Raw genomic sequence first — 144,179 nt, forward strand, 5'->3', positions numbered from 1 at the left:
AAAAGTTGCCTCACACAAAACTTGCACATGCTCAAAAGGCACCAGACATAAAACTCACCACGCGCAAAACTCGCCATGCGCAAAACTTGCTGCACACAACTTGCTACACTAGCCTGTCACATGCAACTCGACACACAAAAAGTTGCTACACGCATGTTGCCACACAAAACTCATCTCACAAAAGTCGCTACATGCATGTCGCCACACACAACTCAACACACACAACTTGACAGACGAAACTCGCCCTAAAACACACACAAGTCTGGTATTAGCCTTCAAAAATAAAAATCTGATTAATAACAGAGCAACAAATGTACCATATAGGAAATACAGCAGCTGTCAGTCACATGACCTGTCTATTATGTGTATGTGTGAGCTAATATATACTGCCAGGGGGAGGGCTTCCTGTTGGCTGGGGATTTATCAGGCTGCCAATTTATCTTACAAATACTGAGGTAAAAATACTAAGCAAATAATGTGTTAACGAGGTCTAATACAGGAGATCACACAGGTATATACTATATACAGGGGAGATGACACACAGATATATACTATATACAGGAGAGATGACACACAGGTATATACTATATACAGGAGGAGATGACATACAGGTATATACTATATATAGAAGGAGATGACATTCAGGTATATACTATATATAGGGGAAATGACACACAGCAGGTATATACTATATACAGGGGAGATGACATACAGGTATATACTATATACAGGAGATGACATACAGATGTATACTATATATAAGGGAGATGACAAACACATATATACTAAGGTGATGAGGTGAAAATGAGAGGTGTGAGGTGAAAATGAAAAGGTGTGAGTGCAAAATGAGAGAAGTGAGGAAAAATAGTGGAGTGATCAGAAAATGACAGATGTGAGGTTGAAATGACAAGTGTTAGGGGGGAATGAGAGGAGTGAGGGAGAAAATGAGAGGTGTGAGGGAGAAAATGAGAGATGTGAGGGGGAAAATGAAAGATGCGATTGGGAAAATGAGAGGCGTGATGGGAAAATAAGAGAAGTGAGGTGCTATAACTAACCACAGATATTTACTATGCCCAGGCAACGCCGGGCTCTTCAGCTAGTCTATATATATAATTGTCTAAGGGGTACTTCCGTCTTTCTGTCTGTAACTTCCGTAAAAGAAATCCCGCGTCGCTGATTGGTCTCGCCAGCTGCCTGTCATGGCTGCCGCGACCAATCAGCGATGGGCACAGTCCGATTAGTCCCTCCCTACTCCCCTGCAGTCAGTGCCCGGCGCCCGCATACTCCCCTCCACTCACTGCTCACACAGGGTTAATGCCAGCGGTAACAGGCCATGGGTACTGCACTCCGTTACCGCTGCTATTACCCTGTGTGTCCCCAACTTTTTACTATTGATGCTGCTTATGCAGCATCAATAGTAAAAAGATGTAATGTTAAAAATAATAAAAAAACAAAAAACCTGCTATACTCACCTTCCGTAGTCTGACGATGCGCTCGCGGCTGCCTCCATCTTCCGTTCCCAGAGATGCTTTGCGAAATTACCCAGAAGACTTAGCAGTCTCGCTGGATCCCGGTGGGTGAGTATATAACTAATTTTTATTTTAATTATCTTTTTTTAACACGGATATGTGCCTACACTGCTAAATACTACGTGGGCTGTGTTACATAGCGCATGGGCTGTGTTATACACAGCGTGGCTGCTAGATACTACATGGCCAGTGTTATATACTACGTGGACAGTGTTATATACCGTGTGGGCTGAGTTATATACCGCGTGGGCTGCGTTATATACCGCGTGGCTGCTATATACTACGTAGCCAGTGTTATATACTACATGGACAGTGTTATATACCGCGTGGGCAGTGTGATATACCGCGTGGGCTGCGTTATATACCGTGTGGCTGCTATATACTACGTGGCCAGTGTTAGATACTATGTGGACTCTGTTGTGTACTACGTGGCCTGTGCTATACATTACGTGGTCACTGTTATATACTGCATGGCCTGTGTTATATACTACGTCGCCTGTGTTATATACTGCGTGTCTGCTATATACTGCGTGGGCTGTGTTATATACTATTTGGGCTGTGTTATATACTGCGTGGCCACTGTTATATATTGCGTGGCCTGTATTAACGCATTGGGTATTCTAGAATATGTATGTATGTATGTATGTATATAGCAGCCACATAGTATATAGCACAGGCCACGTAGTATTTGTCTGCTATATACTACATGGCTCCTATATACTACATGGCCTGTGCTATATACTACGCGGCAGCTATATACATACATACATACATACATATTCTAGAATACCCGATGCATTAGAATCGGGCCACCATCTAGTTATACTATATTTCGACAAAGATTTCTGTTTTGCTTTCTCCACACAAATGAGAGTTTGTGAGACACCTTTACAAGCTGGTTTCTTCATTGCCGCTAATATCTGTTCCTGGATATGTGTATGGATTGGGAATGTTCAATTTCCTGGGGATTCCACTTAGAAGGTCAAGTCTGAAGGTGGCTTCGTCAGATGAGTTTTTAAGTGTAGCAATACAATGAAGCTGGAATCACACTAACGTATAGCATCGGATGCTAGATGCTAATGACACTAGGTTCCTGCCCTGCTGCGAGCGCAAGCCGAGTGTCAGTGCTCTGATCCTCTCACATCAGAGAATCTGAGCACAGGTGTGGAGTAGACGGAGAAATTAATTTCTCCATCTCCTCCATTGCCAGTGTCCACGGGAATCGCACTCAGAGATAGCCTAGAGCTGCTACTGCACAGGCGGTGCCATTTTGGAAGAGGAATTTTTCTTCTTTTCCAGTAAGATGGCGCTATCGGCACATGTGCAGTAGCAGCTATCGGATCACAGCTATAAACACGGATAGCAGCTACTGCGCAGGCGCGGTGGGCAACATTTTCAAAACTGACAGCTGGGGCCTTCAGAAAGGCTGTTTATCAAGAAGAAATTATTTTTAAAAAAATGGCGTGGGCAAAGCACAAATATGTTCCTCATCATAGAGACGGAGAGAGACAGACTATTTGTGCTTCGTGGCACCTCTTGGCAGGTCTTTCCTTGGTTTCTCTGGCCAAGAGCACCAAGATAAGACTCTGCCTACAGTCCCTCCCCGAAGCATGGGCATCTTATTAACTGAAAACTTGTAACACTAGTTACACAAGAACCACAAGATGGATTTCTTCACCCCAAGTGTCATTTTTATGACAATAACAACGCCAACCTGACAAAGTCCGTAGTTTACTTAGCAAAATCCTGCTGAAAGGTTCGCTTTAATTATGTATCCGCAGTGATGACTGCTGTGACTTGATAAGGCTCATTTAAATAGATGCCTAGAATTTTCAGGTTCACTTGCTCCAGAAGAAGTGACAGAGAAATGTAGTTAAGGCATCCGTACAATGGCCACATGTGGTTTGCATGCACTTTGTGTCTCTTAACACTTTGATTGCATCTTACAATTGCTGGCAGGTTTTATTCGGACTGGAGAGACCTCTGATTTATGCACTTTAACAGTATTCAAATGTCCTATATTTCAGTTTAAGGGATAATGTCTCTCCTTGTGGAGAGTGACATGCCTAACATGCCAGTGTAAGGAGACTTATAGGCCATGCAGTGCTCCTCTGGGAAAATAAATATGCAAATTGCATCTTCAGAGAGAAAGAGGGCTTGAACTCTAGTGCCACCCAGAAGAGCATTGCGTAGCCTATAATTCTCCTTACACCATCATGACAGGCATGTCATGCTCCATAAGGAGAGGTGTCACCTATTAGAATCCAAGTCAGAGACCTTGTATATAACCAAATCAGATTGTTATGCTTTGCCCTGAAGAAAAGTAACACTTCAAACCTGGTGTCTGCAAATTGAAATTCTGGTTTGTTTTTTATTCTAAGTCGTAAGGCAAGTCTCAATAGAAGAGTTGACTTTGACTTTTAGGATTGCTACTACCAATAGGTGGCAGTACAGTTCAAGTCCTTTTCCTCTTTGAAGAGGTAATTTGCACACTGCATTTCAATTATGTGTTTGTGAGTTGTGATCCATTGGAGTCATGTTCTGTGCCTCAGATTTTTTATGTGTTTTTATATTTTCTGTAATATAGTGTATTACTTTCTGATTTATATTTTGTGTGAGTTCTTTTGTATAGGTAGGTGGTATAACTCTCTGCCCTCATGAATGAAACCTTAGCTGCAATTCTGATTTAGTATTTCGATAAGAGTCTTTCATACTAAACCAACAACTAGTTTTCTTCTTCCTTTATACATTTTAACTATTTGATTTACTATTTTCTATATGAAACATTAAAAGAAAAGGTATAAATGGCAAACTTCTCATTACAATTGTTAGTATTTCCTATTTCTCCACGTGTGCATGTTTTATCACTATACTTTCTTGCATATTTGCTAGGAATGTTTTACATTGTTTATCTTTAGACAGTGTTTAGCTTTATTGTACTGTGCCTCCAAAGCAGCGCTCTGTTGTGGCTCCACATCTTTTGTGAGCTCTATTGTCTTCTCTCCGCTGCTATTCAATGAAACCAGTCAGCTTAGAGGGGGCTTACTTTCTCAGGAGAAGCTGAAAGTGGTAGCCACTTGGCTAGGGGCAAGGCAGATAACAGAGCCCACAGAAGTCCTTCCTAGAACATCACTGTATCTAATTTGCTGGGCTTATCTGCACATGGGAGCTGAATGAATGATGGAAAGAACAGTCCTTTTTCCAAACTTCTTTGGCACATTAGTGATCCCGGGGAGTGGCTTCTAAGCCTCAGCTGTCCAGGGTTTTACTGTCAGAGCCCATTACCACTCAGTTTGTTTGGGACAACAGGAGCAGCCTGTCACTGAGCACAGTGTCAGTAGTAAAGTACCAGACATGCAGCACCTCTTGTTTTTGCTACCAATATCCTTATGGCTGCACCATATACATGAAGTAGATGCATCCGGTTGTGGCCCTTGTGCCAGTGATGCCTGCAGATCTGTCACCTGTGCAGCTCCTGAGCTGCTCACTAAAGATGAGTGTGACTGCTGTGACCGGTGTCTCAGCGTAGAAGGAGAGGAATGCGGTGGACGAGACGAGTCAAGGTCCCGCTGTGCTCCCGGCATGGTTTGTGTAAGCCGATCCAGTTTCGGAAGTCAATCTTCCTCTTTGTCGGATGGAACGGGGTTCTGCTTGTGTGAAGAGGATGGCGCTGTATGTGGCTCCGATGGAAGGACCCATTCAAGTGTGTGCGCTCTACGTCTGCACAGCTGGAAGACACAAAGCCAAGGTGAAAGTTCTGTCCATAAGGTCCATGATGGAGAGTGTACATTTGGTAAGATTTTTCTGTATTTATTACTCTAATTGTTAGGCCATGTTCACATATTCAGTATTTGGTCACTATTTTACCTCAGTTTTTGAAAGCCAAAACCAGGAATAGAGCAATCAGAGGAAAAGTCTAATAGAAACACGTCACCACCTCTGTATTTATCAACCAATCCTGGTTTTGGCTTACACACACTGAGGTAAAATACTGCATGTGTGAATGTGGCCTTAAGCAAAGTATTTGTAACTACTTACATGATTTTTATGAATACTGGATACAAACAAAAAGAGATGTGTAAAAATGACATATGTGAATCTAGCCTTATCAACACAAATAACTTGGAAGGTCAATAATTTAAATGTGGATTACCACATGGGAGTGATTCAGAAATGCTCCAGGTACAGTCTGCATTTAATGTGGTCTTGCTTTTAATTTATTTAGGAGGCCTTTATGGCACAGCGAATATAAAAAACGTAGTGTAGGACTGCCCCATTATGAGAATGCCGTGACATGGCGGGGTAGCTCATAGAATTGATCAATTGTTTGCTAAATGTCTCATTTTAAATACAGTTAGAAATCAATATGCGCATTTGCACTTTATGTACTGCGTTCTGACCATAGGCAGCGCTGGCTTCTCCCTTTTTCTTGAAACAAAAAGAGATGTGTAAAAACGACATATGTGAATCTAACCTTATCAACACAAATAACTTGGAAGGTCAATAATTTAAATGTGGATTACTTCAGAAAGCAGATCCTGAAACTTTGTTGTATCTTTACATTGGTTCTACGTTTCCAGCTAGTATTTTGAGGGATCACAACTAAAGGGACCCCAGAGTTATTATAAAGTACATTCATAGTCCAGTGTTTCATACTTCATTTATTCCTATTTCCTATTCCAAATGGGGACATCATTGAAGTCACTATACTAAACTACCATATAATTTTGCAAAAAAATCTTCTAAAATTCATTTTCTGCCGGCAGAAACGTAATGGCCTTAGTTGAGTCATATTCTTGCTCGCATTCTCCTATGACAGGCTGAATTCATATAAATGCATTGTAGAGAAGAATATTGGTCGGCATAGAGTAGAATACCGACCTCAAAATTGCTTCTTGAGTGGGTGGTATGTTATTTCAGAAGAGAGAATTATTGGAATCAGTCAACAACTAAACATAATATAGTATTGAAGTAATTACTTAAATTCACACATATTCTTAGGTACCATTGATTGCCTGAGGGATTATGTGCTCAAAATAAGTGTCCCTTTTAAATCTCCAATTAAATAAGAGGCCCCTATTTTATCTGCATATGCCTTTCATTATTATATATAGCTCCCAATAGATCTGAACTTAGGAACATCCTCTACGTTTTGCCACTCCGCCATTATGCTGGGTGCATGAGTGCTAAAATGTGAGAGGCAAAGACATCTGTGGTCTAGATAAAGGTAAAATTACAGTATCAAAGGGATTATCTTATAATCACAACTTAGGCCTCTTTCACACTTGCGTTGTTTGGCCTCCGTCGCAATGCGTCGTTCTGTGCAAAAAACGCATCCTGCAAAGTTGCCCGCAGGATGCGTTTTTTGCCCATAGACTTGTATTGCCGACAGATCGCGATGTATCACCATACGTCATGTCCGTCGTGCACTGGATGCGTCGTGTTTTAGCGGACCGCCCTATCGAAAAACACGTTCAAGGGGACGTTTTTTCGTACGTCGGATCCTGCATTTCCTACCGGCATGCGCATCTGCCCCCTCCTCCCTGGGACTTTACAATGGGCAGCGGATGCGTTGAAAAACTGCATTCGCTGCCCACATTGTGCCGAATTTTCACAACGTCCATTCCGTACCGACGGAAGTGTGAAAGAAGCCTTAGCAACATAATAACAACTTATCATCATGATCATTTATTAATTGGGGGTCCTACTGTTGACACCCTTACCGATACTGAGAATAGAGCTCCAGATTCAGACAGTAGATGTGGAAGCCACATTCTCATGATTTCTACAGGTCCAAACATTACGGCGAGATGATAAGTTGCAGTTATGGGACAACCCTAGAGAATCATGCAGTATACAGGATTTTGGTCTTAATCTTTTGAGATTCAGATTGTATAGAAAAAAATCTAAAAAAAAAACAATAGAAACCTGTTCTAATATATACAGGAACACTAGAAGAAGTGTCCCATCATTGGACCTAAACCTTTATGGAGGGATATGATAAGATATAAACCTTCAAGACCCAAGAAAATATTTCCTTTGTGTTTGTTGGTCAGGCTTTGTGTTTGTTGGTCAGGCTTTGTGTTTGTTGGTCAGGCTTTGTGTTTGTTGGTCAGGCTTTGTGTTTGTTGGTCAGGCTTTGTGTTTGTTGGTCAGGCTTTGTGTTTGTTGGTCAGGCTTTGTGTTTGTTGGTCAAGCTTTGTGTTTGTTGGTCAGGCTTTGTGTTTGTTGGTCAGGCTTTGTGTTTGTTGGTCAGGCTTTGTGTTTGTTGGTCAGGCTTTGTGTTTGTTGGTCAGGCTTTGTGTTTGTTGGTCAAGCTTTGTGTTTGTTGGTCAGGCTTTGTGTTTGTTGGTCAGGCTTTGTGTTTGTTGGTCAGGCTTTGTACACCCTGGTATATTGGCTTCTGTTTGTAAAGGATTCATAACGATATCATGAATCAGTTTTGCTACTGATCGTAGATCATTTTAACTGATCTAAATGACTTATAGCTTTCAGTCAGCCAAATGTTTCTTCTGACAACTACAACAAACTGAGCGTGATGGAATTAAGACTTGTCTAATGCAGAAACAAGGTTTATATGTGTGAAAATCTAACACACCCACTACCTCTTCCCCATAACATCAGTCAGGAGACCACCAAACATGAGATCAGCTGCTAGCTTTCCCATTTCATTTCCTTCATTAGACCTGTTGTTTATTTCTGAAGTTAGTATTAGGCCGTGATTACGCAGTGGGGATAAGTGGCAGTTTTATCATGTTTGCCTGGAAAAGTGGAGTTATGTAGCAATAGTGTTGTTTTACACACAAGACTGGTCACGTACATTGAGAAATGGCAATGAAGCCTCTGCAACAGTTATTGTGGTTGGACAGAGCAAATGTTAATAAATATGGACTTTTAGACCATATTTTCCAATGTTTTGTGTGCCAGGAAGATGGGTATAATTCGGCCATGTGTTGTATAGAGGAACATTCATGGTGGTATTCTCAATTCTCACTAATTAGCCTTAAAGGGGTATTCCAATCTCCAAAATTCCATCCCAATATGTTGTAGGTATAATAATATTAGCAATTATGTCCAATTAGAAATGAAGTATAGTTCTTCTGATTCGCTATGTCGGTTACCCCATGTGCAGGGCATTACAGTAGCTTAGGTATCCATGGTTACAACCACTCATGTAGTGATAGTTGTTACTGGTTGTAACCATGGATACCTAAGATACTGCAATGCCCTGCTCATGGGGTAAGCGACATAGCTTATCAGAAGGACTATACTACATTTCTAATTGGAAGTATTTGCTATTATGATTATTATTGCGCCAACTATATTTTAGCATAGGATCTTGGATATGAGAATACCCCTTTTAACTCTTTCCTTTTTGGTGCATCAGGTCCTCTTTAGGGTGTTAGACATTGGAACTGGCTTGTATTGTGCACAGTTAGCATGCACTGGCCTACAGACTTTCATTTGGTGTCAGACTTGCTATCTTCTGTCATTCATACCGCTCTCTTTTAAGTTACCTTATCTGTGACCTGGCTGACATATAAAATATAATCTGATGCCGTCTTACAATGGGCACCAGCTCTGAATTCCACTGAGAGCAATGCTATACAATGAAAGTGAATGCATGAAAAGCACCAATACCTGTGTGCCGGAAGAAGAGGCCTCCTTTGTCATCACTGACAACACAATACAACGTCAGGACTGCATTGTAGGCTAGATCCTTGGTCAGAGTACTGTGGCTGGGTGGCTGGGATATAGTCTAATGTGTGACATTGTTCTTTTTTACTAGTCTCAGCCCAGAACTGTTGCTTGCCTTAGTGGTAGATTACAAAAAGAGCAATCACATGGAGCTGCCATAGCATCTTTCATCCCGCTCCTCTTCCTATATATAAGGGGATTTTTTTTCCAGGTCTCATTTTTATCGGTAACACATAGGGCTTTCGTCAGTTTGATGACTGTCAGAAGTCCAAGACAAACAAATGCTAATGAGTGTACTAATTCTGCATGCACCCCTGGGGATGTGGTGAAAACATAGTGAACATGGGGTTATGTAACACGCCATCTGCCATCATATTAAACAATCACCTTCTCCCCTGGCACTTCCTTCTGATTTATAGCTTAAAAATGACCCCACGTCCCAAGAGGAGACCCTGAATAGTTCACTTGCTACAAATCTATTTAGAAGACAAATTTAAGAGCTTCACTTTTAGGCAATTTCGGGTTTGATACTGTAGAAAGAGCGGAATGATGCAGGTCAGGTAATTATCTGACTAATCTTACTAAATCTGAGGGTAGTTGAAATGGTATACTACATATGGGTAATCACAGAGGCGTAGCTAGAGCTTTTGCCGCCCGGGGCTGTTCCCGAGTTTGGCGCACCCCCCAGCCCCCCCCCCCCCCCCCCCCCCGGCTCAATACACACAAAGGTTACCAAAAATGGTTTTCCTATTTTGTAGAACTTAAACTGGGCCTAATGGTGTCACCCCCACATGCCACACCTGTGACTTAATACCACCACACCATGACCAGGCCACATAGTGACCGAATAATACTACATACAAGGGACAAATACCACAACACCATTTCCAGACCACATATTACCACCACATAGTGACTGAATACTACAATACTGATCAGTAATAAAAAAAAACCCACAATACTATCACCATAAGTGCCAGTATTCACAGGAGATCTGTACTTAGAATGCAGTGTCTGTGTAGAGGTAATACAGAGATCACTGGTGACATTGTACACAGGACCTCTGTATATAGTATACAGTGTATAGTGTCAGTGTATAGGTAACACTGACTCACCAGTGACGTCTCTAGGTGAAGTCCTTCATCTTTCATCCAGCACAGACCGCCATCATTCCTTCCAGCCAGGACTCGTTTCTGCAGGAAATAACACAGTTATCTCGAGCTCCGCTTGCAGAACACATTACTTAATTTTTCACAACTTCTACATTACATCACATGAAGAAAAAAAGGTGATATAGTGTCACTCTGCACAGTAACAGGACCGCCCCCCCATTTAAAACAGTATACTCAAAAAATAAAATAAATACATCACTGCAGTAATAATATCCCTTAATTATTACCTATGGTAACACTATTACCCACCCTGGCCCCGTTTATCTCATTCCTGGCTCCAGCCATATGTTCTCGCATCCTGCCCTCATGAGTATCCATTCTACCCCATATGATCTCCCCATCCTGCCCCACCAGCCTCCATCGTATCCATCCTGCCCCATGATCCAATCCTGCCCCGTGTCTCCAATCATGCCCCGTGTCTACATTCTGCCCATGCCTCAAGTCCTGCCCCCAGTGTGTCCAGCATATTACCCCCATGTTGTCCAGCAATCTGCCACAGTGTGTCCAGCATATTACCCCCATGTTGTCCAGCAATCTGCCCCAGTGTGTCCAGCATATTACCCCCAGTGTGTCCAGCAATCTGCCCCAGTATGTCCAGCACTGCCCCCAGTGTGTCCAGCAATCTGCCCCAGTGTCCAGCCTTTCCCCAGTGTGTCCAGCAGTCTGCCCCAGTGTGTCCAGCATATTACCCCCAGTGTCCAGCATTGCCCCAGTATGTCCAGCATATTACCCCCAGTGTGTCCAGCAATCTGCCCCAGTTTCCAGCATTGCCTCAATGTGTCCAGAAATCTGCCCCATGGTCTCCAGTATTCAGTGTGTCCAGCATTCTGCCCCATGGTCTCCAGTATTGCCCCAGTGTGTCCAGCATTCTGCCCCATGGTCTCCAGTATTGCCCCAGTGTGTCTAGCAATCTGCCCCATGGTCTCCAGTATTGCCCCAGTGTGTCCAGCATTCTGCCCCAGGGTCTCCAGTATTGCCCCAGTGTGTCCAGCATTCTGCCCCATGGTCTCCAGTATTGCCCCAGTGTGTCCAGCAATCTGCCCCATGCTCTCCAGTATTGCCCCAGTGTGTCCAGCAATCTGCCCCATAGTCTCCTGTATTGCCCCAGTGTGTCCAGCATTCTGCCCCATGGTCTCCAGTATTGCCCCAGTGTGTCCAGCAATCTGCCCCATGGTCTCCAGTATTGCCCCAGTGTGTCCAGCAATCTGCCCCATAGTCTCCTGTATTGCCCCAGTGTGTCCAGCATTCTGCCCCATGGTCTCCAGTATTGCCCCAGTGTGTCCAGCATTCTGCCCCATGGTCTCCTGTATTGCCCCAGTGTGTCCAGCATTCTGCCCCATGGTCTCCAGTATTGCCCCAGTGTGTCCAGCATTCTGCCCCAGGGTCTCCAGTATTGCCCCAGTGTGTCCAGCATTCTGCCCCATGGTCTCCAGTATTGCCCCAGTGTGTCCAGCAATCTGCCCCATGCTCTCCAGTATTGCCCCAGTGTGTCCAGCATTCTGCCCCATGGTCTCCAGTATTGCCCCAGTGTGTCCAGCAATCTGCCCCATGCTCTCCAGTATTGCCCCAGTGTGTCCAGCAATCTGCCCCATGGTCTTCAGTATTGCCCCAGTGTGTCCAGCATTCTGCCCCATGGTCTCCAGTATTGCCCCAGTGTGTCCAGCAATCTGCCCCATAGTCTCCTGTATTGCCCCAGTGTGTCCAGCAATCTGCCCCATGGTCTCCTGTATTGCCCCAGTGTGTCCAGCAATCTGCCCCATGCTCTCCAGTACTGCCCCAGTGTGTCCAGCAATCTGCCCCATGGTCTTCAGTATTGCCCCAGTGTGTCCAGCATTCTGCCCCATGGTCTCCAGTATTGCCCCAGTGTGTCCAGCAATCTGCCCCATAGTCTCCTGTATTGCCCCAGTGTGTCCAGCAATCTGCCCCATGGTCTCCTGTATTGCCCCAGTGTGTCCAGCAATCTGCCCCATGCTCTCCAGTATTGCCCCAGTGTGTCCAGCAATCTGCCCCATGGTCTTCAGTATTGCCCCAGTGTGTCCAGCATTCTGCCCCATGGTCTCCAGTATTGCCCCAGTGTGTCCAGCAATCTGCCCCATAGTCTCCTGTATTGCCCCAGTGTGTCCAGCAATCTGCCCCATGGTCTCCAGTATTGCCCCAGTGTGTCCAGCATTCTGCCCCATGGTCTCCAGTATTGCCCCATTGTGTCCAGCAATCTGCCCCATAGTCTCCTGTATTGCCCCAGTGTGTCCAGCAATCTGCCCCATGGTCTCCTGTATTGCCCCAGTGTGTCCAGCAATCTGCCCCATGGTCTCCTGTATTGCCCCAGTGTGTCCAGCAATCTGCCCCATAGTCTCCTGTATAGTGTCCAGCATTGCCCCCAGACAGTCAGACATAAAGAAAAAAAAAAGTAAAATCCTCACCTCTCCCGTTCCTAGCGCAGGTCCGGTGCAGTCAGCGTCTCTCCGGCTCTGCGACGCTCAGGACAGAGAGGCAGAGCGGCGCGCACAGTAGTGACGTCATCGCGCCCTCTGCTCTGAGACGTCGCAGAGTCAGAGGACGCTGAAGCCGCAGGAACCAGGAGAGGTGAGTATTTTAGAGCGGGGGGCGGGAGCGGGAGCGGGGGTGGGGGGAGCTGGTCGTGGCGGCGGACGGCGCCGCCCGAAGATTTAAAGGGGCGTCTTTTTTTTTTTTTTTCTTCTCTTGCAGTGCCGGCCGCCCCCCGCATTGTGCCGCCCGGGGCGGACCGCCCCCCCCCCCCCGCACCTCCTTCCTACGCCACTGGGTAATCAAATAGATTTCTCTAATGCTGTGAAAACAATGAACTTAATTTCTACAATTCTTCATCCTCTCTGCCGCATGGGATGCACAAGGGATTTTCCTTTTTATTGCAGATCGCATTGGTTTGCGTTTTGGATCAATAAAGAAAATCTCAAATTCCATTTCCTCGTATTTTTTTAAAGGGGATATCCAGTATTATTTTACTGGCGTGTACATACTAACTAATGCATGTTTTGTCCGGCACCAGACTCTGCTAGTCCAGAGTGATCAGCGACTGCTCCTGCAGCTTCCCATGATGGCATGTCGACAGCGCATCTGCTTCTCTTCTGCTCTGCTCTGTTGACGGGGTGTGCTTGCCAATGTCGTGCTGATTGACAGCCGGCTCCTCGCTGCCTAACTGCCCCATCGACAGAGCAAAGCGGAAGAGAAAGAGCTGCTCTGTTGACGTGACATCATGGGAAGCAGCAGTATTGCCAGCAGGAGTTGTCATGACTACTCCGAGCCGGCAAAGATAGGCGCCGAGCAGTGCAGGTAGGTAGATAACAACTATTTACTTGTCAGTTCTTAGCCCATGAGAAAAAAATAAAAAAGTCACGGATAACCCCTTAATCCACAGCCTCCTCCCTTGTTGAACTCAAATCTGTTACTCTTATAACGCAAGGCTATTTCACAGTCCTGTTCAGAAACTGACGTCACTTACGTCCTATCCCCACTCACAATCTAAATTTGCAGAGAAGGACAGACTGACAACTGAAAGTTGTAGGGAAAACTCCATTTTATCTGCTAAATACCTTGGGAGAACTGGATCAGAGCCAAGGCTTATCTAAAAGAATCTGGTTTTAGACACAAACTTGAAATAATATCTTACAATTTGCCATCTCTGACCCAAGGTTGCTAAATGTCCAAAACTTCCTGGACAATCTGTAAAAATAGGACACTTTTTCCACAATTATGGGCTGCAGAAATGTAGCACTTAAAATGTTACTGATTTATTATGGTTTTCTAATGTACCAATAAAAAAATGTTGGCTGTCTGGGGTTTTTTGAGAAGGTGTCCAGAAAGAATAAAAAATGAAGTTAGCAACTCCGCTCTGACACAATCTATAGCCTAATTTAAGAAATTCTCTGGCACTATTACTGGTTCAGCATATCTTCTAAGTGACACATATGGAAAGCCATACCATGGCTTCTTCACCTGTCAAGACCTTGAGGAGAAATCAGTATTGATGACATCTCATGTTCCTTGTATATGTACATACAGTGGGGCAAAAAAGTATTTAGTCAGTCAGCAATAGTGCAAGTTCCACCACTTAAAAAGATGAGAGGCGTCTGTAATTTACATCATAGGTAGACCTCAACTATGGGAGACAAACTGAGAAAAAAAAATCCAGAAAATCACATTGTCTGTTTTTTTAACATTTTATTTGCATATTATGGTGGAAAATAAGTATTTGGTCAGAAGCAAAATTTCATCTCAATACTTTGTAATATATCCTTTGTTGGCAATGACAGAGGTCAAACGTTTTCTGTAAGTCTTCACAAGGTTGCCACACACTGTTGTTGGTATGTTGGCCCATTCCTCCATGCAGATCTCCTCTAGAGCAGTGATGTTTTTGGCTTTTCGCTTGGCAACACGGACTTTCAACTCCCTCCAAAGGTTTTCTATAGGGTTGAGATCTGGAGACTGGCTAGGGCACTCCAGGACCTTGAAATGCTTCTTACGAAGCCACTCCTTCGTTGCCCTGGCGGTGTGCTTTGGATCATTGTCATGTTGAAAGACCCAGCCACGTTTCATCTTCAATGCCCTTGCTGATGGAAGGAGGTTTGCACTCAAAATCTCACGATACATGGCCCCATTGATTCTTTCATGTACCCGGATCAGTCGTCCTGGCCCCTTTGCAGAGAAACAGCCCCAAAGCATGATGTTTCCACCACCATGCTTTACAGTAGGTATGGTGTTTGATGGATTCAACTCAGTATTCTTTTTCCTCCAAACACGACAAGTTGTGTTTCTACCAAACAGTTCCAGTTTGGTTTCATCAGACCATAGGACATTCTCCCGAAACTCCTCTGGATCATCCAAATGCTCTCTAGCAAACTTCAGACGGGCCCGGACATGTACTGGCTTAAGCAGTGGGACACGTCTGGCACTGCAGGATCTGAGTCCATGGTGGCGTAGTGTGTTACTTATGGTAGGCCTTGTTACATTGGTCCCAGCTCTCTGCAGTTCATTTACTAGGTCCCCCCGCGTGGTTCTGGGATTTTTGCTCACCGTTCTTGTGATCATTCTGACCCCACGGGGTGGGATTTTGCGTGGAGCCCCAGATCGAGGGAGATTATCAGTGGTCTTGTATGTCTTCTATTTTCTAATTATTGCTCCCACTGTTGATTTCTTCACTCCAAGCTGGTTGGCTTTTGCAGATTCAGTCTTCCCAGCCTGGTGCAGGGCTACAATTTTGTTTCTGGTGTCCTTTGACAGCTCTTTGGTCTTCACCATAGTGGAGTTTGGAGTCAGACTGTTTGAGGGTGTGCACAGGTGTCTTTTTATACTGATAACAAGTTTAAACAGGTGCCATTACTACAGGTAATGAGTGTAGGAAAGAGGAGACTCTTAAAGAAGACGTTACAGGTCTGTGAGAGCCAGAAATCTTGATTGTTTGTTTCTGACCAAATACTTATTTTCCACCATAATATGCAAATAAAATGTTAAAAAAACAGACAATGTGATTTTCTGGATTTTTTTTTCTCAGTTTGTCTCCCATAGTTGAGGTCTACCTATGATGTAAATTACAGACGCCTCTCATCTTTTTAAGTGGTGGAACTTGCACTATTGCTGACTGACTAAATACTTTTTTGCCCCACTGTATATATGAAGGGCACTAATGGATGGGTGATATTCTTTTCCTGTAGATCTCTGTGTGGTCCCCTTGGGATAATACAATCTAAACAATGAGCAGCTTTCATAAACATATTAGACACACACTTTAAGGACTTTCTAAACTCAGGCGCACATCCGTCTGTAGAACAGGATGTAACAACAGCTTGCACTCTTTACTTACATAATGTTTTAATGAGAAAATCCAACTACAGTAGAGTGTGTGTGTGCATGTGTGTATATATACACTGCTCAAAAAAATAAAGGGAACACTTAAACAACAGAATATAACTCCAAGTAAATCAAACTTCTGTGAAATCAAACTGTCCACTTGGGAAGCAACACTGTTTGACAATCAATTTCACATGCTGTTGTGCAAATGGAATAGACAACAGATGGAAATTATTGGCAATTATCAAGACACACTCAATAAAGGAGTGGTTCTGCAGGTGGGGACCACAGACCACATCTCAGTACCAATGCTTTCTGGCTGATGTTTTGGTCACTTTTGAATGTTGGTTGTGCTTTCACACTCATGGTAGCATGAGACGGACTCTACAACCCACACAAGTGACTAAGGTAGTGCAGCTCATCCAGGATGGTACATCAATTCGAGCTGTGGCATGAAGATTTGCTGTGTCTGTCAGCGTAGAGGCTGGAGGCACTACCAGAAGACAGGCCAGTACACCAGGAGACGTGGAGGAGGCCATAGGAGGGCAACAACCCAGCAGCAGGACCGCTACCTCAGCCTTTGTGCAAGGAGGAACAGGAGGAGCACTGCCAGAGCCCTGCAAAATGACCTCCAGCAGGCCACAAATGTGCATGTGTCTGCACAACCAACTCCATGAGGATGGTCTGAGTGCCCGACATCCAGAGATAGGGGTTGTGCTCACAGCCCAACACCGTGCAGGATGCTTGGCATTTGCCACAGAACACGAGGATTGGCAAATTTGCCACTGGCGCTCTGTACTCTTCACAGATGAAAGCAGGTTCACACTGAGCACATGTGACAGACGTGACAGAGTCTGGAGATGCCATGGAGAAAGATCTGCCTGCAACATCCTTCAGCATGACCGGTTTGGCAGTGGGTCAGTAAACCAAAGGTAGCCTGACTGCCATTAGGTACCGAGATGAGATCCTCAGACCCCTAGTGAGACCATATGCTGGTGCGGTTGGCCCTGGGTTCCTCCTAATGCAGGACAATGCCAGACCTCATGTGGCTGGAGTGTGTCAGCAGTTCCTGCAAGATGAAGGTATTGTAGCTATGGACTGGCCTACCCTTTCCCCAGACCTGAATCTGATTGAACACATCTGTGACATCATGTCTTGCTCCGTCCACCAACATCACGTTGCCCCACAGACTGTCCAGGAGTTGGCGGATGCTTTAGTCCAGGTCTGGGACGAGATCCCTCAGCAGACAATCCGCCACCTCATCAGGAGCATGCCCAGGCATTGTATGGAGGTCATACAGGTACGTGGAGGCCACACACACACTACTGAGCATCATTTCCTTGTTTTGAGGCATTTCCACTGAAGTTGGATAAGCCGGTAATTTGATTTTCCACTTTGATTTTGAGTATCATTCCAAATCCAGGCCTCCATTGGTTAATAAATTTGATTTCCATTGATGATTTTTGTGTGATTTTGTTGTCAGCGCATGTGCTATTTGAGTGTTCCCTTTATTTTTTTTTGAGCAGTATATATATATATATATATATATATATATATAGATATAGATAAGAAAAAATGAGTGCAGCACAAAGCTCACCAATGGGTGCCAGGCCTCCTGGAAAAGACCATCCTCATGTCCATCCACGTAATATGTCACACAAAGAAAGGAAGGCAGCACTCCAATAGATTATGAAGGTGAAAAAGCTGTGACGTTTATACCCGCTGATATTAATAAAACATAGTGCCACAACTAAGATGGAGGTGTGGGGCAGACATAGCTCCTATGCGCACGCGCAGGTAGAAGGAAGGAGCGCTTGTAGTCTCACTGGCTGGCTCCACACCACGTGGATATGGGAGGTTCTGACATGCGCAGTAAACTTTAGAGAACGCCGAATTTAGCGGCGATACAGTCCTCCATGTGACTCAATCTGTCCAGCGGGGTAAGCGCTATGTTTTATTAATATCAGCGGGTATGAATTATTATATATATATTAGAGAATGAAATATAAACAGCCTTAAAAGCAGAAATATCAATGGGAATGTGGAAGTAAGAGGAGTCTTAAGCACTTTAGCACATTGCACTTTTATACACCAAGGTAACACATGGAGCGTTTATTAAGTATAATGTAAAATTATCACAATGACTGTAAACATATGTATGGCTATTTACTATGTAAATGATTGAATGGTATATGTATATAAGGACACAATTTGTTACCACCCACTGCTTGAGAAAGGCTCAATGCGAGCCGAAACGTCGCGAGATGTGGGTCTGAAATAAACTTCACAGCTTTTTCACCTTCATAATCTATTGGAGTGCTGCCTTCCTTTCTTTGTGTGATATATATATATATATATATATATATATATATACTGGATACAGTGTATATATATGTGTGTGTCTCAGAATTCTCAATATCGATCATTAGTGGGTGATGGCTCTGATATCGGTCCTACTATATTATGCAGTAAGGTAAAAGCATATCCGCATGTGTTGCTGACCTTGCAAACAGGATTGGCACTGCCAAGAATAATATGCCAGCCTATGTGCACTGATGGATCTAGTATGCATTGTTCAGTGCTCGTCGTTTATTGTAGTCTGCCTGTATAAACATGCTTTTAAATTACCACAGATCGGAATATGTTTATCGATCTGTGGTCATTAAGTGCCGCTGGTTAGTCAGGGTAAACAGAACCTTACTCCCCTGGTGGCATAAAAGTCCTTACAATCTTTTTATGCCCCTTTCTTTGTTTATGCCGTCATAATACCTCAGGCCTCATTCACACATCAGAATTTTTGATCAGTATTTCATCAGTATTTCTAGGCCAAAACCAGGAGCTTCTCCAAAACACAGAACAGGTGTCAATCTTTCAATTTTTCTCTTCCTCTGTTCCAAGTTCCAATCCTGGCTTTGAGAAATAAACACTGATCCAAATTACTGACCAAATACTGATGTGTGAATGAGGTGTAACATACAGTTGTGGCTGTCCCTGGTACCCCAGGTTATTTTCAATCATTTGAGAGATGGTAAACTGCAGTACCAGTGTAATCAATAGAGGGGAAATGGCGCTTACTCCTCTATATGTATGCCTGAAGACTTCCATTTTGTCTCCCATTCCTCCGTGATATTTAGCGTTTTAGCACTATTCTCTCCTAAGTTTTAAATTATGAAGTCATTTCTTACGAAAACAAGTGGGGTAGTGTTGAGTGGTCATGCGAAGCCTCTGTATGTGCCTACCATAATGTTACCAAAGGAAGATATTTAATAATGAAGAAAGTGGTTTTCTGGGGATTTAATCTGTGCTAGAGATTAAAAGAGCACGCATGATTAATGTGCCATAAGAAATCGGGCAAAGTGAATTTCTGAATAAAAATTATTGAAAAATAAAAAGCTAAATGCACAATTGAAGTACTTAATAATGCGTCCCTTGCATATATACTTGGCAGGTTCATTTAGTTCCTCCTGCCTGACTGAATGTATGATTTGATTAACCTCTGCACTCGGGGAATACGGCTACTTGTAATGTTCTCCTCTGAGAGGTTCAATGCTACTGATCCTGTCTGTTAATAGACAAAGCTTGTGCCTTCATATTGCATTTGTCCTCTTGAATATTTATTTCCTGTCAGCTGCACCAAAGGTTTTCATAGTCATTTTATTCCTAAAGCCCGCACAGATCAGGAGGGATTAAGAAAAGCTTTGGTTTGGTCTGTGGCCTGTGCCTCATTGAGGTCTATTATTCAGAAGCTGATCCACTCTTGAATAGCAAGCGTCTGTGTCTTTGAAGTGCAATTCAGCCTGACAGTGCCGGGCTCAAGGGTTTGCAAATACATTGGTGACAATTTGCACCTGGGTCATATTTTATTTGTCCTTTAGGCATTTCCTATTGCCCGTAAATAATATGGAAATGCAACGATGTAAAAAAACATATTTGCAAGTATTATTATTATTATTATTATTATGATCAACAATACATTAGAATTATTTTACTGCAGAATCTAATACCCTACCCTACCTCATATCAAAACATTATTAATATTAATTGCACTCCTTCATCTCTTTCTTTTAATTGTGCCCTCTGGAATCCACTGTCTGTATGTAACAAACTTCCTTTCCTGCACATTTAATTTCTGAACAACTCTCTTAATCTGTTGGCCCTCACTGAAACCTGGATTCAGGATTCTGACACTGTCTCCCCTGCTGCATTTTCCATGGTGGCTTACAATTCTCCCATTCGACGAGACCCACAAACAGACTTTTTGGTAGAGTCAGCTTACTCCTGTCCCCGCAGTGCACTTTCCAGGTCATCCCCCCAGTTCCATCACTCTCATTCCCTTCTTTTGAGGTCCACACCATCAGGATCTTCGGTCCCCTCTCACTCAGAGTAGCGGTCATATACTGGCCCCCAAGCTCACCCACCCACTTCCTGGACCATTTCTCTGCCTGGCTGCCTCATTTACATAACATAGTAACATAGTAACATAGTTAGTAAGGCCGAAAAAAGACATTTGTCCATCCAGTTCAGCCTATATTCCATCATAATAAATACCCAGATCTACGTCCTTCTACAGAACCTAATAATTGTATGATACAATATTGTTCTGCTCCAGGAGGATTTCATGTCCTCAGAGCTACCAACCCTTATCCTGGGAGACTTCAACATCCCCATTGACAGCCCCACTTCCACATCTGCATGCCAGCTTCTATCACTACCCACTTCTCTCGGCCTCTCACAGTTCTCAACCTCTGAAACACATAAAGACCGTAACACCCTTGACCTGGTCTTTGTCCGGCTCTGTTCATTCTCCTACCTAGATAACTCACCGCTTCCCCTCTCTGACCACAACATTCTCTCCTTCATGCCCACAAATCCTCACCTACCTCAGCACACTCCTACCTACCACACAGTCAGAAATCTACAAGCCATTAACCCTCATACACTTACAAACTACCTACGCTCATCTCTGTCCCCAATCTCTTTTTCCTGTCCTGATCTCGCTGTACACCACTACAATGACACTCACAGAAGCAACCTTGACCAAGTAGCTCCCCTCACCCTCAGAACCTCCAAGCACAGAATAAAACAGCCCTGGCTCACATTGCAAACTCTATTTCTCCAGCAATGCTCTAGGAGTGCTGAACGCGTTTGGAGGAAAACTGGCACACCAGAAGACTTCATCCACTTCAACTTTATGTTAAGAACCTATAACTCTGCCCTTCACCTCTCCAAACAGACCTACTACACCACCCTGATGTCCTCACTATTCTACAACCCCAAGAAACTTTTTGACACCTTTCACTCCCTCCTCAGGCCGAAAGCACAAGCCACTATCACAGACATTTGTGTTGATGACCTGGCCTTCCACTTTATAGAGAAAATAGATAATATCCATCAGGAAATCAGCTCCCAGCCACCAGGTGCCATGACTCCCATCCCTCCCTGCATTTCCCCTGGCTCACTCTCCACATTTGATCTCACCACAGAAGAAGTCTACAACCTCCTCTTTTCTCATCTGACTACATGTACTACTGACCCCATTCCCTCACATCTCCTGCAGTAACTACCATCATTTATCTCTCCCTCTCTCCCTCTCCTCGAGCATTTTCCCCTCCTCCTTCAAACACTCTATCATTACTGCATCAAAGAAACCTGCTCTCAACCCATCCTGCACACACAACTACAGACCAGTCTACAATCTCCCCTTTATCTCTAAACTCTTGGAGCGCCTGATCTAAGGTACCATCACATTAAGCGACGCTGCAGCGATATAGGCAACGATGCCGATCGCTACAGCGTCGCTGTTTCGTCGCTGTGTGGTCACTGGAGAGCTGTCACACAGACAGCTCTCCAGCGACCAACGATGCCAAAGTCCCCTGGTAACCAGTGTAAACATCGGGTTACTAAGCGCAGGGCCGCGCTTAGTAACCCGATGTTTACCCTGGTTACCATTGTAAATGTAAAAAAAACCAAACACTACATACTTACATTCCGGTGTCTGTCCCCCGGCCTCAGCTTCCCTGCACTGTCTCAGTGCCGGCCGGCCATAAAGCAGAGCGGTGACGTCACCGCTGTGCTTTACGGCCGTCCGGCGCTCACAGTCAGTGCGGGAATATGATGGCGAGGTGACAGACACCGGAATGTAAGTATGCACTGTTTGTTTTTTTTTACATTTACAATGGTAACCAGGGTAAACATCGGGTTACTAAGCGCGGCGCGCTTAGTAACCCGATGTTTACCCTGGTTACCAGTGAAATCATCGCTGAATCGGCGTCACACACGCCGATTCAGCGATGTCTGCGGGAGATCCAGCGACGAAATAAAGTTCTGGCCTTTCTGCTCCGACCAACAATGTCACAGCATGATCCAGATCGCTGCTATGTGTCAAACACAACGATATCGCTATCCAGGACGCTGCAACGTCACGGATCGCTAGCGATATCGTTGTTAAGTCGCTCAGTGTGAAGGTACCTCTACTCCTTACTCGTTACCTCTTCACACATTCCCTCCTAGTCTCTTCACAGTCTGGCTTCCACCCCCTACATTCAACAGAAACTACATTTATCAAAGTGACCAATGACCTTCGGGCAGCAAAATGTAATGGTCACCACTCTATGCTCATTCTTCTCAAGCTTTCTGCAGCTTTCGACACTGTTGACCACTATCTCCTACTCTGTAGGCTCCAGTCACTAGGCATTAAGGACACTGCTCTCTCCTGGTTCTCCTCCTGTCTTTCTGACTGCTCCTTCAGCGTTTTGTTCACTGGCTCCACTTCATCTCCTCTTCCTCTCACTGTTGGGGTACGTCATGGCTCAGTCCTCTTCTCTTCTCTCTCTACACGGCCCCAATTGGACAGATCATCAGTAGATTTGGCTTTCAATACCATCTTTATGCTGATGACACACAACTATACACGTCATCCCCTGACCTTACCCCCGCTGTACTACAGAACGCCACTGACTGTCCGCAGTCTCCAACATCATATCTGCTCTCTATCTGAAACTCTTCTTTTCCAAAACTGAACTTCTTCTCCTCCCGCCATCTACTAACCTCCCTAAATCTGACATTTCCCTCTCCGTGGGTGGCACCACAATAACACCCGGCAGCAGGCGCGCTGTCTGTGTGTTATGTTTGACACCAATCTCTACTTCACCTCCTATATACAATCTCTTGCCTGCTTTTGCCGTTTACACCTAAAGAACATCTCTAGAATCTGCCCTTTTCTCACCATGGAAACAACAAAAACCCTCACTGTTGCCCTGATCCACTCCCGCCTGGAGTACTGTAATGCTTTATTAATTGGCCTTCCCCTCACTCGACTTTCCCCTCTCCAGTCCATCCTTAATGCAGCAGCCAGGGTCGTCCATCTGGCTAATCGTTACTCAGACGTGTCCGCTCTTCGCCAGTCGTTACACTGGCTGCCCATTCATTACAGGATACAATTCAAAGTACTTTTTCTCACCCACAAAACTCTCCACAGTGCGGCACCCCCTTACATCTCCTCCCTCATTTCTGTCTGCCTAGCCAATTGCTCTGCTCTGCAAATGACTTTCGACTAACCTCTGCGCTAATCCGTACCTCCCACTCCCGACTCCTCCTTCGTTGCGCCAATCCTCTGGAATGCTCTACCCCAAGAAATTAGGACCAACCACAACTTGCACAGTTTTAGGCGCTCGCTCAAAACACATTTGTTCAGAGCGGCCTATCATGTTCCCTAATCAAAGTCATTTTATGTGTAAGTGTGTGTAGCCCATTCACTATCTCTATCTATCCCCCACCCCCTGAAGATGGCTGGACCATCATTGTAAATACATCATTGTAAATACACACCTGTACTCTGTATCTCCCCCACCTCATTGTAGATTGTAAGCTCTCACGAGCAGGCTCGTTTTATTTTGTTTTAATTATTGTATTATTGTTAATGTTGTTACTTATGACTGTTGTGTTTGAAACTGTTAAACTATAAATCGCTGCAGAATATGTTGGCGCTATATAACCCCTTCACCCCTGAGCCTGTTTTCAACTTCCTGATTCAGTGCAGCTTGTGGGCAGAGTCTTATCTTCCTGCTCTAAGTCAGAGAAACCGATGAGAGACCTGCTCACAGGCCGCCCCGAAGCATTAACAGTCTGTCTCTATGATGAGGAACATGTTTCTGCTTTGGGGCTGCCTGTGGGCAGGTCTTTCCCTGGTTTAGAGCAGGAAGATAAAGCTCTGCCTACAGTTCTGGTTCAGAACACGGGCATGCCATTAGCTGTAAACTTCTAGCACTGATTACACAAGAACCACAAGACTGATTTCTTCACCCCAAGTATAATTTTAATCAGTTTAACTGCGCCAGCCTACCACTGTCTGTAGTTTACTTAGGAAAATCCTGATGACAGGTTCACTTTGTGTGAATATCTTTAAAACTTTTTTTTCAGAGTACATTTTCTTTATCTAAATAGATGTCTCCAATTGGACTCCACTTGAGTGATTATCATCACATCTAGATTGTAACTTCTATTAAAAGATACAGCTTTTTCTGATCTCATTTCAGGAACATAGCACTGCCAAATGAATTTAGACATTAAACTAAGAGACATAGAGCACAGGGCAATGATATTGAATATCACCATCTCAGCTACAGGTCATTTAAGCACAAGGTTTTTTTTTTACTTGAAGAGAATAAAAACATAATAGTCTTATTACTCTTTTCATATGGTTTTATCAGTCTTTATTCAAAAATATGGCTAAATGGAATAAGTAGAGAAGGTTCTGATCTTTCCTTCTTTGACCAAGTATCACTGTTAAATGTATGTTTCGGCAAACTTTCTTTCCCCATCAATGTTGCCAGTTGTGTTTGATTATGTGGCAGTAATTATATATCATCACAATGAAGTAGATATTAAGAAATACAGTATATTGAAGTAGATTTGTCACAAGACCAACCATGTCCGTATGAGGTCACCACAGTATCAGGTGTTAATAGACTTGAACCCGACAGCAGGATTTATCCCTATTAACTAATTACAATGTCACTGATTTCTAGCAACCCTACTGTTAAGGGAAACATTTTTAGCATAATCGTAAAAGCAATGTTTTAATCTTGTGTTGCTGCATATTCTAATTAGTTAGACAATTCAGAAATGCTGAGCAGCCTAACCCAGCCAACCGATATCCCTATTACAGCAGTTATAGAGGCATGGTTATAGTCTCTGCTTACTCCCTGCTTCCATTGTGTGTGCCCGCCGTGACTTTTGGAATGCGCAGTGATATGCCACTGCCTGACCGGCCAAGCATTTTCTTCTGTGCTGCTGTATTATAGTACTGATACAGGAGGTAGTAACATGTACAATGAACTTCTGCCTGTGTGCCACTACATGCCAGTTCAGCACATACACAGCAGCGCAGAGCATCAGCAATCAGATCGCAAAGGGAAGCCTGTCAGACCCAAACCCAGTGACTGCTGTGCTTCAGTGCTGTAGCTTCAAGTAGTGGCACATAGGCAGAATAGCATACCAATTAGGGTGCCAAAACTCTCTATTATGCTTATGTTGCAAGAAGAATCCGGTAGTATCAAGAACATGTTAAGACTCTACAGTACTCCTGACTTTTCACCCACAGTTTACGTATAAGGTTCACACTTATGTAGAGATAAACTTCTTGCTACAATGCAGAGTTTTGGAGAGTGGCATGTTAAATACCTTAAACCATAGCAGTATAATGACATCTTAGTGGATTAGGGTACAAATATCTAGTGACATGTTCTCTTTTAGGGGATCTCACCACCTAATATGCTTTTCTAAATACAATATTGTTGTTAACAAATTACCATTAGATTTACTGCTTAAAGACCTGTGATGTACATTTTCATCATAAATTGATAAGCAAAGCATAAACCTAGTTGGAGTGGAGCCCGCTTCATACGAAGCCAATGCCGGCTGTGTTGTATCGCTGGCATCTGCCTGTAATTGCAGCAACAAGAGCTTGCTCTGATTGCTGCAGTTTAAAGGGAACCTGTCACCCCGTTTTTTGAGATTGAGCTATAAATACTGTTAAATAGGGCCTGCGCTGTGTGTTCCTATAGTGTATGTAGTGTACCCCGATTCCCCACCTATGCTGAGAAATAACTTACCAAAGTCGCCGTTTTCGCCTGTCAATCAGGCTGGTCAGGTCGGGAGGGCGTGGTGACATCGCTGGTTCTTCCTCAGCTTTACGTTGGTGGCGTAGTGGCGTAGTGGTGAACAAGCAGCGCGCGATCTGCGCTGTAATCCCTTGCATCGGTGGGGGCGGCCATCTTCCTGGGGCCGCGCGTGCGCAGATCGAGTGCTCTGCTGCTCGGGGCTTCAGGAAAATGGCCGCGGGATGCCGCGCGTGCGCATTAGAGATCGCGGCGGCCATTTTCCCAAAGCCGAGATGCAAACTCGGCTTTGGGAAAATGGCCGCCGCAATCTCTAATGTGCACGCGCGGCATCCCGCGGCCATTTTCCTGAAGCCCCATGCAGCAGAGCACTCGATCTGCGCACGCGCGGCCCCAGGAAGATGGCCGCCCCCACCGATGCAAGGGATTACAGCGCAGATCGCGCGCTGCTTGTTCACCACTACGCCACTACGCCACCAACGTAAAGCTGAGGAAGAACCAGCGATGTCACCACGCCCTCCCGACCTGACCAGCCTGATTGACAGGCGAAAACGGCGACTTTGGTAAGTTATTTCTCAGCATAGGTGGGGAATCGGAGTACACTACATACACTATAGGAACACACAGCGCAGGCCCTATTTAACAGTATTTATAGCTCAATCTCAAAAAACGGGGTGACAGGTTCCCTTTAACCATGTAAATATCCTTGTCAATCTCTCAGCGATATTTAAGTTATGTCATTTGTGGTGCATGCGCATGTAAGGGGGTGCCATGTCTCTACCCTCTTAAAGTAAAGTATTTTGCTGCTAAATATGTATATATATTTATATTTAGGATGTGTGCTTTGTACTTATGTTTGCCTTATTTATATTTAGATATTTCATGGTAGTGCAGTGCTGACATCCATCCACTAGATGGGGGCACACTAGTGCACTAGTACTCAGGAGTGTACATAGTTAACATAGGAGGGGTTTGTTGTAGTTAAGATAGGAGGACTTCCTGACTCCAGCCAGAAAGGGCCAGGGTGCCCAAGGAGCTCGGGTAGGCTTAAGGCTCGAGCCACGCAGCAACCACGTAACATTTGGGAAGTAAAGTGCCCAGCCATCCAGAGTCTGCAGGGAAAGTCAGGGGTACAGCTGAAGCGGCAGTGGGTCCGCAGTCTGAGCTGAAGACAGAGGGAAGGTCCAGGACAGTACACGGGACACAGGTTGCTCAAAGATGTAGCAGGTCATTGCATGGGCCGATGCCCTTAGATCTGATGCAAAACAGACAAGGGAGTCCTCAGCCGTAGAGACCCAGCACAGGGAGGAAGAGGTGTTACCGCAGGAGGTGGTAGGACCCAGTAGTGTACTAACGAATGTAGAGCAGAGGGCAGAGGAAGGAAGTGTTGTATACTGTGTGAAAACTGATGTTGATGTTGTCACTAACCAGGATTTGCTGCTAAACGCAACAAGTAAAGTTCTTCGTTTTAAGTTTGATACGGACTATGTCTCTTATTGTGAAACTACGTCAGCTACAGGATTTCAACATGCCCGATGGGACCTTGGTGGTACAGAAGGTTTAGCAGAAGGTAAGCTGACAGAGGGGCAGTATTTTTATGTGATGGGAGACCAGGGTACACTACAACACATAATCTCAGCCATGACTACCCCTCTGGCGCTCCCTCACATGTGCACTAGTTCCTATCAGATCCCCATTATGCAATCATAATGAACTAATGGGTTTCCATGTCTGACGGGAGACTGTAATTGCCATGCTAGCTCTCCTGCAAATCTAAGAAGCATGATTTTGCTATATAGAACAAGATAGTGTGCTTAATTAGGTGATTAACCCCTTCATGACATTTGACGTATCTATAAGTCATGAAAAGGAAAGACTTCCCGACTGATTAGGTGTATATATACAGCTCTGGAAAAAATTAAGAGACAAATGTAAAATGTTCAGTTTGTCTGATTTTTCTCTTTATAGGTATATTTTTGAGTTAAATGGTCAAAAATTAAAAAAAAAACCCAGGGCTTTCAGACCTCAAATAATGCAAAGAAAACAAGTTCATAATCATTTAGAAACAACAATACTAATGTTTTATCTCAGGAAGAGTTCAGAAATCAATATTTTGTGGAATAACCATGATTTTTATTCACAGCTTTCATGCGTCTTGGCATGCTTTCCACCTGTCTTTCACACTGGTTTTGGGGTAAAAATGTAAGCAGTTCTTCTTTGTTTGATGGCTTGTGACTATCCATCATCCTCTTGATTACATTCCAGAGGTTTTCAATGGGGTTCAGGTCTGGAGATTGGGCTGCCCATGACAGGGATTTGATGTGGTGGTCTCTTAATTTTTGCCAGAGCTGTACAAAAAAAAGTGCAAAAATCCAGCATTCAATCTGATGAATTGATTTACAGCATGAAGAAAGTGTACAAAACGTTTCATTCGTTAGACGTTTATCAGTTTTATACTAAATGGTTAATTATGCAAATTGTCTCTTCAGAGAGGAAGAGAGCTAGAACTCTAGAGCCACCTATTGGAAGTAGCAATCCTACAAGTCAATGTTGACCCTTTAATGAGCCTTGTCACATGACTTAGGATAATAACCAAACCAGAATCTTGGGGAGTCAGTAGAGAAAAAAATAAAAAATTGCAAAATTAATTGCGTTGTAATTTTAAATTGTGTCTAATATTAAGCCTGCTGTATTTTCTCACCCGTGCACCAAACAGTAGTTTTCCCAAACATATGGGTATCTGCATACTCAGGAGAAATTTCACAACACATTTGTGGGTCCATTTTCTCCTGATACTCTTGTGAAAATAAAAAAATTTGGGGATAAAGTAAACTTTTTGTGAAAAATATATATTTTTTCCTTCCTCATTGCTTTAATTCCTGTGCAGCACCTGAAGGGCCAATAAACTTGTTGAATCTGTTTTTGAGGATAGTGAGGGGTGCAGTTTTTAGAGTGCTTTCACTTTTCAGTATTTTCTGTCATATAGGTCTCCAAACAAAATGATTTTGTTGGAAAAATTAGAAATTGTTGATCAACTTTTAGCCCTCCTAACTTCCTAACAAAAAAAAATATGCTTAAAAAAATTATTCAGATATAAATTAACATGTGATAAATGTTGTTTATTAACTTTTGTGTGACACAATTCTCTGGTTTAAGGGCATAAGAATTAAAAGATTGAAACTTGTGACATTTTCAAAATTTTCACCAAATTTCCGTTATTTTTACAAATAAACGCATGTCATATCAAACTAATTTTACAACTATCATGAAGTAAAACATGTTTTTGAAAAAAGCAGTCTCAGAATCACTAGTCAGAATTTAAAAAATTGTCCTGGTCATGATAATGAAAATAGTGTCTGAAGTTAAGGGCTTAACATTTTTCATCCCATCTAAATTGGAACACTGCGAATAATGAGAGATGTATAATACCATGATAAGATAAATGAGCAGGTAGCACATATGTTATTCACCGACCACATATACAGTGGCATGTAAAATTTTTGGCACCCCTGGTCCAAACTACTGTTATTGTGAACAGTTAAGCAAGTTGAAGATTAAATGATCTCTAAAAGGGCAAAAGTTAAAGAAGACACATTTTCTTTGTATTTTGGGTGAATATATAAATACAGTATATATATATATATATATATATACATATATATACTTATATATATATATATATATATATATATACACATACACACATCTTTTACATTTTAAAAGTTACAAAAAATGAGCTGATGCAAAAGTTTAGGCAGACTCGGAGATTTGTGTGCTCAGATAACATTGACCATTGCTTCAGACATTAATTAGCGTGTTAGAGTTAAGGCTTGTTCACCAACATTGTTAGGAAAGGTCAGGTGATGTTTTATAAAAACCCAGCCTCCTCTAACCTTGTGCCAAAAAGCAACAGCCATGGGTTCTTTTAAGCAGCTGCCTAGCATTCTGAAAATCAAGATTGTGAATGCCAACGAAGCAGGAAAAGGCTATAAGAAGATAACAAAGTGTTTTCAAGTTGCCTTTTTTCTCAATTTGAAATATAATTAAGAAATGGCAGTTAACAGGAACAGTGAAGGCCAAGATAAGGTCTGGAAGACTAAGCAGAATTTCACTAAGAGCTGCTCGTAGGATGGCTAGAGAGGCAAATCAGACCCACTGCTTGACTGCAAAAGACTTTCAGAAAGATTTAGCAAGTTCTAGAGTTGTTATACATTGTTCTACCATTCTGAGACACCTGCGCAAATATGGCTTTCATGGAAGAGTCATCAAAAGAAAACCTCTCCTGCATTCTCACCATAAAATTCAGCATCAGAAATATGCAAAAGAACATCTAAACAAGCCTGATGCATATTGGACCGATGAGGATAAAATAGAACTCTTGCTACAATGATGAAAGGTATGTGTGGAGAAAAAAGGGCACAGAATTTCAGGAAAAGAACATCTCAACAACTATTAAGCATTGGAGTAGAGCAAGCATAATTTGGAGTTGTGTTGCAGTCAATGGCACTGGGAACATGTAATTGGTATAAGGAAGAATGGATTTAATGAATTTAAACAAATTTGTGATGCAAACTTAACACCGTCTGTCAAAAAGCTGAAGTTGAAGAGAGGATGGCTTCTACAAATGTATAATGATCCTAAACACATGTCAACATCCACAATAGACTACCTCAAAACATGCAAGCTGAAGATTTGTCCCCAGATCTGACATCATTGAAAATCTATGGCTAGACCTCAGAATATATGTGCCTACAAGATGACCCAGGAATCTCATGGAACTGGAAGAATTTTCCAAGGAAAGAATGGATGAAAATTTCTCAAACAAGAATTAAGACTCTTGTCTGGCTGCAAAAAGCGTTTACAAGCTTTCATACTTTCAAAAGGGGTGCTACAAGGTAACCATGTAGGGTGCCCACACTTTTGCAGAGGTCCAATCTCCTTTTTGTAATTTAAAAAATGTGATCATTTACAATAAATATATTTTTTGCCTAAAATTTAAATGAAGTGTGTCACCTTTAACTGTAGCCCATTTAGAAATCATTTGAACTTCAATTTTCTTAACTTTTCACAATAGCAGTATTTTTTTTACCAGAGGTGCCCAAACTTTTACATTCCACAGCAGCTGAAATCTAAACATTAGACTTGAAGGTTCACATGACTGAATTTTTGATTTGATCGCAGTCAGTAAAAAAAAACACAGCACTCAGACCAAGTTTATCCAATGAGGCAGTTCAAATGAAGGATTTACCGACCGAATCTGCATTTGAAAAAAAAAATCGCCACATGCAAAAGTTTCTTCTTTGTGTCAGATGGGACTCACCCATTCAAATCAGTGGGTGCAGAACAAAAATAAATGTATTCCATATGGAGCCACCATATAGTATCATAATTCTTTGACACTGGAAAATGAATTTAGTCTTGTACATTTTTAATATCTGCTGCTGTATAAAAATGGATTGCACCAGGATAACAAATGAGAAAAGAAATAGTGCAGGTTTTCTGGATGAAACGCGGATGATTCTTTTTATTTGCCCATGTGAACCCGATTTTATGTAAATCTGGATTAGGCCGGTGTCATACTTGAGAGTGCAATGCGAGAAACTTGCACGAGTCTCGCACCTCAATACCCGACACTGCCGCCGGCTCTAGGGACTCGCAAGTGTGACACCGGCCTTAGACTCCTTTTACAATGAATTGTTGACCCCTTTCATACACGGATTCATGTTTTTCCCAAAAATTTTAAAAAATCTAGCTGGAAAGCCATCATCAATAATTTTCAGTTTCACCCCATGCTACATATTAATACTTTATTTTTACATAGAAACAAAACATACTAACAAGACATAGAAAAAAAATGTTGCTTCTATTCTCAGATATTGAATGGTTCTTATTAAGGAGAGCTTAGTTTCACTAGGCTAGTGACAGAACAATGAGTCAGGCTTTCCTGCCAAGAAAATGGGTGACCCCTGACTGTTTTCTTGTAATTAAGCCTCCACACTACTGAGGATTAGATGAACAAGAAATTAGCTTTATGAAATGCTAGTTGAATTTTAATTATCCAAGGTTGGAGAAAGCCACAAGTAAATTGGATGCCATTAAAAAAAGTCCAAATGATGTAAACATCCTGTATTTTCATTTTTCAGAAGAATCATACTAAAATGAAGGCCATACCTTGAGGAATGGACAGAGGAGGAATGGACACTACATTGTTAGGTGGAAATCTGTCACTTGCAATTCATGTCCCCCTTGTAATGTCTCCTTTCCCTGAATACAAATGTCCCAGTGCATATATTCTGCTACTAATACTCAGCCATTCAATGGCATGAATATTTGTAGGCCCGTATTGTAGAATCCTTATAAACCATGGTGGACATTATTTATTCTAGGAGCATAAACCTTTACGTAAGTGATTAGTTGAATAGGCTAATGGTACATAGTTTGTATGGTTTATTTTGATTGGTTTAATGAATGGTAAATGCTAGTGTTTATAGAGACATGATGAATTAGCACATAATTACGATGCCGGAATGACTAACCATATAACTCTATTAAAAAACATGTTTTGTTAAAAAAGGATCCAATCCAATTGGACACAAAGAATACCAAAGAAACAGTGTTTGTGTGCAAGCAGAGTGGAGGTCTCTCTGCGAGAAGCCCCTCTGCTGATCATCTGTACATGGTGAGGGGTCATGTACATACATATATTGCCTCAATTAGAACCATGTCCATACCGTCAAATGCCTACAATAGGCTGCCTTTCTGGCACCTGAGCCAAGCTGAATGAATTTAAGTGACCATAAAATGAGCGTAAATAATTATGGCATAGGACATGGTATAGGTAGAGCATAAAGCACAATATTCTTTTTTAAAGAGGTTGTCCATTACCCAGGCAACCCTGTCTCAATCAGCATGTTTGCCCCATATGATAACACTTAATGGCTTCCAGTGCCAGCACCATTCCAGCGGAGTCAGCACTGGCTCTCTTGGGTCTCACGTGAAATTGTTATATCACGTGAGACCCATGCCCAATCAGTGCTTTCTTCATTCTCCTCGCTTTTTGACGTATCAAACATCAAGAGGAAGTGAGCAGCTAGTCGCAAGTCTGACTTCCTGAGGAGAATGAAGCCAGCACTGATTGAGCACGGGGCTCACATGACATAACAATATCACGTGAAACACAGGAGAGCGAGTGCCAACACCACTGGAACAGCACCGACACGGGAGTTGAGTTTGACTGTTATCATTTTATGGGGGGTAAATATGCTGATTGATACCGGATGGTCTGAGTAGTGGACAACGCCTTTAAGCTGCATTTACACTGGAAAATAAGGAAGAGCATTCTTATAACTTTGCCTATCACCCTATGAATGAGCAAAATATGTCTGTGTAAATGGTCCCTTACTCCTTTTCCAAACACAAAGTATCTAAAGATAAAGGAGAGAAACTAATAAAAGTTTAAACAGTATTCCCACAAATTAAAGTTATTCCCTATTAATAGAATAGTGAATTCTTCACTGATTTCTGGGTGTTTGAACAATGGGATATACTATATCGATTCCATGAATAGGGCTCAACAAATCCCCAATACTTACATATGTTATACTTTCCCATATGGAACCTGTGCACTAACTGTTTTCAACAGTCCAAAGTCTGTTCCCATGTTCAAACTATACTGTAGATACTTCCAGTAGACTACTGTTTGGAACTCTACGAGGGACCCTGTTGTGAATTCTGTTATCGAACTCCCTCCTGTGGTGTTGAATGGTACTTCGGCGAGTTCTGTCCATGGACTCCCTCTGGTGGCTGTGAGTGGAGCTGCTGCTTCTGAGGTTCATTCCACAGGTGACGTAGTTTATTCTTTGGCTGTCTGTTCTATTTAACTCCACTCAGATCGTTACTCCATGCCAGCTGTCAATGTTCTTGTACTGGTTCAGTTCGCTCGTGGATCTTTCTGGTGACCTGTCTACTCCAGCAGAAGCTAAGTCCCTGCTAGTTATTTATTTGTTCATTGTTTCCTTGTCCAGCTGGCTATCATGATCTTGCCCTGCTAGCTGGAAGCTCTGGGATGCAGAGTGGCACCTCCGCACCGTGAGTCGGTGCGGAGGTCTTTTTGCACACTCTGCGTGGTCTTTTTGTAGGGTTTTGTGCTGACCGCAAAGATACCTTTCCTATCCTCAGTCTGTTTAGTAAGTCTGGCCTCCCTTTGCTAAAACCTGTTTCATTTCTGTGTTTGTGACTTTCATCTTAACTCACAGTCAATATATGTGGGGGGCTGCCTTTTCCTTTGGGGAATTTCTCTGAGGCAAGGTAGGCTTTATTTTCTATCTTTAGGGCTAGTTAGCTCTTAGGCTGTGAAGAGGCGTCTAGGTCGTGTTAGGTACGCTCCACGGCTATTTCTAGTTGTGTGATAGGATTAGGGGTTGCGGTCAGCTGAGCTCCCACTTCCCAGAGCTTGTCCTGTGTGAGTTTAACCATCAGGTCGTTCCGGGTGCTCCTAACCACCAGGTCCATAACAGGACCCTACAACAATTACAAGTATCTCTCATCCCCAGTTTTCCCTGAGAGGTTTCGAGATTTTTATTGCTGTTCATTGGATCAATTCCCTTACAACACATTTATCTTTATTAATTTCCTTAACCCCTTCTTAACATTGTATGTATCCATATGCCATGGTCAGACGGGGATGTACTTACTGACCTTTGATTTATGGATATGTCACATCTTTAATGCGGAACCACAGTGATCTCATTAAAATTTGCGCGCCATCTTGAACCTGAGAAGATGGAGTTGTCCCGGGGGGTGACAATGCCCCCTCAACTACGATCACCGTGATTGGCTGTTCAAATCTGAAGTCAATTGCAGCATTTCTCAGTGTTTCACACTGCTGTATACTATGTAGGCTGTGTTACATACCGCGTGGCTCTGTGCTGTATACTACATAGGCAGTGTTATATACTATGTGGGCTGTGTGATATACTGCGTGGGCTGTGCTATATATTACGTGGCCACTGTTATATACTGCGTGGGCAGTGTTATATACTACATGGCTGGGCAATTATACTACGTGGCTCTGTGCTGCATACTATGTGGCTCTGTGCTGTATACTATGTAGCTGGGAAATATACTACATGACTGGGCAATATACTACATGTCTGTGCTGTATACTATGTCGCTGTGCAATATACTACGTTGCTGGCCAATCTACTACGTGACTGGGCAATATACTATGTGGGCTGTGCAATATACTACGTGTTTGTGCTGTATACTACGTCGCTGTGCAATATACTACGTGGCTGGGCAATATACTACGTAGCTGGGCAATATACTACGTAGCTGGGCAATATACTACGTGGCTGGGCAATATACTACGTGGCTGGGCAATATAGTACGTGGCTGTGCAACATACTACGTGGACATGCATATTCTAGAATACCCGATGCGTTAGAATCGTGCCACCATCTAGTTATAGATAATAGTATAGATCTTACATAAGCCCCCTTCAGTGACAGTGGCGCGGATCTGTACGCATTCACGCCTTGCCCCGTAACTCTGGGCTGCTTTCGGCATCTGTATGTATAGGAGGTTGCCATGTTGATTTACAGCGGGCTCCTCCTGTGCATGAAGTCGACACTGCCTTGAGTCCCGGGTTGTCATGGTAGTGAATGCGTCATTTCCAGTCCGCAGCACTGTCACTTCCGGTCCGGCGTGTATTTATATTGCCGGCATTGTCCATTTGTCATACCCCCTGACGAAGGACATCCGAAACGCGCGTCAGGGTGATGGGCCAGCCTGAGGGTATATACGTCTGCCACTCACTTGAGGTAATTATGTACATCTTGGCATTTATTATGTGGTAATTTTCATTTAATAGTTGTAACGCGGCACCTTCCCTGGCTTATCCCATGTAAACAACCATAGTGGTTCTAATTAGTGTAACCGTGTCTTTCCATACTGGAATATATATTGGTGAATAAATAAGATAGGTACACAGTATGTGATGGGTTGGTGTAAGACACTTTTGATAGTATAAATTAGATAAAGTACCTGGGTATTACTTAGGCTGGGGCGTCCACTTTGCACAGCTGCTGGTGTTTTTTAGTGGCTGCATGCTATGCCTTTTGTCACTGTCATTTAATTGTCTCTATTTTTTGATATTCTAAATAAAATTTTGCATTTATTATGGACGTTTTGAGTCGCAATCTTTGTTTGTGGTTTCCACATCCTCCCCTTTTGTTCCTGCTGCTGAAGCCTGTGCTCTTGCTCCAGCTGAAGAAAGAATCCATCCCAATCCCCCTCTCCCCTCTATACACCTCTTTTCTCCCCTTTTCACCTCCCCCCCCATCCCCCTTCTTCTGCTGAGCGCTGATCAGTGCTTGATCACTGATCAGTACTTGATTGCTCAATTTTTGGCATTTTTTTAGCAAATCACTGATCCACAATTTTGCTAGCTGTTTTCCACAACTTTTTTCACTATTTACCCCCCTTTTGCACCACACCATGAGTGCGTCCCAAGACCTTTCAATAATTACCCCCCCACCTTTTTGCAAATCATTGACGGGGGATAGTGAAGAATCCAGAGCTCCGACAATATTGAAGTTCGAGGCCTAGCTAGCGTTTTGGTTCCGGGGATTCTTCTAACAATAATCTTTATTTATATAGCGCCAACATATTCCGCAGCACTTTACAGTTTAACAGTTTCAAACACAAAAGTCATAAGTAACAACGTTAACAATACAATAATTAAAGCAAAATAAGACGACTCTGCTCGTGAGAGCTTACAATCTACAATGAGGTGGGGGAGATACAAAGTACAGGGGTGTATTTACAATGATGTATTTACAATGATGGTCCAGCCATCTTCAGGGGTTGGGGAATAGATGGGGATAGTGAATGGGCTACACACACACATACATAACATAACTTTGATTAGTGAACGTGATAGGCCGCTCTGAACAAATGTGTTTTGAGCGAGCACCTAAAACTATGCAAATTATGGATGGTCCTAATATCTTGGGGTAGAGCATTCCAGAGGATTGGCTCAGCACGGGAGAAGTCTTGGAGTCGGGAGTGGGAGGTACGGATTAGTGCAGAGGTTAATCGAAAGTCATTTGCAGAGCGCAGTGGTCTGTTAGGCTGATAGACAGAAATGAGGGAGGAGATGTAAGGGGGTGCCGCACTGTGGAGAGCTTTGTGGGTGAGAACAAGTACTTTGAATTGTATCCTGTAATGAATGGGTAGCCAGTGTAACGACTGGCGAAGAGCAGACGCGTCCGAGTAACGATTAGCCAGATGGACGACCCTGGCTGCAGCATTAAGGATGGACTGGAGAGGGGAAAGTCGAGTGAGGGGGAGGCCAATTAATAGAGCGTTACAGTAGTCCAGGCGGGAGTGGATCAGGGCGACAGTGAGGGTTTTAGCGGTCTCCATGGTGAGAAAAGGGCGGATTCTAGAGATGTTCTTTAGGTGTAAGCGGCACGAGCGGGCAAGAGATTGTATATGGGAGGTGAAGGAGAGATCGGAGTCAAACTTAACACCCAGACAGCGCGCCTGGTGTTATTATGGTGCCACCCACGGAGAGGGAAATGTCAGATTTAGGGAGGTTAGTAGATGGTGAGAGCAGAAGAAGTTCAGTTTTGGAGAGGTTGAATATATATTCTTCTGAGTGGGTCCCTAACCAGGTACCCTTGCTTACATCTGGGTGACGTACACCAAATAGTGGATGTAGGAGAACCTCAGCAGATGACCATGCTGTTGCTGAAAATATTCTCTATACAAAGACCTACATTGATATTACCGCCATATGGTCAGTGGTAAATACCAGTCCTACGGAACATATAAGTGATTCAGCACAGTTACAGATAGTGACTTACAGCTGACCTTCTTTCTGATGGAGTTGTTCACTTTTTACGTCTTCCATCTGGCCCAGACCAACATGACTCGAATGCAGAGATTACAACAAAGACACATTTTACTTCTAATATGTTCAGCACTGCTGCCTTATAAATTCTAATGCAACCCTCTAGAATATAGTAATGCTATGCACAGGTGCCCTAGAAAACAGTGCCAATATTATGTCCCCTAGAAACTATTTATGCCCTCTGTGTGCCCTTTTGACAGTCACAGTAATCCGAGCTCCCCTATAACAATAAGTGCCCACTTTACATTTAATAATGTCCTGAGTTTTCCCCTGTACAGCTCCGCTATACACAGTATTATACCCCCTCACTGTACAGTACCACACACACTGTATACTGACCCCTAAGAAGCCCCCAAACCAGTAGCATAGCTACTGGGGGGGGCAGAGGGGGCCATTGCCCCGGGCCCAGTCACCTGAAGGGGCCCACCGGGAGATCCACTGCTGAGTCTGAGGTGTCAGGGAGAGAGCAGCACAATGCCGGCTGCAGAGCCTCCCTCCGTGCAGAGTGCGATGTGGTCTCACCCATCTCTTCCTGGCTGGCAGCAGCAGATGCAGTTACTTACTTTCTGGCTGTGCAGGCTTGGTTTGGCTGAGGCACGCTGGGTCCTAGTGCCCTCCTTGCATCTCTCTGGACACTTCCTGGTTCTCCTCACTGCCTGAAAACTTCATCAGTAAGTGGGGATGGAGTTTATTAGAGTAATTCGATTTAGGCATATCATGGTCACTGTGGGGGTGAATGTGAGAGGATTGTGGTATTGTAGGGGCTGAAGTGGGAAAGGACAGGGCACTGTGGAGTACATTTGAAACGATGGGTGTCATTGTGGGTGTGCAGGGGGACAGGGCACTGTGGGGGTGAATGAAAGAGGGTGGTGGTATTGTGGGAGGGGGACAGGGTACTGGGGTGAACGGGAGAGTTTGAGGGTATTATGAGGGCTGACGTGGGTGAGGGGGCACTGGGGCGCTGATTATTATTATACTGTTTAATGTTATGAGATATTCACTCCATCATGTGTGAGGGTACGTGTCCTCGAGGTGTATTGGCAGCGCTTTGGACGTAGCAGATACCCCGCTCCGCCCAAAGCCCTGCCCCCTGTTGTACGCGCGTTGATTCCGCATATATTGATTGAACACAGGTGGAATCACCGCATCCTATTCATAGAATGTTTTATTTATCTTGTTGAGACGGAGCGTCTCCACAAGATAAATAGACATGCTGCTGTCTAGAAAGATGCGCCACATGTCCGGTAACGCAGGTCTGCCACCTGCGTCTATGTACGCATAGTGGAGATGGGATTTCATAACGCTGCGGATGTGCACAGCGTCCAATCCCCAGCAAAAACCCAAGCAATACGCCCCTTGGAAACATACCCTAATAGTTGCTGTCTTGGGGGCTGGAGATGGGGAGGTCAGGGGCTTTTTATTATTGTGAGCTGGGTCTTTTATAAGTATTAGTAAAACAAGCATAGCAAAGAAGGTTAATATTACTATAACAAGGATAAGTATTAACATAAGGGGGCAGACAGACACTGTATAATTCATGCGACGAGCGCATTGCAATCCTCGGACTGGCCCTGACACCTCTCCTGACATAAGCTTGACAGTGTGATAAATTATTATGCAACTGTCAGCCTCAGGTCAGGAGAGCCGACAGTCAGTCCGAGGATTGCAATGCGATCCTCACATGAGAAATACGTCCGTCTGTCTGCCCCCTATGTGAAGGTGGCTCTTATGTTTTTGATCCCTAATAACGCTGAAATATTCACTTATGTTATTAAAGGCTTTGGATAATTGTATGTAGTCACTCTACAGACTGCCAAATCATGATGGGGTGCACCTGCCGTCATGAGACCCCAAGACCACTGGTGTGATCAGGCGCTCATGCGACCACGTTTGCTATTTGCACGTGTTGACTAGACAAGTTTGACTTCTCTCAATATAAGAAAATCGTCACATGACGTCCTGCTCTCATCTGCGATGCTGCGGCCATTATTACTGTACATAGGGGGACTCCTAAATATTAAGTAGGCACTTACGAAGCATTGAAGCCTAACTACTGGGTGGCAGATAGTGCTGTACCGGCTGTCAGTCTGTCCCGGGGCATCAGTTACAGCCACCGCTCTCTATGCACAGAGCGGTGACTGAAAAATGTTGAAGTAATAATATACACAGTCTATGTCATGCAGGACTGGTATCTACCACTATATGGTATTACCGTATGGCGGTAATATCAGTGCTGGTTATTGTATAGAGATTTATTTTCAATAACAGTGCGGTCATCTCCTGAGGTTCCCCTATACCTACCGTAGTTACAATCATGGTTACCTGGTTAGGGGCCACAGGCGGACACAGACAGAAAAGGGCCCATGTGCAAGAACCATATATGAGCCCTTTGCAGCCCAAGAACTTCTAAAAATACAAAATTGCACCTTATTTAGAGGTAGAAATGGGCCCCCTTAACTCTTGGGCCCATGTGCTGCCGCATAGTTTGCACTAATGATATGTCCGCCTGTTAGGGGCCCCAGGGCTGGCGTCAGCACCCGGCACTCCGGGCAAATGCCGGGGCCCTGGGGAGAGAGGGGGGCCCACTTACAGCTGGGAGAGCAGAGCAGGAGATAACATGCTCTCTCCGCCCACAATGTCACTGCTGGCTGCGTTCTGTTAACCCCTATGTGCCAGCTCTGACACAAGCATCTTCTCACTCAGTCAGTGCAGCCAGGCAGGCACACATAGGGGTTAAGAGAAGGCAGCCAGTGTGACTGTTTGTGGGCGGAGAGAGCACGTTCTCTGCTCTCCCCCCCTGGGTGGCTGCAGTGCTGAGCTGAACTTATCAGGCAGATTCCGAGGAGCTCCTTCCTACCAGTGCCTGAGTGAGTGTTATGGTATCCAGCAGTGGTTGCAGTTGTGGCTCAGTCTGCTGCTGTCTGTCTCCGCTGCCTAAAAATGTGGGTGATGTCTGGAGGAGCAGCTGGTGGGGTGCAGCCTGTAGCCTGTAGCCGCCCAGCTCTCCCAGAATACATGCATGCTGCACCAAACCTGCACCAGTGGGATAGGAAGAAGCTTAACCCCTTCCCATCTGTATGAAGGTTATTGCTAAACCTTAAAGATAACAATCCGACCCACATAAATGGGGTTAACCAGATGCCAGGAGGAAGGGGAGCTGCTGCCATGGATAACACTGAGCTGTGGGCTGTACATTGGGGCCCCGTGGCCCCAGGCTGGTGACTGGAGGGACTCTGCCCAGTGCTGGCATGTGGGTGATTTCTGCTCCGGAGTCTCAGCTTCTCTCCTCCACATCACACTGTGCAGTCACAGCAACATTGGTTGTCTCTGTCCAGGTCCCAGCAGCTGCCACTGCTCCCACCAAGGACATGGCATCACTTAACCCTTCCCCTGCAGCCACCGGCAACAAATCCACATTATTCCTTGATTAAATCAGGTTCCAACCCAATAGAGGAGCAGACATTTCCTGCTGCCATTAGGGTCCGGGAGGGGGTGACATTGGCTGCCCTGCTACTCTGTAGTGGGGGGTGACAAGTAGTGTTGAGCATTCCGATACCGCAAGTATCGGGTATCGGCCGATATTTGCGGTATCGGAATTCCGATACTGAATTCCGATACTTCCCGCGTATCGGATACCGGAATCGGAAGTTCCCAGAATTCAAATTGAACGCAGCAGCCAATGAGGAATGAATGAAAGTGTGGGCACATCCTGTTTAGCATGGTGGGCATGTAAGTACTGGCAAGGCTTGGATTGGCTGCTGAAATGATGTCACTCTGCACTATAAAAAAGCGCTGCCGCCATTTTGCGCTCACTCTGCTGTGATTTCAGTTAGGGACAGGACGCTGTGTTCTAACTGAGGGCCAGTTGAGCTAGCTAATTGCTTTATTTTCCTTTCCAAAGGCTAATTTAGCAAAACGCTGTGTGTTCTTCACTGTTCACCTTGCTCTTGCCTTGCAGCGCTGTTTTAACAGCGTTCTGCAAGGTCTCTGTGTGTGTGTGTGTGTGTGTGCAGCTCACTCTGTAGTCTGTGTGCAGCCATATACCCGGTTGTATTCAGCTCAGGGGGGGTTCACACTGCCTCACACAGTTGTTCTTTTTTGCTCTTAGTGCAGCCTGCTGCACATTTTTTCTCAAATTTCCTATTAGTGTTTTTCCACCAGTCTCCAGCTCTATTGTGGAAAAACACTACATAGGATAACCTAGAGGGGGGTTTTTGGGCCTTGCAGCGCCGTTTACGGCTGTCTGCACGGTCTCCGTGTGAGCCCAGCTCGCCCTGTAGTCTGTGTGCAGCCATAGCCGGTTGGATTCAGCTCAGGGTTCGTTACTGGCTCATACCTTGAGAAAAATTTTCCTTTTTTTCAAATAGTGCAGCCTGTTTAAAATTTGAAAAAAAAAATTCCTATTAGTGTCTTTCCACTCGTATCCAGCTAAATAGTGGAAAAACACTATATAGGATAACCTAGAGGAGGGTTTTTTGGCCTTGCAGCGCCGTTTACGGCTGTCTGCACGGTCTCCGTGTGAGCCCAGCTCGCCCTGTAGTCTGTGTGCAGCCATAGCCGGTTGGATTCAGCTCAGGGTTCGTTACTGGCTCATACCTTGAGAAAAATTTTCCTTTTTTTCAAATAGTGCAGCCTGTTTAAAATTTGAAAAAAAAAAAAATTCCTATTAGTGTCTTTCCACCAGTCTCCAGCTCAATTGTGGAAAAACACTACATAGGATAACCTAGAGGTTTTTTTGGGGGCCTTGCAGCGCCGTTTACGGCTGTCTGCACGGTCTCTGTGTGAGCGCAGCTCGCCCTGTAGTCTGTGTGCAGCCATAGCCGGTTGGATTCAGCTCAGGGTGCGTTACTGCCTCATACCTTGAAAAACAATTTCCTTTTTTTCAAATAGTGCAGCCAGTTTAAAATTTGAAAAAAAAAATTCCTATTAGTGTCTTTCCACTTGTATCCAGCTAAATAGTGGAAAAACACTATATAGGATAACCTAGAGGAGGGTTTCTTGGCCTTGCAGCGCCGTTTACGGCTGTCTGCACGGTCTCCGTGTGATTTAAACTAGCTCTGTAGCCCGATCTGCACCAAAAAAAAGGTTAAGTTCACCAAACACAACTTACACTTGTGTAGGCCACATTTGAAAAATAATAAAGTTTAGTCCACAATTTACAACATTAGTGTTTCTTACACCTGTTAGGAGGAGCATTACAGGAATAAGCACACTAAGGCCTTAGTACTTTTCTGCTTATCTTTATCTGTCAACCAAGATGAAGAGGGCAGGGAGTAAGGCACGTGGGCGTGGGCGCGGAGCAGGGAGAGGAGCAGGGAGAGGACGTGGTGATTCTGTGCCTGCTGCGGGCGCCGGTGACTCGTCGTCACTCAGTTTCAGCAGGGAACAGTCCTTCATGCGCAGCTTTGTCGGAGAGCGCCGTGCACCGCTGCTGCGTGAAGACCAAATTGAAGCCGTTGTCGGGTGGATGGCAGCTAACGCCTCGGCATCGACTTCAGTTAGTGCCACATCCTCTCAGGCACAGAGCACTGGAGAGCAGCCATCTGTCTCTTCACCACCTGCCAAATTGGCCAGGCAGTCAGAGAGCCCAGGACAGGAGCCGTCTCTACTTCTGTTCTCTGAATCTCTTGGCTTGGAAACAGGGGGCCAGCCAAGCAGCATTGGAGAAATGGAAGAAGAGGCAGTGTGCAGTGATGCCCAACACCTTTTTCTCTCTGACTCTGAAGAGGCAGGTGGGCCAGTGCCTCCGGTGACCACAGCGCAGTACGCATCTGATGATGAAACTCAGGTGCCGCTTTCTCGTGCGTACTGTGCTGCTGAGACTACCCAGGAGGAGCAGTTGGTGGCAGAGGGTAGTGGAGATGATGAGGTCCTTGACCCATCGTGGCGTGAGGAACAGGAAGGTGGTGGGAGCAGCTCAGAGGAAGAGCTTCCTCTTACGGGCCAAAGAGGGAGAGGGAGGGGGAAGACTGCGGAGCCTGTAGCCTCCACTTTGGCACCCGTTAGGAGCCTGTCTCTTTCCAAAGCCAAAAAGGGCGCTCCCAAGACTTGCAGTGCCTGGTCCTTTTTTGACACAGTTGCAGATGACATTTGTTTTGTCAAATGCAAGCTGTGTCATCATAAAGTAAAAAGAGGGAAAAATGTCAGCAACCTCAATACCACAAATATGTGGAAACATGTGCGGACCAGGCACGCGGTGGAGTTACAGAAACACACTGAAGATGTAGGCCAACCAACAGCGGCAGCTACCACCTCTTCAGCTCGTGTTGCCTCTTCCTCCAGCTCACGCACAGCTGGTTTGGCTTCCTCCCAGAGACCTTGTGTAATTCCACCCACAGCACCACCTTCCCAGTCATCCTCACACTCCCAGTCTACTCTACAGCCATCGGTAGTACAGGCATGGGAGAAAAGGCGGGCATTCTTGGCCAACCATCCCCGAGCACAGGCTCTGAATGCAGGCATTGCCAAACTGTTGTCCCTGGAAATGCTCTCGTTCAGGCTGGTGGAGACTGACAGCTTCCGTGACTTGATGGCATTGGCAGTCCCACAGTACAAGGTGCCCAGCCGCTTTTACTTCAGCAGGCAGGCTGTCCCTGCCCTGCACAGGCATGTTGAGGCAAACATAAAACATGCGCTACTGAACGCCGTCAGTAGCAAGGTCCACCTCACCACCGATGCGTGGACCAGTCAGCATGGACAGGGGCGATATGTTTCCCTCACTGCCCATTGGGTTAATGTTGTTGAGCCAGGTACAGATCGTGCGAGTGGCGCAGGACGTGTCCTGCCCACTCCAAGGATTGCAGGAATCCAGTCTGTACGCATCGACTCCTCCTCTTACACCAGTTCCTCTGATTCCTCTCTGCAGGATCCGTCACAGTCCACCCCCACATGGACCCGTGAACGTTTACCTATGACCGACATGAGCACAGCCGTGGCCAAACGTCAGCAGGCCGTCTTGAAACTAGTTTCATTGGGGCATCGAAGCCACACAGCGCAGGAGCTCTGGAATGCCATAAAGCAGGAGAGCGATGTGTGGTTACTGCCAGCGAATCTCCAGCCAGGCATGGTAGTGTGTGACAATGGCCGAAATCTGGTGGCAGCTTTGGCCCTTGGCAACCTCACTCACATCCCATGTCTGGCACATGTGCTCAATTTGGTTGTGCAGAGTTTTCTGAGGGACTATCCGGATCTTGATGCCCTGCTGCACAAGGTCCGCCTAGAGTGTGCTCACTTGCGGCGTTCCAGCTTGGCCAGATCCCGCATTGCTGCTCTGCAGCGCCGATTCCGCCTTCCGGAACACCGCATCATATGTGACCTACCTACCCGGTGGAATTCCACGTTACATATGTTGGAGCGGTTGTGTGAGCAGCAGCAAGCAGTTATGGAGTACCAGCTGCATCAGGCGCAAAGAAGTCGCAGTCAGCGCCGATCAGACTTCACAACCACAGAGTGGGCCACTATGAAGGACGTCTGCCAGGTTTTGCGTCCTTTTGATTATTCCACGCGGATGGCAAGTGCAGATGATGCACTAGTCAGCATGACTGTCCCCCTTATCTGCCTGCTTCAGCAAACTTTGCAAGGGTTAAGGGATGATGTGGTGGAAGAGGTGGAGGATGAGGAGTCACCTTTTCCATCAGCTTCTGGAGAGTCAGCGCCACGTGGTTCCTCACAAAGGGGTACGCAGGGGCCAATTTGTGAGGAGGATGAGGAGGAGTCAATGGAGGAGGAAGAGCTCCGTCCAGAGGAGGGAGCGACACAATTGTCCAGTGGTCAGTGTGTACAGCGAGGGTGGGGTGATGACGAGCGGGCAGAGATCATGTCTCAAGCAGGGGACAGCGTTTCTGGGCCGGTTGGCACTCTGCAGCACATGGTGGATTTCATGCTGCAGTGCCTGAGAAACGACCGCCGCATCGACCACATTCTCAACATGCCTGATTATTGGGTGTTCACCCTCCTCGATCCTCGCTACCGGGACAACGTCCAAAACCTCATCCCTGCGTTGACCCGGGAGCGTAAATTGCGGGAGTACCACGACACACTGGTGAATTCCATCATCTTCTCCTGTCCAACTGAGAGGAGTGCTGCTAGTGCTTTACAAAGCAGCTCAGTGCGTCGAGGCAGTGGGGGAGGCTCTGCCCAAAGAGGGAGCAGAAGCAGTGCCTCTGCCCAAGGCAAGCCCAGTATGGCACAACTCTGGCACACTTTTGTGTGCCCGCCCCAAATGTCTACACCATCACCGGCGGCTCCAGTCAGCAGGAGGCAACGGTTCCGTCAGATGGTGACAGACTACATGGCTTGCCCTCTTACTGTACTCCCAGACGGCTCTTCCCCGTTCAAGTTTTGGGTCTCTAAGCTGGATACATGGCCAGAGCTAAGCCAGTATGCATTGGAGGTGCTGGCTTGCCCTGCGGCTAGTGTCTTATCGGAACGTGTCTTTAGTGCCGCAGGTGGTGTACTAACAGACCGTCGCATGCGACTATCCTCCGATAACGTTGACCGGCTTACTTTCCTGAAAATGAACCAGGCCTGGATCTCGCAGGAATTTGCCACTCCTCTGCCTGATTAAGTAATTGGGTGTCATCCAGGTCTCCTGCTGTGTTCATCTTTCTACCACCTGAACTGCTATTCCTGGGCTCCAACACCGCCAGTTGCGGCTCAGAAGTGCAGGCTGCACAGTAAAAACATACGACCCAGTGTTATTGGGTTTCAGTAACGTCAGCTGATCCCCAGCTGTGTAGCCGGCAATGTGTCCTGCGACCGCCACGCTGGCACAACAACCTAAATGTAAGGGAACCTGTCCCCCCCCCCCCCGTCGTTTGTTACTGAAAGAGCCATCTTGTGCAGCAGTAATGCTGCACAAGGAAAAGGTAGCTCTTTTTTTTTTAGCTCTTTGCACACGCAGAACTTAACACTTATAAAATGTGTTCACTGATACCGTTATACCGTCCCAGAGCTGGGACTTTCCTTCGTAATGTGACGCAGCACAGCCGTCATTCCTACCCCCTTGGTGCCATGCGCTGCCTCCTCAGCGTTGTTTTAAGCTGTCACGGAGCCTGCGCTGTTCTGTTATCCCTTGGGCATGCCCTATTTGTGCTGCCTGTCTTCTGACATAATTTGGTGTCAGGCTGGCTGCGCCTGTGCGGCCGCGGTGCCCGAGATCCCGCCTCGCAGTGTCTTCTGATTGAGTCACACTGCGGGCCTGGGATCCATGGGCATGCGCAGTGCATATCTTCCCCTCGGGCTCTCGCTCATTTCCCTCCGCCTTCTTTAGACTGTGCGCCGTCAGCTGATCCCTAGCATGCCACGGCCGTGACACCGCACAGTCTGAAGAAGAGGGAAGGAGGGGAGTGAGAGTCGAGGTTATGCACTGTGCATGCCCATGGTTCCAAGGCCCGCAGTGGGATTACGTTAGATGAGACTGCGAGGTGGGATCTGGAGCAGCGTGGACGCACAGGCACTGACAGCCTGACACCAAATTATGTCAGAAGACAGGCAGCGCTAATTGGGCATGGCCAAGGGCTAACAGAACAGCGCAGGCTCCGTGGCAGCTTAAAACAACGCTGAGGAGGCAGCGCACGGCATCAAGGGGATAGGAATGACAGCTGTGCTGTGTCCCATTACGAAGGAAATTCGCACCTCCGGAACGGTTTAACGGTATAAAGGGACACATTTTTAGTGTTTACTTCGGTGTTTGCAAGGAGCATAATTAAAAGAGCAACCTTTTCCTTTTGCATCCTTAGTGCTGCACAACATGGCTCTTTCAGCTACAAACGTCTTGGGGGGGGGGGGTTAAAGGTTTCCTTTCAACTTGCTCCAATCAGGCTTCGGCCTACACTCTGTTCCTCTGCTCCTCCTGCTGTCCCTGGGCTCTAACACCGCCAGTTGGTGCCTGGAAGTGCTGTGTGCACAGTCAACAGTCGCTCCTCTGTTATTGGGGTTCAGTAACGTCAGCTGATCCCCAGCTGTGTGTGCGGCAATACCTCCAATCTGCTCCTCCTGCTGTCCCTGGGCTCTAACACCGCCAGTTGGTGCCTGGAAGTGCTGTGTGCACAGTCAACAGTCGCTCCTCTGTTATTGGGGTTCAGTAACGTCAGCTGATCCCCAGCTGTGTGTGCGGCAATACCTCCAATCTGCTCCTCCTGCTGTCCCTGGGCTCTAACACCGCCAGTTGGTGCCTGGAAGTGCTGTGTGCACAGTCAACAGTCGCTCCTCTGTTATTGGGGTTCAGTAACGTCAGCTGATCCCCAGCTGTGTATCCGGCAACGTGTCATGCGACCGCCACGCTGGCACAACTAAAATGTAAGGGGACCTGTCCCCCCCCCCCCCCTAGGCGTTTGTTACTGAAAGAGCCACCATGTGCAGCACTAATACTGCACAAGGGAAAGGTCGCTCTTGAAATTATGCTCCTTGCAAACGCTGAACTACACACTCATGTAATGTGTCCCCTCACACCGTCCAACCGTCCCGGAGGTGGGACTTTCCTTTGTAATGTGACGCAGCACAGCCGTCATTGCTACCCCCTTGGCACCGTGCGCTGCCTCCTTAGCGTTGTTTGATTCCGTCATGGACCCTGCGCTGTTATGTTATCCCTTGGCCATGCACAGTTTGCGCTGCCCGTCCTCTGACATCATTTGTTGTCGTCCTGGCTGCGCCTGTGCGTCCACGCTGCCCGAAATCACACCTCGCAGTGTCGTCTAATGTGATCCCACAGTGGGCCTGGTATCCATGGCCATGCGCAGTGCATATACTAGCCTCTCACTCCCCTTCTTCACGCTTCTTCAGACTAGGCGGCGTCAGCTGATCCCTAATAGCATGCCACGGCCGTGACGCCGCACAGTCTGAAGAAGCAGGAAGGAGGTGAGTGAGAGGCGATGATATGCACTGCGCATGCCCATGGATCCCTGGCCCGCAGTGGGACTACATTAGATGACACTGCAAGGTTGGATCTCGGGCAGCTTGGACGCACAGGCACTGCCAGCCTGACACCTACATGATGTCAGAAGACGGGCACCGCTAACTGTGCATGGCCAAGGGATAACATTACAGTGCGGGCTCCGTGACAGAACCAAACAACGTTGAGGAGGTGGTGCCCGGCACCAAGGGGGTTGGAATGACGGCTGTGCTGTGTCACATTACAAAGGAAAGTCCCACTTCCGGGATGGTTTGACGGTGTGAGGGGACACATTATATGAGTGTGTACTTCAGCGTTTGCAAGGAGCATAATTTTCGGAGCCACCATTTTCCATGTGCAGTATTACTGCTGTACAAGATGGCTCTTTCAGCAACAAATGCCTGGGGGGGGGGGGGGTTAAAGGTTCCCTTTCAACTTGCTCCACTGCAGGCTTCGGCCTACACTCTGCTCCTCTTTGATTCCCTGGGTTTCAACACTGTCAGTTGCCACCTGGAAGTGTTGTCTACACAGAAAAAAACACTAGGTGATGTGTCAGTGGGGTTCAGCACCGCCAGCTGTTCCCCTGCTGTGTAGTCGGCAACGTGTCCATCACAAGCCACGCTGGCACAACAGAACAAAAGCTGCCACCAGTGCAGGCTTCGGCCTACACTCTGCTCCTCTCCTCCTCCTGCTGACCCTGGGCTCAAACACCGCTAGTTTTTGCCCGGAAGTGCTAGCTGCACAGAGAAAAACACCAGCCAATGTGTTAGTGGGGTTCAGCAACGCCAGCTGTTCCCCTGCTGTGTAGCCGGCAACGTGACCTGCAAACGCCATGCAGGCACAGGAACTGAAATTAAAAGGGAACCTGGCCCCACCCCCCCAGGTGTTTCTATGTATAACAGCCACCTAGTACAGCAGTACTGCTGCATTTGTACAAGGTGGCTGACTTTTTCTCCTTGCCCACGTGGAACTCAACACGTACAAAATGTGTCTCATTGAGACCATTCCACTGTCCCTGAGGTGTGACTTTCCTTTGTAATGATACGCAGCACCCCCCTTGGTAGCGTTTCCCGTCTTTTGTCATCATGGTTAGCTGGCTGCGCCTGTGCATCCGCCCTGCTAGAAACAACGCCCCTCGTTGTCATATTTATTTTGTCAGCGAGGGTGTGGTTTATGGGCACGAGCAGTGCATATGTTCGCCTGTCTTAACTCATCTCCTTCCGCCTTCTTCAGACTGTGCGGCCTCCTGGCCGTGGTAGGCGATAAGGGATCAGCTGAGGCCGCCCAGTCTGGAGCAGGTGTAAGGACATGTGTAAGCGGCAAACCTATTTACTGCACAAGGCCACGAATCCCAGCCACGCAGTGTGATTTTTTGAAAACACACTGTGGGTCTGGGATTCATGTCCATCGCTAACCGCAACGGCCGACATGAAATGAGGTCAGAAGACAGGAAGCGCTCACAGCGCATGGCCAAGGGATCACAATAGCGCAGACTCCTGTACAGCAAATAACAACGCTCAGGAATCTGCGCCCAGTACCTAGGTGCAAATTTTGACACCTGTGCTGCGTCTCGTTAAAAAGACAAGTCACGCCTCCACAACTGTTTGACAGTATAATGGGGTAAATAGTGTACGTGTTTTAGTCAGCGTGTGCAAGGAGCAAAACAAATAGAGCAACCTTTTACTTGTGCAGCATTAATGCTGCACAAGGTGTGGCTCTTGTACCTTGCAACACCTGAGGGGGGGGTTAAAGGTAACCTTTGAAATTGGTTCAACTAGGCTTCGGCCTACACTCTGCTCCTCTACTCCTCCTGCTGACCCTGGGCTCAAACACCGCTAGTTTTTGCCCGGAAATGCTAGCTGCACAGAGAAAAACACCAGCCAATGTGTTAGTGGGGTTCAGCACCGCCTGCTGTTCCCCCGCTGTGTAGCCGGCATCGTGTCCAGCACAAGCCACGCTGGCACAACCGACCAAAAGCTGCCACCAGTGCAGGCTTCGGCCTACACTTTGCTCCTCTCCTCCTCCTCCTGCTGACCCTGGGCTCTAACACCGCTAGTTTTTGCCCGGACATGCAATCTGCACAGAGAAAAACACCAGTCAATGTGTCAGTGGGGTTCAGCAACGCCAGCTGTTCCCCTGCTGTGTAGCTTGCAACGTGACCTGCAAACGCCACGCAGGCACATGAACTGAAATTGAAGGGAGCCTGCCCCCCACCCACAGGTGTTTCTATGTATATCAGCCACCTTGTACAGCAGTACTGCTGCATTTGTACAAGGTGGCTGACTTTTTCTCCTTGCCCACGTGGAACTCAACACGTACAAAATGTGTCTCATTAGAGACCATTACAATGTCCCTGAGGTGTGACTTTTCTTTGTAATGACACGCAGCACCACCCTTGTTAGCGCTGCCCGTCTTTTGACATCATTGGTTAGCTGGCTGCGCCTGTGCATCTCCCCTGCTCGAAACAACGGCCCTCGGTGTCTTATTTTTTTGGACAGCGAGGGTGTGATTGATGGGCATGTGCAGTGCATATGTTTGCCTGTGTTCACTCATCTCCTTCCGCCTTCTTCAGACTGGGTGTCCTCATGGCCGCGGCAGGCGATAAGGGATCAGATGAGGCCGCCCAGTCTGAAGCAGGTGTAAGGACATGTGTGAGCGGCAAACATATTTAGTGCACCAGGGCACGAATCCCAGCACCGCAGTGTGATTTTTTAAAAACACACTGTGGGTCTGGGATTCATGTCCATCGCTAACCGCAACGGCCGACATGAAATGAGGTCAGAAGACAGGAAGCGCTCACAGCGCATGGCCAAGGGATCACAATAGCGCAGACTCCTGTACAGCAAATAACAACGCTCAGGAATCTGCGCCCAGTACCTAGGTGCAAATTTTGACACCTGTGCTGCGTCTCGTTAAAAAGACAAGTCACGCCTCCACAACTGTTTGACAGTATAATGGGGTAAATAGTGTACGTGTTTTAGTCAGCGTGTGCAAGGAGCAAAACAAATAGAGCAACCTTTTACTTGTGCAGCATTAATGCTGCACAAGGTGTGGCTCTTGTACCTTGCAACACCTGAGGGGGGGGTTAAAGGTAACCTTTGAAATTGGTTCAACTAGGCTTCGGCCTACACTCTGCTCCTCTACTCCTCCTGCTGACCCTGGGCTCAAACACCGCTAGTTTTTGCCCGGAAATGCTAGCTGCACAGAGAAAAACACCAGCCAATGTGTTAGTGGGGTTCAGCACCGCCTGCTGTTCCCCCGCTGTGTAGCCGGCATCGTGTCCAGCACAAGCCACGCTGGCACAACCGACCAAAAGCTGCCACCAGTGCAGGCTTCGGCCTACACTTTGCTCCTCTCCTCCTCCTCCTGCTGACCCTGGGCTCTAACACCGCTAGTTTTTGCCCGGACATGCAATCTGCACAGAGAAAAACACCAGTCAATGTGTCAGTGGGGTTCAGCAACGCCAGCTGTTCCCCTGCTGTGTAGCTTGCAACGTGACCTGCAAACGCCACGCAGGCACATGAACTGAAATTGAAGGGAGCCTGCCCCCCACCCACAGGTGTTTCTATGTATATCAGCCACCTTGTACAGCAGTACTGCTGCATTTGTACAAGGTGGCTGACTTTTTCTCCTTGCCCACGTGGAACTCAACACGTACAAAATGTGTCTCATTAGAGACCATTACAATGTCCCTGAGGTGTGACTTTCCTTTGTAATGACACGCAGCACCACCCTTGTTAGCGCTGCCCGTCTTTTGACATCATTGGTTAGCTGGCTGCGCCTGTGCATCTCCCCTGCTCGAAACAACGGCCCTCGGTGTCTTATTTTTTTGGACAGCGAGGGTGTGATTGATGGGCATGTGCAGTGCATATGTTTGCCTGTGTTCACTCATCTCCTTCCGCCTTCTTCAGACTGGGTGTCCTCATGGCCGCGGCAGGCGATAAGGGATCAGATGAGGCCGCCCAGTCTGAAGCAGGTGTAAGGACATGTGTGAGCGGCAAACATATTTAGTGCACCAGGGCACGAATCCCAGCACCGCAGTGTGATTTTTTAAAAACACACTGTGGGTCTGGGATTCATGTCCATCGCTAACCGCAACGGCCGACATGAAATGAGGTCAGAAGACAGGAAGCGCTCACAGCGCATGGCCAAGGGATCACAATAGCGCAGACTCCTGTACAGCAAATAACAACGCTCAGGAATCTGCGCCCAGTACCTAGGTGCAAATTTTGACACCTGTGCTGCGTCTCGTTAAAAAGACAAGTCACGCCTCCACAACTGTTTGACAGTATAATGGGGTAAATAGTGTACGTGTTTTAGTCAGCGTGTGCAAGGAGCAAAACAAATAGAGCAACCTTTTACTTGTGCAGCATTAATGCTGCACAAGGTGTGGCTCTTGTACCTTGCAACACCTGAGGGGGGGGTTAAAGGTAACCTTTGAAATTGGTTCAACTAGGCTTCGGCCTACACTCTGCTCCTCTACTCCTCCTGCTGACCCTGGGCTCAAACACCGCTAGTTTTTGCCCGGAAATGCTAGCTGCACAGAGAAAAACACCAGCCAATGTGTTAGTGGGGTTCAGCACCGCCTGCTGTTCCCCCGCTGTGTAGCCGGCATCGTGTCCAGCACAAGCCACGCTGGCACAACCGACCAAAAGCTGCCACCAGTGCAGGCTTCGGCCTACACTTTGCTCCTCTCCTCCTCCTCCTGCTGACCCTGGGCTCTAACACCGCTAGTTTTTGCCCGGACATGCAATCTGCACAGAGAAAAACACCAGTCAATGTGTCAGTGGGGTTCAGCAACGCCAGCTGTTCCCCTGCTGTGTAGCTTGCAACGTGACCTGCAAACGCCACGCAGGCACATGAACTGAAATTGAAGGGAGCCTGCCCCCCACCCCCCCAGGTGTTTCTATGTATATCAGCCACCTTGTACAGCAGTACTGCTGCATTTGTACAAGGTGGCTGACTTTTTCTCCTTGCCCACGTGGAACTCAACACGTACAAAATGTGTCTCATTAGAGACCATTACAATGTCCCTGAGGTGTGACTTTCCTTTGTAATGACACGCAGCACCACCCTTGTTAGCGCTGCCCGTCTTTTGACATCATTGGTTAGCTGGCTGCGCCTGTGCATCTCCCCTGCTCGAAACAACGGCCCTCGGTGTCTTATTTTTTTGGACAGCGAGGGTGTGATTGATGGGCATGTGCAGTGCATATGTTTGCCTGTGTTCACTCATCTCCTTCCGCCTTCTTCAGACTGGGTGTCCTCATGGCCGCGGCAGGCGATAAGGGATCAGATGAGGCCGCCCAGTCTGAAGCAGGTGTAAGGACATGTGTGAGCGGCAAACATATTTAGTGCACCAGGGCACGAATCCCAGCACCGCAGTGTGATTTTTTAAAAACACACTGTGGGTCTGGGATTCATGTCCATCGCTAACCGCAACGGCCGACATGAAATGAGGTCAGAAGACAGGAAGCGCTCACAGCGCATGGCCAAGGGATCACAATAGCGCAGACTCCTGTACAGCAAATAACAACGCTCAGGAATCTGCGCCCAGTACCTAGGTGCAAATTTTGACACCTGTGCTGCGTCTCGTTAAAAAGACAAGTCACGCCTCCACAACTGTTTGACAGTATAATGGGGTAAATAGTGTACGTGTTTTAGTCAGCGTGTGCAAGGAGCAAAACAAATAGAGCAACCTTTTACTTGTGCAGCATTAATGCTGCACAAGGTGTGGCTCTTGTACCTTGCAACACCTGAGGGGGGGGTTAAAGGTAACCTTTGAAATTGGTTCAACTAGGCTTCGGCCTACACTCTGCTCCTCTACTCCTCCTGCTGACCCTGGGCTCAAACACCGCTAGTTTTTGCCCGGAAATGCTAGCTGCACAGAGAAAAACACCAGCCAATGTGTTAGTGGGGTTCAGCACCGCCTGCTGTTCCCCCGCTGTGTAGCCGGCATCGTGTCCAGCACAAGCCACGCTGGCACAACCGACCAAAAGCTGCCACCAGTGCAGGCTTCGGCCTACACTTTGCTCCTCTCCTCCTCCTCCTGCTGACCCTGGGCTCTAACACCGCTAGTTTTTGCCCGGACATGCAATCTGCACAGAGAAAAACACCAGTCAATGTGTCAGTGGGGTTCAGCAACGCCAGCTGTTCCCCTGCTGTGTAGCTTGCAACGTGACCTGCAAACGCCACGCAGGCACATGAACTGAAATTGAAGGGAGCCTGCCCCCCACCCCCCCAGGTGTTTCTATGTATAACAGCCACCTTGTACAGCAGTACTGCTGCATTTGTACAAGGTGGCTGACTTTTTCTCCTTGCACACGTGGAACTCAACAAGTACAAAATGTGTCTCATTACAGACCATTACAATGTCCCTGAGGTGTGACTTTCCTTTTTAATGACACGCAGCACCCCCATTGTTAGCGCTGCCCGTCTCCTGACATCATTGGTTGGCTGGCTGTGCCTGTGCGTCCCCCCTGCCCGACACAACGCCCCCCGTTGTCTCATATATTTTGACTGCGAGGGTGTGATTGATGGGCACGAGCAGTGCATATGTTCCCCTGTTTTCACTCCCCTCCTTCCGCCTTCTTCTGACTGTGCGGCCTCATGGCCGCGGCATGCGATAAGGGATCAGCTGAGGCCGCCCAGTCTGAAGCAGGTGTAAGGACATGTGTGAGCGGCGAACATATTTACTGCACAAGGCCACGAATCCCAGCACCGCAGTGTGACTTTAGGAAAAGCCACTGTGGGTCTGGGATTTATGGCCATCGTTAACCGCACCGGCCAACATGAAATGAGGTCATGAGACGGCCTGCACTAACAGGGTATTGCCAAGGGATAACACAAGAGAGCAGTTTCCTGTACTGCAAATAACAACGGTAAGGAATCTGCGCACAGCACCTAGGTGTAAATTTGTACACCTGTGCTGCGTCTCCTTAAAAAGACTAGTAGTCACGCCTCCACTACTGTTTGACAGTATAATGGGCTAAATAGTGTACGTGTTTAATTCAGCGTGTGCAAGGAGCAAAATTAAATAGAGCAACCTTTGACTTGTGCATCATTAATGCTGTTCAAGGTGTGGCTCTTGTACCTTGCAACACCTGAGGGGGGGGTTAAAGGTAACCTTTGAAATTGGTTCAACTAGGCTTCGGCCTACACTCTGCTCCTCTACTCCTCCTGCTGACCCTGGGCTCAAACACCGCTAGTTTTTGCCCGGAAATGCTAGCTGCACAGAGAAAAACACCAGCCAATGTGTTAGTGGGGTTCAGCACCGCCAGCTGTTCCCCTGCTGTGTAGTCGGCAACGTGTCCAGCACAAGCCACGCTGGCACAACAGAACAAAAGCTGCCACCAGTGCAGGCTTCGGCCTACACTTTGCTCCTCTCCTCCTCCTGCTGACCCTGGGCTCAAACAACGCCAGTTTCTGCCCGGACATGCTAGCTGCACAGAGAAAAACACCAGCCAATGTGTTAGTGGGGTTCAGCACCGCCTGCTGTTCCCCCGCTGTGTAGCCGGCATCGTGTCCAGCACAAGCCACGCTGGCACAACCGACCAAAAGCTGCCACCAGTGCAGGCTTCGGCCTACACTTTGCTCCTCTCCTCCTCCTCCTGCTGACCCTGGGCTCTAACACCGCTAGTTTTTGCCCGGACATGCAATCTGCACAGAGAAAAACACCAGTCAATGTGTCAGTGGGGTTCAGCAACGCCAGCTGTTCCCCTGCTGTGTAGCTTGCAACGTGACCTGCAAACGCCACGCAGGCACATGAACTGAAATTGAAGGGAGCCTGCCCCCCACCCCCCCAGGTGTTTCTATGTATAACAGCCACCTTGTACAGCAGTACTGCTGCATTTGTACAAGGTGGCTGACTTTTTCTCCTTGCACACGTGGAACTCAACAAGTACAAAATGTGTCTCATTACAGACCATTACAATGTCCCTGAGGTGTGACTTTCCTTTTTAATGACACGCAGCACCCCCATTGTTAGCGCTGCCCGTCTCCTGACATCATTGGTTGGCTGGCTGTGCCTGTGCGTCCCCCCTGCCCGACACAACGCCCCCCGTTGTCTCATATATTTTGACTGCGAGGGTGTGATTGATGGGCACGAGCAGTGCATATGTTCCCCTGTTTTCACTCCCCTCCTTCCGCCTTCTTCTGACTGTGCGGCCTCATGGCCGCGGCATGCGATAAGGGATCAGCTGAGGCCGCCCAGTCTGAAGCAGGTGTAAGGACATGTGTGAGCGGCGAACATATTTACTGCACAAGGCCACGAATCCCAGCACCGCAGTGTGACTTTAGGAAAAGCCACTGTGGGTCTGGGATTTATGGCCATCGTTAACCGCACCGGCCAACATGAAATGAGGTCATGAGACGGCCTGCACTAACAGGGTATTGCCAAGGGATAACACAAGAGCGCAGTTTCCTGTACTGCAAATAACAACGGTAAGGAATCTGCGCACAGCACCTAGGTGTAAATTTGTACACCTGTGCTGCGTCTCCTTAAAAAGACTAGTAGTCACGCCTCCACTACTGTTTGACAGTATAATGGGCTAAATAGTGTACGTGTTTAATTCAGCGTGTGCAAGGAGCAAAATTAAATAGAGCAACCTTTGACTTGTGCATCATTAATGCTGTTCAAGGTGTGGCTCTTGTACCTTGCAACACCTGAGGGGGGGGTTAAAGGTAACCTTTGAAATTGGTTCAACTAGGCTTCGGCCTACACTCTGCTCCTCTACTCCTCCTGCTGACCCTGGGCTCAAACACCGCTAGTTTTTGCCCGGAAATGCTAGCTGCACAGAGAAAAACACCAGCCAATGTGTTAGTGGGGTTCAGCACCGCCAGCTGTTCCCCTGCTGTGTAGTCGGCAACGTGTCCAGCACAAGCCACGCTGGCACAACAGAACAAAAGCTGCCACCAGTGCAGGCTTCGGCCTACACTTTGCTCTTCTCCTCCTCCTGCTGACCCTGGGCTCAAACAACGCCAGTTTCTGCCCGGACATGCTAGCTGCACAGAGAAAAACACCAGCCAATGTGTTAGTGGGGTTCAGCACCGCCTGCTGTTCCCCTGCTGTGCAGCTTTCAACGTGACCTGCAAACGCCACGCAGGCACATGAACTGAAATTGAAGGGAGCCTGGCCCCCACCCCCAGGTGTTTCTATGTATAACAGCCACCTTGTACAGCAGTACTGCTGCATTTGTACAAGGTGGCTGATGTTTTCTCCTTGCCCACGTGGAACTCAACACGTACAAAATGTGTCTCTTTGAGACCATTCCACTGTCCCTGAGGTGTGACTTTCCTTTCTAATGATACGCAGCACCCCCCTTGGTAGCGCTTCCCGTCTTCTGACATCATTGGTTGGCTACTTGCGCCTGTTCGTCCGCCCTGCCTGAATAAAATGCTCCTCGTTGTCTTAATTATTTTGACTGCGAGGGTGTGATTGATGGGCACGAGCAATGCATATCTTCGCCTGTCTTAACTCATCTCCTTCCGCCTTCTTCAGACTGTGCAGCCTCATGGCCGCGGCATGCGAGAAGGGATCAGCAGAGGCCGCCCAGTCTGAAGCAGGTGTAAGGACGTGTGTGAGCGGCCAAAATATTTACTGCTCAAGGCCACGAATCCCAGCACCGCAGTGTGGCTTTATGAAAAGACACTGTGGGTCTGGGATTTATGGCCATCGTTAACCGCACCGGCCAACATGAAATGAGGTCATAAGATGGGCAGCGCTAACAGGGCATTGCCAAGGGATAACACAAGAGCGCAGACTCCTGTACAGCAAATAACAACGCTCAGGAAGCTGCGCCAAGCACCAAGGCGTTATTTTGGACACCTGTTCTGCGTCTCATCAAAAAACCAAGTCACGCATCCACTACAGTTTGACTGTAGAATGGGGTAAATTGTGTATGTCTTTCATTCAGCGTGTGCAAGTAGACAAATTAATAGAGCAACCTTTCACTTGTGCAGCATTAATACTGCACAAGGTGTGTCTCTTGTACTTTGTAACACCTGAGGGGGGGGTTAAAGGTTTCCTTTGAAATTGGTTCAACTAGGCTTCGGCCTACACTCTGCTCCTCTCCTCCTCCTCCTGCTTCAACACGGGCTCTAACATCGCTAGTTTTTGCCCGCAAGTGCTAGCTGCACAGATAAAAACACACGCCATTGTGTTAGTGGGGTTCAGCAACGCCAGCTGTTCCCCCAGTGTGTAGCCGGCAAAGTGTCCTGCAAACGCAACGCAGACACAAAGCTGCCTCCAGTGCAGGCTTCGGCCTACACTCATCTCCCCCTGCTTACCCTTTGCTCCAACACCGCTAGTTGGGGCTCTAGGAAGACAATCTTTAATAGGCAAGGCAACGCATCCGGGTTCCAGCACCGCCAGCTGGTTCTCGGCAGTGTTCTTGTCACAGGTACTCCCTCGTGCCAAGCCTGGTTTCAGCACCGTCAGCTGTTTCCGGGTTGTGTCAACTTCACTGAGACGCCTATGCTTGCCCCGTCGTGGGGCGGTCGAGTTAGCCAACTCCAGGGTGCCTCCAGTTTAGGAGCTTCCTATGTGGGCTGCGTGAACTGGTAGTCAAGGCTGGTTCTGTAGTGCCAGTAGGCCCAGCTCCCCCTGTAGGACTGTTGGGGTTCGGTAACTGCGGCTGCCTCGCGGCCTAGCTGTTCTCTCCTCTCCTGTGGGCCTTGGGGTCCACCACCTGGTTCCAGCACCGTCAGCTGGTTCCGGGCCGAGCCTTTGGCTTAGGTGCCTCCTCCTGGGTATCCGAGTTCCGCCAACGCCAGGCGGTCCTTGGTAGTGCTTTTAAGCGCGGGCACCTACAGCTTAGCAACCGGGTTCCAGCACCGTCAGCTGGTCCTCGGTCGTGCCATTGGCTCTTGCACACTGGGGCAACGCATCCGGGTTCCAGCACCGCCAGCTGGTTCTCGGCAGTGTTCTTGTCACAGGTACTCCCTCGTGCCAAGCCTGGTTTCAGCACCGTCAGCTGTTTCCGGGTTGTGTCAACTTCACTGAGACGCCTATGCTTGCCCCGTCGTGGGGCGGTCGAGTTAGCCAACTCCAGGGTGCCTCCAGTTTAGGAGCTTCCTATGTGGGCTGCGTGAACTGGTAGTCAAGGCTGGTTCTGTAGTGCCAGTAGGCCCAGCTCCCCCTGTAGGACTGTTGGGGTTCGGTAACTGCGGCTGCCTCGCGGCCTAGCTGTTCTCTCCTCTCCTGTGGGCCTTGGGGTCCACCACCTGGTTCCAGCACCGTCAGCTGGTTCCGGGCCGAGCCTTTGGCTTAGGTGCCTCCTCCTGGGTATCCGAGTTCCGCCAACGCCAGGCGGTCCTTGGTAGTGCTTTTAAGCGCGGGCACCTACAGCTTAGCAACCGGGTTCCAGCACCGTCAGCTGGTCCTCGGTCGTGCCATTGGCTCTTGCACACTGGGGCAACGCATCCGGGTTCCAGCACCGCCAGCTGGTTCTCGGCAGTGTTCTTGTCACAGGTACTCCCTCGTGCCAAGCCTGGTTTCAGCACCGTCAGCTGTTTCCGGGTTGTGTCAACTTCACTGAGACGCCTATGCTTGCCCCGTCGTGGGGCGGTCGAGTTAGCCAACTCCAGGGTGCCTCCAGTTTAGGAGCTTCCTATGTGGGCTGCGTGAACTGGTAGTCAAGGCTGGTTCTGTAGTGCCAGTAGGCCCAGCTCCCCCTGTAGGACTGTTGGGGTTCGGTAACTGCGGCTGCCTCGCGGCCTAGCTGTTCTCTCCTCTCCTGTGGGCCTTGGGGTCCACCACCTGGTTCCAGCACCGTCAGCTGGTTCCGGGCCGAGCCTTTGGCTTAGGTGCCTCCTCCTGGGTATCCGAGTTCCGCCAACGCCAGGCGGTCCTTGGTAGTGCTTTTAAGCGCGGGCACCTACAGCTTAGTAACCGGGTTCCAGCACCGTCAGCTGGTCCTCGGTCGTGCCATTGGCTCTTGCACACTGGGGCAACGCATCCGGGTTCCAGCACCGCCAGCTGGTTCTCGGCAGTGTTCTTGTCACAGGTACTCCCTCGTGCCAAGCCTGGTTTCAGCACCGTCAGCTGTTTCCGGGTTGTGTCAACTTCACTGAGACGCCTATGCTTGCCCCGTCGTGGGGCGGTCGAGTTAGCCAACTCCAGGGTGCCTCCAGTTTAGGAGCTTCCTATGTGGGCTGCGTGAACTGGTAGTCAAGGCTGGTTCTGTAGTGCCAGTAGGCCCAGCTCCCCCTGTAGGACTGTTGGGGTTCGGTAACTGCGGCTGCCTCGCGGCCTAGCTGTTCTCTCCTCTCCTGTGGGCCTTGGGGTCCACCACCTGGTTCCAGCACCGTCAGCTGGTTCCGGGCCGAGCCTTTGGCTTAGGTGCCTCCTCCTGGGTATCCGTGTTCCGCCAACGCCAGGCGGTCCTTGGTAGTGCTTTTAAGCGCGGGCACCTACAGCTTAGCAACCGGGTTCCAGCACCGTCAGCTGGTCCTCGGTCGTGCCATTGGCTCTTGCACACTGGGGCAACACATCCGGGTTCCAGCACCGCCAGCTGGTTCTCGGCAGTGTTCTTGTCACAGGTACTCCCTCGTGCCAAGCCTGGTTTCAGCACCGTCAGCTGTTTCCGGGTTGTGTCAACTTCACTGAGACGCCTATGCTTGCCCCGTCGTGGGGCGGTCGAGTTAGCCAACTCCAGGGTGCCTCCAGTTTAGGAGCTTCCTATGTGGGCTGCGTGAACTGGTAGTCAAGGCTGGTTCTGTAGTGCCAGTAGGCCCAGCTCCCCCTGTAGGACTGTTGGGGTTCGGTAACTGCGGCTGCCTCGCGGCCTAGCTGTTCTCTCCTCTCCTGTGGGCCTTGGGGTCCACCACCTGGTTCCAGCACCGTCAGCTGGTTCCGGGCCGAGCCTTTGGCTTAGGTGCCTCCTCCTGGGTATCCGAGTTCCGCCAACGCCAGGCGGTCCTTGGTAGTGCTTTTAAGCGCGGGCACCTACAGCTTAGTAACCGGGTTCCAGCACCGTCAGCTGGTCCTCGGTCGTGCCATTGGCTCTTGCACACTGGGGCAACGCATCCGGGTTCCAGCACCGCCAGCTGGTTCTCGGCAGTGTTCTTGTCACAGGTACTCCCTCGTGCCAAGCCTGGTTTCAGCACCGTCAGCTGTTTCCGGGTTGTGTCAACTTCACTGAGACGCCTATGCTTGCCCCGTCGTGGGGCGGTCGAGTTAGCCAACTCCAGGGTGCCTCCAGTTTAGGAGCTTCCTATGTGGGCTGCGTGAACTGGTAGTCAAGGCTGGTTCTGTAGTGCCAGTAGGCCCAGCTCCCCCTGTAGGACTGTTGGGGTTCGGTAACTGCGGCTGCCTCGCGGCCTAGCTGTTCTCTCCTCTCCTGTGGGCCTTGGGGTCCACCACCTGGTTCCAGCACCGTCAGCTGGTTCCGGGCCGAGCCTTTGGCTTAGGTGCCTCCTCCTGGGTATCCGTGTTCCGCCAACGCCAGGCGGTCCTTGGTAGTGCTTTTAAGCGCGGGCACCTACAGCTTAGCAACCGGGTTCCAGCACCGTCAGCTGGTCCTCGGTCGTGCCATTGGCTCTTGCACACTGGGGCAACGCATCCGGGTTCCAGCACCGCCAGCTGGTTCTCGGCAGTGTTCTTGTCACAGGTACTCCCTCGTGCCAAGCCTGGTTTCAGCACCGTCAGCTGTTTCCGGGTTGTGTCAACTTCACTGAGACGCCTATGCTTGCCCCGTCGTGGGGCGGTCGAGTTAGCCAACTCCAGGGTGCCTCCAGTTTAGGAGCTTCCTATGTGGGCTGCGTGAACTGGTAGTCAAGGCTGGTTCTGTAGTGCCAGTAGGCCCAGCTCCCCCTGTAGGACTGTTGGGGTTCGGTAACTGCGGCTGCCTCGCGGCCTAGCTGTTCTCTCCTCTCCTGTGGGCCTTGGGGTCCACCACCTGGTTCCAGCACCGTCAGCTGGTTCCGGGCCGAGCCTTTGGCTTAGGTGCCTCCTCCTGGGTATCCGAGTTCCGCCAACGCCAGGCGGTCCTTGGTAGTGCTTTTAAGCGCGGGCACCTACAGCTTAGTAACCGGGTTCCAGCACCGTCAGCTGGTCCTCGGTCGTGCCATTGGCTCTTGCACACTGGGGCAACGCATCCGGGTTCCAGCACCGCCAGCTGGTTCTCGGCAGTGTTCTTGTCACAGGTACTCCCTCGTGCCAAGCCTGGTTTCAGCACCGTCAGCTGTTTCCGGGTTGTGTCAACTTCACTGAGACGCCTATGCTTGCCCCGTCGTGGGGCGGTCGAGTTAGCCAACTCCAGGGTGCCTCCAGTTTAGGAGCTTCCTATGTGGGCTGCGTGAACTGGTAGTCAAGGCTGGTTCTGTAGTGCCAGTAGGCCCAGCTCCCCCTGTAGGACTGTTGGGGTTCGGTAACTGCGGCTGCCTCGCGGCCTAGCTGTTCTCTCCTCTCCTGTGGGCCTTGGGGTCCACCACCTGGTTCCAGCACCGTCAGCTGGTTCCGGGCCGAGCCTTTGGCTTAGGTGCCTCCTCCTGGGTATCCGTGTTCCGCCAACGCCAGGCGGTCCTTGGTAGTGCTTTTAAGCGCGGGCACCTACAGCTTAGCAACCGGGTTCCAGCACCGTCAGCTGGTCCTCGGTCGTGCCATTGGCTCTTGCACACTGGGGCAACGCATCCGGGTTCCAGCACCGCCAGCTGGTTCTCGGCAGTGTTCTTGTCACAGGTACTCCCTCGTGCCAAGCCTGGTTTCAGCACCGTCAGCTGTTTCCGGGTTGTGTCAACTTCACTGAGACGCCTATGCTTGCCCCGTCGTGGGGCGGTCGAGTTAGCCAACTCCAGGGTGCCTCCAGTTTAGGAGCTTCCTATGTGGGCTGCGTGAACTGGTAGTCAAGGCTGGTTCTGTAGTGCCAGTAGGCCCAGCTCCCCCTGTAGGACTGTTGGGGTTCGGTAACTGCGGCTGCCTCGCGGCCTAGCTGTTCTCTCCTCTCCTGTGGGCCTTGGGGTCCACCACCTGGTTCCAGCACCGTCAGCTGGTTCCGGGCCGAGCCTTTGGCTTAGGTGCCTCCTCCTGGGTATCCGAGTTCCGCCAACGCCAGGCGGTCCTTGGTAGTGCTTTTAAGCGCGGGCACCTACAGCTTAGTAACCGGGTTCCAGCACCGTCAGCTGGTCCTCGGTCGTGCCATTGGCTCTTGCACACTGGGGCAACGCATCCGGGTTCCAGCACCGCCAGCTGGTTCTCGGCAGTGTTCTTGTCACAGGTACTCCCTCGTGCCAAGCCTGGTTTCAGCACCGTCAGCTGTTTCCGGGTTGTGTCAACTTCACTGAGACGCCTATGCTTGCCCCGTCGTGGGGCGGTCGAGTTAGCCAACTCCAGGGTGCCTCCAGTTTAGGAGCTTCCTATGTGGGCTGCGTGAACTGGTAGTCAAGGCTGGTTCTGTAGTGCCAGTAGGCCCAGCTCCCCCTGTAGGACTGTTGGGGTTCGGTAACTGCGGCTGCCTCGCGGCCTAGCTGTTCTCTCCTCTCCTGTGGGCCTTGGGGTCCACCACCTGGTTCCAGCACCGTCAGCTGGTTCCGGGCCGAGCCTTTGGCTTAGGTGCCTCCTCCTGGGTATCCGTGTTCCGCCAACGCCAGGCGGTCCTTGGTAGTGCTTTTAAGCGCGGGCACCTACAGCTTAGCAACCGGGTTCCAGCACCGTCAGCTGGTCCTCGGTCGTGCCATTGGCTCTTGCACACTGGGGCAACGCATCCGGGTTCCAGCACCGCCAGCTGGTTCTCGGCAGTGTTCTTGTCACAGGTACTCCCTCGTGCCAAGCCTGGTTTCAGCACCGTCAGCTGTTTCCGGGTTGTGTCAACTTCACTGAGACGCCTATGCTTGCCCCATCGTGGGGCGGTCGAGTTAGCCAACTCCAGGGTGCCTCCAGTTTAGGAGCTTCCTATGTGGGCTGCGTGAACTGGTAGTCAAGGCTGGTTCTGTAGTGCCAGTAGGCCCAGCTCCCCCTGTAGGACTGTTGGGGTTCGGTAACTGCGGCTGCCTCGCGGCCTAGCTGTTCTCTCCTCTCCTGTGGGCCTTGGGGTCCACCACCTGGTTCCAGCACCGTCAGCTGGTTCCGGGCCGAGCCTTTGGCTTAGGTGCCTCCTCCTGGGTATCCGAGTTCCGCCAACGCCAGGCGGTCCTTGGTAGTGCTTTTAAGCGCGGGCACCTACAGCTTAGTAACCGGGTTCCAGCACCGTCAGCTGGTCCTCGGTCGTGCCATTGGCTCTTGCACACTGGGGCAACGCATCCGGGTTCCAGCACCGCCAGCTGGTTCTCGGCAGTGTTCTTGTCACAGGTACTCCCTCGTGCCAAGCCTGGTTTCAGCACCGTCAGCTGTTTCCGGGTTGTGTCAACTTCACTGAGACGCCTATGCTTGCCCCGTCGTGGGGCGGTCGAGTTAGCCAACTCCAGGGTGCCTCCAGTTTAGGAGCTTCCTATGTGGGCTGCGTGAACTGGTAGTCAAGGCTGGTTCTGTAGTGCCAGTAGGCCCAGCTCCCCCTGTAGGACTGTTGGGGTTCGGTAACTGCGGCTGCCTCGCGGCCTAGCTGTTCTCTCCTCTCCTGTGGGCCTTGGGGTCCACCACCTGGTTCCAGCACCGTCAGCTGGTTCCGGGCCGAGCCTTTGGCTTAGGTGCCTCCTCCTGGGTATCCGTGTTCCGCCAACGCCAGGCGGTCCTTGGTAGTGCTTTTAAGCGCGGGCACCTACAGCTTAGCAACCGGGTTCCAGCACCGTCAGCTGGTCCTCGGTCGTGCCATTGGCTCTTGCACACTGGGGCAACGCATCCGGGTTCCAGCACCGCCAGCTGGTTCTCGGCAGTGTTCTTGTCACAGGTACTCCCTCGTGCCAAGCCTGGTTTCAGCACCGTCAGCTGTTTCCGGGTTGTGTCAACTTCACTGAGACGCCTATGCTTGCCCCGTCGTGGGGCGGTCGAGTTAGCCAACTCCAGGGTGCCTCCAGTTTAGGAGCTTCCTATGTGGGCTGCGTGAACTGGTAGTCAAGGCTGGTTCTGTAGTGCCAGTAGGCCCAGCTCCCCCTGTAGGACTGTTGGGGTTCGGTAACTGCGGCTGCCTCGCGGCCTAGCTGTTCTCTCCTCTCCTGTGGGCCTTGGGGTCCACCACCTGGTTCCAGCACCGTCAGCTGGTTCTCGGCAGTGTCTTTTGCTCTTGTACCTTCTGCTCCCCATCCTGGTTCCAGTACCGTCAGCTGGTTCCGGGCAGAGCCTTTGGCTTAGGTGCCTCCTTCTGGGTATCCAAGTTCCACCAATGTCAGGTGGTCCTTGGTAGTGCTTTCAGGCACGGGTACCTCCTGCTTAGTAACCGGGTTCCAGTAACGTCAGCTGGTCCTTGGTAGTTCCATTGGCTCTTGGACATTCGGCTACCCATCCGGGTTCCAGTACCGTCAGCTGGTTCTCGGCAGTGTCTTTTGCTCTTGTACCTTCTGCTCCCCATCCTGGTTCCAGTAACGTCATCTGGTTCCGGGCAGAGCCTTTGGCTTAGGTGCCTCCTTCTGGGTATCCGAGTTCTGCCAACGTCAGGCGGTCCTTGGTAGTGCTTTTTAGCACGGGTACCTCCTGCTTAGTAACCGGGTTCCAGTAACGTCAGCTGGTCCTCGGTAGTTCCATAGGCTCTTGAACCTTCGGGTAGCCATCCGAGTTCCAGTTCCATCAGCTGGTTCTTGGCATTTTCTCAGCCTTCTTGTACCTTCTGCTACATTTCCAAGTTGAAGACCCTAACGTCGACAACCCGGAAGACCACCCCGATGACGACGACCCGGAAGACCACCCCGATGACGACGACGACGACGACGACGGCGGAGACGACGACGGCTGAGACGACGACGGCGGAGATGACGACACTGGAGACGAAGACCCTGGAGACGACAACATGGAAGACCGAGAAGCAGAAGAACAAGAGGCTGCAGAACAAAGAGCAGAAGAACATTAAGCATAAGACTTAATATCAGAGCAAAAGATATTATCTAAATTATATGCAGAAGAAGACTAAGCAGTGTATGGGGGTGAGTCCGTTCCTCCTCGTGGTGCCCCTGGATAAAGCCTGATGCTGCAGGCCAAACTGAACGCGGACAAATGTAACTTTTGTGACTGGCAGAACGGAAGGTGTAATCTTCCAACTTTTATAGATAACAACTACGGGAATGCCTGTCACAAATGAGAATATGATGAAGAAGTAGAATAGGAAGAATAATAACAGTGGAATAAAAAGAATATGTAGAATAGGAAGAATAATAATAGTTGAAGAAAATGAATATGAAGAATGTAATAAAAAAAAAAAATAGGTAGAAGATGAAGAAGAAGATGAATAAGGTGAAGAAGTTGATGTCAAGGATGCTGATGATGATGAAGATGAAAGTGTGGGAAAAGAAAAAAAAAAAAGAAAAAAAAGAAGGGGAAGGGCGTGGAATAGTGAAACATCAATATCTGACAAAATAAAAAAAATTTACATACTCAATATCTTTTTCAATCCGAACGTCTTTAAAAAAAAAAAAAAAAAAACATGCTATTCTATTTGATTGGACTAATCCTCATTGCCTTTAATGTCTCCGCCACCTCCCCCATACATCCTACATTATTCTTAGTTGTTTTCCTTCAGGTAGAATGAACCTACAAGGAAAGAAAGGGTTTATTTTAATTCCGATATTTTGGTCCCATTGACTTGCATTGGGATCGGGTATCGGTATCGGCGATATCCGATATTTTTTGAATATCGGCCGATCCAAACCGATACCGATACTTTCCGATATCGGAAGGTATCGCTCAACACTAGTGACAAGTGTAACATGGGGTAACGATGAAGGAGAAATGCACAGGATAATAGTGAGCGCGACAGAGGGCAGTGTATGGTATGGAGCAGTCAGGGGGTGGGCTGCAGGATCCCCCCATACTGTACATGACTGCCCGGGACAGGGAGGCGTTTAATGAGCTTCTAATGACGAGGCACTAATTGGGTCATTAGGGTTTGTATTACAAAAGAAAAAAAACCCCCATAAAAAGTTAGATACTTTATTAGATAACAATAATTAAGGACATAAAGGTAAAAACCTCAAAAAACCCTATCTACTCCATCCGTTAGTCCTACAAGGAAGAGGATATAATCCCCTACAATACACCCTAATATATACTGGTAGAATACCCCTATTAAGCCAAATATAAATATATATGTGTGATTCGTGATACCAAATAGCAGCTATAAGGGTGTATTGATGTAAGTGAAAATATCCCTCACAGCTACAAAAAATTCATCATTATTTATTGTTAATCTTTTGTGCTTTATTATGTTTGTATTTTATCTTCGTTTGCAGTATCTGCGTTGGGTCCTCTATTCTGTTCATGGGAGGATGATTATCCCTAGCTTTGTATGTATTATATTGTATATACATATATATATGTCTGTTATTTTGGTTTCTTATACTTTATTCAGTGTTGTCAGCATAGCTATATATACATGATCTGTCTGTAGGTGCCTAATTATCATATATGTACGGCGCATTATATTTTATTCTGCGCCTGCGTATTTGCCCATTTGCCGCTTTTGTAGGATCCTAGTAATCGGTGGTGGTGTCATATATGTATGGCGCTTTTGCGCTATTTCGGGCTTGTGTGTCTAGTACCCACCACCGTCCATTTATCTGGTTTTGGCGCATGCGTCGCGCTGTGATGGATTTTGTTTATTGCAGGTTGGGCGCCTGCGTACTATCGATCGTTTCACTCAGCGTTCTGCGCGTGCGCCGTTCCTGTAAGTTGGGCGCCTGCGTACTATCCATCGCTTCACTCAGCGTTCTGCGCGTGCGCCGTTCCTGGCGGTCTTTCCGTTTCCGCCGGCGGTTAGAGCATGTTAGTATCTTCACGTGCATTTGGGGGCTGTCATGTACTCCTCTTTCATGGGGATACATGTGGTTTTGTATCACGCCCCTTATTGTTAAGGTTTATCCGTAATGTTGGCAACACATTGAATTGTCAAACAGGAAGTCACTATCCCTGAGTGTGTGTATATAAGGAGGACCCACGGGGTACGTACTGCAGCCCTATCTTTGCAACTTGCTACTGCCATGCCGTCATCTAGTCTCTCCTGATGAACCCAACCTTGTGGGGGAAACGCGTCGAGAGGTTGTCTGGAGGTGTTATTTGCCCAGTCATCATGGCTTGAGCCACGACATCTGGATTTATTATCAGCTGTGGACGGTTGAATGCAGTGGATGAGTATATCATTACTATTCTGATTTCATGGTGTATTCACTGTATTATCCACACTGCTATATGTATTGATTTATTTTGTATCCAGATGGATGTGGTGACGCCGTGTTATGTATCAATGTGGTGTATATGTTCTGTATATTATGAGTTAGTCCTTATTAGTGTTGGCTTTGTATGACCTATGAGCCAACATAAGTACTGGTCTGTTTTGTTTGTCCTATTAGTTGCTATATGCTATTTATAATATATATGGTGATGCTATAGTTGGTATATATATCTATCCTTGGGTCTCACATCACATTGTGGGGGAGGGCCAGTTGTGCTGGATTATTGGTATCACATACTTGTACAAGTTATTCTCAGCCATCTGGCCTTCTGTTTCTGTACCTATCTCTTATAGGGAGTAGATAGGAGACCAGGGATAGTCATCGTACGAGCGGGGGCGCCATTCTCGCTATTTCTTTTAGGGTGCCAACCTCCGCATCTAGGTAGCATCAGCTCTTAGGTTTATTTTTTGTAGCTGTGAGGGATATTTTCACTTACATCAATACACCCTTATAGCTGCTATTTGGTATCACGAATCACACATATATATTTATATTTGGCTTAATAGGGGTATTCTACCAGTATATATTAGGGTGTATTGTAGGGGATTATATCCTCTTCCTTGTAGGACTAACGGATGGAGTAGATAGGGTTTTTTGAGGTTTTTACCTTTATGTCCTTAATTATTGTTATCTAATAAAGTATCTAACTTTTTATGGGGGTTTTTTTTCTTTTGTAATACATTGTCATTTTCCCTTAGTGTATTTATTAGTTGAGTAAGTTGTTGGTATATTTTTCTTCATGGCTGGCTTTTTATCCGGACCTATTAATACTGAGCAATGGGTAGAGGAGGCTAATCTAGCTTTCTCTACTGACACTGGTCCGTCAGGGGTTAGTAGTTCGATGTCCATTAGAAATTTGTTTAATCAACTTTATGTGGGTTATAAGAATAATATTAAATCGTTTTGGGAGATTAAGGCCCTCGAAAATTACCTTAAAAATAATATCGTCCCCAGTGGTTTGAGAATCAATCTCTCCCCGTCACCAAGACTGATCAATCCTCAATTTATGCAGGTTTGGCAAAGAGAATCAATAGAGTCATCTTGTAGGTTCATGAAAATCTTAATTGAAGAAGAAAAATTAAATTTCGAACGCACTAGGAAGATACTAGCTGAACTTATAGATAAAGCTCTGGTATTTAAGTCTGATCCTGAATTCACGAGGAGGGAGTCATTGCTACAAACCTCTGTGGAGAAGTTTCAGGCCAATATTAAAGATAGAAAGCATTTTCAATTTACAAGAGACTACACTGAGTTCAAAGAGAACAGGGCGTACAATTTTTTGGATTCTCAGCGTGACAATCGTACCTATATTTCATCGTCTGAAACAGACAATTCTGATAGGGAGAGGTCTAACTCTAGAAGTAGGTGGAGACAGAGGGGTAGAGCACGGGGTAGAGGGCAGAGACGGAGATGGCAAGGTCACAGTACATATATGAACACCCATGTGGGGCCCACAATGGATACACAAGTAGGTCTCCAAGTGAACAACACGGGCAGCATGATAAACGAACCACCTCGTATGGCACCAGTATCTTCGCCTTCTTTGCCCTCCTCGTCTTTTTTGGAGCAGAGGGCCCCACTCGGATATCCACTGAGAAACAGAATGGGTTAGATTCTGTGGGGTCCAATCAAATTGTTAATCTTAGCAATTATGCATTATCATATGATGAGTATAACGTGTTATTGAAGGGCCTTAATTTCGTTCCCACTACTAGGTTTGATGCATTTGGGTGGGTTAAAGACATTAATTTATTTGCGCGCAAGCTCAAGTGGCATAAATTCTATCTTGGCAAGGACAGAGAAAGGTGTGAGAATTTGGGTATATCGGTTGATGACCTTGAAGCTGTTGATGTTCTGACAAATCTATTAATGGATAATGATCGTACTGATGGGCTGGGTCCTTTTACGTCTCTTAAAAGTAAAAGTACTAGGGTGCCCCCAGCGGGGGGATTGGACTCTGTGGATATCTTTCTCAAAGTTGTAGAGGAGGATTTACTGAGGATTAAACCCAGTGATAGGGGGAATGACTTACAATCTAACCTCACTAGATCAGAAATGATGGCTTTAATTGGATTGGAGAATAATAAAGAGATTGTAATCAAGCCCTCCGACAAGGGGGGCAATATGGTCATAATGAGTCATGACCAATATGTGTCCATGTGCCAATTAATATTGAATGATAAAGAGACGTATGAAACATTGAATAAGGACCCAACCCCCCAGTATATGAACATCTTGATGGATATCCTTGTCAGAGGTTTGGACCTCAGATTGATAACTAAGGAAGAGTTTGATTTCCTCTCCCCTTCCCTCCCTCTGGTGCCTGCCTTTTACTGTCTCCCTAAGATACATAAGGGATTAGCTCCACTTAGAGGCCGTCCCATAGTGTCAGGCGTGAATTCCCTGAGTCAGAATGTGGGGACCTATGTTGATAAAATCCTTCGTCCCTTTGTGATCGCATTACCCTCGTATTTGAGGGATACCATGGATTTATTGACCAAACTTGAGGATATTAACATTGGAAGCAACACCTATTTAGCATCTATTGATGTAGAGGCATTATATAGTAACATCCCACATGAGGCAGGCATCAGGGGGATGGAATTCTTTCTTAACACTCGGTCTACCCAATGTGTCCCGCATAACAACTTTGTTGTGGAACTCATGGCATTCATTTTGAATCATAACTGCTTCCTTTTCTTTGGGGGTACCTACCACCAGCTCAGGGGGACGGCGATGGGGAGTCCTTGTGCCCCATCGTATGCTAATCTCTTCCTGGGCTGGTGGGAGGAGACCATTATTTTTGTGGAAGAAGCTTGGTGGTTCCCTAAGATTTTGTTTTGGTCGAGATTTATCGACGATGTGTTCATATTGTGGACTGGCACAATTGATGAGTTTAATCAGTTCATCTTGTGCATTAATGATAATGTAATCAATATGAGGTTCACATCGGAGATACAGGAGGAGTCCATCAACTTTCTTGACCTTAACATTAGGAAGAACCATAGGGGTGGGATCTCCACCAGGACTTTCAGGAAACCAACATCCACCAATGGTCTCCTAAGATGGGATAGCTTTCATCCTGGTCCCTTACGTAAAGGTATCCCCAAAGGTCAATTTTTGCGTATCAGGAGGAACTGTTCTGATAACCATGAATTTAACACACAGGCTTTTGATCTCAGATGTAGGTTTGACCAGAGGGGGTACCCTAGAGTGGTCCTCGATGGAGCCTGGAGGCATGCAGCGGGTTGTACCCGCCATGACCTACTTCACCCGCCACCTAAAGTGGATGTTCCTGAAATCCCGAGAATTATCGGTATGTTTGACAATAAATCTAGTGTGGTACATAATATTTTAAAAAAACATTGGGGGATTCTTAGAGCGGATCCTGACCTTAAGGATTTTGTGCCACCAACCCCTAAAATAACGTATAAGAAGGGTAGGTCCATTAAGGACCGTTTGGTCCATAGCCTGTATGATCGACCTAAACCATCTGGCACGTGGCTGGACCGTAAGCCCTGCGGTACTTTTAAATGTGGGGATTGTAAATTTTGCCCATGGGTTAGAAAGGAAAAAGTCTTTAAAAGTACCACATCAGCAAGGATTTATTGTATGAGGGACTTCGCCAACTGTAAATCGGAGGGTGTGGTATACATGGCTACCTGTGTGTGTCCTCTAAACTATATTGGCAAAACCAAGAGGGAGCTGCGGAGACGCATTGGTGAGCACCTTGGTGACATCAAACATAAACGGGATACGCCGATAGCTAAACACGTTAGGTTGGTCCATTCCAATGATAATAGGGTTATCTCGTTTTGTGTTCTTGAAGTCGTGCGGCGTAACCCACGTGGTGGTAATCTGGATAAACTACTCCTTCAAAAGGAGTGTCAATGGATTTTCAGGCTGCGTACTCTTGTACCGGATGGTCTGAATGAGCAGCAAAACTATTGCTGTTTTCTGTGATGCTGTGATCCACTATCACTAGCCAGCCCGTTCTATTGGGTAGTTCTACCCGTAATTCATCATTATTTATTGTTAATCTTTTGTGCTTTATTATGTTTGTATTTTATCTTCGTTTGCAGTATCTGCGTTGGGTCCTCTATTCTGTTCATGGGAGGATGATTATCCCTAGCTTTGTATGTATTATATTGTATATACATATATATATGTCTGTTATTTTGGTTTCTTATACTTTATTCAGTGTTGTCAGCATAGCTATATATACATGATCTGTCTGTAGGTGCCTAATTATCATATATGTACGGCGCATTATATTTTATTCTGCGCCTGCGTATTTGCCCATTTGCCGCTTTTGTAGGATCCTAGTAATCGGTGGTGGTGTCATATATGTATGGCGCTTTTGCGCTATTTCGGGCTTGTGTGTCTAGTACCCACCACCGTCCATTTATCTGGTTTTGGCGCATGCGTCGCGCTGTGATGGATTTTGTTTATTGCAGGTTGGGCGCCTGCGTACTATCTATCGTTTCACTCAGCGTTCTGCGCGTGCGCCGTTCCTGTAAGTTGGGCGCCTGCGTACTATCCATCGCTTCACTCAGCGTTCTGCGCGTGCGCCGTTCCTGGCGGTCTTTCCGTTTCCGCCGGCGGTTAGAGCATGTTAGTATCTTCACGTGCATTTGGGGGCTGTCATGTACTCCTCTTTCATGGGGATACATGTGGTTTTGTATCACGCCCCTTATTGTTAAGGTTTATCCGTAATGTTGGCAACACATTGAATTGTCAAACAGGAAGTCACTATCCCTGAGTGTGTGTATATAAGGAGGACCCACGGGGTACGTACTGCAGCCCTATCTTTGCAACTTGCTACTGCCATGCCGTCATCTAGTCTCTCCTGATGAACCCAACCTTGTGGGGGAAACGCGTCGAGAGGTTGTCTGGAGGTGTTATTTGCCCAGTCATCATGGCTTGAGCCACGACATCTGGATTTATTATCAGCTGTGGACGGTTGAATGCAGTGGATGAGTATATCATTACTATTCTGATTTCATGGTGTATTCACTGTATTATCCACACTGCTATATGTATTGATTTATTTTGTATCCAGATGGATGTGGTGACGCCGTGTTATGTATCAATGTGGTGTATATGTTCTGTATATTATGAGTTAGTCCTTATTAGTGTTGGCTTTGTATGACCTATGAGCCAACATAAGTACTGGTCTGTTTTGTTTGTCCTATTAGTTGCTATATGCTATTTATAATATATATGGTGATGCTATAGTTGGTATATATATCTATCCTTGGGTCTCACATCACATTGTGGGGGAGGGCCAGTTGTGCTGGATTATTGGTATCACATACTTGTACAAGTTATTCTCAGCCATCTGGCCTTCTGTTTCTGTACCTATCTCTTATAGGGAGTAGATAGGAGACCAGGGATAGTCATCGTACGAGCGGGGGCGCCATTCTCGCTATTTCTTTTAGGGTGCCAACCTCCGCATCTAGGTAGCATCAGCTCTTAGGTTTATTTTTTGTAGCTGTGAGGGATATTTTCACTTACATCAATACACCCTTATAGCTGCTATTTGGTATCACGAATCACACATATATATTTATATTTGGCTTAATAGGGGTATTCTACCAGTATATATTAGGGTGTATTGTAGGGGATTATATCCTCTTCCTTGTAGGACTAACGGATGGAGTAGATAGGGTTTTTTGAGGTTTTTACCTTTATGTCCTTAATTATTGTTATCTAATAAAGTATCTAACTTTTTATGGGGGGTTTTTTTCTTTTGTAATACATTGTCATTTTCCCTTAGTGTATTTATTAGTTGAGTAAGTTGTCATTAGGGTTTGTGGAAAGGATTCAGCATCAGGTCCCTCATTAATGCCCGAGCCGTCTGTTACTTTGTAGCACAGATCTGTTGGGGCTGCAAAACCAAACAACGTTGTTTATGTAGAAAAGTCTTTGTTTCATAGAAAAACTCAAAACAGAAAAGCACCTCTCCTGTATATATACACTGCACAGCACCTTTCCTCCTGTATATATACACTGCACAGCACCTCTCCTGTATATATACACTGCACAGCACCTTTCCTCCTGTATATATACACTGCAGAATTTACAATAGCTGTCACTCATGTAAGAAGTGAAATCTGGCATTGTACTATACATTTCTCTGCCGTATCAGTGCATCATAAATCGGGGTATGTGTTAAAGGGGGGGCCCACTGAGACTCTTTCGCCCAGGGCCCTCGAAAACCTGGAGCCGGCCCTGAGGGGCCCACTCACATGTTTCGCCCCCCCCTGAGCTGAACCCCTAGCTACGCCTCTGCCCCAAACTGATGGCTCCAATACTATGATGGCCCCCTCACTGTAATCCCCACACTATATGATGGCCCCCTAGATAGCCTCCATACAGAATAATGCACCAGACAGTCCTCAATATAGTATGTGAACTCCCCATAGGCCTCGATATAGCATAATGCACTTCCCATAGGCAGTCTCTATATTGTATAATGAACCCCCATAGGCAGACTCTGTATAGTATAATGCACCCCCATAGGCAGACTCTATATTGTATAATGCACCCCCATAGGCAGGCTCTACTTAGTACAGGTACATCTCACAAAATTAGAATATCACCAAAAAGTTAATTTATTTCAGTTCTTCAATAAAAAAAGTGAAATTAATATATTATATAGAGTCATTACAGACAGAGTGATCTATTTCAAGTGTTCATTTCTGTTAATGTTGATGATTATGGCTTACAGCCAATGAAAACTCAAATGTCATTATCTCAGTAAATTAGAATACTTTATAACACCAGCTTGAAAAATGTTTTTAAAATCCAAAATGTATATTCAGTGAATGCACTCAATACTTGGTCGGGGCTCCTTTGGCATTAATTACTGTATCAATGCAACGTGGCATGGAGGCGATCAGCCTGTGGCACTGCTGAGGTGTTATGGAACCTCAGGTTGGTTTGATAGCAGCCTTCAGCTCTTCTGCATTGTTGAATCTGGTGTATCTCTTCTGCCTCTTGACAAAGGTCAGGTGAGTTTGCTGACAAATCAAGCACAGTGATACTGTTGTTTTAAAACCAGGTATTGGTACTTTTGGCAGTGTGGACATGTGCCAATATACCCCTGAAAGAAGGCACAATGCCGAAACGCGCGTTGGGGTGGATGGCAGCACGATTTAACAGGTAACCCTTCAGGCATACATGTACTTTATTGTTACGATCTTTTGCTCTGCACTCTTCTTTCTATTGTGGCTGTTAGCCTCCATGGACTTTCCATGTGCCTTCAATGTACCTTTATCTTTGGATATATTTTCCATCTATACTACTGGAGCGCCCCCATGGGGCTGTGGGGTACTCGGTACCGGGTCCTGCGGTTCACAGGGGGATGTCACGGTGGCTGACCCAGTCCATGGCCCTGGGATGTCCGTATAAAAGGGAAAGGTCTTTAAAGAGATAAAGTTTGTGTTCATGATGCCACCTGTGGTATTCGGTCAGGGTGACCGAGGCTGCTTTAAGGGGTCCGCTGGGGTGATGTTATGGCAGCTAGATGGTATACTTTCCCACAGGTGAAGTGTATCCCCAGGGCTTCCAAGTGTATAGATGGTGAATGATAAATGGCGCAGTGAGGAACGGGGACACAAGGTTGCAGTCTCTTTACCTTTACTGAAGACTTCAGCATCCACAGTCCAGAGCACCAGATCACAGGGCAAGCAGAGTCCGGCCGGTTTGGAGGCAAGTCCAGAGTCCCCTTGTCCAGGTGGAAATCAGTAGCCTTCCCTTGTGCTGCAGTGTTGTAGTTCCTTACTGCCTAAGGCTTCACATAAGGTCCTCACAGATGTAATGTATCTCTCTCTGTCCCCCATATAAGATAGGACAAACCCGTATGACTGGTGGCTAAAGGCTGTTTATAGGGACTCTAGCGCGCCCCGGCCTCCAAAGGTTGCCACCGTGCCTCCTGGGTGTAGGGCGGACAGGTAATATGAAATTAGCTGTCCTGCCTGTCTCTGGAGCAAGGCATAAAGGTCGTTACTCCCTCGGTGTTCCAGCTACCGGGCTTCTGCGCCTCAGAAGGAGGCAGCCTGTGTAGGGCTGGTCCCCTTCTGGTATCCACTCCTTTGCTACTACTTCCTTCACGCTCGCTGCAATACAGTTCTGCCTTCTGTGTGCCTCTTTCTAGGAGCTGCAGCTCTGAGGGCATGCACATCTCCGTGTCCTTCTCCTTCGTTCACTGACAGGATCCCACCCCTGCCAGGAACCAACTAACTGAGCTGAGCCCAGCCAGCAACTAACTAACTTTCCCTACAGGTGACCAGTTTTACCTATGTGGGGAGTGACCTAATAAATAGGAGCATGAGATCCCCCTGATGGCCTGGAGTGTGAAATGTGTTGCATGTTTGTGATACCTGGATGCAGTTATCCTTCTTTGCCTTCAAACGTAGCATCACTCTCCCCGAGAGGAAAGCAATACCACTGCGACGACCAGGACCCTGGGGCGCCGCACCCCGCTTCCCCTGTTAAATCCAGTACTGGGAAAAGAAAACAACAGTTGCAGGTTAGCAAAAGACATACAAATTTTTGAAATGCTATGAAACAAATTGATATAACTGATGCTTCCCTTTATACCACTGCGATGACCAGGACCCTGGGGTGCCGCACTTCCTAAATGGCACACTTTGTTGCACAAAGCACTTGCATAGACTTATATGTTTATAAATGTTCACTTTACCTGTCGTTTTTTCTGTCTGTTCATATCTGTTGTTCCTTCATTTTTTCAGCTTACTACTGTCATTTCCCTATTGCTTTTATATTATGCATTTTTTTGTCATTTGAATAAAAGTTTTCACCTTTACTACCTCGGTTGTTGTCAGTGCTCCTTTTCTGATATGATTTTCATTATTCCTGCATGGAACCTTTCCTACACATCCTTGCACCCTTATATAGTGATCCTCTGATCAGCAGTACAATTATTGGCTGTTGGCTTGGTATATAGGTTATTGTATCTTATCTATTACACAGGTCAACAAAAAAAAAAAAATTTTCTGGTGTCCAAAATATTTTAATGAATTTGGGGTATTTTTGGGGTGCTGATTCTGAATATGCTATCAGTTTTGCCAGATTGGCTCAAGTTTTTGAGATTTTTGGTATCTTATTTATAGCACTTGTTGGTAAATGCGACGCATCATCTCATTAATTTCTTTGGATTAGTACTTGAACTGAGCAGTTCTCAATATAGTTTTGTGTTAATTAGTGTTCTAAAAGTTTGTTCATAGCTTGATTTTTGCACTAACTTTATGTTGTTGTCTGTTTTCCAGTGAAAAGCATGAACTCATCAAGAAGAAGTTGTCTTAACGATCCAGACTCATTCTGTTACATTTGTGGTGAATACACACTGCCAATACACACTTCATCATCATCAGGTGGGGGAAGGTCAGGTAACATGGTAAACACAGGTACAGGCACATCTTCACAATGAGGGACAGGCCTTCTTGCAGATTCCATGTTAGGTTACTCCCATTTTCGTTTCTTATGCTTATTGAATCCTTGCACTTGCACTGCACAGAAATAACAGTCATCATGATGATTTTTTTGCTCTCTCCACACCATTGGAACACCAAATTTGAAGCTTTTTCTTTGTCCTTTGCTCCATTTTCGTAATAATTCGATCCATGCTTTGCACACTATGTGTGGTGCCCAAAACTTGGCTTGGTCCCCAAGCATAACCCCAAAATAGGCAAAATACACTTTTTTTACGAAGTCTGTTATGTTTCTTCTATGTTTTGGCAGTGTGTATTCACCACAAATGTAACAGAATGAGTTTGGATCGTTAAGACAACTTCTTCTTGATGAGTTCATGCTTTTCACTGGAAAACAGACAACAACATAAAGTTAGTGCAAAAATCAAGCTATGAACAAACTTTTAGAACACTAATTAACACAAAACTATATTGAGAACTGCTCAGTTCAAGTACTAATCCAAAGAAATTAATGAGATGATGCGTCGCATTTACCAACAAGTGCTATAAATAAGATACCAAAAATCTCAAAAACTTGAGCCAATCTGGCAAAACTGATGACATATTCAGAATCAGCACCCCAAAGTTACCCTAAATTCGATGAAATATCTTTGGCACCAAAAATGCTGTTGACCAGTTATCTATCTTTGTATATTATATCTATCATCTGAATACTGTGTCTGTTATCTATCTGTCTATAATTATCCATTATCTATCTATCTATCTATCTATCTATCTATCTATCTATCTATCTATCTATCTATCTATCTCATATCTATCTATCTATCCCATATCTATCTATCTATCCCATATCTATCGATCTATCTGTCTATCTGTCTGTCTGTCTGTCTGTCTGTCTATCTTATTCTTCTAGGAGACATCTCAGATGTTCTTACATTGCTGTTGGTTTCAAAGAACCATGCAGACAACAAAGGGGGCAAGCAGACACTTTTGAGGCATTAATGCTCTGTCTCAGGGGGAATAATTTAGGGATTTGTGTGAGCTGCATCGTCTTCAGCACAGCCAATTAGTCTGTTATAGATGCAGATATACTTGTTTCAGAGGTAAATTAACAGAAGGCATGTCTTTTACCAGATGGTCTTTCTTTCATTCCCATCTATTTGGGAAAAAATGATGTGACCTCTTGCAGCTGCCAAATTATCTGTGGGGCTCCTTGCTCCTATTTGGATTGCTCATTATTCCATGTGCATACATGGACAGGCCATACTGCCACTGTAATTCAGCACTATAATAGATAAGTACCAGGGGGTCACCAATAATGGTTTGCTTAGCTATTTTATGCACCTTTATGATCATACAATCATTATTTAAGAAGCCTTTTATTTAGATGTTGATATTTGGCAAATCATACACTGTTTTTCTTATTATTTATAGATTTTTGTTCTATTTTTCTACCCTAACTGTAATTTACTATCTCATCTTTTTTAGTTAATACTGGTTTATAATATGTTTAATAACGTAAAAATATAATAATTTATAACCACAATATATTAGAGTAAAATATAATAACAAGTACAGATAACCATTAAATTGATTCTTGGCCCGTAGTTGGAGTGTTCCTGCTGAGCTCTTCTTTTTTGTAGCATTTGGCACTTGGGTGACAGTTTGTATTTTATTTAAGTAGGAGGAATAGCATGGGCGTCCCTAATAGGCTCTAAGCCAGACACTGTGCACTACCTGTGTATGACCAGTGCCCTATATAAGCCTTTTTTGTTGTGTGAAATTAAGTAGTCAACTAAGAACACCACAATGCAATGTTTCACTTAATGGGCTAGTTATTGTAGGTTCAATAAAATCAATATTTTATTATCAGGAGATTATCAATTGAGGACTATTTGTCTTATGCCATTTGGTCCTCCTACTCTATGTAACCCCACCCGCACCACTGATTAGCAGCATTATGTGCAAGTACAGTGTGCACAGAAAGCGGCCAATCAGAAGTATGGGAAGGGTTATACAGAGCTCAGCATTCCAAGATCTACTAGATCTGCAACAGAGAAAACTTGATAAATTCATCAATACTACACCAGGCAGACCAATATCTGAAACATCACTGGAATCAGGGTCTCTGCCCCTACATCAAATTGGTCTTTGTTTACATTGCAAAAACCTGGTAACAGATTGCCTATAATAATAGTAAGAACTAAGAATAATAACAACAATAAAAAGATGTATAACATTTGCCACATACTAATGTGTATCTATCACATAAAAGTCACCACATTGTATTAAGACTAAACTTGATATCTTTTTCACTGTTTAATTAATAATTTATATAGTTTTTCATAATGAGTGCAGGGGTGAGCTTACTTAAATAGAAATCCATGTAAATATACTTGTTCTTTCATCAGACACAGTGAATTCATGTCATCATACTGTCAAGCACAGTGTGGGAAGACTAAGTGCAACACGAAGGGATGAGGGGAAGGAAGCTCAGACACTAGGGAAAGGGTGAGTGGAAACCCCTGGGCAGATCTGATAACACTCTACCTGCCCTACCATCCCAAAATTATTTTTTCACCAATCGTCGAGCAGGAAACCTAAGCCCTGTATCTCCCTAGAGCTAGGCCCTGGATAGGGAGGGGGTTGGATGTGCACTGGTCAGTCCCCACTGTAAGCCAAAGACAAAAAGGTAGACAAGGGGAATGAACATAGCTTGAGCAGACTCAGAGGTAACGCCAAACATCCTCCAAGAGCTCCAGAAAGGAAGTTAGCTGACTGCTCTGACTGCTTTAGTTGCTAGCGTTCACAAGGGGAAAATGTGAGTATCACCGGTGACTCCCTGAAGCAGACTGAGATTCTATAAACACCCAGGTGCAGGTGTGTCAACTAGAGTCGGAAGGAGGTTACCGCTGGGTCCAAAAACCAGAAGGATTAAGGAGACGTCTGTAATGCCAAATTCAGAGACCTTCTGCAACCAGACGCAGAGCGACAGTCTGTTGCATCTGACACACCCGTGACACATACCCTCTGCCCACTAGGTAGTAGGATCATTCGTGAGTTGGACAATGGAAAGGCGTATATAATAATCTTTATTTTTATATAGCGCTAACATATTCCGCAGCGCTTTACAGTTTTGCACACATTATCATCACTGTCCCCGATGGGGCTCACAATCTAGAATCCCTATCAGTATGTCTTTCGAATGTGGGAGGAAACCGGAGTGCCCGGAGGAAACCCACGCAAACACAGAGAGAACATACAAACTCTTTGCAGATGTTGTCCTGGGTGGGATTAGAACCCAGGACCCCGGCGCTGCAAGGCTGCTGTGCTAACCACTGCGCCACCGTGCTGCCCCTATATAAAGGTATATAAAGGTAGAGTTACACAACAGCTTTGCAATTGTCTTGACTCTAACATGATTTGGCAATTTTTGGCAAGAGATTGGACAGTCTCGCAATCATACACTCCCTGACAGAAGTTATGTCACTTATCCATGTTATGTAAATATGTGTCCATATGTTACTCTATGTAATATGTCCATTAACTGATCAATATTTCTGCATTGATGCCAATTCATTTTCGTAACCTAAACCACATTTCGGAGGGTTTCAGCTTTCAAAAGAATAATTTATACAACCAATAGATGAATTTAACGTCAGGTTATAAGCTTGTATTTACATAACATGGATAAGCATCATAACTTCTGTCAGGGAGTGTAGTGCAACCCCCAGATGAAGGGTCTGCCAAAACTCAGATTGGGGTTTTGCCTTTATACTTTCTCCCATTACAAAATTTAGATAGCGGTTTTAAGTACAGCGCTTTAATCGGACACATTGATCCATGAAAGTATGCACATTTGTGGTATCTTTTTCTGGAAGTTTTCTTTTCTTATATACGGTCTATATATTTGACATCTTCCCATATCTGTAGAGGGTGCCATTCATGTTCATTGTTATATAGCAATAATAAAAGTGATGCTGATGCAATCTATAGTTTCATTGAGTATATAACATTATTGTTCTTTCTGCTTGCATGTATGAGACTTTAGCCTATTTGAATGCTCTGTGTCAGTAGCAGGTCACCATTATTGCTGTTAGAACTCATGCTTTGAATTGCTGCTGTATTTTATTAACTCAAGTGTGAATTTTACCAAAATTGTTCTCAATCAAATGGCAGAATATTCCGATATTGTGCTTGTGCTGTGGCTGAAAGGCAGTGTACCAATGTAGAGTCTATGCTCTTTGATTCGCTCTCATGTGAGGACTATTGTGACTAGTTACATTCAGTAGTTACACCTTTTTAAATTATTTTTTGGGCTGCACAACGTGTACTTCCACAAGAAGCCTCCATTGGATGCAAGTGTATAGGTATTGTGAGGCAGTGACACAGGTAGGGATCGCTGTGTGTTCTCCCCAGGATGTGCACGGAGGTGTATGGAGGCCATGAGAGTGCATTGCAGTCACAGGCATAGCTGTGATTGTAATGCAGACTGAAAATAAGTGTTAGTCTTGGGCATGTTAGTGTTCAAGGCAGAGTTGGGAAAACCTACTCTGGGGTTTTTGTATTTTGAGGTGGACTGCAGGATGGTAGGCGTGCAGTCCATTTCATTCCATGCCTGGGTTTTCCATGTGGCTGAAGGCCACAGATCCCAGTTAAAATCTCTGAAGTAGAAGGTTCGGGTGTGTCAGAGTCAGTGTCAGTATCAGTCTAGTGTATGCTAGAGGGCAGAGCAGTTGGCTCTGCAGAGCTCCTGTGTGAGACAACACAGGCAAGAGGAGCCAAGCAGCCAGGGGAGCTGAGATGCCTGGCACCCACAGCGTGCACAGCGGTACAGTCGCCCATGGTTACTGGTCAGAGGAGGACTGGAGTGTTTAGTGACTGTAAACTGAAGGATTTTACATAATGGGTAAAGCTGTGAGTAAAGAGACATAAACACAGTGGTGCAGTCGCCCACGGCAACTGGTCAGAGGTGGACTGGTGTGTTTAATGACTGCAATCCAGAGGATATGGTTCCCTGCTGCGATCCGGAGGATACCTGGTACTATTTAGTGCTGTGAATAGGACATTAATGGTACATACTTGTATGAATTGGATATTAATGTTGTGAAATAACCGCATTAAAGAGACTTTGTGTTGGAACTGTGCTGGGTCACGGCCTCCTCATTGCATAAGTGTGCTACCGCTGCACTACAGTATACAGTGACATACATTGGCCATCAAGTGATTCACCAATTTACATAGTTACATGATACAGGTCTCTGAAGTTCAAACTTTCTCCATCAATTCTACAATTTTTTTTATATTTCTTGATTATTTATAACCCCCAGTGCCGTTTATTAATAGATAAGCCACCAGCACTTTTTTTGGTAGGACATTCTATAATCTTAGTTCTATAACTGTAAAGAATCCTTTATTTTTTTTAGATGCATTTCTTTGTATAGACGTTACGTGGATACAGCACACATGTACATCAGCGAGACCATTTAATAATCTATGTGCTAGAATTACTTTTTTTTAATGCAGGTCCAAAAGGTTGATGGATGAAATCCACAGCAAATCTGAATCTTATACTTTTGGATTTTGCTGCTATGACAATGTGTTTGCAGTGAAATTCACCATGGAATTTTCAGCAGAAAAACCCAATCATGTATTTACGTAGACTATAACATTGCTTAACTAATCTGAGTTACTTTTGGAAATTTTAAAGTGGGACCGCATGCATAGCCAATAAGGGGTGGAATCGAAGGGAGTAACAAACACCATGACCTCCTTGTGGTAGAAGCCAAAACTATGATGTGGGTCTATTTTGAACTTTAGGTGGCATCTTATCTTGTAAGTATAGCCACTTTTTTTAAAAACATAGGGCCCGACTCACTAAGACTGGCATTACATGGAAGCAGACGGTGAGAGTCTGAGAGAGAAAGAGGGGGCTGTGCAGCCACGAGAGGTGCTGCAGCTCTTAGAAGGAACTAGAACAGAACAGTTTGTAGAGACAGTGAAGGAGGGAAAGGAGCAAAGGAGAGTTGAGAGCTGGAGAGAGAAGCTGCGACTGGGCTTCCTCCATGCTGAGCGCAGATACTGGTAGCAGGATGACCCAGGTTGTGGGGGTAACTCTAAGCCCCACTGCAGAAACTGGAAAACAGCAGATTACCTGTTCACCATTGACACCTGAGGACACAGTAGCAGAATAGAGCCCTGGCCTAGTTACCTGTCCTATGGGTAGTGTTCTGCCAACAAGGGGGACAGAGAAGAAACGTGAGGACCTTGTGTGAGGCCTAAGACAGCAAGGGATTACAATGCAGCACTAGTAGGAAGGCTTCTAACCCCACCTGGTAAAAAGGATTCCAGATTCGCTTCCAAGCCGGCTGGACCACACCAACACCTGTGATCCAGACATTCACTGCATCATAAAAATGATCTGGTAATATGATACTCTAGGTCATTATACATAGTAACATAGTAACATAGTTAGTAAGGCCGAAAAAAGACATTTGTCCATCCAGTTCATCCTATATTCCATCATAATAAATACCCAGATCTACGTCCTTCTACAGAACCTAATAATTGTATGATACAATATTGTTCTGCTCCAGGAAGACATCCAGGCCTCTCTTGAACCCCTCGACTGAGTTCGCCATCACCACCTCCTCAGGCAAGCAATTCCAGATTCTCACTGCCCTAACAGTAAAGAATCCTCTTCTATGTTGGTGGAAAAACCTTCTCTCCTCCAGACGCAAAGAATGCCCCCTTGTGCCCGTCACCTTCCTTGGTATAAACAGATCCTCAGCGAGATATTTGTATTGTCCCCTTATATACTTATACATGGTTATTAGATCGCCCCTCAGTCGTCTTTTTTCTAGACTAAATAATCCTAATTTCGCTAATCTATCTGGGTATTGTAGTTCTCCCATCCCCTTTATTAATTTTGTTGCCCTCCTTTGTACTCTCTCTAGTTCCATTATATCCTTCCTGAGCACCGGTGCCCAAAACTGGACACAGTACTCCATGTGCGGTCTAACTAGGGATTTGTACAGAGGCAGTATAATGCTCTCATCATGTGTATCCAGACCTCTTTTAATGCACCCCATGATCCTGTTTGCCTTGGCAGCTGCTGCCTGGCACTGGCTGCTCCAGGTAAGTTTATCATTAACTAGGATCCCCAAGTCCTTCTCCCTGTCAGATTTACCCAGTGGTTTCCCGTTCAGTGTGTAATGGTGATATTGATTCCCTCTTCCCATGTGTATAACCTTACATTTATCATTGTTAAACCTCATCTGCCACCTTTCAGCCCAAGTTTCCAACTTATCCAGATCCATCTGTAGCAGAATACTATCTTCTCTTGTATTAACTGCTTTACATAGTTTTGTATCATCTGCAAATATCGATATTTTACTGTGTAAACCTTCTACCAGATCATTAATGAATATGTTGAAGAGAACAGGTCCCAATACTGACCCCTGCGGTACCCCACTGGTCACAGCGACCCAGTTAGAGACTATACCATTTATAACCACCCTCTGCTTTCTATCACTAAGCCAGTTACTAACCCATTTACACACATTTTCCCCCAGACCAAGCATTCTCATTTTGTGTACCAACCTCTTGTGCGGCACGGTATCAAACGCTTTGGAAAAATCGAGATATACCACGTCCAATGACTCACCGTGGTCCAGTCTATAGCTTACCTCTTCATAAAAACTGATTAGATTGGTTTGACAGGAGCGATTTCTCATAAACCCATGCTGATATGGAGTTAAACAGTTATTCTCATTGAGATAATCCAGAATAACATCCCTCAGAAACCCTTCAAATATTTTACCAACAATAGAGGTTAGACTTACTGGCCTATAATTTCCAGGTTCACTTTTAGAGCCCTTTTTGAATAATGGCACCACATTTGCTATGCGCCAGTCCTGCGGAACAGACCCTGTCGCTATAGAGTCACTAAAAATAAGAAATAATGGTTTATCTATTACATTACTTAGTTCTCTTAGTACTCGTGGGTGTATGCCATCCGGACCCGGAGATTTATCTATTTTAATCTTATTTAGCCGGTTTCACACCTCTTCTTGGGTTAGATTGGTGACCCTTAATATAGGGTTTTCATTGTTTCTTGGGATTTCACCTAGCATTTCATTTTCCACCGTGAATACCGTGGAGAAGAAGGTGTTTAATATGTTAGCTTTTTCCTCGTCATCTACAACCATTCTTTCCTCACTATTTTTTAAGGGGCCTACATTTTCAGTTTTTATTCTTTTACTATTGATATAGTTGAAGAACAGTTTGGGATTAGTTTTACTCTCCTTAGCAATGTGCTTCTCTGTTTCCTTTTTGGCAGCTTTAATTAGTTTTTTAGATAAAGTATTTTTCTCCCTATAGTTTTTTAGAGCTTCAATGGTGCCATCCTGCTTTAGTAGTGCAAATGCTTTCTTTTTACTGTTAATTGCCTGTCTTACTTCTTTGTTTAGCCACATTGGGTTTTTCCTATTTCTAGTCCTTGTATGATTACAGGGATGCCAAACGTGTTGATTTTGCCCATTACTTTATATTGAAGACCAATCCTTAGGTTAAGTCAAAAGTATCAGATCGGTGGGGGTGCGATACCTGGAACCGATTGACTATCCTTGGTGCTGGCGGCCTCTAGATGAGCTCTGTTGAGGAGTGGACCTACACAGCTCCATGAACTCTACAGTGGTCATGGTTGGGTACTTCACTTCCACCTCTATTCATTGGAATGGGGTGGATCTGCAGTAACTCGCTACCGCCACTATACAGTTTATAGAGCTCCTCAACTGAGCACATCCGGCCGCCACCAGCCCCAAGAACAGCTGATTGGTAGGTGTAAAGAGGATTATCCTTTAGCAGTATTTGTGGCTTTATCTGAATTTACTTAATTTTAGAGTTATTCAGAGCCATTGTGACATGGCTTTTTCGAAGAGAGGTATAAGAGATTTATTTACTAATGTATACAGTTTGCATTGTGAAACTGGATGACAAATGACATTTAATACAGCTGTTCTGCTTGTAAAACCATAACATCCACTTCCCATGAGCAATGATTTAGCATTACATTAACAGGGTGAAGAATTAATATTTTGTTTTCTCACTGCATATACACAGCTGTGAAGCTGTAAATAGAGGTTACCAACAGCTTAAAACATAGAGGGAATTTCAGCTCCTATAATAACACAAGAACAGATTACTTCTGCTGTGTGAAGTTCATCATGACTAATACTTGGCAAACAGCAGTAGATGCTGCCTGTCACTACTGATCTCCCATTTTAGCCCTACTTCATCTTTGTTGCTTGCAGAGACACTTTTTTCTTTCTTTTTACACAGATTTTCATAATCAACAGTCATCTGTAAAATAAGACTGAAATTCAGTCTATGTATCATTATGTGTCCTCTTAATAATGTTATGTATCTTCCTTTTAGCTCCTGTGATTACAGTTGCACCTAAAAAGATTCACAATGTAACCGGAGCTCAGGTTTATTTGTCTTGTGAAGTCAAGGCAGTTCCGAAACCCAGCATCTCCTGGAGAAAGGTAAAAAGGGAGATTGTTGCCCAGTGCTTGGTTACCTGGTATGATAACATTTTATAATTTACACATAGGGCTGCCACCAGACATTTCAGGGCCCGATACTGGCAACATCAAATGTATCATTTTTACATAATTAATTATTTGCATTTTATTGCATGAAATAAGTATTTGATACAATAGAAAAACAACGTAATATTTGGTACAGAAACCTTTGTTTGCAATTACAGAGGTCAGACGTTTCCTGCAGTTCTTGACCAAGTTTGCATACACTGCAGCAGAGATTTCCGTACAGATCTTCTTCAGATATTTCAGGTTTCAGGGCTGTCCATGGGCAACATTGAGTTTCAGCTCCCTTTAAAGATTTTTGCAGTTGTCCTGTCCCTTTGCATAAAAGCACCCCCAAAGTATGATGTTTCCTCCACCATGCTTCATGGCTGGGACGGTGTTCTTGGAGTTGTACTCATCCATCTTCTTTCTCCAAACATGGTGAGTGGAGTTGATACCAAAAAGGTCTCATCTGACCACATGACCTTCTCCCATGCCTCCTCTGGATCATCCAGATGATTGTTATGGGCTTGGACATGTGCTGGTGTGAGCAGCGGGACCGTGCATGCCATGCAGGATTTTAACCATTGCGGCATAGTCTGTTACTAGTGGTAATGTTTGAGGCTCTTGTCCCAGCTCTATTCAGATCATTCATCAGGTCATCCTGTGTAGTTCTTGGCTGATTCCAGACCTTTCACAGAATAATCTTTACCCCGTGAGGTGAGATCTTGGATGGTGCCCCAGACGATGAAGATTTACAGTCATTTTGCGTTTCTTCCATTTTGTAATAATTGTGCCACCAGTTGTTGCCTTTTCACCAAGCTCCTTGCTTATTGTCCTGTAGCCCATCCCAGCCTTGTGCAAGTCTACAATTTTGTCCCTGTGTCCTTAGACAACTCTTTGGTCTTGTTCATTGTGGAGAGGTTGGAGTTTGATTAATAGTGTCTGGACAGGTGTGTTTTATACAGGTAACAAGTTCAAACAGGTGCAATTAGTACAGATTATGGGTGCAGAGTAGGAGGGCTTCCTAACTCCTTTCTGACAACGGGCTTAATAGTACGCCAATATCTGATTCCCCCTGTTTGGTGCAGGCTCCTAGCAGGTCTGTGAGAGCCCGAATTCTTGCTGGCTGTTAGGTGATCAAATACTTATTTCAGGCAATTAAATGCAATTAAATTATTTAAAAATCATACAATGTGATTTACTGGTTTTTATTTTTAGATTCTGTCTCTCACAGTTAAAGTGCATCTATGATAAAAATTATTATTCTTTGTATGTAGGAAAACTTGCAAAATTAGCAGTGTATCAAATACTTATTTTCCCCACTGGATATAACCCAGCAGCTTTGTTTTGGCCAAAATATTTTTTAAGCTGCCACTACAACTAGGTAGTCTCTTTTCGCTGGGCTCTACTCTCACCTATTAAACATTTCTTAAAATATCTAATATTCTTTTTAGGTATATTATATTTATTTTTATTTAAGGGAATGTGTCACATACATTTTTTAAAATGAACAATAATACTACATAAAAGGCACAAATACTGTCACACCATGACCGGACCACATATTGCCACCTCATAGTCACTGAATAATACCACATACAGTACAAGGAACAAATACCTCCACACCATAACCAGATGACAAATTACCACCACATAATGACCGAATACTACAATACTGATCATTAATAAAAAAAACACAATACTAATATTTCCATAAGTGCCATTATACACAGGAGCTCTCTATATAGTGTCAATGTACAGGTAATATAGGGATCACCAGTGACATTACACACAGGAGCTCTGTATATAGTGTACAGGTAATACAGGGATCACCAGTGACAATATACACAAGAGCAATGTACTGTATATAGTGTACAGGTAATACAAAGATCACCATTGACATTATAAACAGGAGCTCTGTATATAGTATACAGTGTATAGTGTAAGTGTACTGGTAACAAATTCACTCACCGGTGACGTCTCCTGTTGAAGTCCCTCATCTTCGCTTTTCTTCTTCATCCAGTGCAGACCGGCCATCACTTCTTCCAGCCAGGAATCATTTCTGCATAAAATAACAGTTATCTAGAGCACCGCATCCAGAGCACATTGCCCACCTTCTACACTGCGAGGCTGAATACAGACATGCACCCACAATTTAATATACAATTATTTACTATGCAACCCACCCTTCTAAATATAAATTGTAATCCTCCAATGTTCTCTCACTAACTATATGTAGCCACTTTTCCCACGCAACTCATTACCAGTCACATAAAAAGCCACTTTTCCCACGCAATTCATTACCAGTCACATTCCTGCATCTTCAATGCCCCCCACTATGTATCTCCTGCTCTTCCATTCATTATATTTACATGCCCCACTCCTCCCCAATTCATTATGTCATGAACTCTCTCTCTCCGACACCCACTCTCAATTCATTATTTGCTCTCCCCATACTCAATTCATAATTTGCTTTCTCCCACCCTCAATTTGACATCTTTTGCTGCACCCCACCCTCAATTTATTAGCATCTGCTGTGCTCAATCCCACAGTCTCAATTTATCATTTACTCTCCCACCCTCAATTCATCATTATTTACTCTCCCCCACCCTTAATTCATCTTCATTTGTTCCCTCAACCCTCAATTCATTATCATTTGCTTTGCATTGATCTCGCATTATTGCAGTCTGTGACACCTTTGTCCTGTCTTCTGTGTCTGCTGTGGCTACTGCTGATGATGTTCTAAACAATTTTTTTAACTGTGAAGACTCGAAGCTAGGTCCCTTTGTGGTGGGTTGCCTGTAGTGGAAGGTTTGTCCGAGACCTATTATAATATTTCTACTCTGTTGAATTTGATGCCACTTTAGTGGTGTGTGACAATAATTTTTTTTAAATGTGGAGACTCGAAGTTTGGTCTCCATATGATGGTTTGCCTGTGGTGGAAGGTGTGTCAGAGGCCTATAATATTTCTATTCCGTGGAAACTGATGCCACTTTAGTGGTGTGTGACAATAATTTTTTTAACTATGGAGACTCCAAGTTGGGTCTCCATCTGGTGGGTTGCCCATGTAAGTAGGTCTCTCAGACAGGCCTGCACTTACTTTCAGTCAATTACCTGTGTTGCTTTCCTTACACTTTTCTACCAATATTACTGTATGAAACTGATGTTTGTGCCATGTCAGTGTGCCTGAAAATTTTTTTGTATGTGTTGCATGAGGTATAAAAGCTCCCAGGTAAGAATGCTTACACCGCTCCCTTACCCACCATGTCCTCATTGAAATTTCAATTCAAAGCCCATGGCTGACTGCTGCTGTGCCATTTGCAAATTTCTACTGTTGGTCAATTAATGCTTCTTTTCATGGTGTCTGCCCCTAATTTTAGCTGTTGAGAAGTTTTTGTTTTTCTTAAGGTGTTGTGAATACGTTTGGTTTGGCCTTCCATTGAATTTAAAGGTGGTTCGAGTAAATTCGTTGGTGAGCATATTCAGCAAACGTCTTAACGTTTGGCAAATCGAACTGAACAGGACCTTGAAAAGGTTGCTCATCTCTAATAGATAATCAATACAAAAAAATGAAATCACAAAAATATATATTCTGTTTGTCTGTTTGTTTGTAACCGAAATCCCGCGTCGCTGATTGGTCAAGGCCGGCCGGGCACGGCCAATCAGTGATCATAAATAAACTACACACATATACAAGAACAAGAATAACATGAAGGACAGTCTGTGAGGGAGAGAATAACATGTAGAACAGTCTGTGAGGGAGATAATAACATGGAGGACAGTCTGTGAGGGAGAGAATAACATGTAGGACAGTCTGTGAGGGAAAGAATAACATGGAGGATAGTCTGTGAGGGAGAGAATAGCATGGAGGACAGTGTGTGTTTGAGAGAATAACATGGAGCACAGTCTGTGAGGGAGAGAGCAACATGGAGGACTGTGTGAGGGAGAGAATAACATGGAGGACAGTGTGTGAGGGAGAAAATAACATGGAGGACAGTCTGTGAGGAAGAGAATAAAATGGAGGACAGTCTGTGAGGGTGGGAATAACATGGAGGACAGTCTGTGAGGGAGAGAATAACATGAAGGTCAGTCTGTGAGGGCGAGAATAAAATGAAGGACAGTCTGTGAGGGAGAGAAAAACATGGAGGATAGTCTGTGAGGGAGAGAATAACATGAAGGACAGTCTGTGAGGGTGAGAATAACATGGAGGACAGTCTGTGAGGGAGAGAATAACATGGAGGACAGTGTGTGTGGGAGAGAATAACAAGGAGGACAGTCTGTGAGGGAGAGAATAACATGTAGGACAGTCTGTGAGGGAAAGAATAACATGGAGGATAGTCTATGAGGGAGAGAATAGCATGGAGGACAGTCTGTGAGGGAGAAAATAGCATGGAGGACAGTGTGTGTTTGAGAGAATAACATGGAGCACAGTCTGTGAGGGAGAGAGCAACATGGAGGACTGTGTGAGGGAGAGAATAACATGGAGGACAGTGTGTGAGGGAGAAAATAACATGGAGGACAGTCTGTGAGGAAGAGAATAAAATGGAGGACAGTCTGTGAGGGTGGGAATAACATGAAGGTCAGTCTGTGAGGGAGAGAATAAAATGAAGGACAGTCTGTGAGGGAGAGAAAAACATGGAGGATAGTCTGTGAGGGAGAGAATAACATGAAGGACAGTCTGTTAGGGTGAGAATAACATGGAGGACAGTCTGTGAGGGAGAGGAGAATATGGAGGACAGTTTGTGAGGGAGAGAAAAACATGGAGGATAGTCTGTGAGGTAGAGAATAACATGGAGGACAGTCTGTGAGGGAGAAAATAACATGGAGGACAGTCTGTGAGGGAGAAAATAACATAGAGGACAGTGTGTTTGAGAGAATAACATGGAGGACAGTCTGTGTATGAGAGAATAACAAGGAGGACAGTCTGTGAGGGAGAGACTAACATGGAGGACAGTCTGTGAGGGAGAGAATAACATAGAGGACAGTGTGTGAGCGAGAGAATAACATGGATGACAGTCTGTGAGGGAGAGAATAACATGTAGGACAGTCTGTGAGGGAAAGAATAACATGGAGGACAGTCTGTGAGGGAGAGAATAACATGGAGGACAGTCTGTGAGGGAGAAAATAACATGGAGGACAGTGTGTGAGGGAGAGATTAACATGGAGGACAGTGTGTGACAGAGAGAATAACATGGAGCACAGTGTGTGAGGGAGAAAATAACATGGAGGACAGTCTGTGAGGTAGAGAATAACATGGAAGACAGTTTGTGAGGGAGAGAATAACATGGAGTACAGTCTGTGAGGGAGAGAATAACATGGAGGTCAGTCTGTGAGGGCAAGAATAAAATGAAGGACAGTCTGTGAGGGAGAGAATAACATGGAGGACAGTGTGTGAGGGAGAGAATAATATGGATGACAGTCTGTGAGGGAGAGAATAACATGAAGGACAGTTTGTGAGGGAGCGAATAACATGGAGGACAGTGTTAGGAGTCAAGTTCCCGTCGCTGCACAGGGGGAATCTCGAACCATGTCTGCTGTGGTCTCCCATTCTCCTCCAACCACAGTGGAGCCTGCTCAGCGGAGACGTCGGTCCCAGCATCTGGCTCAAGCTGATACTGTGCACTTGGTTACTGCTGCCTTTCCAGGCTCTGCCTTTGTAGCCAGCACTGATCAGCAGCGAGCAGGTGTTTCAGGGACTAAGTCCTGCTTTTCCTATACTGAGCATGCCCACTGGACGACCTCTCATTGGAGGTCGGGGGTCACATGCTCAGGTCCTGCAGCAGCTTCTATTGTACCACTAGGAATGTCCTTGAGACTACAGCTATAAATGGTTCGCATGGCCATGCGCTAGTATAAACTTGATAACGTGTGTGTGTAGATGAATGTCTGTAGATGGATGAAAGCTCCTTAATCATTCCCATTCCTTGTGTTGATGACTGCTCGCAAATGGTGGAATTTACCTAGCGCCCGACAGTGCTACCTGCACACCTAGCACACGTTACAGCATCTATTCACAGTGCCCGCCTGTACGGCACCGTGCGCAATCAGTGTGCTTTCCTGACAGCCAGTCAGTGTAGGGAGGGAATTCCTGATTGGACTCAGCATCTGACTCAGGGCATCCTTAGGTGCGGGCTCAAAAGCCAGGAGGGTCAGAGCGCGTCCAATCACCAGTTTAGTGGGGGTGATTCATAGGCATCCCACTAGTGTCTTTCAGCTGCACCCTGTGACTGTTAACAGGGTATAGCGTATTTACGGCGACTCTGTGAAGCAACAGAGTTCACTTCCATTCACATTGGGTGAGGTCTAACCCAAGTGTGAGCAAGCATCCATCCGCCATTACTCAGCAGCAGGTGTCATCTCTGCACGGTGGACCCTGGACTGCAAACGCACCTCATATTCTCTAATATTATTATTTGGTGCGTTCCGCCAGTCCTAACAGACAGTCTGTGAGAGCGAGAATAACATGGAGGACAGTGTGTGAGGGAGAGAATAACATGGAGAACAGTCTATGAGGGAGAGAATAACATGAAGGACAGTGTGTGAGGGAGGGAATAGCATGGAGGACAGTGTGTGAGGGCGAGAATAACATTAAGGACAGTCTGTGAGGGAAAGAATAACATGGAGGACAGTCTGTGAGGAAGATAATAACATGAAGGACAGTCTGTGAGGGAGAAAATAACATGGAGGACAGTCTGTGAGGGAGAGAATAAGATGGAGGACAGTCTGTGAAGGAGAGAATAACATGGAGGACAGTCTTTGAGGGAGAGAATAACATGGAGGACAATCTGTGAAGGAGAGAATAACATGGAGGACAGTCTTTGTGGGAGAGAACAACATGGAGGACAGTGTGTAAGGGAGAGAATAAAAATTTTCCCCGTTTTTAAGTTTATCATATGGTAAAATAAATGGTGTCTTTGACAACTATAAGTCATCCTGTAGAAAACAAGCCGTCATACACGATAGATGACTAATAAAGTTTTGACTCTTAAAATAAAGACAAGAGAAAACAATGGCAGTGTGTCCAATGGGTTAAAACATAAATGTAGGCACCAATGTTTATATGAATACTTGATGGTGGCCCGATTCGAACGCATCGGGTATCTACTATATAATTGTCTAAGGGTCACTTCCGTCTGTCTGTCTGTCATGGATATTCATTGGTTGCGGCCTCTGTCTGTCATGGAAATCTAAGTCGTTGAATGGTCATGGCAAAACAGCCACGACCAATCAGCGATGGGCACAGTCCGGAAGAAAATGGCCGCTCCTTACTCCCCGCAGTCAGCGCCCGGCGCCCGCATACTCCCCTCCGGTCACCGCTCACACAAGGTTAATGCCGGCGGTAACGGACCGCGTTATGCCACGGGTAACGCACTCCGTAACCGCTGCTATTAACCCTGTGTGTTCCCAACTTTTTACTATTGATGCTCACCCTCCGTCGTCGCGTCCTCTCCTCGGCAGTGCAAGCGGCAGGTTCCGGGGCCAAGGATGGTATGTGAGAAGGACCTTCCATGACATCACGGTCATGTGATTGCGACGTCATCACAGGTCCTGCGCTCATCCAACCCTGGGACCGGAAGCTGCCGCGTGCACCACACACAGGCGAAAGGACTACAAGGGCTTTTAACTTTTTTAACCTGTTACATACGTGTCTGGGCATTATACTACATGGCTGGGCAAAATACTATGTGAGTGGGCAGTATACTACATGGCTGTGCTGTATACTACGTGGCTCTGTCCTCTATACTACGTCACTGTGCAATATACTACGTCACTGGACAATATACTACGTGACTGTGCAATATACTACGTGGCTGGGCAATATACTGTGTGGTTCTATGCTGTATACTACATGACTGGGCAATATACTACGTGACTGGGCAATGTACTACGTGACTGGGCAATATACTACGTGACTGGGCAATATACTACGTTACAGGGAAATATACTACGTGACTGGGCAATATACTACGTAGCTGGGCAATATACTACGTGACTGGGCAATATACTACGTCGCTGTGCAGTATACTACATCGCTGTGCAATATACTACGTCGCTGTGCAATATACTACGTCGCTGTGCAATATACTACGTAGCTGGGCAATATACTACGTGACGGCAATATACTACGTGGCTGGACAATATACTACAGTACGTGGCTGGGCAATATACTACGTAGCTGGGCAATATACTACGTGGCTGGGCAATATACTATGTGGCTGGGCAATATACTACGTGGTTTGGCAATATACTACGTGGCTGGGAAATATACTACGTGGTATTGCACTATACTACGTGGACATGCATATTCTAGAATATCTGATGCGTTAGAATCGGGCCACCAACTAGTCTACTATATAATCGTCTAATTTTGTCTGTTTGTCTGTAACGGAAATCCCGCGTCGCTGATTGGTCGCTGGCAGCTGGTGAAACCAATCAGCAATATTGGCGCAGTCCGGCCGCGAATTGGCACGGGATTTGAACCACAGTTCGCTGATTGGTCGCGCTCGGCCGGCCGCGACCAATCAGCGACAGGCGCAGTCCGGCCGTGAATTGGCCCGGAATTTGAACCACACTTCGCTGATTGATTGGTCGTGGCCAGCCGGGCGCGACCAATCAGCGTTATTGGCTCTAGATTTAAACCCCGCTGCGTTGATTGTTCGCACCCGGCTGGCCACGACCAATCAGTGATATTGGCGCGGGAATTAAACACCGCTTCACTGATAATGTATATATTTTACCTGGAAAATCCTGTGTATTCATTGCATTATTCTTAAATCTTCATAAATAAACTACCTACATATTCTAGAATACCCGATGCATTAGAATCGGGCCACCATCTAGTTGTAATATAAACCTCTGTGGACTTGAATTTGCACAGAAAATTTACAAGATATCTGCCTCCTCTCAATATGACCTTAAAGTGGCCATATCACTGATCCAGTAACAGGTGCTGTATAGGTATGAATACAACATTCTACTAGGGTGGAATATAGCTTACATTTTTTAATTGGATTATTAAAATATAATTTAAAAAAATGTTTTTTTACCACTTTTATTGGTGATTGGGTTCTTAAGGGCAGCACGGTGGTGCAGTGATTAGCACTGCAGCCTTGTAGCGGTGGGGTCCTGGGTTCTAATCCCACCCAGGACAACATCTGCAAAGAGTTTGCATGTTCTCTCCGTGTTTGCGTGGGTTTCCTCCGGGTTCTCCGGTTTCCTCCCACATTCCAAAGACATACTGATAGGGAATCTAGATTGCGAGCCCGTCGGGGACAGCGATGATAATGTGTGCAAACTGTAAAGCGCTGCTGAATATGTTAGTGCTATATAAAAATAAAGATTTTTATTAAAGTGACCATAGGCATATGATACCTGTTAGCCTCTTGTTTGCATATGTCAGTTTTGTCTGACCCCTCTATACACATGTCAGCTTGTATTGGCAAAGTAGAGAATAAGTGGTTATCAGGCACAGACATGAAATTGCGAATGCTTCACTCTAAAATCAGAGTAGTCCTCCTAGTGAGATCTTATGTCCATACCAGCCTACGTCTTTTTCTCTGCTTAACTATGATAGCTATTATTTCTTAATCTAATGTCATGTTTTTTACATGTTCCTTTTTTTGAGGTCACTGAATCGCCAAAAGGAGTAAGGCTATTTGATGAGCTTCCTGGAGACAGAGTTAATGTTGCGGTTCAAGTTCGTGGTGGTCCCTCACGTCATGAAAGCTCTAGCTGGGTTATGGTGAGCTCTGAGCAATAAGATATATACAGCGGAATGTGTCAATGCCACTGTATTAATATAAGTGATATACTGTGACCATATATGTGACAAAGACAAATCATCTTTTCTTTAGATCAAGCCATTGACAAAAGAAGATGAAGGAACTTACCAATGTCATGCAACTAATATGGTTGGAGATGCCTTTGCTGAAGGGTCAATCAAGGTTTCACAACATAGCATACGCAGGATGAAGAAGAACCACCATTCCAGCTCTGAGGTCATTGTTTAATCAGGTAATAGCCTACTATCACAGTGGGTTAAATAAGTATTGAACATGTCACCAATTTTTAAGTAAATATATTTCTAATGGTGCCATTGGCATGAAATTCTCACCAGATGTTGGCAACAACTCATCCAATAAGAACAGGGAAATAAATTGAACCATAAATGTCCATAAATTATGTGTAGTAATGCGAAATAACACAGTGAAAAAGTATTGAACACATGAAGTAAGATAGGTTAAAAAGATATGGAAAGTCAGGACATCAGCTGAAATCTATCAGTTTTATAAAGCAATACTGCCACTTAGTGAAAAATAAAATCAGCTGGTTCAATTTATGGCCTATAAAAAGGTGTTTCATTACCAAGATGCCACATAAGAAACCTCTCATGATGAGTAAAACCAGTGAGCTGTCTCAAGACCTTCACAATTTTATTGTTGAGGAACATACTCAAAACATAAAAAATGGTGTTGGTTACAGAAGAATTTATAAACTATTCGGGTTCTGGAGAGCACTGTTGAGGCCACCATAATCTGGAAGTGGAAAGAACATCATTTCACCATAAACCAGCCACAACCAGGTGCAAGCTTTCAGACAGAGGAGTGTAAAGAATTATCAGAAGAGTTGTCCAAGAGCCAAGGACCACCTGTGGAGAGCTACAGAAAGGGTACCGTCACACTAAGCGACGCTGCAGCGATACCGACAACGATGTCGATCACTGCAGCGTCGCTGTTTGGTCGCTGGAGAGCTGTCACACAGACAGCTCTCCAGCGACCAACGATCCTGAGGTCCCCGGTAACCAGGGTAAACATCGGGTTGCTAAGCGCAGGGCCGCACTTAGTAACCCGATGTTTACCATGGTTACCAGCGTAAACTTTAAAAAAAAAAAAAACACTACATACTTACCTTCAGCTGTCTGTCCTCCGGCGCTCTGCTTTCCTCTGCACTGTCAGCGCCGGTCAGCCGGAAAGCAGAGCGGTGATGTCACCGCTCTGCTTTCCGGCTGACCGGCGCTGACACAGGATGCAGGAGGAGTGCAGAGAAGCAGAGCGCCGGGGATAGACAGCTGAAGGTAAGTATGTAGTGTTTGTTTTTTTAACGTTTACGCTGGTAACCAGGGTAAACATCGGGTTACTAAGCGCGGCCCTGCACTTAGTAACCCGATGTTTACGCTGGTTACCAGTGAAGACATCGCTGGATCGGCGTCACACACGCTGATTCAGCGATGTCAGCGGGAGATCCAGCGACGAAATAAAGTGCTGGACTTTATTCAGCGACCAACGATCTCCCAGCAGGGGCCTGATCGTTGGTCGCTGTCACACATAACGATTTCCTTAACGATATCGTTGCTACGTCACAAAAAGCAACGATATCGTTAACGATATCGTTATGTGTGACGGTACCTAAAGACCTGGAATCAGCAGGTGCAATCGTTTCAAAGAAAACAATAGGTAATGCACTTATCCTCCAAAGCTTGTATGCACACAAAACTCCATTGCTGAACGAAAAGGCATGTTCAAGCGCCTTTACAGTTTGCTCAACAATACTTACTTAGCCTGTGAAATACTGGAAGAATATAGCCTGGTCAGATGAGACCAAAATTGAAATGTTTGGATGCCATAATATACATCATGTTTGGAGGCCAAAAGGACATTTCACCAAGTGAATGATCCCAACGTGCAGCACTGGGATCCTGGGTTCAAATCCCACCAAGGACAACATCTGCAAGGAGTTTGTATGTTCTCCCCGTGTTTGTGTGGGTTTTCTTGGGTTCTCCGGTTTCCTCCCACATTCCAAAGACATACTGATAGGGAATTTAGATTGTGAGTCCCATCTCGCTCAGCAATGATAATGTATGCAAACCATAAAGTGCTGGAGAATATGTTAGTGCTATATAAAAATAAAGATTATTATTATATCCCAACCAAACAACCACACTCGACTGGTTTCAGAGAAAAAAAAATCTGCTAAAATGGCCCAACCAATCACCTGACCTGAATCCAATAAAAAATGCATAGAAGGAACTAAAGCTCAGAGTTCATAGAAGCCCACAAAACCATCAGGATTTGAAGAGTGTTTGCATGAAAGAATTAGCCAAAATCACAGCTGAGAAATGCATGCGACTAATTTCTCCAGACAGGAGGCGTCTGGGAGCGGTCATCCCCAACAAAATCTTTTGTACGAAATATTAATTAAATTTCAATAAGCGTGTTCACATTGACACACAACTTAATTTATAGACATCTATGGTTTGACTTCACTTGCGTGTGTGGATTGGATGGGTTGTTACTGACATCTGGTGAAAATTTGATGTCAATAGCACCTGTAAAAATATATTTATATAGAAAATTGATGAGATGTTCAATACTTATTACACCCAAAGTATATGGAATACAGTAGTGGTAGTTACAGTGGCAAAGGGGGTGCTAGTAGGTGCTAACCATAGACTATCACAAAAGATTATTTGACCCAAACCCCATATTGGGTATATAAAGGCAAAAATTAGAAGTGACAAATATAATTAAGTAAAATTAAATATATTTTATTGATAAATAGATTAAAAAAGTATCAGATAAAAATCAGGAATAGCTACAGGAAAAATGGAGGCTGGAGAAGCTCATTAAGGGGTATGTATAGCAGCAAAGTTATACAGTAGGTGCGCGACGTATTCAGACCCCTTTAAATTTTTCACCCTTTGTTTCATTGCAGCCATTTGGTAAATTTAAAAAAGTTCATTTTTTTCTCATTAGTGTACATTCTGCACCTCATCTTGACTGAACAAACCCAGAAATGTAGACATTTTTGCTAATTTATTAAAAAAGTAAAACTGAAATATCACATGGTCATAAGTATTCACACCCTTTGCTCAGTATTGAGTAGAAGCACCTTTTGAGCTAGAACAGCCATGAGTCTTCTTGGGAATGATGCAACAAGTTTTTCACACCTGGATTTGGGGATCCTCTGCCATTCTTCCTTGCAGATCCTCTCCAGTTCCATCAGGTTGGATGGTGAACGTTGGTGGACTGCCATTTCCTGGTCTCCCCAGAGATGCTCAATTGGGTTTAGGTCAGGGCTCTATCTAAGCCAATCAATAATGGTCACAGAGTTGTTCTGAAGCCACTCCTTTGTTATTTTAACTGTGTGCTTAGGGTCATTGTCTTGTTGGAAGGTGAACCTTCGGCCAAGTCTGAGGTCCAGAGCACTCTGTAAGAGGTTTTCATCCAGGATATGTCTGTAGTTGACCGTATTCATGTTTCCTTCAATGGCAACCAGTCATCCTGTCCCTGCAGCTTAAAAACAACCCCATAGCATGATGCTGCCACCACCATGTTTCACTGTTGGGATTGTATTGGGCAGGTGATGAGCAGTGCCTGGTTTTCTCCACATATACTGCTTAGAATTATCACCAAAACGGTCTATCTTCATCTCATCAGACCAGAGAATCTTATCTCTCATAGTCTGGGAGTGCTTCATGTGTTTTTTAGCAAACTCTATGTGGCTTTTCATATGTCTTACACTGAGGAGAGGCTTCCGTCGGGCCACTCTACCATAAAGGCCTGAATAGTGGAGGGCTGCAGTGATTGTTGACTTTCTGGAACTTTCTCCCATCTTCCTACTGCATCTCTGGAGCTCAGTCACAGTGATCTTCGGGTTCTTTTTTACCTCTCTCATCAAGGCTCTTCTCCCACGATTGCTCAGTTTGGCTGGACGGCCAGGTCTAGGAAGACTTCTGGTAGTCCCAAACTGATGTTTCAGTTTTTCTTTTAGAATAAATTTACAAAAATTACTACAGTTCTGTTTTTTTTTTTTTCAGTCAAGATGGGGTGCAGAGTGTACATCAATGAGAAAAAATGAACTTTTTTGAATTTACCAAATGGCTGCAATGAAACAAAGAATAAAAAATTTAAAGGGGTCTGAATACTTTCCATTCCCACTGTAAACTAAAGAATACACACAAGTGGGTATTTGTACTTGCAACAGAGCCATCATTTATAACAAAGGTTACAAAATAGTAAATAATAATAATAATAATAATAATAATAATAATAATATAAAGTGCTTATGCTTACAGGGAGACTATAAACATTAAAATAGAAGGCTGTCATAAAGATTGATGTACAGTACAAGTTTATCATTCTCCATAAATAAATAATTTCTATCCTGTAGATGCAAACAATTGCACATATAATGAAAACAGGAACCTTAAATACATCAGGTAAGTGAAAAATTACAACATGAAGAGCAGACTCACCACAACCTTGTCAAATGACAAATGCACTCACAGGGTGCAGCAGCCCCCCGATGATAAATGCTAAAGCAGCACAGGTGCAAGCTACTGATGAGAGCAACCACCCACAACATAAAGGGGCCCTGCTGCACCCTGCAAAAAGATGATAAAAAGTGCAAAAATTAAATAATGTATATAATACATTAGATGAGGTATTAGTTACAATTTTGGCCAAAATGGATAATCATCTTTTTGCAGGGTGCGGCAGGGCCCCTTTATGTTGTTCCTTGTGTGTTGCATGTATATATGTATGTATATATATATATATATATATATATATATATATATATATATATATTGTGACAAAACACTCTGGGATCGCCTTTGCTGGGGTCAAAGGACACGTGGTTTGTGCATTGAATCTGAGGCGTACAGCAGGTTTCTGAGCAGGCTGACCTCAGGTCAGATTTATTAACGTGAAAGCAACACAAAAAACAAAACATAAAAATAAACCCTAGCCTGTCCGGCACTAACTAAACAAATACGTTGCTATCTCAACAACTGGGGGGGCTTCTCCCACCCAGCTAACATCATACAGATCTTGAGCAGAGCTCTTCACTCACGTTTGTCTCACACAGGCAGGCAATCTGTGTGCCCCAGGCAGACACTGGAAACACCCAGCTGGTCATCTTTTATTCCTGCAATCATTAACCCATTAGCACCCTGAAGATACTGAGTGGCCTAATTCACATAGGACAAACACCTGGGTGAGATATACCTGCCTCCATCTACCACACCAGCATGAGTCTTACATATCCCCCCCCCCTTGCTCAGACCACTCTGGTCGAGCAAGAACACTTTTGAAACAGTGCACTCGGGATAGGGCATCGGCGTTCCCCATCTGCACCCCAGGTCGGTGCTCCACCGTAAAAGAGTAAGCCTGCAGGGCAAGGAACCACCTGGTTACCCGACTATTACGGTCCTTGTGGAGGTGCATCCACTTGAGAGGGGCATGGTCTGTAACCAGCCTAAACTTCCTACCAGCCAGGTAATACTTGAGGGAGTCGAGAGCCCATTTAATGGCTAGGCACTCTTTTTCAACCACGGCATACCTCTGCTCATGTACATTCAGTTTCCGACTGAGATAGAGGACCGGGTGTTCGACTCCGTCCCTCACCTGGGAAAGTACAGCTCCGACACCAGTATCAGAGGCATCAGTTTGTACCACAAACTCGCTGCTGAAATCAGGAGTCACTAGTACGGGCTGAGAGCACAAAGCCCGTTTCAGGCTGTGGAAGGTCTCTTCAGCAGCTGAGGTCCATTTTACCATGACGGAACCCTTCCCCTTGGTAAGATCCGTCAAGGGAGTAGCCATGGCTGCAAAATTGGGTATGAACCGGCGATAATAGCCGGCAATCCCCAAGAAAGCCTGCACTTGTTTCTTGTTCACTGGTTGTGGCCAGCCCTGAATTGCCTGTATTTTGTCGATCTGGGGTTTAACCACTCCTCGGCCAATCACGTAGCCCAAGTATCGGGCTTCTTCAAGCCCGATGTGGCATTTCTTGGGGTTTGCCGTTAAACCTGCATCTCGCAGGTCATCAATCACGGCTTGTACCTTCTGGAGATGAGTTTCCCAGTCCATGCTGTAAATTACGATGTGATCCAGGTAGGCAGAAGCGTACTGTCTGTGAGGCCTCAAGACTCGATCCATCAATCTCTGGAACGTTGCGGGAGCTCCGTGAAGTCCAAACGGCATATAGACATACTGGAACAGACCTTCCGGTGTAGCAAATGCCGTCTTCTCTCTGGCCGCCTCGGCCAGAGGAATCTGCCAGTACCCCTTTGTTAAATCCAGGGTCGTAATGTATCGGGCTTTACCAAGCCGGTCGATCAACTCATCGACCCGGGGCATAGGGTACGCATCAAATTTAGAAACTGCATTCAGTTTCCTAAAGTCATTACAAAACCGGATGGAGCCATCCGGTTTAGGTATCAACACAATTGGACTGGACCAGGCGCTGTGTGACTCCTCAATGACTCCTAAGTCCAACATTGCCATCACTTCCCAGGAGACGGCTTCACGGCGGGCTTCCGGAATCCGGTAGGGCTTCACATGAACAGTGACGCCAGGCTCTGTGACAATCTCATGTTTCACCAACTTCGTCCGGCCAGGTTTTTCGGAGAAAAACTGTCGGTTCTGTAACAAAAATTGCTTAACCTCAGATTTTTGTCGTTCTGAGAGAGTCTCAGCAACCTGCACCTCTGGTACAGTAGGTGAACAAACCGGACGGGGCAGATCCGCCGTTAGGGCAGAGCGGTCTTTCCAGGATTTTATCAGATTCACATGATAAATCTGTTCCGGTTTTCTCTTACCCGGCTGGTACACTTTATAGTTCACTTCACCAACTCTTTCTCGGACCTCAAATGGGCCCTGCCATTTCGCCAGGAATTTACTATCCACCGTAGGGATTAGGACCAACACCCTATCGCCGGGTGCAAATGTACGGACCTTAGCGCCTCTATCATAACTTTGCCTCTGTGCTCCCTGGGCCTGTAACATATGGTCCCTAACAATGGGCATGACAGCGGCAATACGATCCTGCATTTGTGTTACATGGTCGATCACCGTTTTAAAGGGAGTGACTTGACCTTCCCAGGTTTCTTTTGCGACGTCCAGCAGTCCCCGGGGACGACGGGCGTACAACAGTTCGAAAGGCGAAAATCCTGTGGAAGACTGGGGAACTTCCCTAATGGCAAACAGCAAATAGGGTAACAAGTAATCCCAGTTCTTCCCATCTTTGTCTATCGCCTTCCGGAGCATCTGTTTTAAGGTTTTGTTGAAGCGCTCAACCAGGCCATCTGTTTGAGGGTGATAGACAGACGTACGCAACGGGTCTATTTGTAAGAGCCTGCAGAGCTCCTTCATTACCCTCGACATAAAGGGAGTCCCCTGGTCGGTGAGTATCTGTTTTGGAATTCCCACCCGACTAAACACTTGTACCAATTCCTTGGCGATCGTCTTGGTAGCTGTGTTACGCAAAGGGACGGCTTCCGGGTAACGAGTGGCATAGTCCACGATGACGAGGATATGTTGGTGCCCACGTGCGGATCGGGGAAGGGGCCCAACCAAATCCATCCCAATTCTCTCAAAAGGGACCCCGATGATAGGAAGGGGTACCAAAGGGCTACGGAACTGAGATTTAGGGGCCGCGATTTGGCACTCTGGACAGGACTCACAATAGTTACGCACATCACAATGTATTCCAGGCCACACAAAACAATGCAATATCCTTTCTGTGGTTTTCTGTACCCCCAGATGTCCCCCCATTATATGTCCGTGGGCCAAATCCAGTACCTTCCGCCGATAAGGTTTGGGTACCACTAACCGTTGCACTGTGTCTTCCCCTTTTTTTTCTACCTGGTAGAGCAAATCATTTTCAAGAACCATATACGGGTACGCTAGCCTAGTGTCAGGTTCTACGGGTACCCCATCTATCATTTTTACATTTTTCCTAGCCGGAGTCAGGGTAGGATCTTTCATTTGCTCGCTGTGGAAGTCATCCACCTGGACTCCCAAATCTGGCAGGCAGGGTGCCGGATGGCTGTCTGCCTCCGCCTCTCGCTGAGGTTCCTCAGTTTCCTCTGTTTCCCCCGCCATGACGGAGAAGGGGTACTGAAGGTTAGATTCATTAACCTCCCCAGCAACATCTTCCTGTGGGGTCTCCTCTAGGGACTCGGGACCTCCAGATGGCATGGGAGAAGATTCACGGGTACAGCTACCGTGAAGGAGTAACTGATTCTCCCACAACTGCCAGAAATAGGGAAAATCCCTGCCCAGGATTACATCATGTAACAATGCGGGAACGAGTCCCACTTTGTGCTGCACTGACCCATAGGGAGTAGAAATCCATATGACCGCTGTTAAGTACGAGCGGGTGTCACCATGCACACACGTCACAGAAAACTTGTTAGACGGACCAGACGGAAGTGCCACCAGACTAGCTTTCACCAGAGTCACCACACTTCCAGAGTCTAGTAATGCCACAACATTTTTCCCATCAACAGATAATTCACACAGGTGTTTCACTGTATCATTTTGACCCGCATTCACACTCACTAGCTGTGTAACCAAAGACATGCGTTTTCTAGAGTCTATAACGTCGCACTGCATGGGTTCAGCGGTAACAGGACAGTTCGCAGAAACATGACCCTTCTCATGGCAGCGGAAACACCTAACAGGTCCCCTACTGAGACCACCGTCCAATACTCTTGGTCTCGGAGTGCGAGCAGTCCCGGACTCCTCCCCCACAGTTTTAAGCGATTTTCCTTCACCCGTGGTCCCTGGAACAGTCTTACCGGTTCCACGAGGAGGAGGCACAGTCCGGGGTTTGGCGGTGTCGTCGGGAAGTCCTTCTGCCACGGAATAACGCTCGACCAACTCCACAAGTTGATCCGCTGTCGTGGGATTTCCTTGGCTTACCCACCTTTTCAGCGCTGGGGGTAGTACTCTCAGGTACTTGTCCAGGACAACCCGCTGGATTATTTCGGGTATTGTCAGTACCTCGGGTTGCAGCCATTTCTTTGTCAAGTAGATCAGGTCGAACATCTGAGACCGCGCTGGTTTATCTTGCTGGTATGTCCACTGATGTACCCTCTGTGCACGGACAGCCGTCGTCACACCCAGCCGGGCCAGGATCTCAGCTTTCAGCTTCTCAAAGTCCTGAGCGACCTCCGGGTCCAAATCATGGTAAGCTTTTTGGGCCTCGCCGGAGAGAAACGGGGCAATCAAATCGGCCCATCGTGCCTTCGGCCACTTCTCTCTCAATGCCGTCCGCTCAAAAGTTGTCAGATATGCCTCGACGTCATCTTCTGCAGTCAGCTTTTGCCAGTATCGACTCACATGGATCCTTCTGGACTCTGCTTCCGGGTCAGCGTCAGGCATGCTCACCAGGCGCTGCGCCACCTGTTGGAGAAGTTGGCGGTCTGCAACCGTCATGTCCAGTAACTCCTTCAGCTGTGCGGCCATCAAGCGATTAGCTTCGTGCTGTGCGGTAGTGGCCTGCTGCTGTACGGCAGTGGACTGTACTAAGGCTTTCACCACGTCTTCCATGCTGTCGCCTGTGCCACGGTATGCCCGCGTTCTCCACCACAATGTGACAAAACACTCTGGGATCGCCTTTGCTGGGGTCAAAGGACACGTGGTTTGTGCATTGAATCTGAGGCGTACAGCAGGTTTCTGAGCAGGCTGACCTCAGGTCAGATTTATTAACGTGAAAGCAACACAAAAAACAAAACATAAAAATAAACCCTAGCCTGTCCGGCACTAACTAAACAAATACGTTGCTATCTCAACAACTGGGGGGGCTTCTCCCACCCAGCTAACATCATACAGATCTTGAGCAGAGCTCTTCACTCACGTTTGTCTCACACAGGCAGGCAATCTGTGTGCCCCAGGCAGACACTGGAAACACCCAGCTGGTCATCTTTTATTCCTGCAATCATTAACCCATTAGCACCCTGAAGATACTGAGTGGCCTAATTCACATAGGACAAACACCTGGGCGAGATATACCTGCCTCCATCTACCACACCAGCATGAGTCTTACAATATATATATATATAGTGCTGGACGGCCCACCTGCTAATACTATGGGCGTGATCAATACGTTGTCCAGACACTATGCATCACATTTATCTGTGTGAATAGTGTCTTATGCAAGCCTTACCTTTGTGCATTTTTGCTACTAGGCAGCCAACCCTTCTAATGTTTGGGCGAGTGGGTGGTTGCTCTCATCAGTAGCAGGGCGAAACGTGCGCGTTGGGGCAGGGGGCTGAGTCCTCTCCCATACAGCAGCTTAATTTAAGGTATATCTGTGATTTCATGTTGGGTTTTGTCTATCTTTGTGTCTATAAACTTATCCTCACTGCAGGGGATCTCCGTCTCAGTTTTATTATGTGCCTTTACTTGCAAAACCTGGGGGTTATTTCTACTTGAGCCCTTTATATTCCTGTCACGGAGCGCCACCTGGTGGTGTAAGAAGGAAGCTGATTAATGTCTAGTAAGTAACTTCACAGTATTTGTGCAATTGCTTGTGTCTACAGGCTAGAAATTATTTATTTATGGAGAATGATAACCTTGTACATAAGTCTTTATGACAGCCTTCTATTTTAAGGTTTATTGTCTCCCTGTAAGCATGAGCTCATTATTATTATTATTTACTATTTTGTAACCTTTGTTATAAATGATTGCTCTGTTGGAGGTATAAAAGCCCACTTGTGTGTATTCTTTAGTATATAACCTTGCTGCTATACATACCCCATAATGAGCTACTCCAGCTCTATTTTTCCTGTACCTATTCCTAATTTTTACTTTTTTTTAATCTATATATCAATAAAATATATTTATTTTTCTTAATTATATTTGTCACTTCAAATTTTTTCCTTCATGTACCCAATATGGGGTTTTTGGCAAATAATCTTTTGTAGTAGTCTATGGTTATGTAGAAATGTTGCTCATTTATGAGTAAATGTTGATCTAGGGGACAACTTTGTTATGTACTAAGTACTAACCATGCAGGGTTTCCAAACTTTTGCATCAGTCCATTTTCCTTTTTGTAATCTTTAAAATGTAAAAAATGAAAAAAAATATATATATATTGTGCCTAAAATATAAAGGAAATGTCTCATCTTTAACTTTAGTCATTTCAGAGATCATTTCATCTTCAAATTGCTTAACTGTTCACAATAACAGTAATTTTGACCACAGGCTCCCAAACTTTTACTTGCCACTGTATGTCTATAAACTACTGAAGATAAATTTTGCTGGGATGGCATTGTACATTTTTATACACTAAAGAAGCACTCCCATTACCTTTTTTTTTCACTAAATCCATGTATGATGTGTAACGTCAGTGTGTTATTATGCTCACCTACCACCAATGTCTCTGGGATCCAGAACCGTTCCAGTCCTCTTCTGTGTGACATCCCCGCTCTTCAGATTCTCTGGGCCACGCTTGGGTCTTTTGCAATGTAAGCCTATGGAACCGTCTTCTGACGCTCCATGTACTTACATTGTAAAAGTAACTTCGGATTACGCAGAGCACAGTGCAACCTGGAGAGATTGAAGAGAAGTGTTGTCACCGAGAAGAGGAGCAGAATGACACTGGATACCGGAGAAAGCGGTAGAAAGTAAGTATATTAACACAATGACACTACCCTGCATACACAGATTAAGAGAAAATGCAAACTTCATGGTAGTGCTTCTCTAAGTAGAAACTAGTTGTTCTGTTTCTAATTGTAAATAGTGTTGAGCATTCCGATACTGCAAATATCGGGTATCGGCCGATATTCGCTGTATCGGAATTCCAATACTGAGTTCCGATATTTTTGCGATATCGGATACCGGAATCGGAAGTTTCCATAGTGCAATGATGCACTATAATGGAGTCTGGGTGGTGCGTGGGCGGAGACTGCGTGTGTGTGTGTGCGGGCGGGGTCTGTGCATGACCGTGAGGGCTCTGTGCGTGCCTGCCGGGGCTCTGCGTGCCTGCCGGGGCTCTGTGCGTGCCTGCCGGGGCTCTGTGTGGCCTGCCGGGGCTCTGTGCGTACCTGCTGGGGCTCTGTGCGTACCTGCTGGGGCTCTGTGCGTACCTGCTGGGGCTCTGTGTGGGCTTGCCGGGGCTCTTTGCGGGCTCGCCGGGGCTCTTTGCGGGCTCGCCGGGGCTCTGTACGGGCTTGCCGGGGCTCTGTGCGTGCCTGCCGGGGCTCTGTGCGTGCCTGCCAGGGCTCTATGCGTTCCTGCCGGGGCTCTGTGCGGGCTTTTCCGGGGCTCTGTCCGGGCTGTCGGGGCTCTGGGCGGCTTGCCAGGGTTCTGTGCAGGCATCGTCCGATGGGACTACAAGTCCCATCGGACGATGCCTGCAACAGTGACAGTGATTGACACATTAGCCATCGATGGAACAGTAGTAGTCCCATCATCCGTCTAATGTGTTGAATGTAAAAAAAAAAAAACTACATACATACTAAATACATACTACATACATACAACATATTACATACATGTATACTACACACATACTACATCAACATACATACAACATACATACTACATACATACTACATACAACATACATACTACACCTACATACATACATACTTCATACATACTACATACAGTGGGGCAAAAAAGTATTTAGTCAGTCAGCAATAGTGCAAGTTCCACCACTTAAAAAGATGAGAGGCGTCTGTAATTTACATCATAGGTAGACCTCAACTATGGGAGACAAACTGAGAAAAAAAAATCCAGAAAATCACATTGTCTGTTTTTTTAACATTTTATTTGCATATTATGGTGGAAAATAAGTATTTGGTCAGAAACAAAATTTCATCTCAATACTTTGTAATATATCCTTTGTTGGCAATGACAGAGGTCAAACATTTTCTGTAAGTCTTCACAAGGTTGCCACACACTGTTGTTGGTATGTTGGCCCATTCCTCCATGCAGATCTCCTCTAGAGCAGTGATGTTTTTGGCTTTTCGCTTGGCAACACGGACTTTCAACTCCCTCCAAAGGTTTTCTATAGGGTTGAGATCTGGAGACTGGCTAGGCCACTCCAGGACCTTGAAATGCTTCTTACGAAGCCACTCCTTCGTTGCCCTGGCGGTGTGCTTTGGATCATTGTCCTGTTGAAAGACCCAGCCACGTTTCATCTTCAATGCCCTTGCTGATGGAAGGAGGTTTGCACTCAAAATCTCACGATACATGGCCCCATTCATTCTTTCATGTACCCGGATCAGTCGTCCTGGCCCCTTTGCAGAGAAACAGCCCCAAAGCATGATGTTTCCACCACCATGCTTTACAGTAGGTATGGTGTTTGATGGATGCAACTCAGTATTCTTTTTCCTCCAAACACGACAAGTTCTGTTTCTACCAAACAGTTCCAGTTTGGTTTCATCAGACCATAGGACATTCTCCCAAAACTCCTCTGGATCATCCAAATGCTCTCTAGCAAACTTCAGACGGGCTCGGACATGTACTGGCTTAAGCAGTGGGACACGCCTGGCACTGCAGGATCTGAGTCCATGGTGGCGTAGTGTGTTACTTATGGTAGGCCTTGTTACATTGGTCCCAGCTCTCTGCAGTTCATTCACTAGGTCCCCCCGCGTGGTTCTGGGATTTTTGCTCACCGTTCTTGTGATCATTCTGACCCCACGGGGTGGGATTTTGCGGGGAGCCCCAGATCGAGGGAGATTATCAGTGGTCTTGTATGTCTTCCATTTTCTAATCATTGCTCCCACTGTTGATTTCTTCACTCCAAGCTGGTTGGCTATTACAGATTCAGTCTTGCCAGCCTGGTGCAGGGCTACAATTTTCTTTCTGGTGTCCTTTGACAGCTCTTTGGTCTTCACCATAGTGGAGTTTGGAGTCAGACTGTTTGAGGGTGTGCACAGGTGTCTTTTTATACTGATAACAAGTTTAAACAGGTGCCATTACTACAGGTAATGAGTGGAGGAAAGAGGAGACTCTTAAAGAAGAAGTTACAGGTCTGTGAGAGCCAGAAATCTTGATTGTTTGTTTCTGACCAAATACTTATTTTCCACCATAATATGCAAAAAAATGTTAAAAAAACAGACAATGTGATTTTCTGGATTTTTTTTTCTCAGTTTGTCTTCCATAGTTGAGGTCTACCTATGATGTAAATTACAGACGCCTCTCATCTTTTTAAGTGGTGGAACTTGCACTATTGCTGACTGACTAAATACTTTTTTGCCCCACTGTACATACTACATACAGCATACATACTACATACTACGTGCATACTACATACTACATACATACTACATACATGCTACATACATGCTACATACATACCACATACAACATACATACTACATACATACATACTACATGCATACATACTACATACATACTACATACATGCTACATACATACATACTACATACATGCTACATACTACATATATACTACATATATACTACATAATACTACATACATACTACATACATACATACTACATACTTACTACATACATACTACATACTATATTCCTCCGCCACTGTAAAAAAAATAGTCCCTAGTCTCACTTTTGGCATTGCTGTGTGAGAAATTTTCCCACGCAGCAATTACCATAAAGGTGAGACTTTGTCCTAAGGTAACCTCTCAGTGATGCACTGCAGGAGCCATTGTCTCCTGTCAGTGTGTCACTGAGGTGTTATGATCCGGTGACTACATACATGCTACATACTACATATATACTACATAATACTACATACATACTACATACATACATACTACATACATACTACATACATACTACATACATACTACATACATACATACTACATACTACATACATACTACATACTTACTACATACTTACTACATACTTACTACATACTTACTACATACATACTACATACTTACTACATACTTACTACATACTTACTACATACATACTACATACTATATTCCTCCGCCACTGTAAAAAAATAGTCCCTAGTCTCACTTTTGGCATTGCTGTGTGAGAAATTTTCCCACGCAGCAATTACCATAAAGGTGAGACTTTGTCCTAAGGTAACCTCTCAGTGATGCACTGCAGGAGCCATTGTCTCCTGTCAGTGTGTCACTGAGGTGTTATGATCCGGTGACCTTGGAGCTGCATGAGAACTTTCACTGGAGAAAGTGGCCACTATACTGACCGCAAACCTGAACTTAACACCACAACTAGAAGTAGCCGTGGAGTGTACCTAGCACACCTAGACACCTCGTCACAGCCGGAGGACTAAATACCCCTAAAGATGGAAATCGGAATACTATCTTGCCTCAGAGAAAATCCCCAAAGGATAGACAGCCCCCCACAAATATTGGCGGTGAGTCGGAGAGGAAAAAACATACACAGGCAGCAAAAACAGGATTTAGCACAGGAGGCCACTCTAGCTAGATAGGACAGGATAGGGCAGAGTTCTGTGCGGTCAGTATTAAAACCCTTCAAAAAATCCACAGCAGAATATACAAAAAACTTCCTACATCTAACTAAAGATGTAGGAGCGTATATCTGCAACTCCAGTGAACCCTACAAACAGAGCAGGAATAAACTGAAACAAGCACACAGCAGTGTGCCACAGATACAAAAACAAAACACTTATCTTTGCTGAATTTGGCAGCAAGCAGGAGAAGCCAGAAAGAGATCCAACACTTCACAAGGAACATTGACAACTGGCAAGGGCTAAAGGATCCTGCACACCTAAATATCCCAGTCAGAATTGTAATTATCCGATACACCTGGCCAGGACTGTGAGTCAGAGACAACTGCATTCCCACCAACAACCACTGGAGGGAACCCAAGAGCAGAATTCACAACACTGAGGGTCCTATAGAGCCGTGACATCACCCGACATCACCCGACATTACCCGACATTACCCGATGTCACTGTTCTATAGGGGAGATCATCGTGGGACACTCGTTATTAATTGGACTACGGCGGACAGGTAGTATACGGTTTATTATTGTTTTTTGCAGGCGCTGAAGTATGGTAAGTATGGTTAAATGAAGAATATTAAAATACTTTTTTCCTAATGTGTGTGTGTTTTATTAGCCCTTTCCTACTAGTGGATTAATAATGGGCAGCGGATGCGTTGAAAAACTGCATCCGCTGCCCACGTGGTGCACAAATTTCACAACGTGCGTCGGTACGTCGGCCCGACGCATAGCAAAGGACCCGTACCGATGCAAGTGTGAAAGATTCCTTAATGAGCGTTGAATTTAAAAAAAAAAAAAAAAAAAACGGCGTGGGCTCCCGCGAAATTTTCTGCGCCAGAGGGGGAAAGACGACGGCCTGGGGCCAATATTTGTAGCCTGCTATGAATATCAGCCCGCAGCTGTCTGCGTATCCTTTACAGGCTATTAAAATAGGGGGACCCCAAAATAAAATGACCTGAGGTCCCCCTATATTTTATAGCCAGAAAGGCTATGCAGACAGCTGTGGGCTTATATTTATAGCCTAGAGAGGGGCCATGGATATTGAACCCCCCCCCGGCTACAAATACTAGTCCGCAGCCGCCCCAGAAATGGCGCATCTGTAAGATGAGCCAATTCCGGCACTTAGCCCCTCTCTTCCCACTCCCGTGTAGCGGTGGGGTATGTAGTAATAAGGGGTTAATGTCACCTTGCTATTGTAAGGTGACATTAAGCCGGGTTAATAACGGAGAGGTGTCAATAAGACGCCTATCCATTATTAATCCAATAGTAATAAAGGGTTAATAAAACACACACACATTATGAAAAAAGTATTTTAATATTCTTCATTTAACCATGACAATGGCTCGTGCAGTACATCACTGAGAGGTTACCTTAGGACAAAGTCTCACTTTATGGCAATTGCTGCGTGGCAAAATTTCCCACACAGCAATGCCAAAAGTGAGACTAGGGACTATTTATTTTACAGCCGTGGAGGAATACAGTGCGGAAGGATACCTTCCTTCCGTCATTGTGTTCCTGGAGCCCTGGAGAGCGGTCACATCAGCTGATGCTGCCGTTCTCCACGGGAGATCGTCGTGGGACACTCGTGGATTTCTGCGGACAGGGAGTATATTGGTTGTTTGTTATTTGATTATTTTTTACAGGTGACATTGGCTTTGGGAATCAAAGTGACAAGTAATGGTGAGTATGTACTCTATGTTATGTGTACTGTATGTCTGTATGTATGTATTGTATGTAATGTATGAATGTAATGTATGTAGTATGTATGTAGTATTTTTTTTTTACATTCAACACATTAGCCGGATGATGGGACTACTACTGTCCCATCATTGGCTAATGTGTCAATCACTGTCACTGTTGCAGGCATCGTCTGATGGGACTTGTAGTCCCATCGAACGATGCCTGCACAGACCCCCGGCAGCCCGCTCAGAGCCCCGGCAAGCCGCACAGAGCCCCAACAAGCCCGCACAGAGCCACGTCAGCCCTCACAGAGCCCTGGCAAGTCCACACAGAGCCCCGGCAGCCCGCACAGAGCCCCGGCAGCCCGCACAGAGTCCTGGCAAGCTCACACAGAGCCCAGGCAGCCTGCACAGAGCCCCGGCAAGCCCGCACAGAGCCCCGGTAAGCCCACACAGAGCCCCGTCACGCCGCACAGAGCCCCGGCATGCCACACAGAGCCCCGGCAGGCACGCACAGAGCCCCGGCAGGCACGCACAGAGCCCCAGCAGGCACGCACAGAGCCCCGGCAGGCACGCACAGAGCCCCAGCAGGCATGAACAGAGCCCCGGCAGGCCGCGTAGAGCCCCAGCAGGCCGCACAGACCCCCGAGACGCCCACACAGACCCCGTCCGCACACTGGTCATTGGTGTCAGCTGATGGGACTACTACTGCTGATGGGAGCATTCATCAGCTGGCACCTGCACTGTAAATAAATCATTTTAAAAAAATGTGGGTTTTCCTGTATTTTTGATAACCAGCCAGGCAAAACTCACAGCTGGAGGCTGCAACCCTCAGCTGTCAGCTTCAGCAAGGCTGGCCATCAAGACTAGAGGGGACCTCAGTCCCATAATTTTTCATTATGTAAATAAATAATTTAAAAAAAATGGCCTGGGGCTGGTATTCTCAGGCTGGTAAGGGGCCATGGATATATGCTACCCCATAACTAAAAATAGCAGCCCACACACCCATAAAAGGCAATCTATTAGATTCTAGTGCTTTGCCCGGCTTTTCTCACTTGCCCTGTAATGGTGGCAAGTGAGATGGGGTTGTTGTCACCTTTGACATCAAGCCCACGGCTTAGTAATGGAGAGACATCTATAAGACACCTATCCATTACTAATCCTATTGTTATATTGTAAATAAAGACATAGCCAGAATAAAGTATTTTATTTGAAATAAAACAAAACACACTTTTCAATTTTTATTTTAAAATAACAAAACACAGTTATACGCAGTTAACACAATGTTAGGTTTCGAGTTCCTGCCGCTGCACAAAGGGAATCTTGAACCATGTCTGCTGCAGTCTCCCATTCTCCTCCAGCCACAGTGGAACCTGCTCAGCGGAGACATCAGTTCCATTGTCTTGCTCAGCCTGATACTGTGCAAATGGTTACTGTTGCCTTTCCAGGCTCTGCCCTTGTAGCCAGCACTAGTCAGCGGCGAGCAGGCTTTTCTGGGACTAAGTCCTGCTTTTTCCGCACTGAGCATGCCCACGGGAGGTCCTCTCATTGGAGGTCGGGGGCCACACGCTCAGGCCCTGTTGCAGCTCCTATTGGTCCACCAGGAAGGTCCTGTGGAGCTGCAATTATAAAAGGTTTGCACGGACATGCGCTAGAATCAAATGTGTTTGGCTTATGCCTGTGGATACTCTACCACTCTATACATATGTGGTTTTAGGCTGTAGCTTTGGGACTGTACACTCAGGCAGGCAGCTAACATCAGGGAAGGCAATTAGCCTTGGCTTAGCACCTGGTTCCATCATGTGTGCGGTTAACACAGAAGAGTTCCAGGGCAAGCACAACCCATAGTTAAGGTAATAGTTTTGTGTACAGTGTGACTCTGTGAGTCAACAGAGATCGCTTCCAGTTCACACTGGATAAAGCTTAACCCACGTGTGAGCTCAGAGGTTATCCGCTGTTACTTTGCAGCAGATATCTCTGCACGATGGACCACGGGCTGCGAACGCACCTTGTAGCTACCTATCTATACAAGGTGCATTCCGCTAGCCCTAACACACCCATTCCTTTAAATCCCTCATCTCCTGTGATAAAACAAAAATAGAAACCAACAATATCCCTCACCTGTCCGTTTTTCTGTCCCACACCGTAATCCCTGTTTGGGGATAAACAGTTTTCAACCTGGACGGTGCCAAGATGTGACCATCCAGGCCAAGAACCACTGAGGAATGAGCTGCTGCGAGCACAGCATCAGTGACCAGTGTTAAAGTCATCGAGGTTATCGCCGGTCCCTGAGGCTGCATTCTTAGCCAGGCCAATGACCTGCAGTGACCTTGGGGAGATAACCACTAGCAACGTGAGAAAAAGTCTCATGGTGCAAAGGTGAGTTCACTGAGAGAATTTCACTGCAGTGAACTTGTCTCTGCACCGTTCGCCTCTGCCCATCTCTACTCCTGAGTCATTTAGTAGCAAGAGAAAAGTTGGTGTAGAGAATGGCAGAAGTTACCTTGCTCCAAATTTAATCTACCCTATGTATCAAACAAAGGGCATAGAACTCACCAAGTGCAGTTCAACACATTTATTTCAACAGTAGCATACAACTGAAGGCTAGTGCGGCACAGGTCAGCGCTTACATTGCCAACCAATGTTTACCTGTTGCTTTCTGGAATAATTTATGGAACTGCTGTGCTAAATGGGCGGGTCTTTAGTAGATACATACAGTTGTGCTCAAATGTTTACATACCCCATCAGAATTTTTGCTTTCTTGGCCTTTCTGCAGAGAATATGAATGATAACGCCAAAACTTTTTCTCCACTCATGGTTAGTGGTTGGGTGAAGCCATTTGTTGTCAAACTACTGTGTTTTCTCTTTTTATATCATGACAACCCAAAACATCCAAATGACTCTGATCAAAAGTTCTCACACCCTGGTGATTTTGGCCTGACAACATGCACAGAATTTGACAAAAATGGGTTTGAATGGCTGCTAAAGGTATGATCCTCACCTGTGACCTGTTTGCTTGTAATCAGTGTGTGTGCGTAAAAACTGAGTGAGTTTCTGGGATCCAGACAGACTCTTGCATCTTTCATCCAGCCTCTGACGTTTCTGGATTGTGAGTCATGGGGAAGGCAAAAGAATTGTCAATGGCTCTACGGGAAAAGGTAGTTGAACTGTATAAAACAGAAAAGGGATAAATAAAGATATCCAATGAATTGATAATGCCAGTCACCAGCGTTCAAACTGTGATCAACAAATGGAAAATCAGGGGCTCTGTAAAAATAAAACCACAGTCAGGTAGACCAAAAAAATTGTCATCCAAAACTGCCAGGAAAGTTGTTCGGGATGCAAAGAAAAACCCACAAATAACATCAGCTGAAATATAGGACTCTCTGAAAACTAGCGGTGTGGCTGTTTCAAGAAGCACAATAAGGAGACACTTGAAGAAAAATGGGCTGCATGGTTGAGTCACCATAAGAAAGCCATTACTGCGCAAATGCCACAAAGTATCTCTCCTACAATACGCAAAACAGCACAGAGACAAGTCTCAAAACTTCTGGAACAAGATAATTTGAACTTTTTGGCCAGAACCATAAACGTTACATTTAGAGAGAGGTCAACAAGGAACATCATTCCTACTGTAAAGCACAGAGGTGGATCGTTTTGGGGATGTGTGAGCTACAAAGGCATAGGAAACTTGGTCAAACTTGAAGGAAAGATGAGTGCAGCACATTATCAGCAAATACTGGAGGCAAATTTGCACTCATCAGCCTGGAAGCTGCACATGGGACGTACCTGGACGTTCCAACATGACAATGATCCAAAACACAAGGCCAAGTCGACCTGTCATTGGCTACAGCAGAACAAAGTGAAGGTTCTGGAGTGGTCATCTCATTCTCCTGACTTCAATATCATTGAGCCACTCTGAGGAGATTTCAAGTCTGCAGTTCATGCTAGACAGCTAAGGAATTTACAGGAACTGGAGGCTCTTTGCCAAGAAGAATGGGCAGCTTTATCATCTCAGTAAATAAAGAACCTCATCCACAACTATCACAAGAGACTTCAAGCTGTCATTGATGTTAGAGGAAGGAAAAGTACGGCTGATTAGGGCACTCAGACCAAGACAGACACTTGTTTTAGATAAAAAAGAAACTTCTTTACTTGGTCATTATCTCCTCACAAATCTTTTCGGCAGTGTATCCGCCTTCATCAGGTATGACCAGTGTAACAAACAAGGGTTATTTTTCAAGAGAGCTAAATCAATTATCTAATTTTGATAAATTAACCCCTTCCCAGCTTGAAATTAGATGTTAGAGGGGGCAATACATGGTAATAAAAAATGAGGTATGTGAACTTTTGATCAGGGTCATTTGGATGTTTTGGGTTGTCATTATGATTTAAAAAGAGAAATCACACTAGTTTGACAATAAATGGCTTCACCCAACCACTAACCATGAGTGGAGAAAAAAGTTTTTTGATGTTATCATTCATATTCTCTGCAAAAAGGCCAAGAAAGCAAAAATTCTACTGGGGTATGTAAACTTTGGAGCAGAACTGTACTTCTAAAGGGACTACTGTTTAGTACCTCTATGATTACAATATCTGTGTCTCATTACAGTACCTCTTCCTAGTGCCACCAATGCTGTTTCTCATCTTCTTTATGATCTTCATCTTTTTTTTTATGAAGAAACATCACTGATTTAGTTTTTCTTTATTTTTCTACAGGACTAAAGACCATTGGATTGTACAACATTTTGATGACTTAGTTATGTATAAGACATGTAGAAATAGTTTTATATCGGTATTATGATGTTTTTGTACAATCTTTATAATTGAAAAAGTTTAATAAAGTTTCATAGCTAAATTTCATAGTGTCATGGGACTTAAATTCAGCCCTGGAATTTCAAAGCACACAGGTCCATGCTATCACAGCTTCATTCCCCAGATTGGGGTCGCTATTCCTTATATTACCCTGCCTGCAGGAAATCAAGATTTACTACGAGACCTATGTTTCCAATAATACTGCTACATAAAACCATGACACTAGCATAGACTAAAGTGATCAATAATCACAACCAATGAACAAGTGCTGATATTACCACCATATAGTGACCATAAGATGATATCATTTCTGCCCCAGAGCTCTACAGACCATGTTTGTGTGTACTGCAGGTTCCCACCATTGAACTTCTTGATGATCAGAGTGATTTGTTTTTCCTTTTATTTTCCATTGTCTATCCAGACGACCATAACTTCTTCCACCCATAACTTGTCCCTGTGAAAATGTAGCACAGGAACATATTTGATTTACTGCTTTTCCAGGACACAAACTATATAGACTTGAAACTAGTGCACTAGACTAATGATTCCTCTGTTCGCTGCATAGTAACAGTACCTTCATTTTGTGTCTCACACAATAACAGTGCTTCCTCTGTTCCCCTACACAGAAATAATGTTCCCTCTGTACTTTCTCATAGTAATAATGCTCCTCTGCTCCTCGTTACAGTTATACAGAACCTTAAAGAAATAATGTCCTCGTATGCCTCCTTAATATAATAATTGCCGTGTACCTCCTTTAATAATAATAATGCCCCTTGACTCTTTATAATAATAATGACTCCCTGACCATTTATAATAATACAACCCTCATTTGCTTTCTTATACTAAACATAATAATGCCTCCTGTCCTTTCCCTATAATGAAAATGATTCTTCATTGTGCCTCATTAAAATAATGCCTTTCAGCACGGGAGCAGACATATGAGGGCATACCACAGAGAGGGATATGTATTGCGGCATTTACAGTTATTTTGCCCCCACCTACAGAAGTCTTAGTGTTCTCACCCATTATCATTCCCCTTCTATAGAGTATAATGCCTCAAAATATGCCCCCACACAAAATGATCTTCCCATATTCCTCCACCTAAACAGGATGATTGCCCCACCAAAGTCCAGACAGTAGGATGGTCACCACAGCCCCTCCAAACAGAATAATGTTAACCACAGCCTTTGACACAGGATGATGGTCACCACTGCCCGCAACACAGTGTGATGGTCACCACTAACCCCAAACAGTATAATGGTCACCACAGTATGATGGTCTCCACAGCCCCCATACTGCATAATGGTCATCACTGCCCCCCGCACAGTATGATTGTTTCTCCACACAATATTATGGATCACCCAGTCCCACACACAATTTTATGGTTCCCCCAGTAACTCACACAGTATTCTGATTCCCCCATTTTCCCCCTCAGTATGATATGCAGCATCTGGAATACTGTGTCCAGTTCTGGGCACCACATTTAAAAAAAAGACATTGAAAAACTGGAGCAAGTTAAGAAAAGAGCTACCAGGAAGGTGAGCGGACTGCATAGTATGTCCTACAAGGAATGGTTAAAGGATCTGAATGTTTATTTTGCAAAACAGAAGGCTAAGAAGAGACTCAGTAGCTATCTACAAATATATGAAGGGCTGTCACACTGTAGAGGGATCATCCTTATTCTCATTTGCACGTGGAAATACAAGAAACAATGGAATGAAACTGAAAGGGAGAAGATGCAGATTAGATACAAGAAAAAACTTGACAGGAAGGGTGATAAGTGAGTGGAACAGTCTGCCAAGAGAGGCAAGTTTTCCTTCAATGGAAGTCTTCAACTAGAGGCTGGACAGACATCTGTCTGAGATGGTTTAGTGTACCCTGCTCTGCATTGGGCAGGAGTGGGACACGATGACCTTTGAGGTCCCTTCCAACTCTAGCATTCAATAATTCTATGTGGGGGACTGTGGGAATCATAATAATGTGCGGGGGAACCATCATACTATGGGAAGGCCTGTGGAGACAATCATGCTTCACACATCCCCAATACAGTATGATGGTCACTCATAGCCTCCCATATAGAATGATGACCCTCCCCACACAATATGATGATCCCCTACAGCTGCAATACAGTATGATAGTCACCACTATGCTCCAAATATTATAATGGTCACCACATCCCGCCACACACTATGATGATCCACTACAGTCCCAATACAGTTTGGTGGTCCTCCCACAACCTCAATACACTGTTATGTTCACCCCGACACACTATGATGGTCCCCAACAGCTCAAATACAATATGATGGTCCGCCAAATACAGTATGTCAGTCCCACAAAGCTCAAACACAGTATGGTCTCCCAAAATAGTATGATGATCCCCCAAAGCCACCACACAGTACAAAGGACTCCTATGGCCCCAATAAAGTATGATGGTCCCCAACAGCCTCAATACAATATGATGGCCCCCCCAGATTATGGTCCCCCCCACAGACCCAATACACATTAAGATGGTTTCCCTCAGCCCCTTAAACAGTATAATGATTCCATACAGCCCAAATTCAAGATTATGATCCTCCCACAGCTCCAATATATTATGATGGCCCCCTAATAAATTATGATGGTCTCTATGACTGGGCAGTTAACTTACAGGGTTACAGTCTGTTTAGAAAGGATCGTAAAAATCGGAGAGGAGGAGGGGTTTGTCTCTATGTAAAGTCTTGTCTAAAGTCCACTTTAAGGGAGGATATTAGCGAAGGGAATGAGGATGTCGAGTCCATATGGGTTGAAATTCATGGAGGGAAAAATGGTAACAAAATTCTCATTGGGGTCTGTTACAAACCCCCAAATATAACAGAAAGCATGGAAAGTCTACTTCTAAAGCAGATAGATGAAGCTGCAACCCATAATGAGGTCCTGGTTATGGGGGACTTTAACTACCCGGATATTAACTGGGAAACAGAAACCTGTGAAACCCATAAAGGCAACAGGTTTCTGCTAATAACCAAGAAAAATTATCTTTCACAATTGGTGCAGAATCCAACCAGAGGAGCAGCACTTTTAGACCTAATACTATCTAATAGACCTGACAGAATAACAAATCTGCAGGTGCTTGGGCATTTAGGAAATAGCGACCACAATATTGTGCAGTTTCACCTGTCTTTCACTAGGGGGACTTGTCAGGGAGTCACAAAAACATTGAACTTTAGGAAGGCAAAGTTTGAACAGCTTAGAGATGCCCTTAATCTGGTAGACTGGGACAATATCCTCAGAAATGAGAATACAGATAATAAATGGGAAATGTTTAAGAACATCCTAAATAGGCAGTGTAAGCGGTTTATACCTTGTGGGAATAAAAGGACTAGAAATAGGAAAAACCCAATGTGGCTAAACAAAGAAGTAAGACAGGCAATTAACAGTAAAAAGAAAGCATTTGCACTACTAAAGCAGGATGCCACCATTGAAGCTCTAAAAAACTATAGGGAGAAAAATACTTTATCTAAAAAACTAATTAAAGCTGCCAAAAAGGAAACAGAGAAGCACATTGCTAAGGAGAGTAAAACTAATCCCAAACTGTTCTTCAACTATATCAATAGTAAAAGAATAAAAACTGAAAATGTAGGCCCCTTAAAAAATAGTGAGGAAAGAATGGTTGTAGATGACGAGGAAAAAGCTAACATATTAAACACCTTCTTCTCCACGGTATTCACGGTGGAAAATGAAATGCTAGGTGAAATCCCAAGAAACAATGAAAACCCTATATTAAGAGTCACCAATCTAACCCAAGAAGAGGTGCGAAACCGGCTAAATAAGATTAAAATAGATAAATCTCCGGGTCCGGATGGCATACACCCACGAGTACTAAGAGAACTAAGTAATGTAATAGATAAACCATTATTTCTTATTTTTAGTGACTCTATAGCGACAGGGTCTGTTCCGCAGGACTGGCGCATAGCAAATGTGCCAATATTCAAAAAGGGCTCTAAAAGTGAACCTGGAAATTATAGGCCAGTAAGTCTAACCTCTATTGTTGGTAAAATATTTGAAGGGTTTCTGAGGGATGTTATTCTGGATTATCTCAATGAGAATAACTGTTTAACTCCATATCAGCATGGGTTTATGAGAAATCGCTCCTGTCAAACTAATCTAATCAGTTTTTATGAAGAGGTAAGCTATAGACTGGACCACGGTGAGTCATTGGACGTGGTATATCTCGATTTTTCCAAAGCGTTTGATACCGTGCCGCACAAGAGGTTGGTACACAAAATGAGAATGCTTGGTCTGGGGGAAAATGTGTGTAAATGGGTTAGTAACTGGCTTAGTGATAGAAAGCAGAGGGTGGTTATAAATGGTATAGTCTCTAACTGGGTCGCTGTGACCAGTGGGGTACCGCAGGGGTCAGTATTGGGACCTGTTCTCTTCAACATATTCATTAATGATCTGGTAGAAGGTTTACACAGTAAAATATCGATATTTGCAGATGATACAAAACTATGTAAAGCAGTTAATACAAGAGAAGATAGTATTCTGCTACAGATGGATCTGGATAAGTTGGAAACTTGGGCTGAAAGGTGGCAGATGAGGTTTAACAATGATAAATGTAAGGTTATACACATGGGAAGAGGGAATCAATATCACCATTACACACTGAACGGGAAACCACTGGGTAAATCTGACAGGGAGAAGGACTTGGGGATCCTAGTTAATGATAAACTTACCTGGAGCAGCCAGTGCCAGGCAGCAGCTGCCAAGGCAAACAGGATCATGGGGTGCATTAAAAGAGGTCTGGATACACATGATGAGAGCATTATACTGCCTCTGTACAAATCCCTAGTTAGACCGCACATGGAGTACTGTGTCCAGTTTTGGGCACCGGTGCTCAGGAAGGATATAATGGAACTAGAGAGAGTACAAAGGAGGGCAACAAAATTAATAAAGGGGATGGGAGAACTACAATACCCAGATAGATTAGCGAAATTAGGATTATTTAGTCTAGAAAAAAGACGACTGAGGGGCGATCTAATAACCATGTATAAGTATATAAGGGGACAATACAAATATCTCGCTGAGGATCTGTTTATACCAAGGAAGGTGACGGGCACAAGGGGGCATTCTTTGCGTCTGGAGGAGAGAAGGTTTTTCCACCAACATAGAAGAGGATTCTTTACTGTTAGGGCAGTGAGAATCTGGAATTGCTTGCCTGAGGAGGTGGTGATGGCGAACTCAGTCGAGGGGTTCAAGAGAGGCCTGGATGTCTTCCTGGAGCAGAACAATATTGTATCATACAATTATTAGGTTCTGTAGAAGGACGTAGATCTGGGGATTTATTATGATGGAATATAGGCTGAACTGGATGGACAAATGTCTTTTTTCGGCCTTACTAACTATGTTACTATGTTACTATGTTACACAGCCCCAATACAGCATGATCAGCCCCCAAACACTATGTTCATCACAGCTCACAGAAAAAAAAAAGTATACTCTCCTAATCCAGCGTCAACATCCACCGCAGCGGCTGTGTCTTCTTCTATCCTTTCTTGCAGTGGAAGCAGGTGGCACAATGCAGTGATGTGTGGTGCCAGCCTCCAGTAGGCCGTGAGATAGAAGTGGCCTGCCGGAGTAAGTAAGGCTCCCTACTCCGCCACAGTACCAGTGTCCCAAGTATGCCGATACTACTAACAGTGTTGCAAGTGACGCGTTCCCATGTAGGAATAGCTTGTTCCACCATGACTGTATCCATTGCACAGTGCCCCATGGCACATTAATAATAATAATAAAAATAATAATAATCATTTTTATAGCGACAACATATTCCGCACCACTTAACAATTTTAGGGGGGACTTGTACAGACAAGGACATTACAGAAAAACACATAACTCAGATATCAAAAAGATTGAGGGCCCTGTTGGCATGCTTATGTGACGCCCAAGAGACCGGGGTACCCAGCACCGGACCAATGGGGTCTGTCTGTTGAGGGGGGTGTCACGGGTGGCTTGATCCGGTGCTGTGGCCTCAGGCAATGCACAGTGTAAAGGGTATCATGAGGGAACAGGCACTTACTTGATCAGCAGCAGGTTCTCCCAGCAGTGATGATCCCAATCCTGGATAGATGGCTATTGTCCAAATGAAAGACTGAGGCACTGAAACGTTTAACCAGTTTACTTTAACAAAAAAAGGATTTACAACCAGTCCTGTCACCGGAGTCTGTATGGGAACTCTGAGTTACTTTGACCCTGCCGGGGTCTTCGCCTCTTATTGTACGCAATATCTGTGTGGCCCTGCTGCTGTATGTGAACTGGCTGCCGGCCCAATCTGTCCCCTCCGGGTCCTGGTTCGACGGGCAACCCGATTCCTTTTATCGGCTTACCCCCTCCAGGAGTACCGCTGAACTCTGTGTCTGTTGCTGCGTCCGACCCTAGTGAAGCTGATATCACCTCACGTTTTTCCGGTTGCTGTATTATATGTAATGAATACAGCCACGGATCCGGTATCCGTCTTTGCGCCTGTTCTGGGTAGTGATTAATGCTACCCGGTTCTCACAATGTCCTTTTTCTCTATCCCTCTTCTCCTCAGGCCGGTGATTTAGGCCTGGTAACAGTCACAGGGCTGTTAGAGATTCAACTGTATGACCTCTCACTTTCAGCTCCTTAGCCCAACTGCCAGTTCTTCTCTCAGACCAGAATGGATCAAGGGGAGTCTCTGGAGCTCCCCCTTCTGGCCGGAGGTGGTAGTGCAGTCTTGCTATTTTAGTATTTGCATTTACTGTCAGTAACTATTTTTGTGGCAAATACCCCTAGGGGTGCCACATTCCCCCTTAGTTAAGAACAGTACTCCGGGACTGTGGGACAATAACATTTTGAAATAACAATTAATATGTACAGAGTCTTAAAAATGAAAAGTTACAAAAACCACTCGAGGAAACAAAAATATAGTTCTGTACAAAGTCACTTCAAATAGCGTCCATTAATACAGTTCTATCCTTGAAGGTACTAGGAAAGGCACTGCACTTTGTGTCCAGGAATTTAGTTCCATTTTTCCAACGGAGTTATCAATATAAAGTCTAAAGAAAGTTCAAAAAGAGCGAGGAGCAAAGTTCAAAAAGCAGTCTTTCCGGAGCTTTGATTTAGTGCCTCCGGGCTGATAAAAAGTTCAAGAATATGCAAGACGTTCATACAGACAAGTCTCTGTAGGCACTGGGCTTAAACGTTGCAGACTGATAACAATGACTATACTACATTTTCTGTTTAACTATATACGGCATAACATATATACAATTCACATTATGAGCTTTATAGTTGGTAATCTGAATACCGGGCCGGTAATTGACCCTGGGTACTACGCTGTGATCTACGTAATAGCGGTGTCTCTTCATGTGGTGTACTACTGTCTACTGCGGATGTAGTATCTGCCCGCTCTGCTAAAGATAATTCCACGACTATGGAGTTGGCAAGTCCACCGTGAATGGGATTACTCTGACCAGGAATCTGTTCTTCCTGGCCTGGAACCTCCTGTAGTACGGGGTCAGCCTCTTCCTGTCTTGGGACTTCTGGTATTGGGTTTGGTGTTGGGTAAAAGGCCACCATGGGAACCACTACTGCACCATGGTATGTTAGTAGGGTTTTGGGAAAGTCTCCTATACAGGTGTGATACACTTCCTCTTCTTTTTCCTTTACTGGTTGAACCTGTATGGGTTGAATAACTTCTGGTTCTGGCTGGACAACGTCTGGCTCTTTCAATGCTTCCGGACATAATTTAAGATTGTCTCTTGACACTAGTACAGATGTTAAGCCTCCGTTTTTGCTAATGAGACACATTTTAGGATTATCCACTCTTGTTGGTAAAACTGTGTAGGGTACGGCTTCCCACTGATTGTCCAGTTTATTGGTTCGACGATTTCTCTTGAGCACTTGGTCACCTGGTCTTAATGGGGTCGCTAGAGCATTCTGGTTGAAAGTTCGCTCTTGTCTTTCTCTAGTTTGCTGAAGGCTTCTTTCCACACTCTCTTGCACTTGGCGATACTGCTTTTGCCGTATGATATCCCAATTGGAGTCTTGGACTTCTGCGTCTGGTTTCAGAATTCCCATTTCTAGATCGATTGGTAATTGGCCGGGTCTTGCACGCATAAGGTAAGCTGGGGTGCAATTGGTGGAACTCACCGGGACATGATTATACAGATCCACCAAGTCAGGCAATTTCTCTGGCCATTGATTCCTTTCTGCCTCAGGTAAAGTCTTTAGTAGTTCTATTACAATATGGTTCATCTTCTCGCATAAGCCGTTTGTTTGTGGATGATAGGCCGTCGTCTGGATCTTTTTGCAACCATACATATTACAGAATTCTCTGAAGATCTCTGATTCAAAGGCTGTACCTTGGTCGGTGAGAACCTGTTCCGGATATCCATGGGGTCTACAAAAGTACGTTTGGAACGCTTTGGCTGCTGTTTTTGCTGTCAGATCTTTTACGGGTACTACTACCAAGAAGCGTGAATAATGGTCCACGATGGTCAAGGCATAGACATAGCCAGACCGGCTTGGTGTCAACTTCACGTGGTCCATGGCTACAAGTTCAAGTGGTTGTTTGGTGATTATGGGCTGCAGTGGTGCTCTTTGGTTCTTTTGATCGTTTCTTCTGAGGTTGCACGGGCCACAATTTCTGCACCACTGTTCGATTGATTTTCTCATCCCGACCCAATAAAATCTTTCTCTTAGAAGTACTTCTAACTTTTTCCAACCGAAGTGACCAGCACCATTATGGTAAGCTTCGAGGACCATCTTGACATCTTGTTTAGGCACGATAATCTGCCAAACCAATTCATGTGTTTTCGGATTGGTGTACCTTCTACAGAGCTTCCCTTGATACAGGAACATTTTGCCTCTCTCTTTCCAGAGTTGATGTGTCTCTTCTGGGGCATCCTCATCGGGATATGCACTTTGCTCAGTTAACAGTTCCTTCACCAACTTCACAGCCGGATTGCTGTCTTGGGTGTCAGCCCATCTATGGTGTGCTAACGGATTCAAATTCACCTCTTGTTGTTTCTGATAGGTACTTGACTGATGATGTTTTGCCTTGGGATGATGGAAGGCTGGTAGTTCAATTTCTTCAAGCTCCCCCATTTCTTCTTCTACATCTCTCAAGTGTGGCATCCGGGATAGGGCATCGGCATTTCCATTCTTGTGACCTGCTTGATACTTGATCTTGAAGTTGTAATTAGATAACCGGGCTATCCATCGCTGTTCTAACGCACCTAATTTGGCTGTGTCCAGGTGGGTCAACGGATTGTTGTCAGTATAGACAATAAATTCTGCAGCGGCCAGATAGTGTTTGAAACGTTCAGTCACAGCCCAAACTACTGCCAGTAGTTCCAATTTGAAGGAGCTGTAATTTTCTGAATTTCTTTCAGTAGGCCGGAGCTTTCTACTTGCAAAGGCGATGACTTTCTCCCGACCTTCTTGCTTTTGTGACAGCACCGCTCCTAGTCCCACATTACTGGCATCGGTGTAGAGGATGAAAGGTTGATGGTAATCTGGGTATGCCAGAACCTCTTCTCCGGTTAGTGCCTTCTTTAGTTGTTCAAAGGAGTCTTCCCTTTCGTCGTTCCACTGAAAAGGAGGGTTTCGGTTTGAAGGTTTCTTCGTCTGCCCTACCAAGGTGTCTTGCAAGGGTGCTGCCAACTTGGTAAATCCTTTTATAAATCTGCGATAGTAACCCACCAATCCCAGGAATTGTCTCACTTCTTTTGCGCTGGTAGGTCTTGGCCAATCCCTTATGGCGCTTATTTTCTCGGGATCTGGTGCTACTCCCTCCGAACTCACGATGTGTCCCAGGTACTGTACCTTTGGCTTGAGAAGGTGACATTTGGATGGCTTGACTTTCATGCCATACCTGGATAAGGCTTCGAACACTTCTGCCAGGTCTATTAAGTGTTGTTCGTAAGTCTTTGAGTAGACGATCACATCATCTAGGTACAGGAGGACGGTCTCAAAGTTCTTGTGTCCGAGGCAGCATTCCATCAGCCGCTGGAAGGTACCGGATGCGTTGCAGAGTCCGAACGGCATGCGATTAAATTCACATAGACCCATTGGTGTGGTGAATGCCGTCTTTTCCTTATCTCGCTCAGCCACAGGGACTTGCCAATACCCGCTTGTTAAGTCTAAGGTGGAAAAATAATTAGCAGATTTCAAAGCAGTTAAGGACTCTTCTATCCTAGGCAAGGGGTAGGCGTCTTTATGGGTGATGTTATTAATCTTCCGGTAGTCTACGCACATTCTCATGGTTCCGTCCTTTTTTTTGACAATCACTAGAGGGGCCGCCCAGGGGCTACAGCTGTCTCTTATTACCCCGGCCTGTTTCATCTCCCTCAGCATATCTTTTGCACATTGATAGTGAGCGGGCGGTATGGGTCTATATCTTTCTTTTATTGGGGGATGGTCACTGGTGGGGATTGTGTGTTCTACCCCTTCTATCCGTCCGAAGTCCAATGGGTGTTTACTGAAGACTTGTTCATATTCCGACACTAGCCTATACACCCCTTGTTTTTGATGGGTAGGTGTTGAATTTATGCCCACGTGTAGCTGTTGGCACCAATCCTCCATTTCTCCATCTGAGCCATTGCCTTCCACCTGACAGGTTGGTTCTAAGGGCTCAATGGTTGTGATGGCATTGTTGTCAACAGTATATAGCTTTGCCATTGTAGCATACCTTGGCAAAGTGACCTCTTCCTCTCCACAGTTCAAAAGTCGTACCGGCACTCGTCCCCGGTGTACCTCGACTATCCCTCGTGCTGTGAGTATAGTGGGCCTGCTGTCGGTGTACACTGGTTCTATTAAGGCTTGATAATCTCGTCCCTTAGTACCAATGGCTGCTCTACACCATACCAGCATTTCTGTTTTTGGTGGGATTACAATAGATGTTGGATCACTTACCCTCACACTGCCGATTTCTCCACCTGCAACTTCTACCTGTTGCCTTAACATCAATACTTTTATTTCCCTCTGGAGAACTCTCTGCTGGCAGGATTGGGCAGTTTCAGCAATTTGCTGTAAGACAGAAATGACTTCGGAAAAGCAGTTCTCTAACACATTCATTCCTATCAATACAGTTGGTTCACAGTTCCGCCGGTCAACATCAACAACAATTATACCCTGTTTCTTCAATTCTACTTTACCAATCTTTATGGTCATCTCCCTGAATCCTAGTTTCGGTACCAACTTACCATTACTGGCCCATATATCTAGTTCAACATCAGAGGGCCCTTTATCAATATCTGCATCAGCCCAGTACCTCTTATAAAGGATATACGGTATAGATGAAATCTGGGAACCTGTGTCCAGCAAAGCGTTGAGGGGCATTCCGTCCAGCACGATAGGGATAATGGGTCGTCCTCCGATGTACCTGTCGTGCCAGGGTGTTGGGCCTTGAAAGTTCATTCCTGCGAAGCGGCCCGCATTCCCAGGGGATTCCCGTTTAAATCACAATCTCGTGCAAAGTGGCCTGGCTGCTGGCAACGGCGGCAAATGGGCTGTCCATCCGGTTGGTAGCGGTCGCGGGGTCGTCCTCTCCATGTCGGGTATCTCCGGGGTCTCATCCATGGAACACCTTCTCTACGGTTTGACAACTCCATCTTGGGTCCTCTCATCTCCTGCATGGTTTTAGCCATTGAAGCAACAACATCAGTTAAAGAGTCAAGCTTTTGTTGAAGAGCCTCATTAGTACTGGGCCCCAGGGGCTTAGCAATGGCCCCGGACATAGCTGATGTCACTGGTACTCCATGTTGTTGAGGAGCCTCTGCCATGAGTTGCGCAGGATCCTGATCCCGAGGTGCCTCTGCCAGCTGGAGACATATAACGCTCTCCTTTAATTGGGCAAATGTCAATTCAGGGTTCTTAAAAACAAGCATGCTCACATGCCCCCGGTGAGAAGGGGTGTAGAGTCCCTCAATAAATTGATCTCTTAGCAGTTTATCCGCTCCGGTGTTAAAAATGGGTTCAGCCAGTGTAAGTGATTTAAGGGCTTCCTGCAGGTTTAAGGCAAAGTCTCTCACGCCCTCATTAACTTTTTGTTTGCAATTAAAGAATCGTACTTTAGCTTTGCTGCTGGCCGTGGTTTCAAATGTAGCTTTTAATCCAGCAAATATGCGTTCAACAGTGCCTTTTAGATCAGCTGCCCATGCTGTGACTTCTCGCTTAGCATGGCCACTTAACTGCATCATCAGGAGACTAACACGCTGAACTTCACCCACAGGGAACATGTCAAAATGGGCCAGCATCTTTTCTCTGAAATCGTCAAGGGTATTAGGCTCACCTTCATACATTGGAAGCCATGGGCCACCCGGGGTATATGGCATCAGCACCGGCATGATGGGTGCCACTCCTTGCACCGCTGCGCTACCGGACTCTCTATCGACACTCTGTCTTTCAGCTGCATTAGCGTCGCCGGGTGCTGCGCCGTCTCCGTGCTGCGACATACTGTGCCCCCTTAGTTAATCCGGACCCTTCCGGTCCTCCGCTTCCGTCGGGATAGTGTAGATTCGTTCCGCTGTGCAGCAGGATCGATTTTCCCCTTGCTCTGATGTCAGAGCGCTCAGCTTGGTGCCGCCCACAATGACACGCCCCCTGCTGCTCCCACCCACCGCGCTCTGTAATGGCGGATTCTGAAGTTTTTCAGTTAGACTGGGGCTCAGGTGATGGCGTAGCTCAATTAACAGTCTCGTGCCTAACGGTTATGAAATGATTACCTCAGGGGATGGCGGCCATCTTTACTCCATTATAACCAATGGGGAAAAGTCACTTTCAATAGTTTTCAATGGAGAATGGATTTTTCTTTAATAAAGTCAATTTTCAAGATTTTTCATCCAAGTTTTCACAGTTTTGGGCTCCAATCACGGCACACAATACCCGGTATACGGGCTGGCTAGATCCTGTTCGTGACGCCAATTGTGACGCCCAAGAGACCGGGGTACCCAGCACCGGACCAATGGGGTCTGTCTGTTGAGGGGGGTGTCACGGGTGGCTTGACCCGGTGCTGTGGCCTCAGGCAATGCACAGTGTAAAGGGTATCATGAGGGAACAGGCACTTACTTGATCAGCAGCAGGTTCTCCCAGCGGTGATGATCCCAATCCTGGATAGATGGCTATTGTCCAAATGAAAGACTGAGGCACTGAAACGTTTAACCAGTTTACTTTAACAAAAAAAGGATTTACAACCAGTCCTGTCACCGGAGTCTGTATGGGAACTCTGAGTTACTTTGACCCTGCCGGGGTCTTCGCCTCTTATTGTACGCAATATCTGTGTGGCCCTGCTGCTGTATGTGAACTGGCTGCCGGCCCAATCTGTCCCCTCCGGGTCCTGGTTCGACGGGCAACCCGAGTCCTTTTATCGGCTTACCCCCTCCAGGAGTACCGCTGAACTCTGTGTCTGTTGCTGCGTCCGACCCTAGTGAAGCTGATATCACCTCACGTTTTTCCGGTTGCTGTATTATATGTAATGAATACAGCCACGGATCCGGTATCCGTCTTTGCGCCTGTTCTGGGTAGTGATTAATGCTACCCGGTTCTCACAATGTCCTTTTTCTCTATCCCTCTTCTCCTCAGGCCGGTGATTTAGGCCTGGTAACAGTCACAGGGCTGTTAGAGATTCAACTGTATGACCTCTCACTTTCAGCTCCTTAGCCCAACTGCCAGTTCTTCTCTCAGACCAGAATGGATCAAGGGGAGTCTCTGGAGCTCCCCCTTCTGGCCGGAGGTGGTAGTGCAGTCTTGCTATTTTAGTATTTGCATTTACTGTCAGTAACTATTTTTGTGGCAAATACCCCTAGGGGTGCCACACTTATAATCTATGAGGAAATACGGGAGACACAAAAGGTAAATGATAGAATGTGCTTTTATTGTATGGTACAGCTATATTGTGCTAAATAGGGTAAGGACATAACGCTGCATGAACCGGTCATCAGCCAGTATGTATACAAGTACACAATTTGTGTCAGTATGTATACAAGTACACAAAGGACTATTAAGTGCATGGAGGGTGTGTGAACAGATTCTATGAGGGCAATAATTTTGAAGAAAAATTTGCATGGGCTAAACAAGGATAGTTAGCTAAATAAGGTGAGGCGATAGGCCAAACTAAAGAAATACGATTTTAAGCCACATTTAAAACTGTGGGTATTGGGAATTAATTGAATTTTCCTGGGTAGTGCATTCCAAAGAATTGGGCCAGCACATGAGAAGACAGGAAATGGATTTTCATTTTTTTGGGCAACCAGTGTAACAACTGGCACAGGGTATAGGCATTGGTATAGCAGTTGGAAAGGAATATGATCCCGTCTGCTGCATTCATGACAGATTGGAGAAGGGAGAGTTTAGTAAAAGGGAGACCGATTAGTAGAGAGTTGCAATAGTCCAGTCGAGAATGAATAAAAGCAACAGTGGAGTTTTTGCCAAGTCAAAGGTAAGAACAGGCTGAATTCTAGAGATGATTTTGAGGTGTAGGTGACATGAGCGGGCGATGTGGGGAGTGAAGGAAAGATTTGAATCATATATGACACCAAGACAGCAGGCATGTTGCTGAGGAGTAATGGTGGAACCACACACTGAGATGGTATTATTGGGCATAGGTAGGTTAGGGGAGGGAGGAAATACAAGGAGATACATTTTTGACAGATTCAGTTTAAGAGAGGACATGATTATAGAGACAGCGGAAAGACAATCACTTGTATTTTGTAGTAATGAACGGGTGATGTCAGGACTCAGGAGATGATGTGTATAATTGGGTGTCGTCAGCATTGAGATGGTACTGAAAACAGAATCTACTGATTGTCCAATAGGGGCAGTGTATAAGGAGAAAGGAAGAGGACCTGGGACTAAACCTTGAGGAACTCTGACAATAAAGGGAAGAGGAGAGGAAGAGGAGCGCTTGCTTGCAAAAGATACATTGAAGGAGCCGTCAGAGAGGTAGGAAAACCAGGAGAGAGTAGTATCCTTGAGGCCGATAGCAAAGCCCATAGTGAGGAGGAGCTGGTGATCTACAGTGTCGAATGCTGCAGAGAGATCCAGTGGAATCAGCAGGGAGTAGTGATTATTAGATTAGCTGTTAGTAGATCTTTAGAGACTTTTCTAAGGGAGGTTTCAGTAGAGTGTAAGGGTACCGTCACACTATAACATTTCGATCGCTACGACGGTACGATTCGTGACGTTCCAGCGATATCGTTACGATATCGCTGTGTCTGACACGCAGCAGCAATCAGGGATCCTGCTGAGAATCGTACGTCGTAGCAGATCGTATGGAACTTTCTTTCATCGCTGGATCTCCCGCTGTCATCGCTAGATCGGTGTGTGTGACACCGATCTAGCGATCTAGCGATGCGATCCAGCGATGCGTTCGCTTGTAACCAGGGTAAACATCGGGTAACTAAGCGCAGGACCGCGCTTAGTTACCCGATGTTTACCCTGGTTACAAGCGTTAAACTAAAAAAAAACAAACAGCACATACTTACATTCTGGTGTCCGTCAGGTCCCTTGCCGTCTCTGCTTCCCGCACTGTGACTGCCGGCCGTAAAATGAAAGCAGAGCACAGCGGCTGTGCTTTCACTTTCACTTTACGGCCGGCAGTCACTGAGTGCGGGAAGCAGACTGCAAGGGACCTGACGGACACCAGAATGTAAGTATGTGCTGTTTTTTTTTTTAGTTTAACGCTTGTAACCAGGGTAAACATCGGGTAACTAAGCGCGGTCCTGCGCTTAGTTACCCGATGTTTACCCTGGTTACCCAGGGACCTCGGCATCGTTGGTCGCTGGAGAGCTGTCTGTGTGACAGCTCCCCAGCGACCACACTACGATTTACCTACGATCACGGCCAGGTCATATCGCTGGTCGTGATCGTAGGTAAATCGTATAGTGTGACGGTACCCTAAAGAGCGGAAACCAGATTGTAAAGGGTCAAGTAGAGAGTTATCTGAGAGATTGCAGCTTAACTCTAGTATGTGTGACCTCAGAAATATTCATATTAACGTATTGGGGGCCTTTTAGGCCCCATGCAAATCATATGGAAAAACACACTTATATAACTTGTACAAGCTTTTTTTAAAACTGCTAAATAAAATATGATTAGTAAACAAAATTTTAATTATAATTTTTCACCAAAAACACCCTCCCAATTTTTTTTTTTTTTAAATTTCACACAAACATATAAAAAAACGCACAAAAACGCATAGAAATCTATACCAAACTAGCTGCAGCTACATTTCTATTATGTTTCTTTTCTATTATATTAGTCTTCCAAACAATTTTGACAATTTTTTCGGAAGAATGTTCTTTGCAGACATTTTCCTTACAAATTGAACAAAATCTCTCAGTTTTCCTTTCTATGTTTCTTGGACACATGAAACAGCGCTTTCTTTTTCTTTCTCCTGGCCCTGGAATCATCTGAAACTGTACGCCACACTGTCTCTTTGCTTCTTTAGTTTGCTTTAGCAAGCCTTTCACCTCGCTTCACTGTATCATGTGAGGCATTGCAAGTTCATGACAAAGGTCCTTCAAAATAGGTGTCTCCTGTCCTTCCTCCGTGCATGGAATTCTGGATGAGTTTCTGTATAAATGATGAATGAATTTAGGGCTGCTACATCAAGCATATTTGAAAAAAGTACTACAGGCCATCATTTTGTTTGCCTCTTGCATGAACATTCTCCCACCATCTCATCCATTTTCTACACCTCCTTTTGTTTTATTGCAATGCAAGATGCTTTCTGGTTTTAATTTTCTGTCATTGCTGTCAATACTGCAATTGTGATGCATGGTACTGATACCAAAGTCGTTTTGTTATTGAATCCAAAGACACGCTCATAAAGTGCTCGCTGATGATTGTGTTTCAGTGCTTCTGGAATTTCTCATCGGTTTGGCTTGATACTACCAACAAGTGTAATAGCTTTTTGAAGCAGAAAACTGCCTATTTCAACATTGGTGAAATAATTGTCCATGCTAATGTTTCTACCTGAATTGAATATTGGAACAGCAAGAGTTTTGACAATTTCAGACCCAAGATCCTTCTGTACTGGTGCACCAACCTCTTTGCCCGTAGATTACGCCATTTATGCCATAATAATTTGCAGAGTCACACATCCAGAAGATTTGGCTCCATGTATGGCTGGCTTGCTGGGCATGTATTGTATGAACTTGCAGCGTCCTCTGAACGGTACAAGTTGCTCATCTACTGTATCATTAGTACTAGGATTGTAAAGTTTGGTGCAATTTTTGATAAATATGTTCCAGATATAACGGATATGGGCTAATTTGTCTGTTTCAAACCTCAATGCACGTGTTCGCTTATCATTAAATCGAATGTGTCTTCTAATTTCCTCATATCTGTCCACTGACATTGTCGCCTTATAGTGTGGATAAGGGTTGAGCGAAACGGATCGGACAATTTGAAAAATTGCCAACGTTTGGCAAAGTCGGGTTTTGTGAAACCCGGCCCGATCCTAGTGTGGGATCGGCCATGAGGTCGGCGATCTTCGCGCCAAAGTCGCGTTTCGTATGACGCTTTCAGCTCCATTTCTCATCCAATGAAGGCGGATGCAGAGTGTGGGCAGCGTGATGACATAGGTCTTGGTCCCCACCATCTTAGAGAAGGGCATTACAGTGATTGGCTTGCTTTATGCGGTGTCACAGGGACTATAAAGGGGCGTGCACGCCGACCTCCATCTTACTTTTGCCGATCTTAGCATAGGGAGAGGTTGCTGCAGCTTCATTAGAAGAAGGGATATAGTTAGGGAGGGAAGATTAACCCCAAAACTGCTTGTGCTGTAGTGATTTCCCCTGTCCAACACCACCTTTTGTTTGCAGGGACAGTGAAGTTTATATTATTGTGCATCAGCGCTGTAGCTTATTAGGCTGCCCTATAAGGCTCCCTGATAGCTGCATTACTGTTTGTACGCTGCTGTGCAAACCAACTGCTTTTTTAAAAGCTAAAATCCTGTTGCTCCTTTCTGCACAGTTCTCTTGTTTCTTTGTTCACACTTTTGTGTGCAGCAGTCCTTTTTATTGCTGCCATACTTGTCCTTTGATCATTGTAGGGAGATTGAAATTGTACTACAGCCCTTGTATTTTTTAATATATCTGCCAGCCACGTTGTGCCACTTACATTGTGTAGTGTAATACACAGGGCCTGTTTTTTTGCTGCAGTCTCCCCCCCAAAAAAGTGAGATTTACATTGACAACAAGTTTCTATATGTCAGCTCTGTTGGTCGTATATTTGCCAGCCACGTTCTGCCACTTACATTGTGTAGTGTAATACACAGGGCCTGTTTTTTGCTGCAGTCTCCTCGCCAAAAAAGTGAGATTTAAATTGCCAACAAGCTTCTATACGTCAGTTCGGTTTGTCGTATATCTGCCAGCCACGTTGTGCCACTTACATTGTGTGGTGTAATACACAGGGCCTGTTTTTTGCTGCAGTCTCCCCCCCAAAAAAGTGAGATTTAAATAAAAAACAAGTTTATATACACCTTCTACCTTGTTTTACAGTAACATATAACGGTTGTTATTTTGGTTAGATTTTCCCAAAAATGAGGAAGTCTGGTGGAAGAGGCCGTGGGCGGTCATTGCCAGCTGGTACTGATGGTGGTGGTGGTAGTGGAGCATCTGGTGGTAGTGGGAAAAGCAAAATAGCACCTAAGGCTGGAGGTGTTGAGCCAGCGTCATCGTCTGGCTACACAAGGCCTCGAAGGCTCTCTTATCTGGGAGTAGGAAAACCGCTTTTAAAGTCGGAGCAGCAGGAAAAAGTTTTGGCTTTCCTTGCTGACTCAGCCTCTAGCTCTTTCGCCTCCTCTTCCGAAAGTTCAAAATATAAAAGCAGCGAGTCGTCAGTGGATGCTCCTGGTCAGGACCAAGTCGCTTCCTTGTGTCCTTCACCCAAAGTAAAAGTGAAGGATGCGGCAGGCGACACAACAGTTAATTCCATGGAGCTCTTTACTCATACCGTGCCAGGGTTAGAAAGGGAAATACTTAACAGCCCATTACAAGATGAATTGGAAATGGAGTGCACAGATGCACAGCCACAGCTAGATTATTATGCTGTTCCATTGACTCAGATCACTACATTGCCCTCGCAGTGTACTGAGCCAGAATCTGACCCTGATGAGACTATGGTGCCCTGTCCCGAACACTTTAGCACCTTACACAGTGACACAGGAAGGTGCACATGACATTGAAGATGAGGTGATAGATGACCCAGTTGTTGACCCAGATTGGCAGCCATTGGGGGAACAGGGTGCCGCAGGCAGTAGCTCTGAAGCGGAGGAGGATGAACCGCAGCAGGCATCTACATCGCAACAGCTTTTATCTGGCAGGCCCGTATCTGGCCAAAAACGTTTGACAAAACCAAAAACACTTTTAGGACAGCATGGCCATCTGGTGAAAGGAGAACAGTAAGCAATGCCTGAAAAGGTATTCGATAGTAGAAAGAGTGCAGTGTGGGAATTTTTTAACCAAGATCCGAATGATCCGCGTTAAGTTATCTGTAAGAAATGCTCAAAGACCTTTAGCAGAGGGAAGAATGTCCAAAATTTAAATACAACGTGCATGCGTAGACATTTAACCAGCATGCAGCTGCAAGCCTGGACTAACTACCAAATATCCTGTACCGTTGGTGCACCTGCTCAGAATGAAGGTAGTCAGCAATGCTACATTGCTTCCCTCACTGTAAGCCCACAGGTTAGAACACCACCAACAGCAAATGTGGAGGTATCTTCGCAAGGACAAAGCAGTCAGGGAATCACAAGGTTCTTTGTAGGAAACACTGTAGGTAGGCCAACATCAAGAATACCATCACCAACCCTCTCTCAATCTGCCATGTCCACCACCACCCCCGCTAGTTCCACCATATGCAGCTCTCCAGTCCAGCTCACCCTACAAGAGACTCTCGTTAGGAAAAGGAAGTACTCATCCTCGCATCCGCATATACAGGGTTTGAACGCCCACATTGCTAGACTAATCTCGTTAGAGATGATGCCCTAGCGGTTGGTTGAAAGCGAAGCTTTCAAAGCACTGATTGCCTACGCTTTACCATGCTATGACCTACCCAGTCGACACTTCTTTTTGAGAAAAGCCATCCCAGCCCTCCACCAGCATGTCAAAGACCGCATTGTCCATGCACTCAGGCAATCAGCCAGTAGAAAGGTGCACCTCACAACTGATGCATGGATCAGTAGGCATGGCCAGGGACGTTACATGTCCATCACGGTGCACTGGGTTAATGTGGTGGATGCAGGGTCCACAGGGGACAGCCATAGTGGGACAGTTCTGCCTAGCCCACAGTCTAGGAAACAGTTGGCAGTAGGCGTCTGACACCCCTCCTCCTCCAGAAGTGAAAGCTCGTCTACAGAGCGCAGTCGCCCGACCACTCCATCCGCAGCTGCCAGTGTTGCACACGAGGTGTCACATTATGGAACAGCTAATGGTAAGCGTCAACAGGTTGTGCTACAAATGAAGTGTTTGGGCGACAACAGACACAAAGCAGAAGTACTGGCCGAGTACTTGTGGCAAGAAAGTCAGTCATGGCTGGGCAGTGTACATCTTGAGGCAGGCAAGGTAGTCAGTGATAATGGAAGGAATTTTATGGCTGCCATAGCCCTTTCACAACTGAAACACATTCCTTGCCTGGCTCACACCTTGAACCTGGTGGTGCAGTGCTTCCTGAAAAATTATCCGGGGGTTACCAGCCCTGCTCCTGAAGGTGCGAAGACTTTGCTCGCACATCCGCCCGTCGCCCGTACACTCCAGCCATATGCTGAACCATCAGCAATCGCTGAAGCTTCCCCAGCACCACCTAATAATCGACAAGGTGGAACTCCACACTGCACATGGTTCAGAGGCTGTGCGAACAGAGGCGTGCTGTAATTAATTTGTGGGAGGATACACATACACGGGCAGGCACTTGGATGGCAGACATGGCATTGTCTGGTGTGCAGTGGTCGAAGCTCCAAGACCTCTGTCAAGTCCTTCAGTGTTTTGAGGAATGCACACGGCTGGTAAGTGCAGATGACGCCATCATAAGCATGAGCATCCCACTAATGCGTCTGCTGATGCGAAGTTTGACAGACATTAAGGAGCTGGCGTCTGCAGCCGAGGAGAAGGGAAGCCTTGATGACAGTCAGCCATTGTCTGCTCAGGGAACTCTCCTGGACGAGGTGGCGGACGAAGATGCGGAGGAGGAGGAGGATGATGGGGATGAATATTTATGGGAGGAGGATGCTTCTCAATGGGCAATAGAAACTGGTGGCGTTGCATGGTCAGGTACAGGGTTTTTGCGGGAGACAAGTGATGTTGATTTGCAAGAAAGTGCTCCTCAACCCAGGACAAGCAGTGAATTGACACCTGGAACATTGGCCCACATGGTTGATTATGCCTTGCGTATCCTAAAAAGGGACCCCCGCATTATAAAAATGATGACCGATGACGATTATTACTGGTTGGCCTGCCTCCTGTATCCAAGAAATAAGGGGAAATTACAAAATATCATGCCACATGAGAACCTTGAGCAAATATTGGCTACGAAACAAGCAACTCTTGTAGACCGTTTGGTTCAGGTATTCCCAGCACACAGCAACGGTGATGGTTCTCACATGAGCTGTAGGGAGCAACATGGCAGAGGTGTTAGAGGTGCACAAATCCGAAGTGGCGTTGGACAGAGGGGTTTTATGACCAGGTTGTGGAGTGATTTCGCAATGACCGCAGACACGACAGGTACTGCTGCATCGATTCAAAGTGACAGGAGACAACATTTGTCCAGTATGGTTACCAACTATTTTTCCTCCCTTATTGATGTTCTCCCCCACAGGTCATTCCCCTTTGATTACTGGGCATCAAAAATAGACACCTGGCCTGAATTGGCAGAATATGCATTACAGGAGCTCGCTTGCCCAGCTGCTAGTGTGCTATCAGAAAGAGTCTTCAGTGCTGCTGGTTCAATACTGACCGAAAAAAGGACTAATTTGGCTACCCGAAATGTTGATGATCTAACCTTCATTAAAATGAACCTGTCATGATATGGTATGAAATATCATAAGTTAGTTTTCTTGCTAGCCTGCGTGGGCTAAGCCCCCTTCTTGGAGTGATGCTGCAACAGTTTGTAGCTTCAAATTCCTTCCCTTTCACTCAGCCAAGAGCTGCTTTGTCAATGTATGGGGGAAGAGAGGTTTTATTGCCGAAAGGAATTTACGACTAGGCTCAAATCTCCTCTAGCAGAGAACTGCAGAGAACTGTTTAAAATTTTCCAGAAATTCATGAAAGATTCTTTGTTTGGTTTTTGTACGATATTATGCACAATTTTTACGTTAAGAACACGAAAATATATATTCGTATTCCCACTCGGTGTATCTACCCATCCCTTGAAACTCGGGCTTCTAACTCCGTCTGGTAAAGAAGTAGGGTTTTCTCTGTAAATATGTATCCCAGATAGGACATATTTGATCTCATTAGAATGCTCACGTTAATCCGAGATGAATGCTAGGTTTGTTATGACTCTGACATGTTTTGTAGTGAAGTTATAGAAATCAGAGAAAATAGTTTAAAGTTTACCCAGAATGTAGAGAGAGGAGGGTCTGGATAAGCCAGCCTTTCTGTGATGTCACAGCCTTAATGTTTTAACTTTGTGGCAGGCTTCCCCAGCTCAGACTTCTCCTTGACTTCTTGTCTTCTCCTGAAGCCAGCAGCACTTCCAATGAGCTGGGACGTATGGTTGCCTGCCATGCTTTGAACATGTGAGTGTTACTTTTTCTCATTTATTCCCTGTTTATTTCATAATTACCCTTGTACATATTTGCAATTGTCTCATTTGTAACATCTTTATAAAATATTTTTGATAAAGCACTGCCTAATTTTTATGGAATATAATATTTAATATTAGTTCGTTCTCCTGTTCTAAACCGTACCCTAAGTCTTCTGAAGGGAAATACGCTACTGTTACTGTTGTGTTGGGTTAGCTTCGGACCCGTTTCATCGAAGCTGGTGGCAGCGATACAGTGTGCAGACTGTTGAGTGATGCTGTAGCGACTGCGGCGTTGATAATTATTGTTCCTACCATAGTCCACACCCAAAGTCAGGTGCACTGGACACATAGGAGCCACCTGCCAATGCAGGGGCTCGATCTTACAAAATTATATCTATACCCCCGTTTTTCTGTTCCCCTGATGAGTCTCCCCTATGGGAGAGGAAACGCGTAGGGAATTTAACTTGGTTGTGGTGGGTACAACAACTTAGCCTGACTTGGGGACTGCCCTTGTCAGGGCGGGAGCAACACAGGGGCACGACTGGGTAGCATAGTTTTTGCTTATTCCCCCTTCCCCCTAGAACATACATGAGGATGCTCCCGCGAAATGACTGATGTGGTGAGATAAAACCATTTTTTTATTGAGCACTGGTTATTTTGAGCACTATATGCACCTTCTTCATTGTTTTGTCCATAAAAAATCATTTTAAAGGATACTATTAAAGGTTATGTTTTAGATTTATTAGGTTTCTCCTTGCTTCATACACACTCTCTATCAGAGGACCTTATAGGGGTACCACATGTGGATACACCTTATCATTTGGCTACTGTTCTAATTATTGTTCCTGCCTGAGTGGGAGTAGTTATCGCGTCGCTGCAGCGTGCCCAATAGCCAGTACATAGCAGGCAGCCTTTCTGGCGACTAATTACCCAGGGTGCAGTACCTAATCTGACCTGAGAGTAAGGGGGGCACCTGTTGTGAATTCTGTGGTCAAGCTCCCTCCTGTGGTCATGAGTGGTACTTCGGCTGGTTCTGTCTATGAGCTTCCTCTGGTGGATGTGAGTGGGGCTGCGGCTTCTGAGTTTCCTTCCTCAGGTGACGAGGTTAAGTCGTTAGGTGCTGCTCTATTTAACTCCACCTAGTTCTTTGTCCCTGGCCTCCAGTCAATGTTCCAGTATTGGTCTTGCTATCTCCTGGAT

General features: G+C 45.7%; 1 protein-coding gene across 1 annotated transcript; it reads left to right on the forward strand.

Annotated features, from left to right (window-relative positions):
- The first annotated feature begins 4,792 nt into the window (after positions 1 to 4,792).
- On the forward strand, positions 4,793 to 120,270 carry IGFBPL1 (insulin like growth factor binding protein like 1). Its single transcript, XM_069766638.1, has 5 exons — positions 4,793 to 5,322; positions 88,349 to 88,458; positions 98,129 to 98,245; positions 98,358 to 98,517; positions 120,132 to 120,270. The coding sequence occupies exons 1-4, from the start codon at positions 4,884 to 4,886 to the stop codon at positions 98,511 to 98,513; spliced, it is 822 nt and encodes a 273-aa protein (XP_069622739.1). The 5' UTR covers positions 4,793 to 4,883; the 3' UTR covers positions 98,514 to 98,517; positions 120,132 to 120,270.
- The last annotated feature ends 23,909 nt before the right edge of the window (positions 120,271 to 144,179 follow it).

The sequence above is a fragment of the Ranitomeya imitator genome, chromosome 1 (assembly GCF_032444005.1).
Source record: "Ranitomeya imitator isolate aRanImi1 chromosome 1, aRanImi1.pri, whole genome shotgun sequence".
Classification (NCBI taxonomy): Eukaryota; Metazoa; Chordata; class Amphibia; order Anura; family Dendrobatidae; genus Ranitomeya; species Ranitomeya imitator.

What these genes read in the sequence shown, in the direction of transcription:
- IGFBPL1 (XM_069766638.1), top strand. Translation starts at nt 4,884, where the DNA reads ATGCAGCACCTCTTGTTTTTGCTACCAATATCCTTATGGCTGCACCAT. An exon ending in TGATGGAGAGTGTACATTTG is followed by an intron (nt 5,323 to 88,348) that starts GTAAGATTTTTC and finishes TCTTCCTTTTAG; the next exon opens with CTCCTGTGATTACAGTTGCA. An exon ending in AAAGCTCTAGCTGGGTTATG is followed by an intron (nt 98,246 to 98,357) that starts GTGAGCTCTGAG and finishes TCTTTTCTTTAG; the next exon opens with ATCAAGCCATTGACAAAAGA.